The sequence below is a fragment of the Tinamus guttatus genome, unplaced genomic scaffold, assembly GCF_059628265.1.
Source record: "Tinamus guttatus ecotype Peru unplaced genomic scaffold, ASM5962826v1 Tinamus_guttatus_pri_ptg000035l, whole genome shotgun sequence".
Classification (NCBI taxonomy): Eukaryota; Metazoa; Chordata; class Aves; order Tinamiformes; family Tinamidae; genus Tinamus; species Tinamus guttatus.
This window is the reverse complement of record NW_028288569.1, coordinates 469764-611507: the sequence shown is the minus strand read 5'-3', so window position 1 is coordinate 611507 and position 141744 is coordinate 469764. Positions and strand designations below refer to the sequence as shown.

The window sequence follows — 141744 nt, the reverse complement described above, 5'->3', positions numbered from 1 at the left end:
TGCCCTCCGGCTGCCCAAGGTGTGTGGGTCTGCTCAGTGCTGCTCACACTTGCACCCTGGGCAGGCCAGCTCTGCAGTCACCTCATCTTTACCCTCTGCTGCCCAGGAGTGAGCTGGAGCGACAAAAACAGTTATTTGCCAAGAGAGAAACTTCACAAAACCCGGGCACCTACGTTTTGCAGGAAGGGTTTGTGTGGGGGTTTCTCCAGGATCTGTGTGTGTTCATGTTCATTCGCTTACCTGTACGAATATAGCTTCATATAACCCTACAACCTGGATTCCCCGCAGAGATTCTGCTGGCTGATCTAGTTACCCCAACATGAGTGATGCCTTTAGTTAAGGGTTATGCAGAAATCTAGGTACAAGGCAAACTTTTCTGCAGCATCATGAATAAAGCACCTGGTATCCACCCAACAACAACAATGTGCCAAACACTGAAAGTTGGACTAGATGCCTTCCCGAGAAACAAATAACTGATCACATATTTACTCTGTGCCTCATAAATAAATATGGGGAAAACACAAAAACAGGAGAAGATGTTTGTCTCTGCTTTATACTCAGAGAAAGATTTTGACTCAGTCTGGCTCCCAGAGCTGAGCTATACAAACTGGAATTGGCAAGGGGAAAAAATGACATAATCACATACATGTAACAATCCATTGAAAGTAGGACAAGGGAAAAAAAGAGAGAGAAGAAAATGGGCTTTGATGCAAGAAGGTAGACTAATAGTGTGGTCAACTTCAGCCCTGTTCTTTCAGGCATCTACATTGGTAATTTATCATCCACAAAGGGACAGTTCCCAAATTGAATGAGTGATGTCAAACAGCTGCTTAAATTGTCACAATGTTATGAATTGTATTTTAACAGAGTTCACTGAAAGTCCATTTAGTGAAAAAGAACATCACTGATGAATGCCAAGACAGTCACCATCTAGGAAAACAGAGATGCAGAAGGAGGCTTGAAGATTCAGCATGGTAACACCCTCCGCACAGGTTCTTTGTGCAATGTTGCCAGTTAAGGGTGTCACTCAATTTTTAGAGATGTGAAAGGGTAATACCAAGAAAAGAGAGGGAAGTGACTTTGTGCACTGCATGTGTGTGTACACACAGATGCCCATGGTGTAAAGGTATTTAGAAATATGGGAGAGTCTGAAAAATGCTGCAGGATTCAGAAACCAAATCTTATAATGTGAAACTTCAAAGAAAACAATCTATTCAGTTAAGCAAAGAGAAGTGATATGAGCACTCTGTATAGTTACTTACCCATGAAAATGGGATGGGTGTTTAGTTTTGTAGACAAAGGCATAACAAGTTCTGATGTTGAAGTTAGACAAATTCAACCTTGAAAGAAGCAATTTAGCAGCAAGGATAATTAAACATTGAAATAAATTAGTAGGTAGGGTGAGGCACTCACCATTACTTGGAGTCTTAAGACAGGATCTTTCACACAAACTTATAATGATCCAGCACCTGGAAAGAAATTCTGTGGTTTGTATATCCTGGTCAGATTAACCAGTTAACCTATACTGGTCAGATTAACCAGTGGCCCTTTCTGCCTAGAAGTCTGGATATTATGGGGAGGAAAGTGATTCCTACTAGGCACTAAGTGAAAAGGTCAGTCGACACTTGTTAGGGACACTTGTTACGGATATCACCACAGCTCAGGGTTTTACCTGTATTGTTCGCTGATGAACAATGCAAAGCAATGGTAAAACAAACCCCTGTATCTGGCTGTTACTGTTGTGAATGCACTGGGAGCTCCAAATTGAATGGTCATAAGGAAAAGCTTTTCAATGACATAAGGAGAATAATTAAGTCGATCCCTTGGAGTAAGTCACAGCTTGTAACTGTACAGCACTTTAATTCAGATCGTGAATCGGCGATCCTGAACTGGCAGCAGACCATGGGAAATACAAAGCACAGAGCAAACAGGGGCTGGAGCTCCTGCAAATACAGTGGGCTTGTGCATTCAGTGGACTTTATGTCCATGACTAGGTTCATATGTACCTACTAGGCTCACTGCGAGGTTGGAGGGGCACGGGGGAAATGTATTTTCAGGGCTAAAGTTTGATGAAGCATCAATAGTTTAACCAGAATGACAACTGTAGATGAGTAAGGGGGAGAGGTCTGGTCTGCTTTCTGAACGTGAAGTAAGTGACATGTCTTGGTTCACAGAAGTGATGTTTTCCAGTGAAGAAAAAAAAAAAGCTTAGGGAAAAAAAAGAAAAAAAGAAACATATTTGAAAGCTGGCCAAAGGAGGAGATAGAGCAGAAAAATCAGAAATAGGCAGCAAGAGCAGACGGGTATAGGAGAATACTGCAGACCTAGATGCCATCAGTCCTATTTTCTTTTGGAAGCCCTTTCTCAGTCGTGCCTGGATTTGGTCTCATTTGCCAGTTTGAAGCCAGCAGAGCTTGTGAGTGAATAGGGCTGAGGCCCTAGGCCACCCCACAGCTTCGGCTCTGCGAAGGTGTCTGACGCGTTCGTGGTTGCAGGGCCAAAGTTTTCCTAATCCAGGATCCTGCTTCAGTTGTATCGGGAAACACCCTCTCCACAGCAAAGGATTAGAAGATAACAAAGTCCAACCTAAAATCTACTCTGGCAGTCGTTCCTGGTTACGAACGCAGTACTTACTTCCTGCTAATGGAAGCAAACAACCTCACCCAAAGCGGGTCATGCCAGGTGTGTGGGGGCACTGAGACACAGCCAAGGCTGCAGGAGGAGCAGCCTCGAACCCTGCATGGGCTCTGCGGGAGACTACGCACGTAGTGAAACGCGTGGTGTGGACACAGCTGCACCAAACAGCTGAAAACCAGGTAGCCTGGAAGGAACCAGAGGAGTATGCGGTAAAATGCGCAGATGCACGCAGGGAGAGCACCAGGTTCACAGTTCCTGTGTGGAGTGACTGAGGCTGCAGACCAGGTCCAAATTGCTAGAGAGCAGGCAAGCTCCTCCGTCCTTTTGCTTCTACAAACAAACAGGAAATTAAATCTCCGAGCAAACACAACCCTCCGTGGCCAGGGCAGAAGGCACAGCGATGCTGCGGCCTGCCAGGGAACGGCCGAGGTGGGCGGGCGGGCGGGTGGGCAGCCTAGGGGGCACCCGTCCCAGCGGCGCCGGGCGGCTGCCTGCCCAGGGTGCCGAGGGGCTGCGGGGCGGCCGTGCGGGGCAGCCCCCGCCGGGGCCGTGCGCGGGGCCGCACAGAGGGGCCCCCGGGCTCCGCGGGGGCGGCCGGGAGGCCCGAGGGGCCCGGCAGGAGCCCGGGCGGGGGCGGCCGGGGCTCGGCGGGGCCCAACGGCCGCTGCCGGGAGGGGCGGGGCGGGCGGCGGCCCCGGGGGGCCGGGCGGGGGGGGCTGGATCCCGCGCGGCGCCGCTACCTGCGGGCGGGGGGAGCGGGGGCGGCGCCGGGGAAAGTTTGTCTCTGTGGTTGGCTGCGCGGCGCGGCGCGGCCGGCCGGGGCGGGCGGGCGGGAAGGAAGGCGGGGAGGGCTGCCGCCGGGCCCGGCCGAGGCGAGGCGGCGCTGCCGGCGGCCGCAGCGCCAGAGGCACGCGGGGTGCTGCCAGCATGGGGCGCCGCGGGGAGCGGGCGCTCGGCCGCCTCCTGCCGCTCCTGCTGCTGCTGGGTGAGCGCGGGGCGCGCGCGAGAGGGAGGGAGGGCGGGAGGGCGCCGCGCGGGGCCGCCTCGCCGGCAGGTAGCGGGGAAGGGCAGCGCGGGGCGGCCCCGGCCTCGAGGCGGCCTCGGAGCCCCCCAGGGCCCGGCCGAGGTGGGTGCGCGGGTGCCGCCCGGGGCGGTAACGGGCGGCGGCGCCGGGGAAGGGCCGCCCTCGTGCGCGAAACTTTGCCGGGGCGGCGGGAGGCGGCGGCGGGAGCGGGTCCCCGCGGCGGCGGGTGCCCTGTCCGCGGGGCGGCCGCTCGTTCGGGGGCGTCGCGGCTCCCCTGGAGGGCTGGGTGCATCCCCTGTGCCCTCCTGGAGTGGAACAGTGGCCGGGGGGTCTCTGAAACCCGGGCCGTGCTCGCGCGGGTGACCGTGGGAGACGCTGATACTTCTGTGCCTCTTCCTTTTAATTCTCTTTAAATCAATTTAAATTAATCTTTTTTTTTCCCCCGGCTTCGCTACTGTTGCACAATAGCATGCACTGCGCAGCTGACATTGTGCTGCGCTCGAATTGCTGCGTAGCTGACTCCAGATTAACATGTGGTCGCGGTCCTCACCGCTGTTGGTTCCCGATGGGCAGCGTGAAAAAATGATAAAGGCTGTGGGCTCTGCCCGGAGCCAGGGCCCTGCAAAAGGGTGTGTGCGGAGAGGGGGCTTTTTTGTGCGTTTCTTTTGTCTTGTTTTTTTTCAGAGCAGCGCTGAACACGTAGCACCGCTGCTCATGGTGTGACTGGAGCGGTGGTGTGCGTAGCTGGAGAGCGAGGAGATGGTCCAGGAGAGATGATTACGCGCGGTGTTTAGACGGTGCTGTGTCAGCTCCTGCTCTTAGCGGTGCTGGAGGTGTCAGTAAATGAGCATGGCCCGCTAATTATTACGTGCAGTTCTTGAACCAGGCCACTGGTCTAACTGCTTTGAGGTGGAAGGAGAGAGTAACCAAGCAGTTTCTTCTGCCCTTCCTCCTCTTACCCCCAAGAAAACCACTCTGCAACACTTTCATTTAAGCAAAACCACATTTACTGACCTAGTTTGTACTTGTAATTTTGAGATAGCTCTGGCTAATTTTTCTTTAAACTCCATCAGAGCACTTTTCCTCATGGTATGACTGTTGAATCTTTTATAGACAGGTCTGTAGCACAGATAGTTACGGTTGATAAGTCAGCTTTCCGCATCTGAGCTTGTACTGGTCTATCTCCCGAGGCTGCTTAGCGGCAGTGAGGAAATAGGGCTGGGGGTGTCTGTGCAGAAGTGAAGACCCCACCACCCACGGTGTCTGTTTTGCCTTCCCTTACTTGCAGTTGAGCTAGCCACCTCGTTTCTCTTCACAAGGTTGGTATTTTGCCAGCTAGGAGAACGATGAAGAATTAGGAGAGAATGCCTCTACTAATTTGTTTAGAAACAGAAAAGGGGCAAAATCTTTCAAAAGAATGGTACAAGCTGACAATTTGGATTTACTAATCCTTTTCCTCTTTGTTTCATGATCTTGAGCACTTTAGGTATGAAATGCAACAGGAAAGTGTTTTCATATTCTTTCTACATGAAAGAATTAGAAGAATTGGAAAATGTGCATGTGCAGATATTAGGCCACTCTTTCTGATACAATTTGTCTGAATGTTGTTCTGAGTTGTTTTTTTTTTTAAATCAAATTGTGGTGTTCAAGTTAAGTGTTCTTGTTTCCGATGGGAGAAACTTTTCAATATTGCTTGAGATTGTGTTGTTGGTAGGACTGTCTTCTGATAAAGTTGTCTTCTGCACTGGATGAGGAAAAATGCACTCTGTTAAGGTGAATTTCCTAGCAGCTCTGTAACAGAGAGGTGTTGTTGTTTTTTTTTGGCTAAGTGATGCATGGTAAGCGAGAAATTTTGTGTAAGCAAGGTGGAGAAAGGAGTTGAAGCATTGAAAAGTACATCCCTTGTGTGCGCTTATGCTTAATTGCTTGGTTTAGATCTTCACAAAATAACCCGGCAAAAGATACGATTCCTGTAATGCTTGTTAGTGCCAAGCAAGAAAGTTTTCTCATCCTTTCCCCTGGATCCAGTGTAGTTGTCACCAAAGAGATCTGTTAGTGCCAGTTGTGTGGTAAGAAGGTTGTGGAGCCTGAGTTTAAGGCTTGATCTCTAGTTTCATTTCTTCCCTCCTCTGGTATGCTTAGATCATGATGGTGAAGGGCAGCACGAGGGCATTTTGCACTGCCATTGCCTGTTCTAGGTGCGATTTAATTACGTACTCAGTCTACATCACTGACTTGTGAAACGCTCTGAAAACCAACTTCCTCAGACAAGACTCTAAAAACGCAACAGAGCAGTTTTCTGGTGTTTTACCTGGGCTCAGGGGAAACAGTAAGCCTTGCAGCGACTGGATCTTTTATTTTATTTAAATATTTTTCCTTGGTCTTGTTTGAGATAGAGCTAAAGATTTGCATGTAACTGAGAAAAGCTGTCTTTTAAGTGCACAGGCACTTGAGAGGAACTGGCACTTAGCAGGCCCCGGGGGGAAGGCTCTGGTTATGTGTTCCCCAAAGTGACCTTTTCCTTGCTGCCCCTTGGGCCTGTGAGACACCCTCTGTCCACTGTGCTGCCAGCAGCTCCAGATCCCCAGAAGCTGCGTGTGTAGATGAAGAATATTATTTCCTATCACTTATATCGGAAATTCCCTAGCTTATTTATTTATTTATTTATTTTTTTCTCGTTGTTCTCCTCAAAAGCTACAACAATTAGTCATTTGAATCAAGGTTTATTTCAGGCTCTGTAATAGAGTCTTTGGTCCTTAGCATAAGTTGTTGTAATCTTGAGCTTCATGGAAACATGTGCTATATTTTTCACTGCCTTTGCAGTTAGCATGAAAGCATTAGAAAATTTAAAGGCCCTAAGGTGCAAAGCAGGAGATGGTATGAGGACGAGTGCCCAGGTAGCTTTCTGGGTGTGTTACAGTGGAATCTGCTTCCCGTTTCCCTTCCTGGTGCCTGGACATCTGCCAGGGAGCTCATTGCTGTATTGCTGGTGGCCTTTGCCACCTTCCTTCTCTTGGAACATGGCAGACTCGTGGCCTCGGCAGTACTTGCAGGAACAGCAGACAGCGAGGCCCGTGCATCTCTGTAGCTTTAGAGATGGTTAAAAAGCCCCCGGAGGGGAAATACCAACAAGCCTGTCCTGCTCTTAGCAGCTGCTGGCTGCCAAGGTAGTAAAAGCATGTACTGAATGTTAGAAATGAGCCGGTAGAGCACTGGAAGGCAGGTGCTATTCCCGAGGAGGAAGCATTTTCCGAGCGGTTTTGTCCTGCTGTTGTATTTTTGTAGGATGTAGGCGCTAGGAAGATGTGGGAAAGAGAGTGTATACAGTGTGGCAACCTTTGCATCCTGTGTTATTTCTGGTTGGTGGAGAGAGAGCTTAGTCATCCTTTCTGGCGCTCTCGCATCTATGAAGGTTCCTGTTCAGGACTGTGCTTTGGACGTGGCCAGCACAGGTGCTTTGTCTGAAATTCCTTGTGCTTGTTCTCCAGGTTTCTCCATTGCTACACCTCGACATAGCAACAGCTTGTGCTCTTTCCGCAGCCTGTGTTGTATTTGGCTTCAGTCCCTGAACTGAGGTATAAACCTGACTGAACAAGATCTGAAGCGAGCAGTGGGGGTCGTTCAAAAATGCAGTCCCTTGTTTGATTAGAAGAATATTTTAAAAAAATAAAAAATAGTAATTAAAAATAAACAACCAAACAACATAAGCAGGACATCTGAGATTACGGCTTTTACATACAGTAAATCTATGGGATTGTGTGTTCTTTTGGGGGCATTCTTTTGTGTGTGTTAAACTCAGTTCAGATAATGTGTTTTGCTCTCCACAATCCTTGTCAATTACCATCCTGCAGAACAGATCTGAATCTTGTCTTAGTGACAAAGTTACATATTGAGTAACATACATTTAGAAAGTGAACGTTTCAGTTTTCTGTCTTCAGATGACTTTCTGTGATACATTTTTATGTGTGTGAAATCTTGTATTTTAGGAGGAAAGGAAAAGGGTAGATTATCTGAAAATGAGAAGTCTTTCTGATACATATAGAAATCGGCCATCTGAAAGCTAAGTTGGAAAGGACTTGAAGAAAACATTGCTAAAGCTAGGGTCAGTGTGAGGCTTATGGTCTCTATCAAGGTCTCTAGTAGTCTTGGAAGAAAGGTATTAAATGAAATATGAAGTAGGTATATATGTTATAACACAAAGAAAAATATCCTTTTAATATTTGGCCTTTTACTTTTACTGGAGGTGTTTCAGTTGCCTCCCAGACCTGCCCTATTAGAGGTCCTGCTTTTTTACAACGTTTGCAGCAGTACGTGATGGAACCTATGGTCTAGAGACATGCAGTAGCTGAAAGTACTTCTGTGTCTGAAGCGGGGAAAAAAGAACTTTTCAGTATTTCTTGAGATGTGTGTTGTGGTGTGGCCATCTTCTAATAAGCTGATCATCCTTTGACTCTGGGATGCCAAAAATGTGTTCCTGTTAAATGGTGTTTTCTTGTAGCTCTTTAATAACCAGTCTGTTGTCCAAAGCCCTGTGGTTGTCTAGGGATACAAATGTTTTGCTCTCTGTCCCAGAGTAATGAGCTGTTTTCTGTATGACCCTAGTACCTAATCTGAAAAAGATACCGCAGAACCGATACTAAGGTCATCTCTATTTATTTATTTATTTTTATGAAGCCTTGTATTTGTAGCTTTCTTCCAAGGCTTGAATATCTGCTGAGAAGTGCTCTAAGAATAATGAGATAAACTTTTAAAATATCTGATTCATTAAAATTTACAGGTGAGTATGAATGATATGAAAAAGGGGATCAGTGTCAGACTGTATTGCTCCTGTGATAGGATGATCTGAAAAATAGCTGTAGAGGTTCTAAAAGTCTTGAATAATGTCTTTCTGTATTACTGTTATAAGTTGCATGACACTTAAAGGAGTTTCTTAAGTTTTTGAAGTTTTGGAACTGATTATTCATTTCAACTTAGTTTCACATTTAAAAAGCATAAGTAGTTTATTTTAAGTCTGAGACAGGATAGACTTTTTTTCTGGATTTGGAAGAGATTTCAAAGTTGGGGACCAGTGGAAACCATTGTGAACTTGGTCATAATGCCATAGTTATTGTTAAAAGTGAACTAGCCATAAGGCAGAAGAATTTTGCTAAATATTTTTATTTCTTGATTATCTTGCACTTACAAAGCTATATGGGAATGCTGGTGCATTTGAATTGATACGATTGTGCTTAAAATTTGTGGTAGAGTGTTGAAATAGATGCTCCTTTTTGTAACATGAGATGAAGCAAATTGCAGGAAAATTCTAATGTGGCAGGGCCTGAAGAAACAGCTTGAAGAAGCATTTGTCTGTCTTGTGTAGCAATGGTAAAATACTGCTGCGGGAGCATCAGGAAGAACTTAAAGAAACTGAAGTACCTAACTGGTGATAATCCCCGTGATCAGATGGTGTTTGCATGGATGCTCTAAAAGAACTGAAGTGTTAGCTGAGTTGTGGGGGAAAAACGCAAGTATATTAAGGCATCGAGTCCTGGCCAGCGTGCTGCATCTTTTAAAGGATCTGGGAATGCTCTTTGGAAATGATTGACTTGAGAACTTGAGGAACAAGAAGGGATTAAAGAGTGGAGTTCTGTGGCAAGCTGTCACAGCTGCTGCGGGGTAGAGCTGCCAGCAATGCCTGTACTGTGTCTGCTTGGTACGTTGATGACCATCTAATAAATAGTTTGTTATGCTGCCAAACTTGAGCCATTTAAGCTGAAATTTTCAAGGCTGGTTGTGTACCCCAGGTCGGCTTCTTCCTGCCTCCCAACTCTGTGCGTATGTGGGAGAAATGAGCAAAAACTCTTGAGGGCTCCCAACCCTTGCGCTTTTGGGGAGGAAGAAGGAGCGGGGTGTTTGTTCTTTCTAATACTCTGGCCAAATCTCCTTTCTCACTTTTAAGAGAACAATAATACTGCAGCTGCAAAGCTAAGAAATTCCAGCACTCCCATGCTCTAGAGCAAGGGCTAGAAATCTGGCTGGAGACGACTTTGTCCAGAACGTGGCTCTTGCTGTTCTCATGAAACAGTCCGAATCTGGTCACATTGCAAAACCTGCAAGAGTGTCAGCTTGTAAGTACTTTGTAGTTGCTTTAAATGTATGGAAAGACTATAGTTCGGTAGTAGATACCATTTTTCTAATGTGGCTTTCTTTAACGTCAATGTAAATTATGTGCAGTTTTTAACTTCCGTTCTCTGGCTCAGTTCTTCTCACAGACTTTTTCCCAAATGTCCCACCTTATTCTTTGCTTCATGCTGGCTGTAAAACAACTCCCTTCTGCTGCAACAGTTTGTTGCAAGGAAGTAGGGAACTTTTGCTGCTCTTCCAGTTTAATATGCTTGATTAGTCTGGGCTTGCCCTGGCTAGCCTTCCTAAAGATGTGGTTCAGCTGTGCTGCTTAGTGCTTGCTTTGTGACTCAATTTGCATGCATTCGTGCTTTTTGAGTCACTTTTTCCTGACATATCACTAGCTATTTTAAAAAAAAAGTTTGGAGCCATCAGTGGGAATCATGTTGATTAGCAAGAGTTTAGTTTTGCCAAAGGCCAGCCTTGCTGAGGTTTGCTGCTCTTAAAAGAACCATTACCAGTGTAATGGTCTCTGTGTCTGTGCATGCTTCCCGGTTTGTTCCAGCTGCAGGGATGTCACGTTGCGTTTCAGGCGGCCTAGGATGCAGGGTGGCTGTGGGGAATCTCCGAGCAGGCTGTAGCCGCACTCTTCTCCCACGTGCGTTAAAATGACTGTTGTAAGAGAGGCGTCCGTGGGCACCTCTGCCAGCGTCTTATTGATGTGTTCGGTTTCACCTATTGACCTGCTACCCTTCATTGCTACCCAGGGAGTCCTGTGGCACTGGAGCTTGCCATCAAATCTGCCCTGCAAAAGAGAATTGTCGGTAGCCGCTTTAAAAGCAGTGTGACCCTGGTATTTGCAAAGAATAGCTTCTAAATATGAAACAGATGTTGAACTCTAGTATAGGATTCTCTCTAAATTTTCAGTGTACCAGGCATAATATTTTTGAGGAAAAACTGATGGAATTTGTATGTATGTTAAGAACCTTAGGCTAGGTGTAGAGTGTGCCCATTCATACTCAGTTCATATGGAGTTTTCAGTTGACGTGGTCTGAAGTGTAAAGCATCTTAAGCATCGACCTTGTTTCTCTTTGTCTAAGTTTAGTTCTAGACAAGGGGTATGTGCTTGGCACAGGCACCATTTGGGTTTTCCCTTGGGTGTCTGCCTTGAGAGGTGCACTCTAACAGGTGAGCCTTGGAAAAGCTCTTTAGATAAAATAAAGAGCGTGACAGCTTAGAGGGGACCAAGCCCCACTGAGAGCTGGGGGCGGTGGGAGGTGGCAAGGTGAGCCTCGGTTCCTCACATCTCTCCCAAAGCAGGGTTGAACAGGCATTAAGGCTATTGACTAAGCCCTGGGTGCTGGCCGATGTATTGAAAGGCAGCTGTCAATAGTTTCATAGCTGCTGACATGCCTAGGTTTGTAAAAAGGTTGGAGAAATGTAGGCAGGAGTCAATGGGCACAGATGCGTAGCTGGTGTCAGAAAGTAGAGGTGAGGTAAACAACAGTGATGAGGGAGTGTTGGAAGAGGAGACAGTCCCCAGAAAGAGTCTATTTAAAATTAAGGGTGTGTTGAAGTGTGTCTGTAATGAGATGGTGATGGTGGGGCAATTACTTCCAGAAAACAGCACATGAACAAAAGACACAAGTTTCCTCAAGCTTTAGGGTAAATCTTGAAATATGCTCATTTATTGAGAAAAGTTTCCTGCTCACCACTGGCAGGTAAATGGAATATCTAATTTTGGGCTCCTGCAGAGTTTAAAACAAGGACTGGAAGGGGATGCCTGTGGCTGCAGGGTATGCCGTGGCATCTGAATTAATGCTGCTGTCTGCCTTCGGAGCCTGAAAGGGAGGGGAGGCTGCAGTGCTGTGAACAGTGTTATTTGGGCGAGGGAGGGGGATCTTCCAAAGCAGCAGAAGAACAAATGAGGCTTCAGCTGGTGTCCTGGTTTGTGTTCATGACCAGCACGCTACAGTGAGGGGGTGTGTGTGTCTGCCTTGCAAGCCTATGAGGATCAGCTGAGAGAGACCAAAGATGATTGGGAAGGAGCACTGAAAGATCGTTTAAAACATTTATCCCTGGTCACCTTGGTGTGAGCGGTCAGATTTTGGCTTATATGTAGAGAGAGAGAATTTTTTTCGCCCTCCGTGCAGCTGTAGAGTGGCGCTTTGCTCTTCGTGCATCTGACAGTGGCTAATAACTGCAGACGGATGCGGGGCAATGCCAGGACAGGGGCCTCCGTGCCCACACTTGTAAGGCTGGCCCTTTTCGTGCTTTCTGAAACAATTTGCGTCTAGAACAATGAGGCTAATCCCCTTTCGGTGCTTTCCTGGAACATGCACATGCCATCTGAGTAACTTGCTGGCATCTGTGTTTTCTGCTTACATCATACCTCTGATATCAGAGCGCAGACACAAGAACTCTCTTCGTGTATGCGGGTTTGGCTGAGGCCGAGCACCAACGCCGCTCTGACGTGAGTGACAGTGCCCGTTCAGCAGTAATCCTCTGATGTCAGGGTTGTCTTCTCATGGCAGGGACTTGCTTAGAGTCTGCGTGGGCCTTTGGTCGAGCAACTGTCTTAAGCAAACAGACAGTTCCTGGAATTAAAGCCCTGCAATTGAGGTTTCCTCTTCAGAAGAGACTGCTGACATGAGGCACTGTGATTGGCAAGTAGGGCTGAAACGGTGTTCAGAGGAGCTGCTTGCTGGGGAGGCTGCTAGTTACGGAGCCATAGTGCGGGCTCGAAGAGCAGGGTGTGTGAGGAACAGGGTGAGGGGATGCTGGAGGTTTTGGCAAGGAGGAAGCAAGGGCCTCAGCTACTGTTGCTGTGAATGGTGTATGTGATGAAAAGCTTTGCTGTTTATGTTATTTTTTTGTTGTTCGTCTTAGTCTGATGGCATATGGCCTTTCTTTTTTTAGGGAAATGGAGCAAAAGGAAAAATGGGGGCTAGGGGTGGGGCAGGAGCTCCTAGCAAGCCTGGTAACGAGCCCCGCTGGGCTGGGTGGACAGGACCAGCACTGTTTTGCATCTTTGCTAAGGAGCCGTGTGCCTGCTGCGTGGTGAAGGCCTCTTGACAGGACTGGCTCCTGGAGGTTGGTGTCGCCTCTTCCCACCTCCCTGCTCTGGTGCCAGACTCTCAAGACGTTGTAATGTGACGGGCAGCTTCGGGCTTGAGGTCTCGTGCTCCTCACTGGAGGCTAAATACACCTGATCTGCACCCTGCATTAAGAGTCAGTGGTGGGGGACGGACAGCCTCCGAGTTCGGGGGTGTGAAGCTAGAGGTTGCTCTTCTCAGCACACTGGTGTGAGTTCAGTTGGTGGCCGCCCTTTGCTGGAGCTCTCTGAAATGGGTTCCAGGTTTTGTCTCAGTTTGGAGGGGCCCCGTGTCCCCAGGGCTGGGCAGGCCCGGAGCAGCTCTCTGGTCAAGGGCTCGCTCCCTGAGCACGCCCGAGCGAGCTGGGTGCTTCTCCTCTGCCTGGGGTGGCCCTTGGTGGCTGCGGGTGATGCTGGCAGGCAGAGGCGATGCCTGCCCATCTTCGGCCCGTTTTGTCAGAGCAGGTCAATGAAGGACTTCGGCCTTCAAGGTTATGTGAGTGCCTCTCATTACTATTTAACGCCACTGCTACCTTCTGCACGCATTGTAATTTTTACGTGCATTATAAATTTGAAAGGCTGACAAACTGTTTTCAATAAATACAGCCAAGGAGACTTGTAACTTGTGGTAAGTAATGCCCTCCCCTCCCTGGATTCCTGGATGGGAGCCCTGAGCTCGTGACAGGAAATAACCTGGTGGTTGTTCCTGTCTGGCAAGGCTCTAACCCCCCTCGCAAGCACTTACATGTGTCCACCTGTGGGATCTCGGGAGCAACCTGATATATGAGTTGCTTCCAAGTGTTACATTTATGTTTTACATCCTTTGCAACAGAGGCCTGGAGTATTTCCTTGGAGGCAGTAGCGCGCAACTCAGTTTCACTGTACTTGTGATGATGTCTTCTGTCGAGTTAAACTGCTTTTGGATTTGGACGCTTGGTCTCTAAGGTTGTGTAAAATGGAGAAAATGTGGCTAATTGTATTTTTGTTCTACTTTTGCATTCTTGGGAGACGGCGGGTTCAAATGCTCAGCGCGGCGTGGATGCTCGTTCAGAGGGAGCTCGGGGGCCTGTGGCCGAGCTTCAGCCTGGGAGCGTCTCTGGCCCGTCCCCAGATGGGGAGCGCGTGCCCTTCCTGCTGTAAGGGCTGGTGGGCACTCTTTGTGTTGAATTAAAGGCATGTGGATGCCCGCTGAGAAACGTGAATAGCAATCACCGAGGGAGAATACTGCTTATCTGGTGATATGTATTTCTTTTCTGTGGGAATTTTTAGGAGAGTGGAATCTTTTTCTTGCTCTCTTTTAGAACATCCATTTATGTGTGAAGTCATAATCATTTTATCTTCTTTTTTCTTCCTGCATTTAAATCCACTGCTGTTACCTAAACAGTTTTCTCCCCAGCCTCAGAAGCGTGAATGCCAGCAAGGGTTTTGTCAGATCGGATGTGTTTCATTCTGCAGGAGAGTTGCTGTGGGCAGACGCGTTGGGGCATCTTCTGAGGGGGGAGATGGATGAGAGGCCGCTGGACTCTGCTGATTCGTGCCCGTTGATAGAGGACGATAGCAAATGTGGAACCGTCTGTGGAATTTTACACAAGTTCCTTAGTGCTTGCGTTCCAGGTTGTATGCCGTCTCTTCCAGCTTTATCAGCTGGTCTAAGGAGAGCTCTCTCTTCTTAAGAACCTTGCCTTAGACTGCTGTGGTTACGTAAATACTGTTAGTAGATTATAGAGTTATTCTCTGACTTGAAGTTATAATTCTGCTGATGGTTTCTGCCACACGCATGCTGAATTATGCATTGCATAGATGCTCCTTTTGGAAGTCTCCAGTAACAATAAAGCTAGAATTTAAAAGCATGTAAGCTCTGAAAATGAAATAGCTGGACGTATAAAAATCCTAGTGCCCGTTTCTCTATGAGGGTGTTTTAACTTTCTTTTCCCCCTTCCTTAATGCCTTTGAATTCTGTTTGTTTGCACAGGTTTTTTTGTTGTTTTTTGGGTTTTTTGGGGGGGAGGTTTTTTGGGTAGGACAAGGGTGGGAGGACTGAGACAGAAGCTAACTAGTGTGAGTTAGTGGGGTTTTTTGCCTTGAGCAAATGGGGACAAGCACGTAACATCCAGGCTCGGCAGAAGCCTGTGAAGTTTGGCTGAGGAAACCTGCGCTTTTCCCTTCCCCTTTATGGGCAGTAGCGATGGAAGGTCAAGTTAGCTTTTATTGTAGGATGTTTCCAGTAACTCCCGTACTGTTTTGTGACCTTAGTATTTTGATATTTGTAATTCAGCAAATTTCCACAGAAGCAGGCAAATGCTGAGGCAGTTCTCAGTCATGTTAAACTTATCATTTGCTTTCAGTGTTGATATTCACGGAGGCCACTTCCACCTCTGTTATTGTTTCAGACTCTCTGCAGAGAACTTAGAGGCTTGGCTTACAATAGATCTGTTTTGGGTGGGTACCCTTTCTCTCTGAATTTGAGCTAAAATAGATATAAATGTTCCTGACAAAAGGAGGGGTCTGATTATGATCTCAGAGTGAGGTTTGTGGCCTATGGGCTGGTTGTTTCAGCGGCGGGAGTTGCATGGTCACGTCTGCGACTCTTCCCTCGCAGCTGACTCTGCACAAACCCTTTCTCAAAGAGATTATCAACTAGTAAGGAGTGGGTATTTGATGATTTACAGCACTATGCCTGAGAGCTTTCTTTTTCCTGGGATTTTGTAATCTGAATAATGTGATGTGAGTACAGCTTTATTAGAATTGTAAACTCCCATAATGATTAGAAGAAAAGAATACATTTGCCAGGCAGCTTAATGAGGATGGCTCTTTTCATCAGTAGAGAGGTTTTTTCTTTTTTTTTTTTCTTTTTTCTTTTTTTTTCTTTTTTTTCTTTTTTCTTTCTTTCTTCTTTTTTTTTTCAATAGGATCTGGGAGATCTTAGTGACTGTACTAAGCAACTATATCTGATGGATGGGAAATGGATTTCTTGTATTGAACTGCATTGGAAATACAATAGCGGGTTTGCCTGAATGGGGCAGGCAAACAAAATGCAAGTACCTTAACAAAAACTGCTGGAAGAAGACAATTACTGAAGCGTTTAGCTGATTATTGTTTTAAGAAAACTGTTCTCTTCAGCAAAGCAAGTACCCTTTTATGGTTCAGGGAAAAGATGCTTGTTTTCCGTTTAGGACAGACAGGTTTCCTAGTTTGTGCTTTATTTCAAGACCTTCTAGCAATCCCTTATGCAAGGTTTGTTTATCCCTCGTGAAAGGGATGAAGATCTTGAAATAATCTGTGTTTTGTCTGGGGAAAAGCAAAACCTGAACAAGTTGCATGCTGTGTGCCCTGCATTCTGACTCTGGGTAGGTTGAGCTACAAAACTGCAGACAGTGAAGGCATTTGCAGGCTTCTCTTGCACTGAATTATGTGAGGCTGGTGTTCTTCTGCTTGAATACGTTGAAATGTCTTAATTTGATGTGTGTTTTAGCTCATTTAAGCTCCTGGGAAATGCCCTTCAGATGGTTAATCTCTTAAAAACCTGCTCCTCTTTCTGCAGAAGTAAGTAGGGAGGTGGGGGTGTGGAGTGAAAGGAAGAAACTCCCCTTGTTAATAAGCTCCATAACTTATTGTACTTGGGTCCTCACAAGCATCAGAGGTGCCTATTAGATACTTTGTTGCTTCCATGTAACAGTAATAATTTTTACTGCACTCTAGTAACAAACTTTAAGATACTACTATTAGTGATTTATGCTGTACCAACAAGGAAGTTAAAACCAGTTTTTAAAACCAATTTTATGATACACAAGAGTAAAAAGTAATATGAGCAGGGAGTAAGGATGTTATTTTGAAGCTTTCAAGTAGGAATTGCAAACAATGAAGAGATGCAAAGAAAAACATTTTTGGTGCTTTGATGTGTGGACGGCCTGTCAGCCTTTTATGGTTCTTGAATTTTTGTGTCTTGTGGACATTGGACATAGCCTAGATGCGGAGTTGGGAGGTCGATCTTCTGTATTTAAACCATACATCAAGAAGCCCAGTGCCCATACTCTGTGTCATGTGAAAGCTGGCAAGGTTTAACACCTACTCTTTTTCCCCCTGGGGCTCAGCTATAAAACTTCTTCAAGAAATGTTATCCTTTCAGATGTGGCCATGATGTGTGAGAGCAAGGGGAATTGCCTTGTGTTGAACAGCATTCAGTGCCTTTCTTGCCTTCCTTTTTTGTTAATGCTTGTGAGAACAGGCTTTCAGGTCAGTTTGCAACTTCAAGGCATACTGACAAATGGGCATCTCTTGGGTACAGGCTGCTGTTGTACAAGTGTTTTCGCATCTCTTCCACTTTCTCCTTTTCTGCGTATGGGTCTGTGTTTTGTATTTGCGTTCTGAATTGTGTGTTATTTCATACAGTCTTTGGTGCTAAGGCAGGATTAATAAGACTCCTTAGCTTGGCATAGTTTCCAGGATATATTCTGATAAAGGGATCAGGATGTGCTCCACACATCTGTCAGTGATGGTTCCCCTGCTGCTTTCTGCACCTAGTGCAAGGTAGCTCTGGGGAATCTCAGCTCGCCCTGTGTGGGAGCGCATCTTCTCTGCTCCCTGAGCGCCGTTTGCAAGGAACAGCGTGGTCTCGGGAGGGAGCCACTTGAGTTTGTTTCTTAAATTGAATCTAAAAACTGCGTATTTAGAGAAAGCTACGCTTCTCAAGGTGTTTAAAAGTGTGAACTGCTATTTCTAACGCTTGTGGCCAAGTTTTTCTGCAGTTTTGCAGCTGAATTTTAACACCACTGTCCAAATCGGATACCATAGCTTGACTTCCTGTCCTTATGGGGCTCTATAATGTTATTGTATGGTGTTAAACAGCTGCTGCACTTGTACCAGGCATCATTTCTTGCCAGTGCCTGTTAAAATTGTTCCTTTGTGAAAAAACACAGTGGCTGGTATAAGACTGCTGAAACCTGAAGAGTCCACCCAGCACTGTTGATGATGCAGCTGTCTGTGTCTTTAGGTCCTGCACAAAGTAGATGCCCCTGTTCAGGAGTCTGAAAATGGCTTGCATGCTCGTTGCTGGGGTGGAGTTTGGCTGTAATCTCTTTGTTTGTCATAAAAACATGCTCCGAGTCATCACTGTTCTCAACGTAGCAAGTGTGAGGATGCCTAAGGTGAATGCAATCAGTTTCAGTATAAGTTGAGTGTAAGTGTTAGTTAATGAATAACTTCAGGATATTCAAGTTTTACCCCGGAAGATAGTCTTTTTGAATGTAGGATGTGTCTCAAATTAGTGTCACCTAGAACTGCTCTGCAAGGAGATTGGAGCAGAAATGAGCCTTTCCCCTCTGGGCTTTTTTTTTTTTTTTTTTTTTCAATCTTTCTCCTCCCATGCTTTAATTTCATGATGGTTCTTTATCTACTTTCTCTCTTGAAATATGTCCAAAAAGTTTCCCCGTCTTCCAAGAGTTGCTTGAAAGTTCTGTTCTTTCATTTGTTTTCTTGCCTGTCCTTTCTCCCTTGGGCACAGCCCAGCCAACCAGGCTGGATGCACCTGAGGTGCAGGAGGGGGAGCTTTTTCCAAGCTCCTAAAGCTGGAGAATGGGAAGGGTCATTATGGGTGGGACCAAAGATCCATTCAGCCCTGTGTCCTGTCCCTAACAGGAATTCCCTAGGGAATGAGTGAGCCCATCATGGTACTTTTCTAGTGTGTAGAGTTTTTCTGCTGACTTGCAGGCACTCCATTTTGCTACCTCTTAAGTTTTGTTTTCTGAGATGTTGCAGGCGATACTGCATATCAGTTGATCTTTGACTTCATGTCAACTTTCTCTTTCATCACCTATTGTTGACCTTTCCATGCACAGCATGCCAACAAAAGGAGCAGCAGAGTCAATAATAGAGATACATTTCTTAAGATGCTTCCTGTTTTTCCCACCTTTTAGATGCGTGCTTAAACAAGCATATCTGAAAATTAGTAATTAATGGCAGAGTGCCAATCTTTACTAAGACTCCAAGAACTAATGTTCTGTGGTGCAGTTTTTTATCATATGACCACACATGAATTTTTCTCAAATATCTAATAGTGTGAAATTCTCCCCATAAGCATAAATGTATCTGATGCTGTGTGTTACTGTGTACAGAAGGCAGGTTATTCCAATTTGGTTGTAGAAGAAAGTAAATACTACTGCAAATGCTGGAGGTTAATCAAAATATGTAATGATGACAACTTTTTTTTTGCTGTATAATCCCTAAGGGGAGAAGAGACTTCCAATTTGTGATGGGGACCCTAGGGCTTCCTCAGTCAAGTACGGCTTTGGTGATCTTTGCCTTTCCACTACTGGAGATAGCAGAGTACCTATGCTGAATTCAAGGCAAGGCTTTCAGAGGTGCTGGAGAACTGGCAGCCTGAAACACTGCATTACAAAGCCTGAAGCAAGCATTACAAGGAGACTCAACTCCCAGGATACTCAAGCTGATATTCAAGATTTCCTGCAAAAATGAGCCTTTTTTTTTTATTTTGAAGGAGGCAAGACTCTGCCAGGCGTGAGTTTTACCTGAGGTAGTTCTGCAGCTTTTCTGAATCTCTTCCATGTTGCCCACATCCACACAACCCGCCATCCCCAACATCTCTCCTTTCTATGTAGTCCAAGTTAAATAGCAGCCTTAAACATTGCAGTTTCAAGTGTCAAAGCCTCCTTCTAGGAGTATAATTCATGACAGAGACAGTTAATTACACAGTTAAATTGCCTTCAGGCCCTCATAGACAATGATTGCTAGCAAAATTTCCTCTTACAGTTTTTGAAAAGTTTGGCCATGGATTTTTTTGAACACTTAGCTATCACTTCCAGAGAGTGACTGGACTTCTTATCTTGGGCATACATGTGTATATGGCTTAATTCATATTTGTGATTTAAGGCAGAAATACTTTTCAGACCTAAAGTGCTAGAGTTAATCCTCAACAGCCCTTCAAGTATCCTTTATGAGCAGGCAGGATGCATCTACTTTACCATTTTTGTTGTGGTCAGGATTGAATTTTTGAGGTGAGTCTCCTCCTTGTTCATTTTGTACATACTGCTTTTTTATTAAGAGGCAGCCTTGCGGGAGGCAGGGAGTAGTCAGGATTCCTTTTGGGTGCAAGTTAGTCAATTTTCTCCTTGTGGAAGCACACCTGCAGTGTTTCAGCTTCTCTTGTATCTTCATCATATGGCACCAGAGTCCCAAAACCTGAGCCTCGGCACCCAGGGGTTTGCCCTCCATCGTCTTTTTGGACTGTGGCTAAAGCAGACAGTTGCACCAGTCTTGCAAATTCACGTGTGATGGGCTATTAGCAATTCTGCTCTTTAAATGCCAGCAAAGTAAAAAAGCAGACTACCTTAAGATCTGCCTTCTGATTGAATATCTTATTCTCAATTTTCAGTAACCTTACTGCAAGTTACCTGATTGTTTTGCATGGTGTTTGTGTGGAGCTTTCTTTTTTCTGTCTGTCCCTTTTGATTTTTGTATCCGTCCCTTTTGATTTTTTGGTTTGTAAGCCCATTACAAATAATAGAGTGCTATAACCAGTGGCCTAGCTGATTTAATGCCAGTTATTTTGCAGGCACATCTGCAGTTGATTTTATTTGATGTTTGATCCTAGGATTGCACAGACCTCCCCAAGAACTTTGACCTGAATCCCTGTGCATCTTCCTGACGCTGTTTTATGTGCCTGACCTCTCCTCTTCTTACCTGAGCACTCCCCTTGCCCTTTGCGTACACACACGGGCACCCCTTTCCTCTTTGCAAGAGTATAACTCATGTCCAGTTTTCTTATGCCAGAGAGGGGATTAAATATTTTTCTGGGGCAAGAGGTTTTCTCATTGTCAGTATCATTGCAAATAGTCCTTGTTAATACTGAGCTATTACTGTAAATACCTTGCACTCTTGTTCTCAATTACAGAATTGGTTATGCAAATCTTATATTAAAGAAGAAAAAGCCCTAGCGTGTCTTAAATCATGCTCTGTGTGTGTGCGGGCGTGTGTGCAGTTCCTTCTTGCCTAGGAGAAAAATATCTGTGCTCCTGACATGCAGACTCTGTAGACATTAGCATACTAAGTAGCACTGCTCTGCATGACCTGAAATTGGCTTCTGAGTGCTAATTGGATCCATGGGTTTGAGAGAAGAGGTTGGAAAACACTGGTCTCTGCTTTTCCAAGTTGCAGAAAGCAATCTTCCACTTCATGGGTGCAGTGATAGAGCAGGTGCCTCCAAGCTTGTGGGGGCACCAGCTGTTAGGGCAGAAACTGTTTTCTATCCATTTGCTAGTACCTCATTTGCCTAGTTGTACCTTTATTTATTTATTTATCTATTTTTTCCCAATCTTTATGTGAAGAAACTGTGATACAGTGAAATGAGCAATAAACTTGAATCCAGAAAAGTCTATAGACTGCTCCTTTTCCACTGCATGAGTTTGTCCAGTTAATCTCACAGAATCCCAGAATGGTTGAGGTTGGAAGGGACCTCTAGAGATCATCTAGTCCAACCCCCCGGCTCAAGCAGGGATACGCGGAGCACATGGCACAGGGTGGCATCCAGGCAGGTTTTGAAGGTCTCCAGAGAAGGAGACTCCACAGCCTCTCTGGGCAAATCTGGGTCTCTCTCCTGCAGCAAAAGAGCTGCCAGCTACTGCACTTCATGGCACATACTGACAAGGTAGGGACACTTGACCCCATGCCATAAAACCCACTCCGCGTGCATTTGCCTTTGGCTTTTTTAATGTGGCCTCCCGACTGGAGTTCATGTTGAAGATAGACAACCTCATGATCACGTTACAGACGAAAAGGACTGCCCGATAAGCACCGAGATCGCTCTGCTGTCGCCGCGTAGCCTGTGCAGCAGCTCCCGGGCCTTGCTGCCCAGCCGCCTCCGGCCGCGACCCCGCACAGCGCTGTGAGCAGAGGGGAGCTGCCCTCCAGCATCCCGCACCGAGGGGCCCGAAGAGCCCCATGCGCCTCGGGCCCTGCCTGTTGTCTTCTGAAATGGGGCTTGGCTCTGTTGCTGGTTTTAAAGCCCATGTGATGACTCCTCTAGTGTAAAGGTTGCTAGGAAATTAGTCTGTATCTGTTGGGCTTGAGGTGATCTTCAAAAGGCAATTCTGGGGAAGTGGGGGATAAGATAAATCACATCTGCCAAAAGCATGGCTTTTGTTTGTGGGTCATGTCTGCCTATCTAGTCTAAACCTAACTTGGATTTAGACAAGACTGTCTGGTATGGATGGGGGCTTGGGTGGAGCAGGAGCGTGAAATCCAAGCAGGTAGATAACAGCTTGTACGTGTGGTGCTTTTTTAAATTGCCAGTACAAAGTAAAAAGCTTCATGTTGGCTTGGGCATTTCTTGTACTTCAAATGACAGAGTGTTTTTGGCTATTGCCTAATATTAAAGCTAAATTTGAAAATATATGATTATTTCACAACAACAAAAAATGAGTGCGCTCCATCCTAGGAAGAAAAGGAGAGAATAATAATTGAAGTTTTTTCTGGGAGGGGAGGAGAAAGGAGTGTTCTAAAATTTCTTTTTTAAAATGACTTCTGTTTTAGTGGAACTGCAAGCTTGTAAGGCATGTGGATATTGTTCTGCAGATTTCTTAACTATTTGAACAAAACCATTTTTTTTTCCAGAAGTTACTTTCTCATCTCTACTCGGTGCTATCCTATTTAAAATGATGCTGGTTGAAAAATACATTAAATTTTATAGTCTAATATGGTCTTACCTTTTGTCTTAGTGTGAGAATTTCACTTGGTGCAGTTATAGAAATGATCTCTTCTAGCCTGATTCTTTTCTCAAATTTAATCCAAAAAAAGCTCAGCTTAATGCTAGAGGTAAGCTCTCTTCCCCAGAGTAGGGAAAATGGTTGGTCTCTGCCCAGCAGAAATTGCAATGCAGAGCAAATGCATTTGGACTGCTCTGCTCAGTTCCTGGTGCGCAGGGAAAGATTGAAGATAACAGATAACTGCAAGTAAATGATGTTACAGAAGAACAGCACTCATTTTAATTATGTGTATTCCAGTTTGAGGACTATTTTTTTAATGTTGGTAAAAATTATGTATTCCTCTTGAGTTGATATTAGTATTACATTTATTTTCCCTATGCCCTTCTTCCCTGCAACAGGAATGGGGAGAGATCTCTGAACAAACATTTCTGTGAATTTTTGCAGCCTTGCTTCCAACTGTGCTAGCTTTTCTGCGTTACGAATCGTGGGCTGTTTTACTGCTCTGTCACCGTCTTTTTCTTAGGATGGAACATACTGAAACTCCCTTGGAGCACAAATTGCTTCCGAGACAGAACAACAGAAAATTACCTGTCTGACATGGATGTCTAAGTATCAACTTTTAGAGTCCCTGGATTTCTGGGGTCAGATGTCACCAAGCACCTAAACAGGCTCTTCTGGCAGAGCAGGCCAGAAGTGGAATTCCATCCAAAAATTTAGAGGAAAGTAAATGAGGATCAGTAGTGAGGGCAGGGCTTTCAGATGCGACGCAGGAAGAAGCAGCACATTGATTCTTGCATTTCTTTTTACTTACTTTTTTTTCTCCTTCCCTCTTTTCCCCTTCGCTCCCAGCTGCATTTTGGAAACTTTACTACAAATAGCTTTTCTATGCACAGCCTTTTGTCTTTAGCTGTTAGTCAGTGGTAGGGAAAGGAAGTGGCGATGGCGTATGATAAAGAGTTGTGTTTGACATCCAGAGGCATCTAAAACGCAGTCTTCGGTATTGTCACGGCCTACTGGGCGCTTGTTCCGTTTGGGGCACGAGGCTTCACCAAGGGCCGCTCAGCTTGAGCGAGCGTCCCGCTTTGGGCAGCAGAGGTGATGGGCTCTTCTCTCCGCACTGCCTGCAGGGAGCTGCCCCTGCCTTGTCCTGCCGGTTCCCGTGACCCTCGCTGGGGGACTTGGGCTGTCAGCAGCCGACGATAGCGTGTTTGAAGCCAGGTTTATTGGCTACTGCACGTGAAGCCTCTCTCCTGCCTTACAAGCTTCCGCCTCAGCACACCGGCCCCTTCTCCTTGGGCTGTAGCAGGAATAGTCACAGAAGCAATTACGGCAAATACTTGTAGCTCCTTTTGGCCTCTAGAGAAAAGGGGTTGTTTGCATGGGTGAGAGAGGCGGGATGCCAGGGGGCCGCTTTTCTAAAGGCTGGAGCTGTCGGTGGGGGTAAGATACTTTACTGATAGCCCAGAGCTCCTCTGAGCACGGAGTCAGGGAGGCAGTTCTGCCCATTGCACTTGTGTTAATAGGGAGTCATGGCAGGAGAAAGCAGCCTTCCTTCTTGTGAGACAGTTCAGGGAAAGTTTCTGAAACCTAGTTCTGTAGGTGATGATAAGTCAGTAAATTTCATGTTCTTAGTATGGGGATGCAGTTTTCTCTCACCGTCTTTGGCTTTTTAGATACCAGGACCTTCCAGCTGCTGTTTCCAGATCCTGACCTTGCCAATTACTATGTGCTTGTCCACAGTAACATCTGGACACTTGTGGTGGGCACAGCAGATCAGGCCTGGCTAAGCAGATGTTCATCTGGCCCTTGTACCAGTTTTGTGTTCGGCAGAACTTTTGCTCTCGCGCTGTGTGTGTTTATATGGAGGGGGCACGGTGGGCCCTTGGCACTCTTTTTTGGCTGAGCGTAGCTGACTCCCTTTCCGAGGCTCTGACCGTAGACAGCAGGTGGAGAGGAGTCGTCGGGGGCTTCTCTCCATGGCTGACAGGGCCCAGGTAACACAGCTTGTGCTACAGCTTGACTCCTGCAAATGGGAAGCTGCACCACAGCATAGCCGGGATTGCGACCTTGTGAAAGCCTTGTGGTTTGCTTAGGTGCAATTGAAATGCCTTTTTATTTTTTGTTTTTAATTTTTTTAGGGGTGTGAGTGGAAAGATGGAAGACCAGGTCATTGCTGTGCTCAAAAGATACTGTTTTAATCCTTTCACGTGTATCTTAATCCATGCAGTGTTGAGGCTTGCTGCTGGAGGGGTATTCACTTTTTCAGCCAGTGCTGGAGACCTGGCCCCTCTGAGCTATCTTAGATGGCACAGAGATTAGAGCAATCCGGCAGGACTGCAGCTCGGTAGCATTTCTGAGGCTGCACTTAAGATGCAGTATGCGTTTCTTCATCCTGATAGAGATAATGGGTTTTAAGCAATTACACCCAGGCTAATTCCTTTTGATAAGAGCTCTACATTATCTAAAAAAAGAACTCCAGCCGCCCGGAAAAGAACAATGTAAATGTCTCTCTCATGGCCTCTTTCACTTGCTCTTCCCCGATACCTTGAGATGATACGCGGCAGAGCTCTCGAGCCCTAAAAACCTGCGAGGAGCCGCTTCGGGAGCGAGGCGCAGCGGGGCTCGCCGGCCGCGCGGCCCTCTGCGCTCCGGGTGCCTCAGCGCTCCTCTGGGGTGACTCACGGCTTGGACGCGAGGAACCCGACCGGGCTCTGCCAAGGGGCCTCGTTCCCTCCCTGCGCAGCCTGCTGGTGAGGTGCAGGTTGCTGCCGCTGATCATGGCTGTATAAATTTTGAAGTTCGGAAAGAGCAGTGAGAGCCTGTCAGGTTATTTAGGATAGATCCCAACTCCTCCTGTGTGTTTGTCTACACTGGGGAGAAGAGCGCGCTGCTGCTGCATGTTATGCAGGGATGGTAAGAGATCTTAATTAGCTTTATTTTTCCCTTTTTAAAAGCAGCAAAGGAATTTCAATAGTTAGTTGAGTTTCTGGTACTTCTTAAGGAATTCCTTTTAATCTGCTTAATTTTGCTGTTTCTTTCTCTTTTGTATTTGTATATATTTATACATATATACATATGTGAACACAATGTGGAAAAGAATTTAATCGGTTGCATTTCAAAAAGTGGGGAATCTCAAAGCAGCACACTACTTGTGCAAGTGTGTCACTTCTAGGAAAATCATATAAAATATATCTATAGTAGTGTTATTAAGGAGATTCTGCATAGCGTAGGCATGATTGTTACAGCTTTTCCTTTGGCTCTCAGTCACATATGACATTCTTGATTTGGAGCTGCCTAATGATAATTGGAGCTGGGAGGAGAGGCAGGGAAAAGAGGAAGACTGGAGACAGGGATTATATTCGCTCATGCTGTTGTGCTTCTCTTCTTCCCTAGGGAAGAGCCTGTGAATGTGCGGCCTGCTGTCTGTCCCTTCACCTGTCTGCTGGCTTGAAAAAGTCACTGAATGCCTCCCACTGGGGGCCTGATCTGCTCTCTTTCAAGGCAGGGAAGAGCATTTGTGTGGATATGTCTCCTCAGTTGATCAAAAAAGATGCAAAAATCAAATCTTTTTTTTTCTGTCTCCATTCTGTAAAATGGCTTCATGCATTACAGACACTGGAGTTAAGCAGTGCAGTAGAGCAGTGGTAGCTTTGGCGTTTTGCTAGGAATAGGAGGCAGAGGACACAGCTTCCCTGGTGGGGAATCTGTTCCTGATTCTTCACTGTGGCACAAGAAGGGCTGTCCCTGCTCAGCCTCTGCATTTACACAATGCTGTGGTTAAGTGGTGCATAGACTGAAAATGAATGAAGAGGTTCAGAGAGGGAAAATCATTACCACCATTTTGCAGAGTTGACTGCCTTTTTTTTTTTTCTTGTCATAAACTGTTGTGAATTTGAAAGGACTGATGTATTTCTTTAATGGCAATGTTTAGTTGGCAAATGGAGCAACTTTTCTGGGGGGGAAGCTCTATGGAGTTGCTTTTGGAATGAAAGGCCCCATCTAATTTGTCCTTAAGTCTCCTGTAACTGCTTGGTTGAGGATCTGGACTGGGTGTTCTCAGTCTTCCTGACGCAGCAGCTCGTGGTGCTTAGTCTGAGCCAATTTACTCGTTCTTCAGCTCTTACTTTTTCGCCTTTAATTGGCTTCCTACTGCATGTCACAATGCATTTTGCCATGGATGGCAGACACAGTCAGCTTCCTTCACTAGGCTGCTACGAGAACACGTTTCTGTATGACATAGAGCTGTTTAGGGCAGGCTGGAGGAAGCACCGTGTGTAAGAGTGTTGATGCAGAAGTGTGTTCTTTGCAATTCCTAGCCCGGTGGGTGGCTCTACAAATAACTTAAGTCATGTGCTTTCTTTTGTGAATGATACATAGGTATAAATCCTGCACCTAAGAAATCTTCCCCATCAATAGTAACATCCCTAACATGAGAGCAAGTCCTCACCAGCCTCTTCTATCTTCAGGAGCTGGGTAACTTGTCAAGAGTTTAAACAGGCCGCCTGTTCTGTAGATCCTACCTGATTTTGCTGCCTTGCTTTCTTAGTTATCTTAAATATGATAAGTTGCAATTTAAAATACTTGGATTAACTTAGCAAGCCATCTACTCATCATTTCCATATTTCTCTCTCCCTCTTGAAATGATTTGATTTAATGACAGCAATTACACAGTGTATCTAGGTGAGGGGACAAATTAATTTAGGTATTGCATGGATGAATAAAGCTCTTGATCACTAAAGAACAAGCCCTAGCCTCAGATTGCATAGACTCTTTTGAGATCACCTTGCCTCTGTTCTAGTATGACAGGCCCCAGTTTATTATTTTCCCTTGAGTCAGACTTTGCCTGTGTTCCCGGTGAAGCGTTTCGTGCATTCCCTAGAGAGAATCCCCTGGTTGAATGTTTGATAAACAGCCACCAAGGCTCTGTGGCTGCCCCATTTCTGGGTGTTTCTGGCCCAGCCCAGCCACAGCACCAGTGCTCCCTGACAGCACTGTCACCTGTCTAATGAGCCTGAGGAGCGAGCCCCGTGCTGTGTGTTTATGTGCTGGCCTCCTTACAGAGACTCCATTATCTTTTGCTTTGGAAAATAGTTTCTTGCAATTTCATCTGGTGTTCTGGTAAGTCTATAAAAGAGTTTTGCATTTAAGCACTTAATCTTGTGCTCAGGCAGGTTTGATGTCCAGCATTGCTATTTATGATACAGAGCCAGTTACAGAGTCCTTACTAAATAAACATCTTTGGTGGTCTCTGTGATACTCTTAAATACGAAATTGTCTATGTTCTGTTGGTTCTTGTCACTAGTTTATACACTGTTCTGTCCTGCTCCATCTGTTTCTATGGTTAAATGGGATTCAAGTGAGTTCATTAAGAGCACGTCGCCTTATATTAACACTGACATATACTAGGTGTCATGGAAAATAAATGCTCCCAATAACTCTGCAGTGGGAAGCTCTTCTGTATCAAGAAAATTGAACTTTGATTATTCTGGGAAGGTGGGAGGGAGAAATGTGGGTCTAGCGCAGGGCACTGCAAGAACCAAATATTTGTGAAAGCTGCTCATTTCTCTGCTGGAGTAAAAGAGCTCTTGCCAAGATGCGTATCTGTCCCTCTGTGCCTTCTGCTGCAGTCATGTGCAATGTTAATCCCTCAAGCACAGCGAAGAACATAACACCTTGTTTAGCAGCTAGGGATACTTCTGCTGTTGACTGCTGCAGGACAAAAAGCAAACCATGAATTCAGTGTTTGCTGGACAACAGGCTTCCCAGCTCACCTAGAACAGTGGCTCACTCAGCCCTGAATATCTGCCCTTGCATGTATTTTCCCCCACCTGTGGCCACGAGATGCTCTGCAATAAGTGCACAGCCCCTGCCCAGGCCAGGCTGGCTTCGTGTGCCTGCCCTACGAGAAACCTGTTTCATCTCGGCAGTCGTGAATATTCTTGTTTATGGAATATAAAACTATAAAATTCCTGTAGGTTCTCCCTTTTCTTTCCTGCAACCTGTTCCCCTGCCCTCCTTGCAACATCTTGTAAAACAGAACCTGCTGCCTGCTTCTGAGACTGCTGTGAGGAGGGGGATCATGTGAGCTTTGCTGTGGGGTACGGACTCTGATCAGATGTGCCGAGGACCTTCTATGCCCCTGTCTTTCCCTTTTGCCCCTCATCTGCAGGTGCCTTCATTTAATGTCAAAGGGTCTTTAGTGACCTTGGAGGAAAGAGGCGCGGAGCTGTCACCGTTCATGTGGAGCACAAGCGCGCGGCTCTTGCCATATTAGTCCTGTCTTTGTTACCTCTAGACTGGATTAGCGCAGCGCGCGCTGTGCGGGCTGCAGCCGAAGCCACGTGCGGAGCAGGGTTGTCTGCTTGTTTCAATGTCACGGGGGAGCGTTTCCAAAAGGAGGCGGCGTTTATGAGGAATGCCCTCCGCTGGGATCCTCAGCTGACTCCTCGCACTGGTCTGTCCAGAGCTGCCTTGCCTGTCAGCATGTGCTTTAAAGCTTACCTGCTGCTGTTATCTCTTTCCATAAGAGGATAAGTTGCAGGATTGAATGGCACTTGAGCCTAAGACCTTTTGAGACCGACTGTGCTTGAGTCTCTCAACAATTTTTTCTTGTAATTTTTTTTAAACTCTTGATATTTGTGGTTAGAGAGATGTCCTTAATGGTAGCTGTGGCACACCAGAAGGGCAGTATTTTTTTTTTTTTTTTCATCTTCTTACCCATTCACACGTCTGATGCAGAGAAGTCCATCTTCCTAGTTAAGACTGGTCAGTCACTGGATTGGATATGTAATAACAGGCCTTGCTATATGGTTTAATTTCACTGCAGTACTTTTATATTAAAAAAAATGGGAGGGTGAGGGAATGGAGAGGAGGCTAAACTCAGTCTGTGTTAGTTCTATTAAAAGCTTACTGAAGCCGCTGGTTTATGAAGCAATATTGAGCACAGGTCACAGCTATTTGGCTACTGATCTTGTATGAATACGTCTGTGCACATGGACACCCTGCAAAGCAAAGGGCCTCCTGGGAGCTGAGCACTAGGGTGGTAAACACAGTGCCAGTCCTTGGTTCAGCTGTTCGCTGAAGTGTGGTGCAAGCTTTATTGCCTGTAACTGGGTGTCAGGTAGGTGTATGTATATATGTATTTTCTTTCTAGTTATGCTCAGTGTATCCATCCACTTATTTCAGTTTTAAATGCCCTCAGGAGACTTTCACTCTTTAATATAGCCCCCTCCATGCTATGCCGGCAGGTTCAAGCTATGCTTCATGGCAGGTACCCCAGAGATGGTCTCTCTACATGATAGTAATTTCTTCGCATGTCCCTGAGTACTTAATGGCACGATGGTTCTGTGCCAGTGGACGGAGCCTTAATCTACAGTAGGTCTTAGAAGGTGACAGGGAGGGAAGGCTCAGCAAGTATATTGGTGTCCACAGCCATAGCTGGGGGCTTTTCCAGTGTGGCTGGTAAATGAGAGCGGTTGTGGGTAGTTCTGGCTCTGCCCGAGTGGTTTCCCAGGTGAATCATTAGGTCCATCTGATCTTGCTTTGTGTTTATCTCTGTCACCTTGGTTTTAGGAAGATTGATCCTTCTCTGTTTGGGTTCTTAGTATTCTCCCATGCTGCTACAATGGTTTGCTTTGGATTGGAGCTGATGGGATGCACTAGATTTGTGTTTGTTGTTAATGTTTGCAGGTAGAGCTTAGGTAGGACCTCCTTTGTTGAAAATTTTTTTTGTCAATGGGACAATGAATCAAAACTGTCTGTTCTTCTGGGAAATGAGAACCTGTCAAAATCCAGTAGTGCAGCTAGAGCTATAGATTCAAATACATAAGAAAAGTCAACTCGCTGTGTCTTTGCCAGGTCCTCAGACTAGTCTTAAGTGGTTCGCGTTTTTGCGTGGAGCATGAGGCCTTGCCAGCTTCTGCCAAGCTTCTGTCCTTCTGGGGAGGTGGGCCCAGGCAACGGAGCTGAACACTCTCTTTTTTGCTCTAGGTAGCTCTTGGCACGGTGCTAGTCTAGCAGAGATCAACCCTCCTAGGCTAATTCTTCCTCTTCAGTATTTGAGTATGGTGTTTTGAGGTATTTTTTTGAATTGTAGGCTCTAGGGTTATTTGATGTCTTGTTGGTTAGCAACTTGTTGTGTACTGAATCTTGCTCATGCCCTGTCTCCTGATATGGGAATGCAGCACACTGTAGCCCCACAGCAGTTCTGTGAGCACATTTGGGCTATGGCTCACACTTACTCTGGAAATCTGACTGCTGTTCAGCAGGGATCCTTAAGTTCTTATGGTTCCTTGGCTACCTAGTGACTAACAGTGATTATTCTCTTCTGACTGGGTTACAGGAGCAGAATGTAAATTCATGAGCGGCCAACTGCTATGCTAGTAGTGTTTCACACAGTTAATGTAGCTTTCCTGTTGTGCCAACATGTTCTAGGATTTCCATCAAAGACGAAGTGTGTGCTGGAAATATGCGTGACTGCAGAAATCTATTTCAAGCAAATTATGTCTGTTGAAATCGGTTCTTACTTTTAAATCATGTAGAAAGGCAGGGGAACTCACGTTGGTTGGAGAAGCTGTGACCCGTTAGGGAAGAGGTGACTATACTCATTTTGTGGAGAATAACGTACCACTTTTATGGCCCTCAGGAAATTCAGAATTTCCTACTTTGAATCCTCCACTCATGTCAGCAGAAATTTTTAAAGATACCAGATTAGACTATATCCTCACTGAAAACTCTTAATTGATATTTCTTTTTGTTTTATACAGCACTTAGCCTTTGGTGGAGAAACCACTGTCCGTTTGATCTATAGCTAGGTCTCTGTTTTTTTTTTTTTTTTTTCTGTCTTTTCAATGCTTTTTCTATGTTTGCTTTTCTTTACCTAACATATTACTAAATGAGCAATGAAGCAAAGATTGCCCACACTAAAAATGATACATTTACTTGTCTTTTGCTTCAGTGAGATGTTAATAAGAAAGGATAAGCAAGGTTGTTCTTTCTACTTCTAGCTTTCTGCAGGGTTGCGTGGACAACCTGATTTTATTTTTTATATATATGATTTTTTTTTTTTTTGGTCAAGGTTTTCAGGTGTTAATTCCTTTTTAAACTTTTGGTTCTCTTTTTCTTAATTCTTCTACCCAGCTTTCTGCAGAGGACGTGTTGTGAGAGTGCCCCAAGGTCCTCTTATTCGGGTGGTGGGCACAGAGGTGGTGATCCCTTGCAGCGTTAGCGACTATGATGGACCCAGCGAACAGAACTTTGACTGGGAATTCTCCCGAGAGACTCCTGACTTCTTGCGGATAGTGAGCACCTGGGATTCTACATTCACCTCCAAGGAGTACCAAAACCGTGTGGGTCAAGGGGATATCAAACTGAGACGGAGCAGCAACGATGCTGTGGAACTTGTGATTAGAAACATCCAGCCGCCTGATCAAGGGACATACAAATGCTCTACACCCAGCACTGATGCCACCGTTCAGGGAAATTATGATGCTGAGGTCCAAGTGAAAGGTATTTCTGAAGAGTGAGGTGTGCGCTAAATTTGATCTTGATACTGATTTTACATGGACATTTTATGTTGAACTGCTATTGCTCATAAATATTCTGATTGTCTTTGTATTACTGTTTAATTTTCCTAGTGTCTTAATCCCAATTTAGGAATTATAGTAGCTGCAGAGGGAAGTGACATGAAGGGAGTCGGTTACTCTAAATACCATGGCACGTTTTTCCTATCCAGCAAATGCGTAAATATAAATGGGAAAACTAAGCAGTGGGTTTTCTGAAGATGTCGGTGAATATTTAGTCTCAGTAAGCCTCTGGGTAGAGAGGCTAACTTTAAGTACAAAACACAACCTGTCTTCTTTTTTATTTAGTGTCATTTAGGTATCTCTCCCTACAAAGGAAATAATCTTCCTTTTCCCCTTTAGCATGTTATTCCTGCAGTTCCACTCTAGGTCTGCTCTCTCATTTAAGGTTTTTTAGTAATAACTCGGGAGAGTTTCTTTTTGAATTGTTTTATCTCTTAATACCATAAAAATCAAAATGGTTCTGAATGAGAACAGACAGAGTGATGTTGTCTGTATGAGAAACTGAAGTAGGGGAAGGATAAATGAAATTGAACGCGTGTTTTGGCTTGTCTAAAGTGGGGCACTTGATTTTTGTAAATTTTTAGCTGAGTTTTCTCGTTCCTGGAATGCTGCTGTATGGAAGAAGAACTGATTGTTCAGGCGATGCTGTGTTGTGCATTAGTACCTGAGAGCTGAACCAGTCAGTGTGGGTGTTCCCTACCCTCTTTGCTTCTGTTTTATGATACTTGTGTGTGTGTTTTTTTGTTTGTTTCTTTTTGATTAGTGATTTCTGATGGCTTAGTGGTGAGTGGTATAAAAGCCCGTTCCTCACCGTCTCTCAAGCTCTCCGAGGGCGATTCCTTCAAGTTGCGCTGCTCGGCCATCACCACCTCTCCAGAGCACACACACCTGCATGTGACTTGGCAGATCAAAAGCGGAGCAACGTGGCGGGACATCCTGTCTTTGACTCATGAGGGCAAGTTCCAGCCTGGTCCTGGGTACGAGGAACGCTACCGCAACGGAGATGTCCGTTTGGACACGGGAGCAAATGACACCTATCAAATATCTGTGTCTCAGGCCTTGCAGATGGATGGAGGTGCCTACAGGTGCCTTGTGAGCGAGTGGGTGAGAGGGGCAGACAGTTCATGGCAGAAGATCCAGGAGAAGAGCGTGGAGATAGCGAGCGTGGCAGTCCAACAGACTGGTGAGTATTGCTGGTGGGAGGTTGGATGGGCTGTCATGGCTTGTAGCTTGCTCCTGTTGTTATGTCTAGGTTGTGATACTTGGAGAGCAGAAATTCAGTAAGTTGAACCAAATGAGGATGTCTGCCAGGAGAATTTGACTGCTATTTGGGTGGCTGGCCTGTTTACCTCTGTATTGGTGATAAAGTTTTGTGATTTTGCAAGCTGTTATTTTAGGAATAGGGGATGATGATGTGGAAGGATTGGCTGGGATGTCTTGGATCCCCAGACAAGTATTTTTACCTTCTGCTTGGATCATTCTGATACCTCTTATTTCTATATTTTGTAAGCAGCATTGTATTTACCTCTGAGCATTCCAGACTTGCCTGCATGCTCTCTCTCATAAAGGTGTTCCATAGCACTAAGCAGCTGTATTTCTTCCTTTAAGGTGTGAAGCTTTTTTGTAAGCTATGATTTAAAATAGCTTAGAAAGATGTGGAGAAAAGAAGAAATAGGTGAGGATTTCAAAGGACAAATGGTTCAGTGGTTTCCAGTGCTGCCAGCGGAGCGTTGGGCTGATGGCACCACAGTGTTGGCAGAGGTCTAGCATAGAGGCCTGGCATTTTGCTAAATACATTACTGCATGCCTGATGAAGGAGCAGTAGATTACAGGTGTTCATATGTAAAAATACAGTGAGTGCTATTTGGAGGTTGCTAATTAAGAGCTGTAATTCTCTATTTTGTCATGCTTCTGAAGAAGTTGTCTGAAGTAAGTGAGGTTAAATCTGTGGCTGAGGACAGGCTGAAAGGGGCCAGAGCCAGTAGCAGCGCCTGATAGGCACCATCATTGGCAGCACTGCCAGTCTGCCAGGGGCATGAAAGCTTTGGCTAATCGTGCACTAATTGGAGAGGTCGTTCTGTAGGAAAATGATGTGCAGCTTGTTCCCTGCACATGCCATGGTGTGGCCTGCAGAGCACCTTGTGCTGCCACCTGAAGTCTCTGTGGGCTGCACCTGCACATGAACGTGAGCTAGAGCTGTAAACACCAGGCACGGGTCCTGCGCATCCCTTGTCCTCCCCTGCTGTAAACTGCGGGATTGAATTTGCAGAAACAAATAAACAAGCAAATAATATATCCAAAGGGTGCGCTTAAAAATAAAAGAAAAAAGCCAAGGATATTTGGCAAGGATACAAGGTAGCACTGAGGAAAAAAAAAAAAAAAAAAAAAAGCTGGTTGTTTTCTTTTTGTTTGTTTATTTTGCTGCTCTGCTTGCCCATCATATTCATCTCTTTAAATTAGGACATCTCTAGGCCTGACTTTGTACTTCTATCTACATTTTTTAATAGTGCCTTGTGCAACAGGGATTTAACCCTAAATGGGGCCATCAGACACTTCAATAACCATAAAAGGAGACTTGTGTAAATGCTCCTGAAGTGCTTCTCCAGGGTCCCGCTGCCGTGCTCCGAGTGCCTGTCACGAGCGCGCGAAGGCCTTGGGCTGGTGCCGCTCCTAACCTTGCGCGTGAGCCGTGTTTTGCGTTCTGGCAGTACCGTGGCCTTTCTGCTGGATGCAGCCCCACGGCGGGAGAGTGGTGGAAATGCCCATGGGGCGCCTGGCTTCACCTCTCGGGGGACGTGCCAGGCACCGCTCAGTTCGGGCACCATGCGCGCTCAGCTGGGGCGGTGAGAGGAGCGAGCCTGGTTTTGTTGGCGGTAGCTGTGGCCAGTAAGAAGCTCAAGTCCGGCTCTGCCTCATAGAGAGTCCCAGTAAGCTGTTACAGGTGGGGGGTGCTCTGCGCCAGCACGTGGTTTTACACAGAGGCCGCTGCTCCACACTGAGGCGCAGCGGCCTGCGCGAGGCAGGAGTCTTTCTGTCACGCACAGAAGCACCCAGCAGAGCAGCTGCTGCGACAGGCCCGTCCACGGGCCGTAACCGGGAGCCCACGTGCAGCTGCGTTATGCGCTGCAAAGGCAGCTGGTGCTATGTGAAGACCAAATCTAACCGCTGGGGTGTCTGAACAGCCAAAGGCGCGTGGTGACCACGTACCTTGGAGTATGACTGGTGCTGGGATTTACACATAGTGCACGCAGCGCTCTTGGCTCATCTCTACCCAATGAGTTTTAGGCAGGCTTTCCCGTTCTGGCCTTGGCACGTTCATCCTGAAGTCCCCTCACCATCCGATGACGGTTATTTTATTTCTTAATTAAACTACTAACAGCCTGATAACCTACAGCATGCAGAAGGTCCTGGTTGAATGTTGTCTGGGGCCATGTGTACTATGTGTATTAAAAATAGTCTTTGGACAGAAGACGAGTTTACTGCAAATGTTGTGACTTGCTCTTGGTACTGGAGCAAAGCCTCAAATGTATGTGACTGAAGGAGTTAGCTGTGCAAGGAGGTACTGTTGCCTTCTGTTCACTTCTGTTCCTTTTCCCTCCTTGCAGTCAGGAGTTCAAAATGGGGCAATGGCTGTTTCTAATTTAAATTATGTTTCTCCATCCTGTTGGAGGTGCTCAAAATTATTTTATCAGAAACCAAGCTGAGCTCAAATATAGTTCCTAGTGGTTTCAGTGGAGGGCTGAGTAGCATGGTTACACCTTGACCCTCTGGTGAGAACAGAAATCCTATACTTGCTTTTGTACTGTGGGAGGGTTATTGTGCAGTTTGTGACTGGGACAAAGCATTGCTTGAATGATAAAGCCTACCACTTTTGGAATAGATCAATTGGAATAGACAATTCAGTAGCCAAGAAAGCAGGTGTTAGTAGGGCTACTGAGCTCCTTGTTTCTGTTAAAACAAACTAGAATTTGAGATGTTGGGTAACCTAAAGTAGACTCTTACACTAAAGAAAAAAAAAAAGAAAAAAGTTATTATTTTTAATTTTTGTTTGCATTTTTGTTTCTTTTCCAAGCCTTGGATGTGCTCATCTCAACATTAAATGTGTCTGTGACTGAGAGAGACTCCCTGGATCTCGCCTGTAATGTCACCACAGACAGGAGTGGTATTTTCCAAGCAGAAGTGACGTGGTATTTCACCACTTCTCCTGAGGATACCTTGTCAGATGCTCAGGTGTTGCTGAGCATGGACCATGACTCTGTAGTCAGCGACTCAACTCTCCTCAGCCTAAGCCGTGTAGATAGGAACTCCTATCGCCTGCTGGTGCGGGATGTGGATGTGGAGGACTCGGGCTACTACATCTGCCAAGCAGCCATTTGGGTACCGCAGCACAACGGGAGCTGGCAGAAGGTGGTGGAGGGAACGTCTGCGCCCGTCAGCGTGGTGGTGGCAGCATTAGGTGAGTAGTTCTGCTCTCAGGCTTAATGGATAACACGCCATGCCTTCTTTGATCCCATCAGAAACGGGAGAGGGCCTTGTAAGTCCCCTCTGAGCACATTTCTATCTCATTTCCAAGTATCATCTATATGTAGGATATCTCTCTTCTTGTATAGAAACACTGATCTATCTTTCAGAGCTTTGCATTTATACATCGTGAGTGTTTTGGATCTCTTAATGCATGTTCCACCTATGCACTCTCCTTCTTGGCGTCACTCAGCAGTCTGGGAGTGACAAATATGACCAGAGGACCTCCCTAGGTGCACTCAGTGCCATGGCTTCTCTCATCCTCCTTGTACTGTGTCAGCAGGACTCTCACCCAGCAACCAGCATTCTCTCTGAGCTCTGAACACAGTGATGCCAAATAGTTTCCATGCTTTTTTTAATGAATCGTATATGATAATGATTTTATATATATATATAAAAATATATGAATTATGTATTATAATGTTAATGCAAAACTTCATATTGAACTCTAAAACCTTTCCAAGTTGGTGGGCTGTGTTTTACACCAGAAAGATCATGTACTGCAGATGGTTTAAGATGGGGCATGTTACTTCTTTATTCTTCTCTGTCAGTGCACACAACTCCATTTTGGGAGAGCTGCTTAGTAGTATGGCTTGGAGAGACCTGGCTAGCTGATAATTGAAGGCAGGAAGTGTTGATTAGCAGAGTGGCCATAAACATGTTCTTTTTCTGTGACATTTAGCTTTCTGTTTAGTTTTAGTTTTTGTGATGTACTTTGATCATTTGATTCTGTGAGTGGAATTTTAGACTTTTGGACCTACAAAATATTACCTGGACATCTGAATTTAGAGCTTGCTTTTAAGGCCTGCAGTATTGCTGCAGTAGCTTCATTCACTAATAAGGGAAAAAAAAATACTTAAACAGCAACTTGATGCCTTTGTTCTCTCCCTCCTCCTTCTCCTAAATCTTCTCAGTATGTTTCCCCATTATACTGCTTTAATACCATCCAAATTTACTGTAAAAGGCAGGTCAGAGAGGGATGTGTTTACCAATTTTTGTTTTACATCGAGTTCTTGAATTTCAGTGTAGAGATTGGTGTTTTGGATGCGATGGCGAATGAGGAGCTGAAGGTGGATGTCAAGAGGGTTCAGTGGGCTCCTCTGGTCTGCCTAGCCTGTAAAGGCAGACTAACAACATTGTTCCCTACACCCCCTTCCCAGGGGAGGCATCTGTTTGAGATCCACTGTCATGTGCATACTGAAGATGGGGAAGCTTCTGCTTTGCATTACCCCATCTGAACTCTTAAGTTTTGGAGAGTTGTCTTTATGCAAAAATTCTTAGAATCAAACTTACTGGGAGCAACAGTGAAAAACAAGCCCAGGCAAAACTTCTACTAAGCTCGTCTTTTCAGGGATGGCTCTAGATATTATATGTTAACCTACATGTCCTATCCCTTTGTTTAATCTTGGAGAGAAAAGAACTTTTTCAACTTAGAAAATAAAAAAAAAAACCCTCAAGCAAACAAAGCCCATATGGTGTTGCAGAACACAGTAAGGGTTCACCTCATGCTCCCTGCTAAACTTCACGTGAAGTATTGCTTGTGCTGAAAGCATGAATGACTGTAGATGGGATCCAGAAAAGAGCAGGCAGAGAGGCAGTGCTCTCTGTTTGTCCCCAGCTTGGGCTGAATGTGAGTACCTTGGCCTAAACCCTCCTGATATATCTCGAAGTCAAAGCCTCTTGTAAACAGAGACCAATGATCCTGACCAGTTGCAGGGGCAGATTTCCTCAAAGTGTGTATAAGTGAGACCAGTGAATAGAAAGACAACTTGGAGGCCTGTTTTTCAGAAATAAATGACTCTGTCACCAGACAGCAACTATTTTCTTGCATTCAGGGTTGTGAAGAGACTAAGTGCAGAGCAGTAAAAGCCTTGGCTATTTCAATTATACCTGAAATGTCATTTCCAGTCTCTATCCAGCCATTCCAACTACGTGTTCACCTTTTAGTGTCCCCCGCCCCCCTCCAAAAGCACCCATGTGCACACACATTCATGCATGCACAAGTGCACACCTATACCCGCTTCTGTTGCTGAAATATTCCCTACGCTTTCTGCTACAGTTGGGACTTATGTGGGTAAGAGAGAATAAAATATTTTCAACAGAAATGTGGTTGCCAGGGCAAGGGAAAGTAAAAGAGTCTTTCAGCATCTGAGGTGTTCAGCTGCATCCGGATTTCAAAAACTCCCTCCTCCCTAATGGAAGTTAAGAGCTACTGTGACATTAAGTCACGGAACCGTCAGTGAGGCTGTTCTTTGACAGCTGACAGAGTGGAGGGATGAGGTTTATCCAGCCAGTCTTTTATTCTTTTTAAATCCTCTGAGTGGCTGTCACAGTGAAGCGCCTAGCTAGACTGGTGCTGTCAAAGTCAAAACTCATTTTCTTCGTGGTTCTTCCCCTCCTCCCTCTCTCTCAAAAAACACCCTTAAGTGATTAACTAAGAATTCCAGTTTCTTTCAGCTCTGTACTTGTGTTCCCATCCCGAGAAGAGTTTCTGCTTTCACAGTCTTTGCGGCTGTGAAAATATTTATTAGTCTTGAATGCTTTTGCCCCTAGAGGGGAGAGAGGAAGGGGAAATGAGAAGAAAACTGTGGTGTTTGAGCAATATGTCATGAGGCCCTAGAGAAGACTGTAGTCTTTTGTGAATGAGATGTGAAGAGTGGTGTAGTCATATGTTCTGTAGGGATTTACTTATACCAAAAATGGCTTATGGCCTCCACTATTAATCTATGACTTGACTGCAGAAGAGGGTTTTTTTTTTTTTTTTCTTACCAATATGGATAGTCTGCAAAATACTACATATAAGATCATTGGTAGTAGGTACTATGGATCTGTGTAACAGCACTCTTAGGCTTCTGTGCTATCTAATACTGCAAAAACCTAGTGATTAAGACACACTCGTGTCTGGGCTGTGTTAATGCTGTCCTCCTTGCCAGATGCAAGGACACTGCACGCATAATGCTACTGATGAGAGATCCTTCAAGCTGGCATAGCAGCAGTCGCACTGCTTAAATAGAACTGGTTCTGTCCCACGCATCTGTGAAGACTAGAAGTGCACATGTGCAGCAGTTGTAGTAAGATGTTTTATTAGCTCGTTGGTGATCTAAGCCTTAGTTTGAGCTTTGGTTTGCCTTCTGTGTCCCAATTATAGTTTCAGTTAATTGTTTCTAGGAGGGCAAAATGCCAAATAATACAAAAGCAAGAATTAAATATAGAGCGCAGAATGCATGGATAACGAAATCCACGTGACGAGTATTGGCCAAGGAGTTGGAAGACTCATCTTTTTCTTTTGTACCAAATAATAGTAGACAGCGAGACAGAAGAATATTCTAATACTAGTAAATAAATGTGTATTTCCTTTGTGCTGAGGGATTCTTACTGTAATTATTTTTTCTTTACTATCTCTGTAGTCTGAGGAAAAAATAGTCATGCGACTGCCTTATCGCTTTTGGGCTTTGGACAATGAGCTGTTTCAGCTTTAAATAACTCAGCCTGTTTCTTTAACCCATGAGTTTCAGGCACTCCTCCTTTGCAAGCCTCAGGGATTCCAACCTCACACAGGGCATGTACTTCACTTGCAAACTGTGAGGCTCTTCTGATATATGCACCTCTGGCTGTTAACCAACTTTGTATTTATTACAATATCAGCTGAAGTTACTGTGTGCTGTTCTTGGTGTTTCTTGTTGCCAGTGTCACTGCATTTTTTTTGTTTGTTTTCAAGTTCTTAGTGTGTCGTACAGAGGGATGATGGGATGAGTGTAAGGGATGGTGGTGGGGGGAAGGCGTTTCAGTGCCTTAAATGGGAGATGACCTCTTACCCTGGAGAGAAAATAGAGAAATAGGAGTCTCTCGTCAGTCTGAAGCTAGAGAATAACCGGCCTGTTGATGCAGGCTGCCTTGGGCATTTGGTCGAGCCCAGAAGATTACTAGATGTCTGAAAATGAAGCCATGATTTGGCTTCTTGGAGACAGGCCTAGAGAAGGGAGTGATTTTGCTCAATTTGCTCACTTTGTCCTGAATTTCTGAAGTGTTCTGACTAGACAGAAAAAAAGAAATCCTGTTTGGAAATGTGGGCCTAGGGGGACTTGCTTTAGACTTTCTTGGTGCAGATCTGAGGGCTTGAGTCAAAGTTCCCAGTCTGCTGGTTCTGACAGAAAAACGTATGTTGTGGCACTTGATTTTTAGCTCATATATTCTTAGAAACTAGAACGTAGCAGCATTCTTATTTATTATTTTTATTAACCTTTGCTACTTATTCCTGCTTTGTAACTTCTAACCTCTTTCTTGTGGGTTTTTTCCTCTGCAGAGCCAGATTATGAGGTGTTTCTGAATGCTTCTAAAACACCCAAGTTCTCAGATGACCCTACGGAGCTTGAATGCAGGATCACAAATGCTCAGGACTTGGAAGCAAACACCCGCTTTACAGTTTCGTGGTACTACAGGCTGCGGTTGCGCAGCGACGACGTGGTGCCAGAGGAACTCCTGGCCTCCATGGATGCAGACTGGACTCTACTGCTGGGGGACAGGAGCAGGGAGCGGACTCAGAACGGGGAAATAATCTTCTCCAAGAAAGCTGTTAACACCTTCAGTTTACGAATCCAGTGGACTTCAGAAAGTGACAGAGGGGACTATTTCTGTGTCATCTCTGCATGGAGTAGGCACCGCAACAACAGCTGGATAAAGAGCAAAGATGTCGCTTCTGCACCTGTCAGCATTTTCTGGGCTACACAAGGTAGGAACTCCTCTCTGTTGGCTGAAAGACCTGAATAGGTAGTTTTCTCTCGAGTGGCCTCTGTCAGCCAGAAGCCTGATAATGGGCTTTGGAAATGCATTTCCGCTATGAAAAGCGGGGAAAAAAACATTATTTCCGCTTGAAAAGGCAAAAAATTGCAAAGGGAAATAACTACTGAACAGCACTAGCCAGTTCTACGCAACATTTCTGGAGAGGAATTGAAAAAGAAGGAGTACATCCACAGCAGTGTGCTGAGACTTCCAGGAGCCAGTTCGTCACTGCCCTTGCACACACTGCAAGGGTGGCTCCCAGCAGTGACGCCGAGGTCGCTGCTCTCTTTCATGACTGCTGTCATGACAGGGCTGCTCCTGTCTCCTCGGGAGCAACGTCTTGCTCGCAACAGCACGGTCTTGGGGTGAGAAGGGAGATGTCATTCACTTCAAGGCTTTTCTGGCTACTGGTTTGTAGTCCTTCTCGTGCTTTGTGTTTACAAGCCCATGTTTATAAGGCACTATTGGGGAAGTCTGTGGGCACAGCAGTATCAGAGGATCAAAAGCAAGTGGAAGCAAACAGTCATTTGATGCTTAGCTGTAATCTTTTTTGGGAAGAAGTGGATTAGCTCTGGTCATCACCTAAACTCTCCATAGGACCATGTCTTAGGAGCTAAGTGAAGCTACCCGTGTCACTTGATGCTGCCTTAAAAAGAGTGCATATAGGCCGGCTGGCCTGTGGAGGAAAGGAATACTTTTATCACTTAAATGTGAGGTCATGCAAGAGGGTTTTTTGGATGAGGAAAGAAGGAATAGGATAGCTGAAGATGTTACATCTTCAACCAAAGCCCTGTCCTTAGCCAAGATGTTTGTTCCCCAGTAGATCTGTTTAAACTGTCTGGCCTAAGTAGCCACGGGCAAGGAGGCCTGTGTTTCGAAGACAGCTAGTCTGATGTCAGTTTAAAGTTGTTCAGGGATTATCCTTAGCCATGTCCCAGAATGACTTGGAGAATTTCTGCTGTGATCCTGCTTCGGAGGAGAGAGGAGCTGGGTTACTTGCTCCAAACTCCCTTCACGCCCAGACCCAGGGCAGTGCTCAGAAACGTCGCTGTTCTGCTGGCGGCCGCTCCGGTAGCAACACGGTTGCTCTGTCATCGAGGCCGCCTGACGGTCGCCGTTACTCGGGCGGCTCTGCCGCAGCTCGGAGCGCGCGCGGGCGCGCTCGCCTGACGGTCGTTGCCGTTGGAGCGGCTACAGAAACCGGCTGGGGTTCAGAAGTCTCTGCCCGCGCCGACGCTTCTGAGGGCAAACAAAGCGTGACAGGTGTGAACGGTCCGTGGTTCTGGCTTTCTTCCAAATACACTGCTAGTTTTGTGATACTATAACGCAAATATAACTGTTATAGTCCCCATGCTGAAAAGTACATTTTTTGGCAAAAATTGGAGTTAGGAGATTTATGACGTGAAAGCCAACTGTCCTTTAAAGATCCTTCCCCTTCTGAAAATGTGTAATGTGAATGTGCAGGGAGAAAATATTCAGGTTTGCTTCCCCTCCCTCTCCTCCCCCCATCTGCTCCTCCTGAGCCCCTCGCGCGCGGTGCCGTCCTCCGCAGGCCTCTCGCCACTCCGCAGGCACCGCTGCGAGCGAGGCCTGGAGCCAGCAGCCAGCAAGGAGTTAAAGGACTGCTGCCGCCGCTCCCCCACTGTTGTTTTGACAAGCATCTCTGGTGATTTGAGTCCCTAACTGCTCCCAAGGCTTATAAAAGCAAGCAGCCAGGCTCCCACGTGTTTGCCTAAGGAGAGAGCCCAAATTGGCCTGTTCCTTGCGCAGCCTGTGCTCACGTAGGGGCTTTTCTTCAAGTTGTTTTGTTATTAGCAACCTCCCTGTTAACTTTAGAGCAGGAGTGGGGGAACCTGGGAGAAGTCCCGCTTTGGAAAAGGAAGCTTGAATGAGGGTTTTCAAGAAAGGGGAGAAAAGATTGTGTGGCATCGGTGGGTCCATCTGCACAGAGAGGGGGGACAGGGAGGGCAAGGAGGCCTTGCTGGAAGTGCAAGTGCCATGCGAGGGTGCTGAAGCCCTCCTTGCTTGTGTATAATGACTCGCATGGCTGCCCACTCTGAGGCTTTTTATCTGCATTTTTATTCTGTTGAGACTGATAAAGTTCACATGTCTTTCTGCTTACTCAGCTTTGCAAACGCAGCCACTCGCCATCATGCATTGCAGTTATTTTATGCATGGTCTACTTAATTTCTTTGTTTCTTCTACTCCTGCCTCTACTCCTTTCATCCGAAGGTGGCATAGGAAATGTCCTTATCTAATCTCGAAAAAGCATCAATTTTTTTTTTATTCTTAGCTTAATCGCTGATTGGAACTTATACTTTAAAAAGAGGTAAATCAAGGGAGGAAACCTTTTTTGAGTAGTTCTTTAGATCATTTTGAACACAGAGTAAGTTTGATGTGTTAAAAGATAGTGTTATTTATTCATTAATTCAAGTGTGAATGCTGACTGCACTTAAAACAGTTGCTATTTGCAGGAAGTGCCAAGTCGCTGCTTGTTTCTTAAATTAGTGTTGTCAGCTTTGGATCTGCCTGGAAGCCCTCACAAAAGGAGAACATCATTCAATTGGAGCTCCATATTGTAAAGATACTGTTATTTGGGAGTTGTTAATAGTTCTGCTTTAAACTTACAAAATAATTACATTTAGCATAATGTCAATTATCTCCAGTATTTGCCCAGGAGATTGCATTGAGTTTAACGAAGAGCAAGGGTGCCACTTTCAGAAAGCTCTGAAAGTAGAGAACAAGTGATACCTCTTCCACCTATTCACCCTAATAATCTCTAGTGCGTGATAGACACTCTGCTGCATGGTACAATTTCTCTGGAGCAAAGAAATGCCCATGGCACAGAACTGCCTCCTGCGTGTGCCAGCTTGGGCCCAAGAAGGAGGAGGTGGGTTGACTAAGCGTGCAGAGCCTCAGGGGCGGTCAGGCTCGTCATGCCCCTGGCTGCAAGAGGATGAAGTGTTTCTGCGTTCAGCTTGGAAGCCGAGCGGTCGGGAGGGTGATGCACTTGCGTACGCACCGCGCTGGGGAAAGCAGCTGCCCCTTATGTAGATGCATCAGGCTAGTTTTCCTATAGATAGTATAGGGTAGCCAGAAGATGCCTGCTCCATCTTCAGTGGTCTTGCTCTTTGACCTGAGTGCGGCTGCAGTCGCAGCTCTGCGTGTTGCGAAGCCCCATCTTTCTCTGAAGGCAAAGTGCCATTGCCTTGGTGTGTGTTGCTTTCCACGTGCTTAGCGTGTTAGGGGATGGAGAGCCTCTGTGGACGCTGCGATGGTGTCGCCTGAGGCTGCCAAAGCGCCCGTGGGCACCTTGGCTTGCTCCGACAGCAGCTCTTGTGCCCATCAGCAGGCTGGAGTCAGGGAAGTGCAGTGAGGGCATTTGTCATTGCTAGAGGCTCCCTGCCCTGGGGCTGTTAGGCTCTTCTAGCAAATTGGTTTAGATTTGGTGAAAATGCTCACGCTCGTTACCCAGGAAGCAGCAGATAGCAAAGGGAAGGTAGCCTTGGGGTTTATCAGCTTGGAGTGGCCAGGGATGGAAGGCAGAAGCGTACGCTGCTAGGCTGCAAAGCAATTTATTACGCAGATTTTCTCTGAATTATTTGGCAAGCATTTCTTTTGCTGCTAGCTGTCTGCTGTGCAACAGTGCCCAAACTGGTTTTAAGATTTGGGAGTGGTTTAATTCCAGTCTCTCCTGCCACCCCTTTCCTATGTAGACCTTGCATATTGCAGGCTCCTGCATCTGATGGGCTTTGCATTCAAGGCTGCTTAAGGAGGCAAGATTGAGCACAGAACTGCTGCTGCATGTGGGGCCAAATATGCAAGGTAGTGTCCAAGGCAGAGGGAGCCCAACTTGAGCTTCCCTGGCCAATCTAAGAAGAGCAGAAGTGAAATCTCAGGCTGTAGTTCTCAGGGGAAAAAAGTGTTGTTCTTGGCCTCTCTGACCCATCCCTTGCTAAAAGATTGGATGTGTAGTATCCATTAATTTATGAAACATGAAAAAACTATTCTTTCCCCTTTACCTTTTCTGGTGGAATACTGTTATTTCTCACCTGAGTACCAAACCTTTTCCCCCTCTTCTTCCTTGCATGTGTGCTGTTATGTGCAGACACACCTGCCTGCTTTCCCAGGTAATAGTGATGGCTTCTCATCACCTTCCTGCTGCTGCTGCTGAAGGAGAGCAGTGTTGGAGCTGATCTGTGTGCGTCTAGAATGGTGGTGCAGACTTTTCTAGTTCATAGGGTATGCTGGGTTTTCAGTAATATTGCAGACTCAGAAATACGTGTGTGTGTGTATATATCTACATACAATAAAGTGTATATACATTTAACTTTCCACAAAAGGCATCATAGTGCCTGTATATGTGGGTGTTGCTCTTTGTGCCTGCTGTCTCTCCTGGTTTGCATTTCTTATGTTCTCATAGATGGGCTTCCCTTGATTTCTGTGGTATTTATGCAACCTAAGGGTGTCTTCTTATTTTATCTTATCCTTTTAAAGGCAGAAAAATCCTTTGAGGACTCTTAAGGATTTCTTCTGTTCTATTCTGCATGCTAATTTCTAACTGCTTTGAATTGCCTCACTGTTCTCCAGCTGCATATCTCGTCTTCAGATGTTCTTTTGCACAAACTCTTGAGATGGCATTGCTGCTGCTGCTGCATGCTGCCACAACCATTTTGACCCCTTTGTCTCTAGTGAAAACAGTCGGTAAGACCAGCATTTTTCTTTCTTGCCTTCAAATGAGAAGCCAAGCAAAGACTTGGGAGGACAAGATCTAGCTTGGGAGGGGGGCCCCCATGCCCACTGCTCCTGTGTTTCATATAAAGACCAGGAGCCAAGGGAGAGGGCTTGCACCTGGGAGATATTTGCCCAGAATCCCCTCACAAGATTAGGAAGTAGCAGTATGGGACAGACTTGTGCTTCTCCTTTTGAGTCAGGAATATGATTGTCTGCTATACTCCTAAAACATGTGACATACTGGTCTACGCTGGACCCATAAGGGCTGCAAGCTTTCAGAGAGGGCGATATCAGAATCTTATGGACATAAAATGAGAAAAAATGGATTTGAAGAATAGGAGCAGATCCATGATGAGCCTTCGCACAACTTCAGGTGTGTCCTCAATGTGCAACTCTCATATTCCCACGTGCCTAGCAGATGGAAGTGTGGGCATGGTTTGGTTTGAAGTATCAAGTAATTCTGTGCTTTGCTAGACCACTAGGAGCGACTCAGCTTTCCCTCAGCCTGCTGTTCTTTTTATTCAGCTTTGTACTGTGATCTGCTTTATACAGTACTGATTTAAAGTTGTCATAGCACGTTTCTCATCTTGTGGGCTGTGTTTACTCATTGTGAAAACTGCAGCTTGAAGGCAAAACACTGCAAAATGTAATCTTGACAAGTATCTTGTTGCTTTCATGGGGAGGGCATGAGAATTACTGCACTCAGTTCAATTTGGGATGTGTTACAATCTCACCATAGTTTATTTCTAGTTTATTTCCCTCGATCTGTAAAGTTTCACCTTGCATAAATGTGATCTGTGTAGCTTCTTTGGTTAATGTGCAGTCATCCTTTCTGGGGGAGCTGGGGAGGAGGGAAAGGAGAAAATGCTGCGTCAAAGTCAATGCCCAGAAGGTTGGGCTAGCTCCATTCTTCCTATACTGCTACCTTGGGAAATTGGTGTAATTTATGTGTACTAATACAGTCCTCATTCACCTTCGCAGGTGGAAGGAAATCTTCCTAGGTGTGTGGCATCTGTGTCCACTGTAGTGAAACAAAACTAGCAAATCCCTTTCCTTTTATCTAGCTCTGATTTCTGTCACCTCTCATTTTTTTCTCAATTTTTCATTGTGGCTTTTATCTTTTTTATCTTGAGGCTTTGCAGCTAGATATGTGTTTTTTGGTTTTTGGTTTTTTTTCCCAAACCCTGTAATTAAAGGATTCTTGGGACTGAGGGGTCTACAGACTTGGAGAATGCTGAAGGAAAAGGAAGGAAAACCAGCAAAGTATTATTGACATTGTTGGTGCAAAAGTGGCTGTTGGAGAAGTGTTAAGGCTTCTGGCTGGCCTATGCTTAGAAGAGTGCAAGAGAAGCAAGTGCAAAGAGCATGTCTGGAAGCAGGAGGTACACTGAACTCTTTCAGCGGAGAACTGTGCGTGGGTGCTGGGGATGGGGTTTTCTCATGTTGCTGCCAGCTTTTCCAACATGTGCTTTCAGTTGATCTTGGGAGTTCAGCTGCATGTGTTTGGGTTGCTGCTCAGGTGGGTTTTGAAGAGAAATGCTAGAAGGTACATGAAGTGCTGCACATGCAGCCAGTGATGGCTTTTGTCATTAGTCATCAGTGTCCTCATATCCTGTTGCTGCTGGTGTTGTTCCAGATCCGGTGTAAAATGGGGGCTCTAAGTCTCATATGACTGCTGGCTCTACTCCTGAATAAAAAAAAAAAAAAAAAGATTTTGGAGGCCTTATGCTATGACCTATGTGTTGCAGTATATTCCCAATGCACTGTTTGTTGTAGAATCCTTACCTCTTGACCCAGACTGTTGTGTGTTGTTGTGTGTGCACCTGGACTGTCACCAGGTGTTCGGAGGAATGTTCTGGAATTTGTTTCCCCTGAAAAGTGCTCTGTTTTAGTTACCTTCCAAGTTGAAAGATGCTACAGAAATAGTCGCCCTCATTTATTAACCCTTCCCTTGCTGCTTATTTTCTTCTCTCTCCAGATTACACGCTGACAGTAGAGGCAGTGAGACTGAAGCCGTTCTTTGTGGCAGGCCACACCTTTGAGATGACGTGCAAAGTGTCCTCGAAGAACATCAAGACTCCACGCTATTCTGTCCTCATAACTGCAGAGAAGCCGCTCGCAGATCAGTCCAATCCCAATGGTACCACTCGCATCATCTCCTTGAACCAGGATTCAGTGGTGCGGCTGGAAGACTGGACGGATCAGACTCGCGTGGATGGTGTGGTTCTGGAGAAGGTCCAGGAGAACGAGTTTCGCTACAGGATGTATCAGACCCAGATTTCGGATGCTGGGCTCTATCGCTGTGTGGTGACTGCTTGGTCGCCAGGTGGTGGCGGCATGTGGCGGGAAGCAGTGAATGGCCTCTCCAATCCTATCCAGATAGACTTCCAAACCTCAGGTTGGTATAAAATTTGTCTGGGCTGTGTCTAGGCCAGAAAAGGAGAGGAAGCTCTTGATGCTCTCCCAGTGGCTTTCCTATCTCTGGGAAGTGCCTATCCTTTCTTTGATGTGGAAAGGCCGTCCAAGTAGCGAGATGGAAGAGAGCTTTGCTTGTCTGCTTTGGTGGTGCTTGTGTGCTCTTCCTTCATGGTATTTCCTGGAGGACATTTAATGAAATGCTTAGAAGCGTGACCCCTGGGTTTTTCTTCTCTAATGCAGTTTTTAAGGTCCTGCAGGCTCGGAGCTGGATTTAGTATGGAATAATTGCTGCCATCCTTGCTAGCATCATCGTTAGATTGCTCTTAGATAACGACTGCTTTGGAAGAGTTTTAATATAAACTGGATTCTGTTCCAAAACAAACTTAATTAGCATAGCATTAAATTGCCTGAGCACACCTTCCTGTTGATCTAATTGCGGAAAATCATCAGTTCAAGGCAGTGGTACAGCAACCACAGCAAATGTACTCTGTTACTGAAAAACTATAAAGGGTCTTTGTGGCTGGACTGCAAGGCTCCATATGTTGGGAAGCATTTTAGTACCCAAAGAGGCATCCTGTTCCCCACAACCTTTACAAAACCCTCCTTCTCGGCTCCTACATAGCCTACCTGACAAGATCTACCAAGGGAAATATGTCTGTCCTGGTGTACTGTTGAGGAGAGTGAGGGACACAGGAGTGGTTTGGATCATCAGAGGTGCATTTTAACACTGACTTCCTGTTGTCCTGGGTGGTTGGAAATGCTGTGGAGTTGTTTTATAATCATGGTGCCCTTAGGAGTGGAGGGCTTATCTCACAATTTGATAAACAAAACTGGTGACTTGGACAGTTTTGGCTCTCAGCCTAAGGGTGCCTCCTATGCTGGGGCTCTCTGACTTGTTTTTATCTCGAATGTCTTTCATTCCCCCACTCTGATTAATAAACATAGTTTTGGAATAGGTCTCTAATCACACTCCTTCATCTAAGTTACACTTAGATATACTTCTTCTAAGTTACGCTTAGATATGTATTAGATCCCAGCCAATATTGGGTTGGGACGGTTTTTAGAAGATATGGCTGTGACTAGGCTAGAGCAGCTTGTCTTCTGCTTGTTGTCATAGCTGAGAACAATATTCATTCTCCACTAGATAATTTCTAGAAACTGAACTTACCTGTAGCAGGTGCACTGCGGAAGTGACATGAGCTGAGCCTAGGGACAGCCATGGAATAAGGACATCAGTCTCTGAGAAGTTTTGAAGAGCAGCATCTTGATATGAACCCTGATGAAGAAGCAGCCTGATCAGAGATGGCCTGAGATAGAACAGTGACTGAATTCAAAATTTATTTCAATTTTAGGTCATTTCTGCTTGGCTTTTCCTTTAGCTCTATGATAAAGAATTGTCTGAAAATAATCTATTAGTTACCCATGCTCCACATGCTTCTCTGAACAGCACAGTCATAGCTGAATATTGCTGTGGATTTATGTCGTCTTTTTAAGGTTTTTTAATGGACTGTAGCTTCAACCTTGCTACTCTTGGTATCTGCGTCAGACTCAATAAGAAAACCAGCAAAAGGGAAATCAGTCCCAAATCCTTCCCCTCCATGCTGTTACCTAAAGACTTTCCTGTGTAAAAGTGGTGCTTGATTATTCTCCCAACATTTTGTGTTGCGTCACTTCGAAGTCCCATCCCCAAAATCCGGTGAGATGCAATTAATATCCATGCTTCCAAGGGACACGTGTGAGCTGTGCGAAGGAGGAAAGTGTCTATATTGCAGTCTCAACTTCTTTTCACTGTCACTCTCTAATCCCTCCCTCTTCCCCCAGATAGGATTTCCGATGCATGGAGTGAGGAAGGGGGCCAGCCTGGAGCACTGCCCTGGGAATGTGTGAATTCCAGTAGCAGGGCTGAGCAGCAGGGGGCCTGGTCCTGACACCCCCTCAGCCTTTCATTCTTTGTGAAAGAACGGAGAGAGAAATGAGATCCCAGGCACAATATACTGAAGGGCTATTTCCTGAAATAATCTTGGCACGTAGCAAAATCTGGCTTGAAATCCCTTCCTTCCCACCACTAATGGATGAACTGTGCGTCCTTCATTTGTTACTCGAGTATCTGTGCTGGACATTCATCTCTGGGCTGCTTCTAAAGGCTCTCCTATATTGTGAGCACAACTTCTCTTTGGCCTAAAAAAGCAACCAACCAAAAAAAACAAAAAAAAAAACAAAAAAAAAAAACAAAAAAACAAAAAAACAAAAAAACCCCCACCCAAACAAACAAAAAACCAAGCCCCCCCCCCCCCCCCCACCCAACCCCCTATTTGCTGTTGAAAAATCTTTGTTGTCTGGATGTCTTGGCAAATGTGTCCTCAAATCTTTTTTGATGGACTTATTTGGCTATGTGAGCGCTGTGAGATTGCAGCCCTGCCGACGGGGCAGGGAGGACTTGGTGAGCGGGGCTAGACGGGATGCTGGCAAACGCGCTTCCCGCGTCGTCGCCCGTGGCCCTCCAAATGTTCGGCTGGTCCGCGGGAGCGTGGCTGCCTCCGTAAAGTGCTGCTGGACTTCCCTCCCTCAGACCCCGCTCCTCTGCTGTGCCCTGTGAGTCTGCTCAGACAAGTGGAAATTAAGGAGAACTGTTTGGGAGCGGGTGTATGTGCTGATAGAGGGGGTTTTGTGGATGCATTGGTTGTGTCTGCTGAGGTGAACTGGCTTTGCACATGTGACCAACCCGAGGAGCCAGAGGTAAATGACCAAGTTGTGGAGCAGCAATAAAAGCTCAGTTTGGTCAACGTGCTCCGTTCTCACGTCGTGTGGTAGGGGTGCTTGCAAACCCCTTCCCCGAAGAAGGAAGGTGGCCTCATGCTTTTCCCCCCTGTGAATGGGGCAAGGGAGACTTGCTGAGGGAGCTAGCGGCCTCTGGGGACAATGAGAGACTGCCCAAAAGTTGGTGGGGAGGCTGGTGGGAAAGGTGCAGAAAAAGCAGGGCTGGGGGGTCGCAGCTCCCTGGGTAACAAGGAAGGGCTTTTCCTTGTGCGTACGTGTGTGCAACGTGATCTCTCAACAGCGGGAGGTCTGCGAGCTGCTTAGGTATGAGCAGGGGGCTGCACGCATGAAACTTCAGTGTTTCCTGCCACAATAGGCCTGAAATGTAGCAGCGCTCTGAAATGTTTTTCCATGAACATCTGTGGAAAATGTCTTGCTCAGATTCTTTCCGTCTGAGGCAGAACTTGCTGGCTGCAAGCAGAGACCTTTTCTTCTTTCTCCGCTTGCTGCTGCAGAGAGACGTTTATGTTCCAGTTAGTTTATGATCTGAAACTTTAATGCAAAGGCATTTATTTGAAATTTCCTGAACTGAAAACTGAAAAGTGGATTTTGTCCAGTCAATTGTATGAACTGGAAGTCATGAGGAAAATCTAGTAGGCCATTAGTTCCCGTATATTCGATCAATGGCAGGTTGTTCTCTAATGTATATATTTTAAGGCCAGAATCTTGGGAATCCTCTGGGCTGGCCTTATGAATAACATGTATCATAAGACTGATTTTATAAAATAAATGCCTGCTGTGCGCCCATAACGGTAGCCAAACCAAGCTTATGTTTATAGAAGAGGAGGCAAACCCACCTCAGACAGAGACTCTAGGTAGTAGACTTACCTCCCTCGGCAAACTGAGGAAGAAGGGTAGCTCTCAGTGCTTGATTATTTGATCATTTTTATTTATTTTCCTATTCATTGTAACTTTTCTGCCATTTCCTCTCCCGTGAACCATCAGGCGGTGTATGTACCATCAGGTATGTACATAGTCCTTCCTTTAGTCTTGACAAGTCTGCCTTAGGTATTCTTGGTTGTTGTTCTCCTGTATTTTCCTTTAGCATCCATCCTCTAATTTTCTATCCCTTCAACCTTGTGCTCAGCTATTGTAGAGGCATTGTGCTGTTGCAGAGACATTGTAGAGGTGTTGTGGAGTGTTTTTGCCCACTCCATTATCGTGGTGTTTTCCACAGAAGTCACTGGTGTTTTCCTGTTCTTTGGGGGGAGCTGGGGGAAGGATGCCTCTCATCCTGTACACGAGTGTGTTATGGCAGAACTGTTGGGAGCTTGGCTGCCCTCTGGGCTGGCTTCCCCCAGCGTCATTCAGCAGAGGGAAAAAGCTCTGGAGAAACAAAGCAGAACAAAAGGGGACTTCGAGGGAATCATCTCAAGGCTTCCACCCTGGATTACATCGGTGTGTGAGCTCATTGCACAGCAATGTGTTATCACTCTCTTTGGAATAAGTAGAGATAAACCAAGTGCTGCAGAAATATGAGCTGAGTATTGATGTTGAACTCGCAATTAAAATGGAATGATGCCCTGTAATGACCCACAGAGAGTCAGTTACAAGAAAGGGGAAGAGCAAGATTTATTTAAAGGAAAGAAAACTTAATCATGGGAATGAATGAAGAGCGATATGGCAAAAACTCTGTGGCAAGAAAGGCCAGTATTTTCCAGCTCCCGTTAACGGGCAGGAACATGCTTCATCGTTGTGTGCTGTTGTGTGTATGGATGTGAATTTATAGCTGGAAATAGAAACCAGAGCCTGAACTACTGTGAGCGCTTCTTCCTCAAACAACTCTTAAGAGGTTTGGGGCAAACGTGATTAGGGACCAACAACTCCATGAAGAAACAGGGAGAGGGCAAGGTCTGGGGTAGTGTGGGAGTTCGTTATGTGGAGAGAGGCGGATCATGGGCTCCTCAGTTCAAGAATGGAAAATGCGGTGCCAGGAGAGAGATGAGTAATGTTTTGGACACGAGAGAACTAGTGGATTGCATCAGTGTTTTCCCTTGAGGGTTTGTGGAGCTGGCTGGCTGCAAGCAGGGACGGCGCAGGCGGCGATGGCTGCCGCGGTGCTGAGCAAGGGGCTACGCGCCGGGGTCTTGCCCGTACGGGGTCTCTGCCAGTCTGGTGACTTGGCCTTCCTCTTTGCTTGTCTAGAGAATAAGGACACCTCAGTTCTTTGGGGAGTTTATGCATTGTTTTTGCAGAGAACTGCTGGCAAAGATGAAGTAGGGAAGGTTGAAAGGTTGCCTAGGATCTAGGTAATGAGGAGTTCTTTCTGCTCTTATAAATCCAGATGTTAACTGGATTTTGATTATTATTGCCTGTGTTCTCTTTCGATTTTTGGGAGACTGAAGTTGTTTGGCTGGTTAAGCAAAGTAGGAAGAATGAGGTGAAATCAGTTAAATAGGGGACTGTGTTTTTTTTTTTTTTTCCCCTCCCAATACATAATTCTTTAAGATGAGAAAATTAACTCAATGAACCTGAGCTCCTCCTTTCAAACCCCCAGCCTCTTCAGCCTGATTGAGCACTAATAATATACCAAATTTGGTGGAGCTCGGTTTCCATTTCATTTATATGTGGAAGAATTTGCAGTATATTTTCTAGCTAAGTCACTTTAGGATTTTTTTTCTCAATTGTACAAAGTCAATGATTGGCACAATAAAATTTGGCCATAGAACGAGGCATTCAAAAGAAACCAAACCAAATGAATCTTGATCCTGGAACTGTGTTTCCTTTAAGCACTTCTAGGCTGTGCTAGTTAGTAAACTTCTAGTCTCAGCTTCTTTTCTTTCCATTTAAAATAAAAATGTTTTTCAAGCTTTTGGAAGTCAATAAATGGTCTGAAAGCTGTTTTTTCATTCCCTTCTTGACTTCCAATGCTCTTTAATATAAGATTGTTATTACTTCATTAAAGAAAAGAGAGTTGTTTTTGAGATTGCTTAGTATGATGAGGAGCAGAGACTTTACCTGTGCTGAAAATCAAAGATCTCTGCAGCAGATGGCAGTTCAGGGGAGGGTTGATTAACTCTTAGACCTGAGATTGCTGCCTTGGTTTTGTAAGCCCAGGCTTTTACTGCATTTCCGAGTTGGCTGCAGGTGCAATCGTTACCTTCCATCCTGAAGCTACGTGGCTCTAATTGTCCCTTGGCTATGGAGCACAGAGCCGCTTTCCGGCTTAGCCCTGCTTGGCTCTTGAGGAGCCCCACAGGCCACGCTTCACCTGTCAGCCCTGCAACTGCGACTACATTTGTTTGTTTATTCTCTCGCATTGCCGGTAAGTGCCAATGAGCGTAGTTCTTGCTGTTGAATACGAGTGGCAAAGCCACGTGGTGTGTTACCTGTAAAGAGGTTGGGTTTTCTCAAGGCTACTGAGGCACAAACTCAGATCGCATCAAGGGAGAGTTTGGCCTCTCCCTTCAGCTCTTCTTGGGATGCTGCAAACGCTTGAATGTGGCGTCCTGAGACCCCGCCAGTCAGCGTGTCTGCTGGGGGTTCCCTGCTGCCATGTGCTTGCATCCATGGGTTTCGTTTGTGTGGTGGTTGCTTGTCTGCAGAAGATGGCCTGGGGGCACGTTTGTCCCCAGATGCATCTTAAAGGCTCTTGAGGATCCACCAAGACATCCTGTGGTTGCTCTGGTGTTGTTCTTTTCTGCTGAGGTGCTTTTCTTGAGTCTGAAGATGCCTGGTTAGGTTAGCTGGCAGTTTTGCTTGTAACTCACTAATGAATGCTGATTTACTCTTGCTTTTGTTTGAGACTGACATGCAGCTTGTCGCTCCTTTTCTCTTTCTGTTGCCAGAAAGGCAGAGCCGAAGTCAAGGTAAGTTGTCCCCCTACTCCAGCTCAGGGCAAATACCTTTCCAGGCTGCAGATGGTCTCCTCTCCTGTCATGTTTGGTGATGGAGGAAAAATAGTCAGTGAAGATGCCTTGTTCCATCCTTTCGTGTCTGAGAGCAGCCTGAGGCCAAGGCACGGGGCCCGTGGGCAGAGAGGAGAGATGCTTCTCCTAGCAAGCCACATGCCTCCGGTGGCAGGGGAAGAAATTGGTTTTCTTGAGCTAGAGCGAGGGAGGAGCACAAGCCCTGACATATCTCTCTGTTTTCTGTTGAAGTCCAGCCCTTCTGACACAGGACAGTGATTTCTTCCCTGGAGGTACCAGATACGTTAATTTGTAGGAAATGCGGACCCCGGTAGGGACATAAGCAAAGAAGAGGCTGTGGCTTAGGAGGGGAAGGCTGATGATGAAACGGCAGAGCAGCTGCTGCCCAGCAGCCTGTTTCTTGCCCAGGAAACCTTGACCCCTTGTGTGGGAGACAGGCGCGAGCTGCGTTCAGTAACCCAGAAGTGTGGATGTGCTACCATAGTATGACCTTCCCTGACTGAGTGACCAAACAGCTTAGCTTTTGTGCTTGTAATACTCAGCGGGGTAGGCTCAAGCTCCACTCTGCATTAGGGGTTTGTTGAGCAGGCTGGAGTTTGAAGCCAGCGTCTACTGAATGCAGTAGAGGTCTGGACTTTTGATCCTGAAATAAAGACCTGAGAAGTGCTATTTGTGTGTACCCATTTTCCCCTGATTATCCTGCCTGGGAGCACCCTGCAGCCCAGCTCTAGCTGGGTGGTGCATCTAGCTGGGTCTAGCATCGTGGTGTTCATCTGCCTCGCCCGACCCCTGCGATCATCTGGCCGGGCAGGGCTGTCTGCAGGAGCGGAGCCCGAGCCCTGCTGTCGGCGTGGAGGGGAGTGCAGCGCAGCCCATGTTGCTGATGCGGTGTGCGCCATCGCTCGCTGCTGGGGCACCGAGCAGACCCAGCAATGTGGACAACCCATCCAGGGCTGTGGCGGTGCTGCTCTCTGCCTGGTCACTGCAGCAGGGGCTACGAACTGCAGGGGCCCCAGGGAACATTTGACAGTCACTGGCAGCTCATGCACAGCTTGAGACTTGTCAGGTTTGAGTTGGCCGGAGAGCTATGGTCCCTTCTGCCTTTCTAAGTAGTCCCTGGCTGCACAACTCTGGGGAAAAAAAACATGGAAAAGATTTGGTTTCTTCTGAAGAAGATAGTAAGTGCAAGGGAAATATACACCCTTAATATGGGGGTCTGTAGTGGGGGCATAATGGGAGTTTAATGGGGGACATATTAGGAAACGAAGTTCCCGTAGAAGGAGCCTGGACAGAGGCTGAGGGAACAATGAGCTTCCTATTTCCATTTTCCCAGAAGGGATCCCAGCACATGAAACCTAAGTTAGGAACTGCTCATGAAGTCCCTGCCTTAGCAGCTGTGCTTCAGAGTGTTGGGGCTTTTATTTCCTTAAATACATTCTGGAAGAAGCATGTAGGAGTTTCAGCCAGTGGCCTACATACAACCTCTAGTGTCTCTCTGCCCTTATTTCCCCTTTGCTTGGAGGGCTATAGTGAGAGAAAGGGTATGACACCCCCACGGCTAAGTGTGCACAAACTACCAGGAGGTGCGAAGTGCTGCTTTTTCTGGGGCAGAGAACAGGACTGTAAAGGATTTACAGTTTATAATAAAGAGCAGTACATTGTGCCCACTGGAAACTGGGGAGGGGAATTTAAGAAGCTACAGAGTCATTATTGCAATGTAATTGGATTTCAGCTCTTAGTGTGCTGTATAATCTCTGCTAACCAAAACCAGATGGGCCGTTGTGGGCTAGAATAATTTCACTAAAAATGACAGCTCTGGCTTCATGGCATCTCCACATCTCTTTCCAGAGCCTCAGTTTGGAAGTGATGTGACAGCAGTGCGGTATGGTGAGCTATGAACGTAGCTCCCCACGGAAGGGGCTGGGAGGGCAGGGGACGGTGGGTTGCTTGGATGGTTTCTTTAAACCTTCTTTGTCAGAAGTGGTGTTTGCCACAGATCTCTAGCAGATTTGAAGATTACAGTTTCCATACTGAAATAACGTGAAGAAGTGGGGAAGGTCAACTCTTCCAACAGCTTTTTCCCTCCAGCCCTAAATGACCCTCCTATTCTTGATGCTGCTGCTGTCATGGAGGTAAGAGAGCCCAGCAATGGCAGCCGCTAAAGGAGACCAGGGAATGGAACAGGGCAGTTTTTAATCTGAGCCCCAGGTTCCTTCTTGGATTCCCTGGCCTTCTCCCTCTGAAGCTGTCCTGGAGGGAACTGTTGACAACAGCTTTCCTCCTCATCTCCCTCGCTCTGTTTAGTAAAGAAGTCCCGAAGGGTATTTGGATTGTTCTTCAGCTTCTGCCTGTGAAATGGAGAGTAGTAGCAATGTATCTGAAAAGCTGTGTCTTCATAATTTTGCACCAAAGATATAGTTACTGTCAACATGTGGGATTTTCTTTTAGGTGTGCTTCAAGTCAAGCTCTCACATCCCTACGATGTGAGCATTTCATAATGGCCTAATGGTTTTCGTCAATATCATCACCACTCTACAGTTAGAGGAGTTCCTGTACCTCTAGGCATGACACATCTGCTAGGGGAGAAGCTGTCTGTGATGAAGCCTGAAGGAAAACCCACAGAAAAGCGTTAAAAGCAGATTTTATTATTATGCTTATATTTGCTGCTTCAATCCCACAGCAGAACCATCTGTACTGTATAAAGACTGGTTTGCTCTAACCTCAATTCCTATTGAGAACCTGATGCAAAAAGGTCTGAGGATTTGAACTCCCTTGCTCTTGCTGAAGTCGCTGGTAGTCACTGCTGTAGTCGCTGTCCTTTTGTGCAGGACAGTGGGCGGCAGATTGGGCAGCAGCTGCTGTGTTGTCCGTGGTCTGTGATCGGGCAGAACTACAGGTCTGACAGTTTGGATACTTTGTCCTAGTAAAGGAGTTAGTGGCTGAAAATGGGTTATTGTTTTGTCAAGTCTATTACATGATTACTTAGTACTATACTACTACAGACCTCTGTAAGCAAGCAGAGAGCACTTTAAAAGATGCAAGGAAAGAACACTTTAAAAACACACACGAGAAGCTTTTGAATACTGAATAAAAGCCTGTTGTTCGTAACTGTGTTTATTCTTTTTTAGGTCCCGTGTTTAATGTCTCAGTGCATTCGGACAACCAGATGATTTACCAGGGTGAACTGGCAGATTTGCTGTGTATCATCACCACGGAAGGAATGGCGCTTGAGCCAGGTATTTCTGCAAAAGCTGTCTATTGTTGCAACTTATTTTGCCTTTATTCTCTCAATAACACTGATGGTGTGGACCCTGTATTTCTTGAGGGAGGCTGAGGGATTGAGGACCAGTATGGAAGTCTTAATATGGCAGCTAATTCCAGGAGAGTGTGTTTGCTTTACACAGCCTCATTTAGTACCAAACTTTTCTTCCACATTGCGTTGGGGAGAGGGGGAGGTGTTCTTACTGCTAAATCCACCTGTGCTCTCTGTACCAGCTGACCCATACTGCTGCCAGGCTCTACCTGTAACCACGAGATGGACCTTGACAAGTCTTCCTGTCATCTTTAATTAGAAGGACAAACCTGTTAGGAGAAAACACTGTCATTTATGAAGAAGTCTTAAATCGGCTGGCCAGTCAGATTAACACTTCAGAGTGGATTTTCCGTAGAAAGCTTCAGAGTGGATAGGAATGTAATGTAAATCTAACAATCGCAAAAATTGCCTACTGTAGCTTAAATACTGAGAACTAATATTCCCTGCTGATGCCTTCAGAGGTGAGCCTCTCTTTTGCATGAAAAAGAAGGAATAAATGTACTACGTAATTGCTATGAAAAGGGCAATGAACACTTTAATGGCAAACTTTCATGAAGGGCTGGAAAGTTCAGAAAATAGCTCAAAACTTAGCTGCTTACCAAAGGTTTCCTGAGCTGCTTTTCATCAGGAATGGTGTCAGAATACCTCTGGTTGCTGTAGTAATGTAATAAAAAATTGGACTTGGTATGAGTTTAGTCCTCTTTTTCTTTCCTTCCCTCCCCTTCCCTCCCCTTCCCTCCCCTTCCCTCCCCTTCCTAATACAAATCTAAATATATAAGCATATAAACAGAGATGTGATTCATGTTAAGCTTCCATAAAATTCTGCAAAATGGTGCTGTGCAAGAAATACTGCATCTAGTGTAGCTGCTGTGCTGCTGAGATGAATTATCAGGTTTAGGAAGTTCCAGACTGTCCATTTTACTTGAAATGTGAGTGTAGGACTGAAGCAATCTGCTTAGTTCTGCACTTGTGAAAAAAATGATAGAAGTGAAATGCTTTGGAGGTGGCAGTGGTGGGGAATGAGTGAACTTGATGGCAGTCAAAAGATTCGCAGCCTCTCTCGATACAACCCAGTCTGCATGAACGTGCCCGTGTGTGTTTGCCTCAGCCTGTCCTTTGCTGTGCTGAGCAGAAGTCTCTTCCAAGCTGAAGGGCTCCCCAACCTGTACACATATTACTGCAAAGCACTATCCAGAGCAGCTGCTTCCTTTGCTAAGCAGAACTTGCTGCCTGGAAGCAGCTGCTGCCTCTGCTGGTGGTTAACAGCTGAAATAAGCTTGGGGTTGTCTTGTCACAGAGGCCTCAGCATCCTTCATCCACTTGAAACCGGGAAAGAAGCTGCTTGCTAACGGGGAAGGTCACCTGCCAGTGCTCTGCTGCAGCTGGCTTGGTGCTGTGCGTGGGAGACTGGGAGAAACTCTGGCAAGGTAAGGGTGATTGAATGCATTTAGGCAAAAAGGGGGCCTCTCTAGGGATCTGCTGATCTACACAGTTAAGCTTAAATTCGGCAACCTTAGTAGAGGGCATTGATGTCTATTAAAGTGATAGGCACTATTAAAGTAATAGATAAAGTGTGTGGAGTTTGGAATTGTTGCAGTTACCAGAGATTGCTGAGCAGCCAAGGCAGAGTTTTAAATGTCAGCACTGTAACCTGTTCTGTAGCTGCATAACATCATTGTGAGCATGGCAGCTCTCTGCCTTTTTATTATTCTCTGTAACAGGGCAGAGTAGACGCATGCAGTAGATGTGCACAGCTAGGAGTAAAGAAGTGAGGCATTGGAGCAGGTGTTGAGGAACACTGGAGTTCATGCTCTGAGCATCAAGTTGCTGGGTGAGAGGGATTTGGGTGCCGAGCAGTCACAGTCTGCATGTTCTTGTGGAGAAAATACACACTCTCACACTCTAAGATGTGCCTGAGAAACTGGCAGCTCTCCAGACTAGCTGGCTCTCTGGATGAGGCTGGCAGAAGAGCTGCAGGGAGCAGCTGGGATCCCAACAGCTACAGTGTGGGTGGATTTCCCTTGTCACTCTGCGTTTTCAGCTTGAGAGATGGAAGGGACTAGGGAGCGGGAAAGCAGAGCAGGTTAGGTGAAGAAGGGTCTTAAGGGCTTGTATGGTAACAACCAGGTGTCGTTACTCAGTGGTAGCTCTTTCACACACCACGTCTCTGATCTGTCCCTGCGTGGAGTTTGCATCACAATTTGCTTCCCAACTGCGATGGAGCGCTTGCCTGAAATGCAGGGCAAAGCATTAGATGGACTGAAAAATGACAGCATGGTGTCATCCCTGTGGGGCAGTGAGGCACAGGTTTGGAGGAAGCCTGAACCAGCTCATCAGGAGTTGCAATTGCTGGCATCTCCTAGAGAAAAACAGATCACGGCACCGCCAGCCTGTCTTTCTGTTTGGAGGCCTGGTGCAGGAGAAGAGGCCAGCGAGCACATTTGCATGGTGTATCCTGTGGTGCTTTGCTGCTTCCAAGGAGCCTGGGCTCAGGGCTTGCCCTTCTCGTGTCAGTCCTGCTGCTGTGGCGCATTCTGGGCCCGCGAGTGAGCAAAGGAGGATCGATGAGTTTAATGGGATCTCTTGCTGAAGTGCATGTCCTGAACAGTCTGAAAGTGCTCGGTCAGCTCTGCTGCTCTAGCCACTCAGCTTTGCAAATGTGTGAGCTGGTGAGCATGCATGCCTCATGTAATAAGGGGAGGAACGGTCAGCTGCCCTCTCTTTTCCCTCTTTGAGCACATAATCAGGAAAATAGAGTGCCTGCAAGAAGCTGAGGAAGAACTAAGTGATGGATGCTGTTTGGTCGTCGTCTGTGTTCTGGTTAGATGACTGTCTCTGGAAGTGTTAATTCTAGCAGAGGCAGCTCGCAGCGCTGTGTCTGTGTGTACCCGACCTGTGGAAAATCTTCAGAAGGGTGGAAAAGGGTTTTGCAGGACTCTGCACGCTTTAATTTCCTCTGTGGCTCCAAGACCCTGCTGGAGTGGAGTGCGTGTGGCTGAGGTCAGTGCACGGCAGCGAGTGCTCCTTCAGCTCGACGTCTGTAGTTGGGTTTGACTTGGCGTGGGGTGTGCGAATAGTGGTACTCCTGTGCCCGAAGATAAAAACCTGCTTCTGATATTTCTGTTGCATACATAGTTTCACAGATGATCTTTCTGGACTTCCCACCAGATGACCTCTTCTAGGACTATGTGGTTAGGAATTTAAGAGTTTCACTTTTCCTGCCTGAAAAAGAGATTTTTTTTTCCCCCCCCTGTCATCTGTTCCAGACCTAGTGGGCATCCAGACAGACCTAGTGGGCACTCTGGAGAGTTTGACAACACCAGTTTGTTTTGCTTACAGCTTGCATGGCTTGAAGTGGTTTGGTCAGCTCTCTAGGAAGCCCTATTCAACCTCATTTAAATGTAGTAAACAAAAAGGGTCTCAAAATTGTGATTCAGCACTGTAACAAGGTGCTGAGAGCTCCATTCCGAGCAGTGCAAGTGTATGGTTCCTAGGAGCTGGTCTAGAAACAGGATTCCCTGTCTGGAGGGCTGACTGGCCAGGGAAGCAGCTAAATCCCAGACAGCTTAGGCCTGTGTGTCAGATCGAAATGTGCTTGAAGATGTGCTTCACATGTCGATGATCCTCACCAGCTGAGGAGGGCCAGCAGAGCAGCCCCGCGATTACTCTGCCTGCACAGCCACCAAGGGCCGAGTTCCCCCTGCCCTAGGTTGCTGCAGAAAGCAGAGAAGTTCCATGGCCTGGGGCGCTGCCGTCCTTATGGATTCCGTTTTGGGGGTCGTGCTTCTCCCTAGTGCAGGGGGCTTCATGTGCTTGCCCGGTTGCCCTGTACTTGCAGCGGTGTGGCACGGGGATGAAGGGGGTGAAAGACACCTTCACGGGGATGAGGGTGTATCTGGGGGATCGTCTGCTGTTGTTGCTGGGTTTGTTTTCGATTGTGAACAAAAATGGAGAGAGCGACTTGTCAACACCGATGCACTGTGTGGGGGGGATGGTGGCAGGTGCCTTTGGGAGCTAGCGTGTGACCTAATTTTTATGTCAGGAAAGCCATGTATTTATTAGCACTTGGGAGCTGCAAGGCATGTTCATCATTGGTGTTGCTAAATTTCCCTGTGTCTTTATAGCACGAAAAATTGTGTGATACATAGAAATGAATCAGATCACTTTGCTGCGTGACGCTACCTTACCGTGACAAGGAATACGCTGAGCCAAATCCTGCCTCTAACTCTGTGTGTCTGTAGTGAGTCACTGATTGCACACTGTGTGTAGTGACTAATAAAATATGTTGGCGTAATATTGTTGTCCCATGTTGTAATTATAGAAGATAAATTCGGCAATTTCAAAATAACAGCAAACGTCTGCGCTCATTTCTGTACATGAAGGGAAGGGAACCTCAAATGAACCATTTAAGACTGGAAAGAAGGAATTCTTCAAAGATAACAACTTGTCTGGGAACCTGAAGGCTGATATTTCTTTATTTATTTAAACGCTATTGTTGCAACCATTATGGCAAATGCAGCGGCATGTTCACTGCAGTTGAACTGGCCCTGAAAAGCCCCACGTGCCCCTGCAGTTTCTGGAAGCACAAAGAGCTGGTGGCCTTGATGGTCTTGGGGAGGAACCGGTCATCGCCAAAGTGACTCCGTGGGGGCCGCTGCTTTTAGCCTGTTCTGGGTCCCAGAGCGGTCTGTAGGAAGGAGCTGTCTCCAGGAGAGGCCCCGTTTCCCACAGAGGGTCAGATGAGTTTGCAAGGCAGGGGTTGGAGTTTTATTCCATTATCTTAAACTGTGTATGATTATTTTTTATTAGCTTTGCTTCTGTGGGGATGGGGTATCAGAGTGTTAAGTGCCAAGTAACTAACTGTAGTATTTGCAGCGTGGTAGATGAGAATGGTCGTTGTGAGGGCAGCTGGTCCGTGTCCTATGCAGACCTCTAGATGCGACTGGGACGTCTCTTCCTGCTGTCGGACTGCAAAACGTGCCAGGCCTCCTTCTGGGGCTCTGTGTCATCACCCAGAGCAGCTGGCCATGGCAAGCAGGGCAGCAAACTGGCTGGTGGCCCAAGGCAGTCCGCTCAGCCAGCAACTCTGATAGGAACAGAGTGCTGCCATCTGCTTTCTCATCCATCATTTCAGTCTGTTTGAAGATGTGTGTGAAAACAGCACACCTGACCTGTAGTACTTCTTTACCGCTCATTTCCTCAGCATCCCTGCACAGAGGAACCTCCAGGGAAGCTACTTATTACCCAAACAGAGGGTGCTTTTTGTCTGCAGTGAGGGAGGGTGTAGTGCCTGGCCAGCTGATGCTATTACACGTGAAGTAGCAGAGCTGAGGATGTCCCTACTTTGCTTTACAAGACTTCTTAAGGTTCTCTTCCTTTCTGCGGTGTCAGTTTGCCTGGAAGAGGCTTAAAATCATATCCACTTCAAATTGTGAAGAATCTGAGTACAGCAGCAGGTTTAGGGCTTTATTTATTTTTATTAGCCAGAAGATCAGATCTGGAGGAGAAGAGCAAACTCAATTAGATCAAAGATCAGTTTTAAGTTTGAGATTATTAATACTGTATTTCTCGCAGATCTCAGCACTAGCAGGGGAGGTTTGATATGCCCCTGAGTTTATAGGCAACTGTTCCAGTTGTGAAAAGGTTAAGTCCTGGGTACCCTTTCTGGATGTAACAAAAATGTACATACGCAGATAGAAACCTCCGTTTCCAGTTTGGGCCTATCAGCCTGTCAGTTTGCCAGGGATTAAGAGCTGTTGGTGAACATGGATGCATCCAGCCCCTCTCTCTTGTCTAGGGGCATCATACTCAGCTTAACACTCTGGTAGATGTTTCTGGACTCCTGTAACGTTCATGAATTGTCTCCCCATATGTGAGAATCAATTTATCCGGAGAGTGGCATGTCTAGCATGTTCAGAATAACGTAGTAAATTCACTAAGTGGTGAGCAGAAAAGGCGTGATGCATCTTTCCCACTCATCATCACTTTAGTAACTGCGTCCAGAAGAGAAGGGTTCATTCAGGCTTTAGGTTCTACACATCTTGATTGTGATAGTGTCTCCCTACTGCTGTCAGGTGGATTCCCTTTCACAGGGCTCCGGAAAATAGGCAGCATTCAAATCCTATTTTGCTTTAAAAGCTTCTGTGCTCTCTATCTAGTTTGTATGTAGTAGCATCCCCTCTGTTTTCTACCAAAACGCTCTTGATGTCCTGCAGAGATTGCAGTGGTTTTTAAAAGTGTCTGTTCAGCTACAGCAGCCCGAGAGAGTTAAGACTGAGCTCTGCTAGTGGGATCAATAGAACCTCGCATGACTGTAAAAAGAGCTGGCTGTGCTGCTGATGGACTCTGACTAGCTGTCAGCTGATGTTAAAGGTGAAAGACGCTGCAAAGGCTTTTTGTAGATTATCTCCTCGGATAGTAAAACTTGTACAGGCAGGATTGACTGATGATGCGTGCCAGTAAACATCAACTGTGGAAGACGCGTAGAGGAGCACCATGGTCAGGCTTTGATCCTGAACCCTTTGTGGTTTTGTGGGTAATTCTTAGGTGCTTCGTGTAGGATCTCTGCCCTCATTTAGGCAGACTAAGCATGAGTATGAGACATCTTTAGGAAAGAGTCTTTCTGACTTGGAGGCTGCGTAGTCCCTGCAAGAACACAGCGATTGCAAATCACTCCCTGGTTGTAAGTATGTAGCACTTCTAATTCCTTGTCACCATCATTTCAGCATCAGTTATAGTGCCTCTTATGACATTAGACCTGCTTAGTGAAAATGAAATATCAATGTTAAGATGGTAGGCAGGAGAGCAGGCAATCTCCTCTGTCATCCGTATAGTAAGTCACCCTTCCTGTGCAACTATATTCTTTCTGTCACTTGCAATTCAGTGCTTTTACCCTCCCACTAAGGACATGTTCAAGGCATTTGCCTTCCACTGTCAAACCAGCCCTTGACGGTCTTTTGTTTTTGCTCTTAGCTCCAAACTCACTCACAAGCTGACTGTGCTTCCCTTCAGTCGTCCTCTGTTCCTAGGACCACTTTCCCAAGCTAACTGGTAACATTCACTGCAATTCTCCTGGTAGCTCTTCAAGTCTGTCTCCTTTCTACCTTCCATATCGTTTTCACAAAAACCGCGTTTACACTGCTTCTACACGTTGGACGGTCTAGGGAATGCCAGCATTGCTTCCCAGCTGTTAATTAACCTTTAGAGTACTTTCTGTGAATATCAATCCTAGTTCCTCAAGTTTTCAGTGCTAATTATTTTTCATGTCTTAGCATTTCAGACATTCTTGTGCTCTTTAGAGTGTTTGATTCTGTCGTTAACCCTGCGTGTGCTGGAAAGCTGGTGTTTGAAGGACAGAGGGTGAAACAGAAATAATCATCCAGTTGTTGATGCCGCTTGCAGATTCACCCGTCTACTGATCAAGTGGCACTCTGAATACCCTTGGAGCTCACCTGTCTGTCCAAATTCTGCTCTGTCCCCACACACAGATGACATGTCCTTTGATGTCTCCTGGTTCGCGGTGCGCTCCTTCGCCCTGGATAGAGAGCCTGTCTTGCTGGCCTCGCTGGACCGCAGAGGGATCATGACACAGAGCAGGAGAAATGGGAGCAGTGATCTCAGCCTGGAGAGAATCAGCCCGCTGGAATTCCGCCTCCGTGTGTACAGCTGCGAGGACCATGACTTTGGGAACCACTACTGCGTAGTGACGCCGTGGGTGCGCTCTGCCACCGGGGTATGGCAGCGGGAGCCCGACATCAAAGCCAAGCCCATCTTTCTATCCGTGAAAATGGATGGTAAGAGATTGCAATGTGTGTGAGGGGGTGTAAGCCGCTGTCATGCCTTTCAGTGGCAGATATTCCTGAGGTTATTTTTAAAAGTGACTGTGATAGTCTGATTAGATTTACTGTCTTTTTTTCTGTTGTTGTTGTTTTCAACCTCTAACTCAAACTTCTGTAATGTGGCTAGGCATGAATGGATCACACAGAGCTGAGTGTTCTCTTTCTTGATCTAGTGTTGATGTTTGCATAGCTGGGGCATCTTTTAATTAAGGCTCAGCATTCTCTCCAAGCGTTAACCCTCCTGTTGCCTGCAGGAGGAAGCCTTGGTTTGCAGCTGGGGTGTGTTGAAGTACAGAGTCAGGCACGGTTAATATCAAAGCTGAGAACAGAGCACCAGAGCCCTGACTTCCTCTCCCCACTAACCGCAGAACGGGCTGCACCCTGCACTTTGTCTCGCCCACTTGTTGCAAGCGTTGCTAGACTTTCATGAGAAGCAAGATGCACACGAGGTGCCTATGGTGAGGACCTAGCCTAGGTTTGTGCACTGGAAGCTTCCTTCTCAGCAACATGAGGAGAGGTCATGCTGGGAGGCCCCAGGAGCTTGAATGATGCCAATTTAGGCATGAACTTTGGAGTAGGATTAGACAGAATTGCTTAGTGTTAGCAAATGCATAGCTGTAATCCAACAAAGGATAAATAAATCCAGTCTTTGCCATTTGGAGAACTTCTTTTATAAAAAGAATACAGCTTTCATTTGCCTGTGGGGAAACCTTACAAGGCTTTTGTTTGGGGAAAGAGGTAATGGAATAGCTCTTGAAAGTGGCTCCTCTGTGCTATCTCACTCAATGGTTTCTCTAGTGCTTCTAGTCTCCCTGAGGGTTTGGAGTGGTGAAGAAGAAGGAAAGAGAGGGTGAGGAGGTGAAACTAAATAGACCAGTCTTTGAAACCTCAAAAGGCAGAAGTTAGGAAGGGAAATTAGTTTAATTCCCTTCTGAAATAATTAATCTGCCCATGACAAAGGTGTGTGCTTTTTCTCCTTTCTTAGGGAAAAAACAAGTAAAGGCCCTTTGAGTTTCTCAGTGATGTAATGACTTTGTTTGCCTTCCTCTTTCAGTTCTGAATGCTTTCAAATACCCGCTGTTGATTGGCATTGGCCTGGCCACTGTCATTGGACTCCTATCCTGCCTCATCGGCTACTGCAGCTCCCGTTGGTGCTGCAAGAAGGAAGTGCAGGAAACGAGACGAGAACGTCGCCGGCTCATGTCGATGGAGATGGACTGAGTGTGGGAGCCAAAAGCAATCGCGTTTTGTGAGAGACTCGCAGGGATCTTGGACTGTGCTGAGACACTCACTTGCAGGCCCAGACAAGACAGTGCGTTTCCTCTCCGATTTCAGCCTGAACCTCAAGCTTCTCCTTGTTACACATCATGTCCTGACAGTGCTCAGGTCATATTTAGCAACTCAGAGTTCTCCTTTTCCAGCAGCACTTTCTGCACAGGGAAAAGTCCTCCTAATGTGCAAACTCTTGAGCCTTCTTTCAGCAGGGCCCTGTAACAAAATTCACCAAGTTCCCTTTTTTATCTGTTTATTTTCTCTCCCCTCATGGTTTTGAAAAGATTTGGTATGGTGGGGAAGGGGATGGGTGTAGGAAGGTGCTGGTAGAAGTGTTAAGCTTCCATCATGTTAACCAATCTGCTCTTCCTGCCCCCTCATCACCCTTCCTCTGCCCACCCTCGTGTCTGACTCCTCTGTGTGAGGACAAAGACTGAAGAAGAGGTGCTTGCTGATGCCTCCTGAGGCTGCTCCAGTGAAGAGCTGCTTTACGGCTGTGACATGCCTTCTCTGGCTTTCAAAGAGTTTATGGTCAAGTCCAAAACAGCCTGCCTGGAAGTTTGAGATGTTTTTTCTTAAGGATTTTTATATTTTCAGCATTTAAAATTCTTAGCTGTGGTGAGTATGGGCTGGCTTAGTAACTCTGAAGAGTCAGTCCTCAGACAAGCATTTCCTGGATCTCCGCCTATGCCACCTTCTCCTCTCACCTCTCTACCTTCCCTTCTCCCTGCTCAGCGGCTCCTGTTGCGCCTCAGGCTGTTCTGCTCGTGGTAGTAGGGCAGTGTGATGTGTAGGAGTGTGGCCCAGCTTTCTGCCAGTCTCAGCAGAGGAAAGCTTGCCTTGGTGGTCACCGTATGGCTCATGAAAAAGCTGTGGTGAGTCCTTGTGTGTAGTTGGCCAACCAATAATCACACTTAGGGGAAATTTGGAAGCTCTGCATTACAAATGCATAGGCTACACTAACACTGTTGATGCTGGTCCCTCAGTGATAACTCCTGAGCCTGTGAGCAGAGTCTGAGGTCTGTGGTAGCTAAAGTGCAGCTCAGGTTTCCTTCAGAGTAGGAGTAAGAATTGGCCCAAGAGCAAGGAAGAATCCTTCAGGTTCCAGTGATCCTGGTCTCGTGCAAAAGGCCCTCTGTTCCCGGGCCTGCAGCAGGACTTTCCCCAAGCATTTGAGGCATATTTCTAGGTGCTATAAGAAGCCCTGCTTTGGTCTTCCACGTACTCTGACCTAGCTCCTAACAGGGAGCAGCTCCTTTTCTTGGCAGCTCTGTATTCCCAGCACAGCTGGTGTTTTAAGCAATAAAATTCAGAATAAAGTTACTGTGTATAAACAAGGAAGTAGGACTGTATCCTTTCGTGGCATAACAACCATGGTTTGGCTCGTGTCAAGGAGGGCGGGCTGTCTAGAGCTGAGGCCAGGGCTCCATCATTTTTACTTTTTTCTTTTTTTTGAGGAGGAAAGGTGTTAGATGAGGAAATTCACAGAAGGTAGTGGCGTTGCTGTACTGCTGCCAATCTAAACATTAATTATGTCCTTGATTATCTCCTTCACTAGCACCTCCTCCCGGTGCACATTCCAGAGGAGCTGCCGGTCTAATATTCTTGCTATTATGATGGCTTCATTTCATATTAGTACTTGGGGAATCTTCACTCAGTGCTGTAGCTGTTCTAGATTGAGTTTTGAGTTGGGAACTTTTATGTTGCAAACATTAGGAATTTTGTTCGGAGGCTGCTGAGGTTTTTCTGGAAAGCCCCACGCACCCGCACTCATGCACGTGTCTAATTGGAAGCTGAATGAGAGACTGTCACAGTGGGCTCCACTTCTGAGTGGGGACTTGCGACTGCAGTTTGCCTCATAGACATTTTATATAGTGATCTAAAACTGTCATACCCCAAACTTTTAAATCTCTGTGAGATCTTGGCCTGAACATCCATAGAAATTTTTCTTTGTTGTTTTTCTCTGTGGGGACCTTTAAAAGGGCCTGTCTTGCAGGCAACTGTTGCTGCATCTACTGAGGAACAGGGCTGAAACAGTCTCTAGCTTCCACTGTGAAAGCCCAGGAATCTGTCTTCGTGCTTTCCAAAGGAGAGGAGCTGAGGAGAGGATTCATTCGGGTACCACATTGACAACAAGAGTTTTTTCTTCCACTCCTGTTCTGCTTGCTGTAGTAAAATCTTGCTTTTTCCTTGGGTGTTCTTGGACAGCAGTATGATATTTTGAATTCTAGGTCTCCTTTCTACACTGACCTTCAGTGGCTTCTTTCCTGTTTTACCATCTGCTTTGCTCACTGCAGGCTTGTGGCATTGGGGGATTTTGAGAGGGCTTGACCTGGTTAAGTTTCAAGCATGGCATCAGTCACTTGTTCTCCTTGACGACTGAACTTTTGTTTATGTGCTCTTCGTTAAATTTGGGGGGGAAAGAGGATTGTGACTGTAATGCAATAATTAGGGAATGAATGAGCAAGGAACTGCCAGCTCTTCCCAAGCACACAACACAGCACACTTTCTCCCTGCTGGAAGAAACTCAGGGTTATTTTGATCAGGACTCCCTGCCACTTTAGTGAAAGTTCCCCATGCCCTTAGTAAATTTTGACCATCCTTCATGGCATGTAATAAACCATCCTTGTCATTCCAACTGAAGCAAGTTCACCACTAGCTCGTGCTGCTGCCAGCCCCGTGGAAGGCAATGCTGCATCCCCTTACACCTTGTTTTTGCTGTAGCTGGGAAGGCTAGAAGCTGAGGGGCTAGACTTGCCCCACAGATTTCCTTCTAATTGTGCCAATTTTGTATTATTCCCCTTTTTTAAAATACTCGGGCAATCTTACCTTTATTGAGAAAATGTCTTGGTCACTTTCCGTGTTTTTTATTATTATTATTTCCTGTGTGATCGGGTGCGTGTGTACGTGAGTGGAGATGTGTGTGATATGGTTGTCTATTAACCCTGGAGCGTGTCAAGAGAGTTGGCTGCCTGAGAGGCAGTACAAGTGTCCCCATCCTCCCAGCCGTGACCTGCGTTACTGTCCAAGGATCCTAAGGGCTCACATTGGTCTTCCTCTGTTTGCTTTGCCACATCTCTTGGTTAAGCTGGTGAATTCCTCCAAGCACTGGGAATTTGATCCAGGACAAGCTTGAACGTTGTATTGCAGAAGGACAAGATACTTTCTTTCATTTGTTTTGATTTCAAAGTTATAAAATGTTTGGCACAATTCCAGACTGCAGGTACCGAATAGTTCTAACAGTGCTGTGTAAAATGTTTCTTTTTATGTTAAAAATAAAGAGCGAACCTTTTTTGATTAAGTGTGTGCAGTGGGTCTTGGTCTTTGAGCTATGAGCAGTTCTTGCCTTGTAGCTTGTCCCTATGCAGACAGTGTTGTGGAGGTAGGTGTCAAATACAAACCTTACAATGTTGCTCCAAGCACTGCTTACCATATGAAATAAGGATTGTCCCTAATTTTTGGCAGATTTAAATAATTTGTCTACATTTGTGTGATGAATCAGGGCTCCTTATTGAATCTATGCTGTTTCTCCCTCCTCTGAAAGTCAACTTTTTTGAGGAAGTATCAGTTTTATTAGTGTTAGGGCCATAATTCAATCAGAAGTGTGTGTTTAATATTAGTTGTAAAACCTGGGCATTTTATATTGAGTCTTTCTTGACCTTTCCCTAAGCATACCCATTTCTAAGGTAGTAGGATGAATATCAGTATCGTTGCTCCTGTTTGTCTTGCCAATGGATTAATCCATTTTTTTTCCCCCTTGTATTTATTATGGCACTATCTGCAGCTGCAATGTAAGGATACCACAATAACACAGTAAGAAGCTGACTTCTTTCCCGACAAGAGACTGCTTGGTGCAGAAGCAGTTTTGAGAGGCCGAGACTGGCTTTGAAAAGATGAGTTTGTGTTCGGGTTGGTGCTTCGCCTGCCTGAGGTTGCTGCCGGCTGGCCCACACTCCTGCTAAGGGAGGATCTTTGGCTTGGTCTTGTGGTCTTGCAGCCCATGTCAACAGAGACATCCCCTGTGGTGGGTTCCTCCGGAAAGCTCGGAGGCAGAACCAAGCTTTAAGTTCTTCAAGGGGGTAGGATCTATCAGCAGAGATAGGAAAAGGCTCTGAATGATCTCTGATTCCTCAGCAGAGCTGCCGTTAGCTGCAAGCATACATGTACGCTACCGAGTAGGGAGTGGGATGCTTGTGAGGCAGCAGCCTTTGTAGCAGTGCAGGTCACGTATCTCCATGGAAGTATGGATTAGCTGCAAGCGGTCATGTCCCTCCACCTCCCAGGATGACCTGGATCTTGCTGCCCTGCATGTAGCAGTGTTAGGATTGTTTCCTAAAGAGGAAAACAGCCAAAGCCTAAAGCTTGGGGGTGAGAGCTGTAGGCTGCTCCTCTGAGTATTGCTACGAATGACAAGAGTCTCTGCAAAATCAGTTATCTGCCACGGTTTGACACTGCTATCTGCCTATGGAAATACTTAGCTGCCTAATACAAGAGGCAGACTGGAAAGCACTTCTCTGTCAGAGCCTGGGTACTTGGTGGCTTCTGCAGCACCAGGCTTAGGCCATGTCGTTACTTGTTCCTAGAGGCTGCGTACAGGGGCTGCCCACTGTGGGGCCCAGTTGTGCTGTGCTGGCTCTGGCTAACTGCCCTGCTCAGTTCAGGGCTAGTCCTAAGGCCTTGGCTGGGCCAAACCAGACTAGCATTGCATAGTGTGCTTGAGGATAACCATGTTGTGTAGGTGAGGAACCTGATCATGCAAATCTTCCTGAGAAAAACTACTCTTGGGAGCATTTGAGTGGGATTTTACATTTTTACGATTGCAGGGGGTTGTGGTACCATAGCAGGTAACAGGAGAGAGTTAGATCATCAAGGAAGAGCCTTCAGCAGCTGAAGCTGTGTTGTTACACTACTGAGGATAAAGCTAATGGTAATCCTTGTATGAGGTAAGTAACGTGGCTAAAATGCAGCATGTGGCCTTCCATGCACTTTGGCTCCCACAAGTTTCTTAAAGCCTGGGCTGAAGTGGGGGATGCTTCCCCCTCCCCTGCGTATGGAAGCTGCAGTATGAACAAAGTACGTGTTGGGTATATGAGAAATCACAGAGAAGATTCACAGAGAAGATCTCTGAGAGAAGGGGCTGGGGTTTGCCCTCTCTGGAGACTTCACCTCTGCAAAGGCCTTGAGTACATTGATATATGCTAAATGGGGAAAGACATATGAAAGCCGTATGTGCCTGCAGTCAAATGCAAGTTATCAATGCAAATAAAATGCTATTAAGCTCTCCTCTGATATACAGGTGCATCCTCTTTCTGTTTGTCCACTGTCTTGCTGTTCATACCTCAGTATTTTGTTCCCTCTGCCTCTTTTATTTCCTGTCCTTCTTTCATACATCCCAGAGTGCATCTCTTTTTGCCTTTGCCTTCTGGACTGATGTTTGTGTCTCTGCATTTCTTTTTTGCTTATCTCTCTGCAGGGAGGTACTGCTGCTGCATCCTTGAATCATCTGCTGAGAGCTCAATCTTTAGGACTTTTAGGACTCTCAATCTTTAGCTTAATCTTTAGGACATCATTTGCCCACTGCAAATGATCTGCAAAGCTGGCTACTTCAACATGCCTACGAATGATCTTTTAGTCATGGAGACTCCAGAGAATATGGAAAAAAATTAAGCTCCTCTGATGAGGAAATGAGTCCAAAGAGACATTTGGATTCCCTTTGCCAAAGCAGAAAGGACAGATTTTCTAAAGATGATGCTTATGGCCTGATTACTCTTGAGTGGCTGCTTGCTGTCATAATACAAATGCTGCTCATTATCTGTGAGCTCCAGGCAGGCAACCTTTATGCTGAACATTATGAACTAGTGTGAAACAAAGCACATTTGTTTTTTGGGTAGTTGTTTGTTTACTTATTTTTTTGGTAATTTTGATTGGATTCATGTTTTGCAACCAGACTAGTCATCCTGGACAGATACCTCAAGAATGCAATTTATCTGACCCACTTGAGGCTTATATTTTACAATACAAACACGTGAAGGGGCCCATTTCTTGCCATCAGCTATAAAGGAGGCTAGGGTGACAAACTCACCTTTGATAGGAAAAATAGTAGCTCCCTCTAGTGATGGTGTAGGGAAGGAGGAAGGAAGCGTGGGCAGGTAGTTGATACTGTTAAACCAAGACGCTAATTATGCATCCTCAAATTCTGATGATATTCATCCTTACACAGCCTATGTTTTGGAAGAACAATCTTAGGGTAGATTTAATCCTGACCTTTCTTTTGCCATGTTTATAGTTACTTGCATAACTTCTCTGTCTCTGTGTAGAGTAGACCTCAGATTGCAGTACCGGGTTGACTAATGGCTTCAGCTCATCCTTAACTGTGATGGATATCCCTTGCTCAGGTCCTGGTCTTCAGCCGTGCAGCTTTCTTGCCATGTGACTGCTGGAGTTGGATCCAAGTCTTACACCGAGGACCCTGGTGTGCCAGCCACAAATGGTGTCCAGCACTTCTGAATCCGACGCAGCCAGTGGACGAACCACGAGGGAGTGGCCAGTCTTCTTGAAGCATTTATTTAGAGCCAAATCACTGCCAATAAGGTGAGTTTTCCAGCAACGAAAAGGACAATGTCCTTCTCCTTTTTTGGCTGTTTGGCCTTTTTCCACAGGAATAGATGGTACCAGCTCTGCTTTCTGTCACCGTCTACTTCCTTTTCTTCCTTCCCATCAGTCTCTGCAGCCTAACGAACACTAGCAAGGCTGTTCTCTTAGCTCAGAAATGTTTGTCTCTGATGTCTCAGGGAGAGCCCTCTCAGAAGCTGACCTCTGAGTTCCCAGCCTGGCAGAAGCAGCTTGCATTTGCTTTTGAAACAGGATATTAAGGTCCTTTTGAAGCTGACAGCCTTGCCCATAGCCTTTTAAGTGTGTGCAGAGATGTCCTTGTCTGGTGCCATTATCTTTTTCTTTCCCTCCTCCTCCCTTCTCCCACAGTTCCCTGTGCTCATCCAGAAAAGTCTTTGGTAAGTCACTGTTCAATAACTTCTCCCTCCTTCACCTGGTTGTATACAGTGTTAACAAAACAGCTCTCAGGACCCCTAACCACAGCATTGCTGTGTTTAAACCTTACCTTACCTTCTGGGCGGCAGCAACATGTCTGAGTTGCTGCTTCCCACTTGACTGAGGCCTCGTTTCAGTGGTGAGAGATGTTTCTCGAGCCTGTGGGAGAAGCAGGGGAAGCGCTGCAGGCTCTGTTAGACGGGAGGCCTCACGCAAAACTAAGATCACTGGTTGCCCCCTTCAAGCTAACTTGGGCAGCAGTAGCAACCATGAAGGAGGAGTTTGTTTGAAACTGAGACACACAGCAGTCCAAGCACATGGAAGTGAAAGCAATCATGCACACCTGGAGTTTGTCTTGATGCCTGCTCCATGAAGGCTGTGTACCTCAGAGGTTCTCGCTAGCGTTCCCTGCAGTTCCTACCTTTGGTTTGAAGGAAGTAGGTTTGGCTTAGTGTAAGTATAACTGTTTGTGTGACTATAGCAATGACATTTGCCTCCAGCGCGAATGGAGGATAGCAGCAGCAACAGCACTGACACTGCCTGCACCACAGTCTGCTCTTCTCCTCTCGGGATGCTCACGCAGCAGCGAGGGAAAATAGGGTTCATGGCATGTTGATCAGGATGTTTGACCCAAAACGTTGCTGAGGAGTGTCAGAGGGTGACATATGGGAGTAGAGCATCTTTTGAACTTGCAGAAACAACTGTCGGCTAGCTAAGAACACCCAGACCCCTATGCAAACATGCTGATGCTCCATTATACTCCAGGGTCCCACTATGGCAGCCCAGCAGGCTCCAGGCTTAATTTCTCTAGAAAGCCTGAGGATCTACATTTGGGGAGAAGGTTGAAATCCACAAATGAAAGGTGCTTTAGGAACTTCAGAGCACCTGAATTTGGCAATTTGGGGCTTTCAAAAGGCACTGTTCTGGTTTTGGTAATAGATGTTCTGAAGTTGCTGTCTTTCCCATGATTTCAAATGAACGAGGGAGAGGGAATCTGTTTCTGTTATCTGAGCTGTCAATAAAGCAAGGGCTTTGATGCAGGGTGAGCTATAAACATAGTGCTGCTACTGCTCCCTCGCTTTCCTCGCTTCAGGCGTGTGGCTGTATATCAGACCATCACTAGTGCTAGTGCAGACAGAGACTTATCCTCCTGAGCAGTAAATATGGGGTTTTCAGTGCATGTACACACTGGGCCTTCCCCTGAGTAGCCGTTCTGCTGCAGCCTGCAGCCTCTCGCTGTTGCAGTCTTAGCCCCTAAGTTGCCTGTATCTGGCAGTCGGGTGCTGTGCTTGCTACCGCAGGTTTGGGGATGGTGAAAAATCAGCATGCTTTCAAATTCAGTCACTGCCATCAGACAGCCTTGGAGAGCCAGTTCCTCCCTCTACATCTGGAGAAGCACATGCATTGTACAGCTTCCAACGAGACCTGGTAGGACAGTGACTCCCTACTGCAGCCACTGGTGTAAACGGATTTTGGCAGCTGGAGTTATCATATTTTTCAGCTTAAATGTATTTAACAATTGGCTGCAGCAATGGCTCTTTAATTCTCTTGCTAACACTTCCAGGGCAGCTGTTTAATTTTTTTTAAACCCTCTTGCTTCTGGAAATCCTGTAATCGAATCCAAGCTCTGTCAGTCTAATTAGTTTTGAAACGTAGCTTCTCCACAACTTAGAGACCTAAATAAGCAGCTTAATATTAAAACCCAGCTTCTCTCCCAACACTTAATACTTTATGTATTCCCTAACAGAAGTTCCTCCTGAACAAGAGCCTCCTGTTATTGTTCTCCATGTTTTCCCTCTTAACCTCTTTCTCCCCTTCTGCAGCCTTTGCTGTCACTGCATCTCTCAATTGCTGTCTGGTCTTTTTGGTTCCCCTCTGCAGCTCTCTGCTTCTAAATAGTCTTTCATCATGGTGCTTGCTTAAAAGATGCTCATGCTGCTTTGAATGGTGGCGCAGCAAGGTTTGTGGGCAGCGCGTAGCATCTTCTAGCACCACGCAGCAGCTGAGCCAAGCAGGGGGCTGCCTTTGTCACCTGTGTGCTGTCGGGAGCTGGGCCTGCACGTGCTCTGCCAGGGGGATCGATGCAATTTAAAGAAAACGGGCTGCACTGCCTCCGAGGCAAACCGCGCAGCCGGAGCAGCGTGATGCAGCTCGGAAAGGGCAGATGCAGAGCGGCGGCCTCTTTCCAGACGTGCCACGTGCTCTCGTTCCTTCTTGGCGTGCTGTGAGGGGCTGGCAGGAACAGCACCCTCCCCACCGCCTTGGCCTCCTTGCAGCATCGCCGGCGTCTGTGCAGCTCTCCAGGGGCAGGTCACCCCTGCCAGCCCCCCAGCCGAGCATGCCCAGCCATGGCCACAGCCCTCAGCCCCGACCAAGGGGTGAAGTGGGGAGACAGTGGGTGTTGGAAAGAAGGGTTTGATGAAGTGCTACAGCAGCGTTTCATCTCCTCCTTCTTCAGCTGGGGATATGACATCAGCTACGTCTGTGTTAGTGACTGGTGTGGGGCAAGAGGAGTGGATTTGTAGGGCAAGTTTGTGCTGAGGACCCAATGCTTGCCCTCACCGTGTCTAGGGGGCAATCTTCTTTCAGATGTGCATGTGTTGGAGCTCATAGGCATGTTTCAGGAGCTAAACCAATTGGGTTTAGCTTCATCTAAAATTAACCCAGTTTCATCCTTGAAGCCCAGAGCAGTAAGATGAGGTGTCCAGGAGATTTATATCAGATCCTTAAATCAAGTATTTTTGAGCAAGACTATGAGACTGATGGAGTTATACGGATAGAGGAATGAGCTTGTTCAGATCTTGCATGCGTAGAAAATCCAAAGAAAGGAGGCCAGGGGAGAAGCTAAAGAGCATTTCTCTTATTGGGAGACAATGGGAGACATTTTTCGTATGGGGACAAGACATGAGATGAGATGTGTGGTTTAAGCTCCACTTTTATCTCTTCAGCAGAGCAGCTTCAGAACAAGTGTGTTTGCCTGCTAATGATACAATAAAAGAGAAATAATACCCCCCCCCCTTTTTTTGTCCCTGTAAGTGCCTGGCCAATTTTGTCCTTGTTTGCCTTTTTACAGGAGACATGACAGTGCAAAGGAGAGCAACCACCCGTTTCAGAAGGGAGCTGTGGGGCTCTTTCTGGTTGAGCCCTTTCTGCTTACACCTGAGAGTGACCACAGTCCTAGAAAGCTGCAGCCTTACGAGGTGGGTGTTTCTCTGTTCCCTAACCTGTTCTGTTCTTGGACATTTTTTTTATTTTATTAATTTATTTTAGTTCCTGTATCAATTAACTTTTATCCCTGCAAAATTACTGAAACAGCCCTTCTGTGCTGAAGTTCTCTGCTGTGAGTTTTGCTCCTGAAGACCATGCAACGGCGCTGTGTCTTGTGAGAGCACAGGATACACGAGATATAAGTAACAGAAGCAGCCCTCCTTACTGCTATAAGAAATGTTTATTTTCTCTGCTTTTGCTAGACTTCCTTCTAGCTTTATAGCTGTCTGACTTCCCTTGGGACTAGTTGGTGGTTTGGTTCAGCGCTGTGTCAACACGGAGATCTTCATCCACCGAAATCTCACATGGCTCCAAAAGCTGTAGGTGAAAGCCCGTGTAGCTGAGAGCTGAGCTCCCAGAAGCTGAAGCTGGAGGATTTGGGTGCTGGTGCTCTGTTGGGTGGTTTCTGCCCACAAGAGCAGCACGGAGGATTGCGGCTGAGCCGGGCGGCCCCGGGGAAGCCGGCTCCAGCTTGGCTCTGTAATCGGGAACAGTAACCAGCTGGCTTTGATGTCTGAGCAGGGCTGAGAAAACCTGATGGCAGACTTCAAAGTCTATTGTGCCAGCGTGCCTGATTATCTGTGGGCTTCTGGTACGCCCTCGGAGACAGCCACTTTGTCGTGGCAATGCTGTGCTATTCCCCAAGCCTCCCGACCCTGCCAGCCCCAACCCCTCGCTTTGGAGCATGTAATCCTTGTTTCCTGAGACCTGTGAAGCAAAAATGGGAGCAATTTTTGTTGACTCTGCCTATAGTCTGTACCCAGTGCTGTATTCCCCCTCCTCTTGGGTCACAGCAGCAGCAGCCTGCTGTGCTCGAGCCCTCTGTGGCGCTGCCTAAGGAGCTCTGAGGAGCCCACGGCCAAGCAGAATACATGGGCAGGCAAGCCTGGCCCTAAGCCCTGCATCCTGCTCTGATCCACACTGCTGCAGTGCCATGACATGAGCTGGAGGGTGAGAAGACACTGGCAGAAAGAGGGAACAGCACGGCCTCCGCATACAGTCTGGTCCCTCTAAAAGGCAGTACGAACATGGTACTGCCGCCTGCATCCTGATAACGTCCTCCATAGTGTTTCTACCTAACTAGCAGAGTGACCCTGTCTCACACTGATCCCACCACAAGCTCCAGGCCGTGCACTAAGGGAGTGTCCAGCTGGCTATTTGGGATGCTTAAAAGCCCCTGTGGATGTTGCTAGTTGCTGCTGTGCTTTCTTAGGCAGCGTCTAACTTCACCGTGACTGGCTTGGGCTTAGTAAAACTTTCCATGCCACATTTTGGCTGAGTTTTTCTGGAAGGCTTTGGCCCAAAGTGGCTAGCAGCATTCAAGAAGGTGGCCAACAGCGTGGTCCAGTGGACATGGCATAGGGCAGCTGGCTGTGGGAGCAGGCACTTAGAGGCTGTCATCATGCGCGTGAAGGCCAAAGGCAGCGTGACGTGACCCCTGGCGCTCCCACCCTGCGGGGGAGGCCGTGGTGGCCCGTCCGGGGGTGCTGCCAGCAGCCCCTGCTCAGGCGCCAGTCTGGAGGGCAGGGAGACAGCGCTTGCGCTCATGGGTCAGGCGCGTGGCCACGAGCACTGCCTGGCTCGGAGGAGGCGAGTCCTCCCTGCAGGTGCCAGCAGGGATCTTCTGGGCTATCCAAGAAACATATTCCCTGCCTTCCCTTCCCTATCTTCCCCAGGAAGATGAGACAAGGGTGTCTCTCCCAGTCTCCTCACAGACTTGGCTTCACTGATGTTGCTTCTAAAAGAGCAATGTTATCTTTGCAAAGGATTCTCTGATCCTCTTGCTTTGCACATCCTTGCATGGTTATTAGCCCTGCCATATGTTTGGCTATACTGATTTCCCAGGAAGGAAGGGAGTAAGATTTAGACTGCTATCCCAAAAAGAGGGAGCTGTTTCTGTCCACAGAGCATCATCATTGCTGGTGATAGGGCTGGGTAAAGCAATCCTATTCTCCATGGTTTCTTTATTGCAAATGTAAACAGTGATTCATGTGTCATTTGAGTTGCAGGCTTGGAGTTTAAATGTCCCCTTGAGTGTGTTTATCTGCACACTGACTATAGGAAGCTCACTGAGGTTGAACTCAAAAGTTTCCTCTCCATTTACTCTGTTGCAATAGCAGAGATGTTTTTCTTTCCACCAAAGTGGTAGGCTTTTGATCAGGGGATCTGAGAGTGCAGGAGTCTGCGCTCCCCACAGGCCACTGCTAATAGCAGGTTGGTCTCAGAAAGCCAGGCACCTCTTGATCCTTTCTCTGTGGGGCAGGAGGGCTCCATCCTGCAGCAGGGAACCAAAGCCTACGTGCAGTTCTGCCATAGCTGCTCCGCTGCCTCTGTGGAGACGCTGAGTAGGTTTCAGCCTATGTTACCCTCTATTTCCACAAAACACTTCATGTTCCTCTGCTCTGTTTCGCTGTAATGACAGTGGGCAGCAGGGGACAGGTGAAATGCCGCAGGGACCTCTTCGCCTGTTGCAAGAGCTTGTCCCACTAGACTAGTGGTGACAGTGGAGCTGGGTGTGCAGGCTAACAAGCAGCCTCAAAGAGCTAATAAAGGTGCAAGCCTTGCAGCAAGGCGTCTCTGCCTTATCTGCCAGACTTGTAGGCTGTCATACAGATCAGTTTATTAAATGCAGAAAGGAGGGACCTTTGTGTTTGTTCATTAAATGAATCTCATTCCCTCTAGGAGTCCACTGGGATCAAGCAAGCTTTACAGTCTGTTTTTAGCTTGCAAATCCCTAAGCCAATCTTGCCATTCAGTCTGTGCCCTGGCAGTGCCGTGGGAGCAGTGCTCAGGAGTAAATGCTTCATGCTGCCATCCTTCCTGTGGAAAAGAGAAACAAATCCTTCTGGAGTGCCGCCGCTCGAAACCCCCATGTTCAGCTGCATGCTGACAGACTGGACATTCCCTGCCAGGGACATGCCCCAACACCCGTGCCAGCCTCCAGCCTCATTCCCTGCACGAGCAGGAGGGATGTGCGACAAGCGCCATGGGTGTCAGCGGGCATTGCTGAGGAAGGACACAGCACTCGCCTCCGGCCTCGCCGCTGCCTGCAGCCCCACAGCAGCACAACTTCTTGAGAGCGACGGCCCTGGCCTCGCTGCTGGGGCGAGCAGAGCTGCTCCCGGGAGCCCACCAGGTCTGGGCACCTGCCTGCAGCGCCGCTTTGCGGGAGAGCGCTTTGCCATCCAGCCTGAGGTGCTGGAAGCAAGTCTGTCCTCTCACACGACGGGGGAATTTGGCTGGGGGTCATCCTGCTTGTTGGCTTGAAGCAAAGCAAGACAAAAAATACTTAATGTAACCGAACAGGGAGCTACAGTGCAGAGTGGAAGCAGAGAGGGCAGCCTCCTTGCTTCGCTGTGCAGCACGTGCTGCGTGCCAGGCGCCGCAGAGCGGGCAGAGCCGCCCGGCCCTGGTGCGTGCAGCCAGCCCGCATCCGAGCAGCGCTGCGGGGGGCATGAACACAACCTGCTCCAAGCGCCGCTGGGTGCAAGGTCCTGGGCACAGCATCTTACTGAGCACTCTCTGCTCCCCAACCACTCCCCGCGTTTTCTACATAGAGGAAACTGTGGTCAGAGGTTGACTTGTTCCTCCCAGCTGCTTTCAAAAGCCGTGTGGCTGTTGCTGTCACTGCACTGTGACTGCTGTCACAAACTTCCTGACACTTCTCCAGGAGAGGAGCCACATGGAGCTTTTCCCCATGGGGCTGCTACATTCCCTGGGGACTGCTCTTGTCCTCATCCTGGGTGAGTGCCCGGTACCGCGTGGGGCAGGTGAAGGGGAACCTGGAGCTGCTCCAGCTCCAAGGCAGAGGCCAAGCGGCACGTTCTCCTGTCATCACTACGATTTCATGAAGCGAGAGCCTGGTCCTTGGCTGGGGTTTGATGAGGGGACACACAGGCACTGGTTGTGTGACCGCTACTTGCCCTGGCGAAGGTGCAAAAGGGGGTCCTTTCTCCCCTCCTGTGGGATGGAGCTCCGGAGGTTTCTCAATCTGTGTCACCAGCCTGTGCATTCCCTCGTTTGGTCTCTGCTTTTCATTTTTGGCTCGGTGCATGAGTGCCCATGGGTGGTTTTGCTCTGTGTGTATGTCGGGAAGCAGCGCAAGGCCGGTGCCCAGCCTGCCTTTGCTGTCTAATGTGCCCTGACCCAGCTGGTGGAGCGCCTGGCTTTGGCACCGCATCCCTGCCTCAGGCAGCACTGGCATGAGGCACCCTGGCACCCATCCCTTCCCATCCTGGCCTGTGCAGGCTCCAAGCACTGGACTCTCTTCATCTTTCCAAGTTACAAGGCTCTTCCACTGAGCTCCCCCTGAACAACTGGCAGGATGATGCCACGATTGAGCTTGAAGGCCCTGTAGCTGTGATGCTCTGGCCTTTGTTGTGTGACCTGCTGTGTCAGGATATAACAAAATTTGGAAGCTTTTAGTTACATGGTTTGTCCTCATAACTGTACTGAGTGCCAAAGTCCCTGGAGCTTCATGCTTCAGAAGAATAACCATGCAGGGCAAGCCTTTGTGGGTTACCTCGCAGTCCCATGCACCCCCAGGCCTGCTGCTGTTCTGAGTGTCCACCTCTAAAACAGTGTATATTCCTGCATAGAACAGAATCATAGAATCATTATGGTTGAAAAAGACCTTCAAGATCATCAAGTCCAACCCTAACTGTGCAAACACACTTGTGGTGACCATTTGCTGACAGGTTTGAGCAGTGGCCAGCGGGAGGTGACCGTTCAAAAGGGGCCGCTTTACCGAGTGAGGGGCTCCCACATCACGCTGTGGTGCCGCGTGAGCGGCTACCAGGGGCCGGCGGAGCAGAACTTCCAGTGGTCCATCTACCTGCCGTCGGCCCCCGAGCGCGAGGTGCAGATCGTGAGCACGGCCGACCCGTCCTTCCCCTACGCCATCTACACGCAGCGCGTGCGCAGCCGGGAGATCTACGTGGAGCGGCTGCAGGGCGACGCGGCCCGGCTGCACATCACCGAGCTGCAGGAGCGCGACGCCGGCGAGTACGAGTGCCACACGCCCACCACCGACGAGAGGTACTTCGGGAGCTACAGCGCCAAGATGAACCTCTCGGGTAGGTCTCAGCGCAGGAGCTGCCTCCCTCCTGCGGCGGCTGGGCCACGGTGACTTGAGTTTGCATTTTCCCTGCTGTCGCTCTCAAGGTGCAAAGTCCCCGGGGCAGACACGCTGTTCCACGCGTGGTGGTAACAGAGCGCGGGTGTATAAGGCATGCAGGGATATGGGTGAGTTTCCTGCCACCTCCTGCTTCATGCTGCAGAGAGCACATGTGGGGACAAGGGGTCACTTCTTCTCAGAAGGATGGCTGGTGGAAAGAGCAAATAATAAGGATGGCAGGTACAAATTTTCTTCCTCCGGTCCATGCTGTAGGATTGCTGGCCTACACATGAGGATGGGGGGAAAGGAAGCGTGTGCTGCCCCAGGGCTTGACTTTAACTTCAGCTCCTGATGGCAGCTACAGCATTTCACAGCCAAGTACTTGCTCGCAGCCTAAAAGCTCCTACCATCCCATTAACTGGTGGGGTCCTCTCAGGTGAAGGGTGTGGGACGTGACAGGAATAGCAGGAGGGAACAGAGCTAGCAGAGCACTGGGAGAGGGGATGCAGCTGTGGGTAGAAGCAAAGGAAAAAGCCCTGTTATAAGGTCTTCAGCCTACACGGTACTGTAGCAGTTTGAGTTGTAAATGCTTTGTATTCATCCCTGTTTTCTCCTTTATCCTCTACTATTGCACCAGCCTGCATTGAGGGGCAGAAAGGGCCTGGATGTTAATCAATTTGGGGTTGGTTAATACTGCCCATAGCATGACTGAAGAAAGCACTACAGAGAGATTCACTGTGCTTTCTTTCCTGCTGAGATTTTAAGCACTTCACACTCTGGCATAATCTGATCGAGGCCTTGTCAGTTGTTTGTGAAGGATATTTCTGCCACATTGTCAGATCCCCGGGCGCTTGGCTCTGGTTTCCCAGTGACCACTGGGTTTTCTCCTTTTGCTCAGTGATCGAAGACACCCTCTCGGTGTCTATGGAGCCCCAGGCCCTGACTCGTGCTGAAGGCGACTCCATGGAGCTCACCTGCGAGGTGTCAAAGTCCACCAGCCAGCACACGCACCTCTCTGTCGGCTGGTATCATCTTCAGGAAGCAGAAGACAGCCATGCTGAGGAGATCCTTACCCTGTCCAAGGATTTTGTCTTGAGGCCAGGGGCCTCTTACACGCAGAGGTTTCTGATGGGCGACGTGCGGCTGGACAAGGTTGGGAATACCACGTACAAGCTCTCCATCAGGGCAGTGAAGCCATCCGATCAAGGCCAGCTCTACTGTGAGGCAGCTGAGTGGATTGAGGACCCTGATGAGACATGGACGGACATCTCCCGGAAGCGAACCCAGAAGATGTCACTGACGGTCACAAGCCTAGGTAAGGCCCTTGCAGGCTCCCACTTCAGCTACAATTCACTTGCACTGAAGCTGATGGAACAGCAGCATTCAGTGCCCTTTAGCAATCACTAGACTGTATCGTGAGAGCTTCTCCGCTCCCACATACTTGAACCAAAGCCAGCAGGCTGAAACTCTAAGACAAACAGCATCTGAGCATCAGAGAAAACAAATTGTTCTTTTTCTCCTCTTGGAGCAAGTCTGTGTCCCACGAGTTGGAGGATTTGCAGCTCCTGAGGCATATGCAGATGTCAGGGGTCCCTGGGCAGCACTAGCCCGGAGTATCCAGCAGCCCGGCTTAGGGCAGAGCAATGCCCTGATGACTGTTAAGGCATGTGTTGCTTTTGTTGTTTTCACCACAGTGTCCTTGGGGCTGAGCCAGTTAATGCAATGCATTTTTTTTTCTCTCCTCATGAGATAGAGCTTTGACAGTTTCCAAGTTCAGAGCTCAAAGGGTGAGTGGGTTGTGCTGCTGCTCAACCCCTGGTGGGGATGGCTCTTCCAGTCCTAGGGAGCTGTTGTCCTCCAGATATGGAGCAATCATGCAGTAGCCCACTGGCAGGTGTAGGTCACCCGAGGGGAGCATTTAGCACCTGCTTCTGCCCCATGGGGTTACTGATGGTACCCAGCTCTTGCGGACAGCAGGGTTACCTGCACTGCACTCACGCTGGCAGTAGTCATTGGCCACGTGGGCAGACCCTGCAGTGTGACTTCAGCTGCAGCAGGCAGGCACTGAGGGGGCAGATGGGGTACGGTGCTGCGGCAGCCCACGACGTGGGGTGTGCAGCGGTTGCTACTTCTCGCTTCAGAGGCTTGTGCAGTTCAACCCCTTTCAGGCCAGCCAGCACTGACATTTTTGATGCTGAGAGCAGTCATGTAGCGTGGCAAACTTAAGCCGAGGTGTTAGCAGAGAGAACAGCGTGTGCCTGCAGCAAGGCAGCTCCTTGGTGATGCAGAGCTCAAGTATGCGGAAACACGGGTTGTCAGACTGCCCTGGGGTCTCGCTGTCCCCAAGACCGCAGTACGCTGCAGTCACTGCCCGCCGCACGAGCCGGGGCGCTAAGGGGCAGGGGCTGTGCTGACGGTGTCGCACCACTCAGCAGCGTCTGCTGCAGGTGGCTTGCCTGTCTAAGTCGTCAGAAGCCTGCTGGGCTCCAGAGCAACTGGAGTTGCCACTTATTAGACTGTTCCTTCACCTCCTAGTTTTGCATATGTGGCTGTATTGGGACTGTGGGTCAGACTGTGCTTTCGAGTGGCAAACTTCTAGTTTGTGCTCTAGGAAAATGCAGAATTAATTATTTAGACTTGTTACTATGGGTGTACTAAGATTAAAAGAAAGCAAAGCCTGAAAACCAGTCTCTTGCCAGTGCCACCTATCCTCCCTGACTCCACTCTGTAATCCCACACATCGTCTTTTCCATCTGTCTCTCTCTTCCCAACAGCCTCCTGTGGCTCCTGGCTTCTACAAACTAGACATGCACTTGCCTGGGGCTGCTGGGAAACCCTCTTTCTCAGTTGCTTTGAGAAGTTTACACCACCACATGTTCGTTCCCTGCTCCTCCAAAAGCCCTGCCTGCCTTCCCTCCTGCTGCAAGCCCTTTGCTTGCTGTCGTTCTTCACTCTGGGCTTCCTCCAGCTGCATGTGGTTAGCCGTGCTTGGAGGAAGGGAAAATCTTTCTTTCCCACCAAAGTTTCACACTGCCTACTATGCAGCATCCAAGACAAAGCTGCTGCCTAATCAAAGCCCTTTAACAGAATATACAGTGCTGTGAACTCAAATGAGCAAGTCCCCTCCCAGGGATTTGGAGGCTGACGAGAGCATTGCCCTTGTGGGTACTGGCACTATGTGGAGAATGAAGGGCTTCTCATAAGCTGCACAGCAGGATGGCAACAAGAGCAGAGGAGGCTTTGGAGGCTGCAGCGTGGTGAGCTCCGGGCACAGGGCTCAGCTCTCCATGGGGCCTGGGGGGTGGCAGTACAGGAAAAGCGGGAGAAAAACTCTTTAGTCAGTCAGCATTTTGTGGAACAAGGCGGCCAGCAGAGAGGGCGGTGGGGGCAGCCACCTCGGCGAGCTGGCCTGCGCACAAAGGCAAGCAGGGCGGTGGGGGAAGGAGCCTGCCGAAGAGAAGCAGCGAGGGGAGCAGGTGTCGCGTGCGAGCGCGCTGAGTCAGGGCAGGAAACCAAAGAAGCAGATGAGCAAGGAGCAGGTGGGGGCAGCTCAAGCAGGCAATATACTGGGAGCGAGTTGCCTCCCCCTGTAAGAGCCTGATCCCCGAAAGCTGGGTAGCTGGACAAGTTTTATTCCCCTCGTTATGTACTCTTGCATGCAGGCTTTCTATGCCTGCTGCTGCCTAGTAAGCAGTTGCAGTCGGCATACTCTCCTGCGCTCGTTGTTTAAAAGGGTTCGATGTGACTGGTAGTGTGCGGCTTCAGGTGCCAGTGCCACGCACTCATTTAGAAACAGAGAAACCCTATGAAAGCTTTATGTTTGCACTGCAGTAGCCATCAAGGGTGCAATGACTATAAAAAGGCAACCAGGTGTTTGTATTAGACTGGCTGATACTGCTGGAGGAGGCGGCGGGCCTGGCTTGAGGCACGCAAGCCCTCAGTCACATCTGCGGGGCGGCAGGCTGGCTCCATCGCGGTACAGGAGAGCCAGGGCCTTGGGCCCCACTCCGGGTAAAACCAGGCCTCTGCTCTGACCACGGTCATGTGCTCCAACGGTTTCTATAAACTCTCCAGCAAATATTTGGGAATGCCAAACATATCTGCAGCGACTGGGATTCCTGTTCATGAATTGTTTATGAACCAATGTTTAAATTAAGTGGCTAATTTGTTTTCAATAAATTATTCGAGCCCTCCTAGCAGCAGTCTGGGAGCTGTTCTGCTTTACCTCGAACCCATAACATACAGCCTTGTCCTTCCTGCTAGACATGGGAAGTACAGCAGCAGCCCAAGGAAAAGGAGATAAATCAGCATGACGCAGGGTGCGTGACACAGGCTGCCCAGGGAGCAGCGGCTCTGCTCTAGCTTCTGCTTTTGCACAGCATGCTAACACTGTGGTAATGGTGTGTGGGACTGCAGAGTATCCTGGCAGGTCTCTGCCTTCAGCCATGCTTCAGCTCTGAGACCTGCTGAAGGAGCCTCAGCTGGGCCCCAGGAGCAACCAGGGGGTCAAGGCTCTGAATACTCTGCAGGGGAGGTGGATCCTATTACACGACCCAGAGACCTTTATTTTGGGTGCAACTGGCTGATCAAAAAGGTCAACAAGGGAAACTTTGTGCTCCCCCTGTTGCTATCCTCTTTGGAAGGCACCTGCAGTTGGTAGATATTAGGAATAGGATGCAAGCTGTGTGATCGCCACCTCTTCTTACCTCCTTCTACAGCTCTTGAAATTTCTGCTCGTCTTAGGCACTGATCAATCCAAAACTTGCCAAAGTTTTTATCCATCCTAGAGTAGGCAGTCACATCTGTGGTTTGGGAGGAACAGCTTTCCCAGATTCAGACAAAGAACTTGAATGCAAGTTACTGCCACTTCCCATCACAAACAGCTGAGTGAAAATGACCACTGAGTTACAAAGGCCCTCGGTAGTCCCTTCTGGTTGAAGGGATGTTTGTTAAGTGAGGCAGAACAGCTCCAGGCGCCAAGGCAGTGAGCCTTCCCTGATACCTTGCATCAGGGCAGACCTTGGCTTGGATGCTAGAGCTGAGCCAGGATAGCTGTAGCTCAGTGCTGTCCCAATGGCTGGGCTGTCAGCTGTCCTGACAGGGTGGAGCCTTGGCTTCATGGCTGCACTGATGCTTCATCCTCTTGTGACCAGCAGCTAGAGCCTGGAGCTCACAAGCTTCGCTTGGTGGTCAAAACTTCCCAGTTAGATCATTTTTCTAATAAAAGAAAATGAGCAGAAAACTCCCTCTCATCTCTCACTCTGTGTCCTCTGGAGCTGTCAGGTGAAGGGAAGTCTGAGGGCCACCAACACCCATTTGTTCCCGCTTGTCCACAGGTAAAGATTTCCACGTGACCATTGCTGCTGCTGAAAGCTCCCTCTCCGAAGGCGACACCTTGCAGCTGAATTGCTGTGTGGGAGCCCAGAGCAACCGTGACAGACTGTTCCAGGTGTTTTGGCTCCTCAACAGCACTGAAGTGGCCACAGTTGGCCCAAGTGGAGTGCTGATTTGGAAGCAGGAATATGAGGAGAGAGCCAGGCAGGGGCAGCTTCAGGCTTTCAAGCAAAGCAACTCAGTTTACGTCCTCATCATACGTGAGGTGGGGCTGATGGACAAAGGTGTGTACAGTTGTTCAGCTTCAGAGGTGGACAAGGCTCCTGGAGACTTTCAGAGCATCCAAACAAAACCGTCATCTGGCCTCCAAGTCAACGTGAAGCCAACAGGTTAGTAAATCTATTTGGCTACTCTGCTAGGTGAAACCCACAGTGATCATCAGATCTGGCCTCATTTTGGCAGGGACCTGTCCACAATGCAATTGCTGTTTGCAGCAGAGGGCAAATGTGCCATAATTTTCAATGGGTAACACTGGAAAAAAAATGCTGTGGTAAACATTAGCATGGCAGATGCAGCAACTGTCAACAGAGTGTAAACCTATAGTTTAGTCTCTATGCTACAAGTTTTGGGGCAAATTGGTAGAATTCTGTGGAAAATGGGTCCTCCTGTGTCTTTGGGATGGAAAACTGCTGCTTCTCTTGAACATCACAGAATAACTCAGGATTAACAGATTCTGCTAAGGAAAGGGAAATCATTGTCATTACCATCAGGGTGGTCTCTCTGTATTTTTGCGGGGGTAACTTATGAGAAACCACTCTAACAAAGCTTCTGAGGAAATTCTTGGTTTCCTTGTTGCAGCTCAACTATGAAGATTTTGATGTGGCAGGTGGTGGGAAAAGCAAAATCTGCCTGGTGGGACTCCATTTTTAAATGTTCCTTTATGTATCAAAGTTCCAGGAAAGCCATTAAAAAGAAAAGCTCTCAAAGGTTATAAGAAAAGGTCGAAAATTTCAGACAATTGCTTTCAGTTTCAGTGCTAACTTTTATATAGTCTCTCTGTTTAATGTAACAATAGCTCTGGCTTTCTCTGATGACAAAAAAAAAAAAGTCCTTTCCAACAAAATATCTGTTGTTTGCAGAAAGCAGCATGCACCTGTCCATGACCACGAGCACGGCACAGATATTGGCAGGAGATGCCTTGATCTTCCTTTGCGAGGTGCAGGGAACCACCAACCCTCTGTCTGTACGGTGGTGGCATCTGCAGCGACATCCGGACCCACCAGCTCTTGTGGCCACCATGGAGCAGGACGGCTCTCTAAACCTGGGCAGTGCCTACCAGGACCATGGTGCACAGGGGAGCATCCAGCTGAAGAAAACTGGCTCCAGCACTTTCACCCTGGTGATCTCGAACACATCAGCCCCAAAAGATAGTGGGTCTTACAGGTGCGAAGTGGTGGAGTGGTCCCGAGGCAAGAGCTGGACACAGACAGAGGAAACCACGGTGACTGTCAGCCCTCTTGGTAAGTTGGCCCACCAATTTTCGGGGGAGTTTTCAAGTTGGATGCATATGTGAGGAGGGGCAAAGAAGTATGGTGACGGGAACCCAAAGTTAGGAACAAAGTCTACATGCTGAGCTCCAGTGCTGCTGTTGTGAGGTAACCTGAGGCCAGTCGCTTGCCACTGGAGTGCCTCAGTTCCCTCAGTTGTACCAGGGGATCTGAGTCTTTCAAAGGGATGTTTCAGAGAGAGAAATAGCAGGTAACTACTAAGCTGCCGGAAGATGCAAAAGGCAATGATTTGCTTAACAGTTCTTTCTTGACTGATCCCTTAATTTCAAATGCAGAATATCTGTTCTATCAGCATAATTACTTATAGCAATTAAGCTCAACAAAAGCACTTGCTGAATTGTATTGTGGCCTCTGTCAATGATACACCCCTGGCTTTGGCACCCAATCGCTTCTCCTGCATCCTTTCTGAGCAATGATCTCCTAACTTTCTAGGCATGCAGAGCCCATGTCTTTTCTTCTTTTGATTGCTGGAATGGATGCATTTATGGAGAGACAGGTTTGATTATAACTTTTTTTTCCTTTTGTTATTTCTGTGATGAGTGCCTAGAGCACTGGGTGGGCCACAGTAGTTCTGCTTTTTCAAAAAGTGAAAACATTAAACAGCACAACAAAACAGGGAGAGGGAGGAGGTGAGTGACAGGCAGCATGGAGGGCACATATTCAAAATGGCACATTAGTGCTTCAGGAGACATACAAGGCAATTTGCAGCTTGGTGCTATGAGGTGTGGCTGGGAAGGCTGCTGTAGCAACATAAGTGTGGAAAGCGGGGTGCACAGAGCTGCCTGGGGACCTGAGGTGAAGGAGCAGGCGATGGGGCAGGACAGTACCAGGCCGTGTTGCTAAAGCTGTGTGGGTAGAGAAGATGCGATAGCAGGATGCAGATGGCAGTGAGAGAAGCACTGGCAGAACAGAGTGGGAGTAGGATTGGGATCTGCCTGGCAATCAGACTAACACTATTTGCGAATGCAAAATAAGGCAGAGTACCGCTTGGTGTTGACATTGGGATGCACTGACACAGCAGGGAAAAGTCTGCTTTAGGCTGGCAATGTGCACCCAGGTGATGGGCAAACCATAGGAATGGGCTTTGCATCAAGCTTTTCTCTGTGGTAAAGCTAATGCTGATCACCTGTCAGCATCAAGAGCACTAAGGGAAAATAAGGCAAGGCTGGATGACAGAAGGGAGCGTCTGAGTTGGCTGGGGCAGCAGGAGAAGGTGCCACATGGGCAGAGGGGACAGTGAGATGGTGTAGCATGCAGTTACCAGCTGGGCTTTGGGAGCCCAGCACCAGCGACTCTTTTCCTCTTGAGCAGATTCTGGTTTGAGAGCCGTGCTGATAAGCCGAACTGCCAGCGTCAAGTACGCTCAGAGTTTCGAACTCGTCTGCCAGCTGAGCGCCAGCTATGCCCTTGAGGAGGTGCCGGTGTCCGTCGCTTGGCAGTTCCACCCCCAGCAACCCGCGGAGGACTACCAGGAGCTGGTCAGAGTCCTTCCTGGTGGCATGGTGACATGGGGGACGGCCCAGCCACACTTCCCGAAGAAAACCCAGTTGACCAAGGCTGCCTCTTCCTCCAGGCTGCTCATTCACGGCGCCACGGCAGATGACGTGGGCAGCTACAGGTGCGAGGTGGGGGTCTGGAGCAGAAGCTCCCCACCACGAGGAAGGCCAACTGCTGTCGCGAAGTCCAACTCTGTGGGGATAAAAGTCAGTCTGCCAGGTAAGTGGCACTATGTGTGTTTCCTCAGCAATGGTGCAACTTGTCCAAACCCATGGAAAATAACAAGGGCCTACCAGGAGCGCCGAGGGCTGGGATGCCACTGCAGAGGTCATCTCCCAGGCCATGTGGAGCAGTGCTCCTCCTGCTGCCTCTTCCTCAGCACCCACAGCTCTTAGCAGTGCTGTCGGAGACAAGGTTTGGGTTAGTGAGTGGTGATGCTCTCTTTACAGATTAGACAAATCTGTAAATTACAAATTTACAGATTAGACCCGGCATATATGGATCAACCCTGCTACTAGGCTTTTACGTTGCATCTCTGGGAGAAAGAAGTTCCTCTGCAGGTTGACTTCTTCCTTGGTTGTGGGCCCAAGAAGACCAGCTGAGGATCCTGGGGGAGTAGATGATCTCCAAAGGTCCCTTCCAACCTTAATCATTCTGCAGTGAGAGATGCACATTATGGCAGCGATCTTCTGGAGAGTCATGGGGCAACTCCGCCGCGCCCGAGCGGGTGCCAGCAGGCCAGTTTCCTCCGCTCATTCCTCCGAGCTTTCCCACTGCTCTTCCCAGCCAAGCCCATCAGCAGAGGAGCAGTGGGGAGCACCCGCACCTCTCTCCAGGGCTGGGAGCTGGCTCTGACCTGCAGCCGGTTATTCCCTCTGCCTGGAGGTGTTGCCCTGGGGGGAAGGGCTGAGCCGCACAGCGACGAGCTTGCACGCACAGTTGCCCTTTTAAGGCCATGACTAAAGGCAGGGTCCACAGCTGCCAGTGTCTCGCAGGGCGCCACAGGCTCATTCCTCGTGAAGAAGAGGATGTCGTAAATAAACCGAATTCCTTGAGCTGACTCTTCTGCTTGTGCGCCTGCTCCAGCCGCCCCGGGCAGCGGAGCAGTGGCAGTTTGCCCTGCATGTGACAAGAGCTGCCGGAGGGAGTTAAAGGAATGGCCCAGGCCAAAACCTCTCAGCCTATGGAAGCAGGCACAGAAATTGGGAATTCTTTTTTCCTTGTACCTGTTCTGTCAGCAGAGGAAGTTTTTTGTTTGTTTATTCTTTCCCCTCTCCCTGCCTTTTTTTTCCCCTTGCTTTCTTGCATTACATGCCCCTTTCTCTAACCTTTAACTTTTAGGGATCACAACCCAGTACACTGAAATTACTCTTTCCTTCTTTTCTTTTCTTTTTTTTTTTTTTTTTTTTTTTTTAGCTGACGGGTTTGCCATAGCACAACCTAACTTTTCCTTCCCCGTTCAGGCTTGTTTCCATGGTGCTCTCCCTCCTGCTCTGTGGGTGTTCTTCTCCGTGCCCCTGTGGAGCTGAGTACTGAGGCACCCTGGTTTACACCTGAGTTATAGCCAGCTGGTGCAAGGGGAGGCTGTGGAGCAGCTATGCAGGAGGGAGGCTGGGGTGACAGTAAACAGCAGATTGGGCACGTGTTTGTAATGTAAATAGCATTAAGAAAGGCAAGATAATCATAGATTGTCTACGGAGAGCAAGACAGTAGCAGCAGAGCGGGAAGATATTAGGACATTTGGCTCCATATATATTGCAGCCATTTACTGGATATTGCAAGAGTGTAAAGACACTGTGAATGGGGAAGGAATCACGTAGCAGGAGGATACTGCTGTAAGTACTATTACTGTAAGAAAGGCAGCATAAGCCAGTGAAGAATATTTAGGAAGGCACAGCACAAGTCTGGGGAAAAAGCCCTGTGCCAGCAGCAATGGAATGAGGCTAAAATGTAGAAAATCAAGCTGCAAATTATCAAAATCACCGTTCAGTTTCCTAGCTCCTATTCCTATAAAATCTCATGGCTGGAGCCCACAGAGATAACTCAAGTTGTTGACTTTTGCTTAGGCACTTGATTTCTCTCTCGTGGTCAGTAGGTGCTTGAGGTGTTGAAATACCCCTGTGGATCTGGCCTAAAGCTTCAGACAAGAGGAACATGCACGAAAGCAGGAGAAGGGGCATAAACCCTTCCTATCTCCAACTGTTCAAATAATCCAGCATGTGACCCTTGGTGGGCTGATAATTAGTGCCCTGGGCAAGCAGACGGGGGCCTAGCCATAATGCACTTAGCTGCCCTCTCCCGGAGGTGATGCTCCTGCCAGGCTGCCCTTGCTGGGTTCTCCCTGGCTCTGGAGCAATCGCCGGAGGCATCGTGTGAGCTGATCCCCACACGCCAGCCGTCTGCGTGCGGGTTGCTGGAAGGTACCGCGTCCTTGCGCTCATGGAAAGCGTGTTGTCAGCAGGCAGCGTTCAAAGCTAGGCAGGCAACGAGAGATTCGGGTAGTTAATTAAATTGAAATTGAAAAGGAAAACAAGCGCATCTTTATATGCCAAAGGGAAAGGGAGGCAGCTGGTCTGCCCTTTTTGGTGATTGATCTTTAGCAGTAGTGATATGAATGACAGGAGACTTTGAGCTGAAAGAAAAGGGCTTTGTAGCGAGGGCTCTGCTTCCTCTCGAGGTGATCTTTTCAGAGAATGTAACAGCATTTTTTTTCATCGAAATTGAGTGCTTTTAACAGCAGCTCCTGCATCTCATCTCTGAGATATAGTAGTTTTTGTTTCTCTGGAGTATTTTTGCTCCAACGGTTGACGGCTGGATCCTTCTCCCTTGAGGTCCCTACCCAGGTGATTTGCTGTCTCCTCTGTGGACAGCCTGTCTGGGTATTGGAGACAAGGAGAGGCTCCCCCAAATGCAGGTCTTCCCTGTGCTTTGGAGCACATCAAGCGGTTAACGTTAGTGCTGTTGAAAGACCCACTGTATTCCCCAGGGCCTGCCTGGTGGCCGTGAAAACAGGAGCCATGTCTCCAGTGCAGACAGTATTTGGGCCTGCTTCTACCATTCCTCCTAGAGAACTCACTTTTGGGTAAAAATCCTGGACTTCAGCAGGTGGCTTAATACTCGTGCTGTATCTAGCAGCTAAAGTTAAGAACCAATTTATTTATTTAATATGATCAGTTCACCTGTCTCACGTGGCAGATTTATGCTTCTTTACAGCTGGCTCTGGGCTTGGGTGTGCTTTGAAGTACTGAAAATGGAAGACATCAATTTGTGTCTGGTCTCTAAGCATGCTCAAGCCTGCTTAGTTTGGAGGCGTGTGCATGCCTGAGTTTGAGCAGCTTCCTTATAGAGTGGCTCCCTTCCTGTCACTTCTACTTCTTGCCCACTCATCTAGAGCAGTGTAATGTGCACTGTGAAATGCAGGACAGCTTTGTGGATCCCTTGGGAACAGCGGCCTTCTTGTGACTGTCAGTGCCCAAGTCCTCACCTTTGCAGCAGTTAGCAGACCCAGGAACATGCAAGTAGGGCTATGGAGGAGACTGCTTACCCTTTGGTGAAAATATGACTCTTGATTGCAATGCTGAGAAGACAGGAGGAAGGGCAGCAGTGTGCAATGAGAAAACTGGAAGTGGAACTGGAAAACTGGAAAAGTGGAAGTGAATGAGAAGATGGTGCTGGCATGTTTGAAAGAAAGGCAGAGCAGTAAAGAGCCATCAAACAGGGTACTTTGTGTTGACTGGGCTTAGGAGAGGCAGCAATAGCCTCTGAAATGGATTGCAGACTCTGTTTTGGATGGCTATATCTGGGTAGCTGTGACCCAAAGGTCCTAGAAAAAGTATTTTCTTGTGATGATGGCTAGATAGGAGCTCCCTGGGACATGGGCAGGAGTACCAGGGAAGTCCAGGGGAGAAGGGAGAGAAAATGAGGCTTAGGATGAGTTACGAAAGATCATGCTGGAAAAAAGAAATGTTTGGGGGATTCTGAGAAGAAAGAGGATGGAGGAAATGTGAGGACTTTCCTTTCTCATGTACCTGCTTCCCTGTTGGCCTGTGAGGAGAGGCCATGGCTATCTCCCATTCCACCCAATCTCTCACCCAATCTGCCATTCTTCCATTCCCCAGCGAGGAGCAGTGGGGTGAGCTGCCGAGTGTGTGGGGCAGGGCAGGAGGAGGGACTTCATGCATGGCCAGGAGGATTGTTCCCTTCAGCGTGTCCTTTACCCTACCCTCAAACGACACCTGAGATCTCATCCTGGACTCCCCTGCACTATGCTTTCAGCTACTGAGCAGATGTACAAGGAAAATCCAGGAATGAAAATGCAGCCTGTGGTCCACTAAGACCCTGAAGGGTCTTGTGCTGACAAGTTTCTGTATATCCTTGTGTAGACATCTGTGTATACTCTCTGGCTGCTGGCCACATCTGAGAGATATCTTAGGATGAAGGCAAGAAGAGGCCTGAGGGGAAAACATGGACATTGAGGGGTCTTTCCAAGAGACTAATTTACAGTCTTTCCATTGCTTAAGAAGAAGCAATAACACCAGCACCAGGTGATGTGCAGCAGGAGCTGTGCCCCACAAACACGAAGCAGCAGTTGTGCTTGCAGGGACTGCCACTGCGCTGTTCCTGCGGAGAGCTGCTGAGCTGAAAGGATTGGGAGTTTCCCTTTGAGTTATTTAGTGCTTAATTGAACTATTACCAGGTATAATCGCAAAGGACATTCAGAAACACATTATATAGCTTCCAGTTAATAACCAGCAAACAGATGAGACAGTAACTGTTAGCAAAACCCACACAGACTCTTTAGTCTCCCTAAGATAAAAGACACTTATTGTTCACTGTCTCCAAAGCCGTGGGCTGGTTTTGTCACTTATATGCGAGCCTAGCGATAGACACAGCGGGAGACTGACACATTTGCTTCAGATACAGCCTTTGCCTCCAAGCTTCAACAGGGAGTCTGCCTTAATTCTCCCATTTGTGCCTGGTGATCCCTCAGACAGCTTCCTCTATTCCCCTGCCCAGTAGCACCCAGAGATTCCCAGTCAAAGCCCAAATGAGGGTGTGTGAATTTGTTCCTCCTCCTTTTCCCCCAGTCCTTCTGTCCCTGTTAATGGGTGTTTGTCCTTCGCGCCTCCTCTCCCTCAGCCCTCTTTTGGCAGGCCTCTCAGGCTGGTCATATCCTTTTTCCCAATAGCATTCCTGTATTGCTAGCTGTGGCTTTAATGATTATTTTATTTTTGCCTTTCAGAAAGCAAGCTTCAGGTTTCTACCAAAGAGAGCTTTGTGGAGGTTGCTGCCAGTGCCGATGCAACCATTGAATGCAGAATCACATTTGCCCAGAAAAATGCTCTGCTGGCCATTACCTGGTACTTCCTACCGCCTCCTCCAGCCCATGCAACCCCGCTGCAAATCATAAGGGTCAACCACAGCAACATGCTGGAATATGGAGCTGAGTTTAGCTCTTTGGCACAGAGGTCCAGGTTCCAGAGCCAGAGGGTCTCCAGCGATGTCTTCAGGCTGCGGATCTTGTCCACCAACCATGGAGACCAGGGCAGCTATTACTGTGTGGTAGAGGAGTGGCTCTGGTTGGTGGACGGCTGGTACAGACTTGGAGAGGGGGAATCAGGAAGGACCGCGCTGGAATATAAGCTCTCAGGTAAACAGGTTGTTCTCTCTTGCATTGATGCACAAGAGGAGGTTGGCCCGGCCTCTTCTCCTAAGCTCCTCTGTGAATCTGGGATTTAGGGATATTTTGACTCATGGCATTGCTCCATGGAGGCAGGAGATGCCAGTACCCCTCAAAGGAAAATAGGGTATTAGGATGATTTACCATATCCACTCAAACCAATCAAGCTGGTATTTTTGCCTCCAACAGCGGAAGATACATAATGCTTCATAACAGAGTGAACTGTGGCCTTCTCTCTCCAGCACATAGTGTGCTTGATCACTTGTGCAGTGCAGTGAATAGCCCTTTCCTGACACTCCTGAGCATCTTGAAGCAAGATAATATGTTATTTACCCTAGTACATGTAGCCCTTGAGAACAGGGCTGAATGCTCAGCTGCTCTTGTGTGCTGCACTGCCGGGGTGCGTGGTGAGGCTCCCTGACTCAGTGCTTCCAGGGAGCTGCAGTCTCAGCCTGGCTTGGCATACAGGTGTCAACCTTAAATAAACTGAATCAGAGTTCCAGTTTCCTAAACAGCTTTTGGTTCAAGGGATGCCCTGTCACTTATCTGGAGTGGAAGGGAAACAAGCTTTACAACAGAAGGTGGTGAAAAGGGGCAGAGGGAGCATGATAAATGCCCCAAAGGATATGTGCCCCAGGGGCCTGTGGATGTATTTCAGACGATCTTCCATAAGGCTGGGATGCAAGAGGGAGCATAGAGTAGCTGTAGCAGTGCAACACAGTGACAGCTCTTCCTGCTTGCCTCTCTTCCCAGAGAACGAGTTGGATGTGGGAAAGGCCAACGGCAGCATCTCCGTGAGGGAAGGTGCCGAGGCGACGCTGGGCTGCCTTGTGCGGGGGCCGCGATCGCCCACCTCGCACGTCTCTGCCGTCTGGTTCCACGGGGAGGAGCACTCCAGCGTGAGGCCCCTGCTGCGCCTGCACCGCGACGGCTCCATGCAGTACGCCGAGGGGAGCCAGGCGGGCCGGCTGCACCTGCGGCGCCCCGCTGCCGGCGACCTCAGCCTGACCCTGCGTGCCGTGGAGGCCGGCGATGCCGGTGTCTACTACTGCCAGGTGCAGGAGTGGCAGCCAGGCGGCGAGGGAGAGGCCTGGGCTCTGCGCGCGTCGGCGCTCTCGGGGTACACGAAGCTCACGACGCTCCCACCAGGTAAAGCCTTGCGGTGCTGCAGGTGAGAGCGACAGCTCACGGCCATGCTCTGCTGGGGGTGCTATAACAAGGGTGCAGCTAAGCCGGGCAAGGTGAGAACAGCGTGCTTGGTACGTGAGTGGTGGAGGTGGCCGTGGAGGCATCGAGAGTGCTGGCTGAGCAAGCCAGAGGAGGCCATTGGCCTCAAAGGGAGCCCTCATGCATCTGCAGCACATTTCTGGATTGAATGCCCTTGACAGCATCAGGAACACAGAACTGCCCACAGCTGTGCCACTTTGGCCAGAATGCTAACTTTTTGAGGAAAAAATCTAGGTGTGCTTTTCCTGACCTGTCTCTCCCCAAGAACAGCCTCTGTCTCCTAAGGGTGAGTTGGGTTGTGTTTTAGGCTAGAAAAGTAGAGATGGGCTCTGTATTCAGAGGTTTAGGTAAATAAAGGTCTCAGTTGGACATGCACATTGTTTCTAGGAAGACAACTGACAGGCAAGCAATGAAAATAGAAGGTTTGGGTGCCCCATGTGGAGAAAAATTATGAACTGTGAAAAGAACCGTGTTGCACCTTGCTGAGGTGGAGGTGCTGCTCCTCTCATGCTGTAGCACTGGAGTTGCTGTGCGTGAAGCCCGGCTGAGTGCCTGCATGTGGTTAAACAACAGTTGTGGCACGGGCAGGTACCGAGGGGACACCAGTGTCCTCCTGCAGGCCTGCGCCTGGCATGGGTGTGCAAGGAGTCGTGCACAGTGTAGGAGCCTGCCCTTGGAGCAGGGATGGTCTGCGTATACCTGCGTACAAAGGGCTCACTGTGCTTCACCCCTGTGCTGTTACGTTCATCTTGTTGCCCATCCTGGCTCCTTGCAGCACTCCAGGCACTCCTTCGTCAGCTCCCTCTGTCTCTTGTTAGCCATTGCTGGCTGAAATAATCATTGCTAAAATTGCTCAGTAACTGCTGGAAAATTCTCCTCAAATTTTGTGTGTGTTTTTGCCAAATGATTTTCATGGTTTTCACAAACCTGGGAAATTAGGAAATTGGCTGTTTGGGTTTTTTTTGTTTGTTTATTTCTGCATTAATGAGGATATCGTAAAAATGCCTCTCTAGCTCCTAGACTTAAGCACTTTGGAGAGGAAGCTTTCCTGGGAGGGACACAGTTAAGGTTATACCCATAACCAGGAGTAACTTCCTCGTTATCCCTAATTCCTGATGCTACTGTTTAAGGACTCTTCCCTAGTACTTTGCCTAGTGCCAAGGCATTTGTTTAATTGAGACTTTCACCTGTTTTCCTATGGGAGAATAAGCACTGCTTCCATTTTCATGGACAGCACACTTTGGTGTTGGGGTTTTACATCAAGTGAAGAGATTTTAGCGGCCAGGTATAATGGGTGGTTGAGAGGAGCCCAGGACAAAAATGGGGACTCTAAACAAGGGCTCTTCAGCCAGCCGCCAGCTGACCAAATCCAGTGTTTTGGACTAGCTAAATCAGGAGTTCAGAGTACTTCCACCTCAGTCAGGGAGCTATTTTGCAAGGTGCTAGCGGGAGCGATGGGGCCAGCCACTGCCTGAAAAAATGGGGCAGTGGTACATCAGGAGGAGGAAGGGACATGAGATTGTGGAGGACAGAGATCTCCTTGGTTGTGTTTCCTTTGCTTTCCTCTGGGTCCTCCTTGCTTTGGTAGAGCCTCTGACAACAACCTTCTACCTCACCCCACCTTAGTTTGTGTCAAAAAGGACATGAAGAGAACATGTCCTTTTCCTTATGGTGCCTGGTCTGGAGCAAATTAGCGTCTGGAAGGAATTAGCTGAGGAGCTCTACTGTCTCTGTTAGGATGCCTCAGCTGAGAGCAAACCTCACGTTCCATCTGACCTTTCAAAACAAGAGCCTGAGGCAAATTACCTTGTTTCTCTCCCCCTTCTCAGGCAGCCTTAGAAATGGTGGCTGAATTGTTCAAAAATGGTAATATTTAAGCATGAGGAACAAACTATAAAGAACAAATATATAACAAATTCTATCCAAAGAAAGAGAAGAAGAGGAAAAGACAAATTAGCTTGAGCTTTCACTTGTGTTTTTTTTTCTTATCATTACTATTTCCTTCCTCCTCTTACAGAATCAACTGTTTTGTCCAGGATCTGCTCATCTCCACCATTGCTGAACTTCATCTTATACTTACCTCTGGTTCTCATCCTTCTCCTGGCCATTGCTGGCTTCTACTGCTGCTGCAGGAAAGTCAGAAAGGACAATATCAAAGAAGACCAGCTGGTAGAATTGCAAAGGACTGAAGATGTCAAGCAAACTTAACTGACCTGTGCTGAACAATGTGACTTAAAGGAGTGGAGTTGGAATGTCTGAAGGGGACTGAATGCTTGCAGCGTGGCTTTGCATTGTTTTTCATAGCTCTCTTGCAATGAATCCTTGACACATTTGCTCTTTGGTATGAAGCAGTCAGGATTGTTGAGAATTACTTAGCAAGCAGGATCTTCATAGTGGGTGTTTCTGTCTCCTGGGTTAGACACCCCCCCATCTGACGCCCTGTTCATTGTTGCATATGTGAGATCCTTGCCACGGGGTTACTATATGCATCTCCCCACAGTGTGAAAAGAAAGGCTGTTGTTTTCTTACAGGAATAAGAGAATAATGGCTTTCTTTGAGCTGGGGCACATAGGTACCAAATTGCTGCTTGTTTTGGGAGACTTGACAAAGTAGGAGGAGCCAGTAGACTAAAAACCAGTGGCAGAACTGGGAATTGACCGTTGTTGTCCTGCTTAAGGCATTGCACTTGCCTTTGTGCATCCCTTGGTGCCAGTGAAGTTCCCAGATGCTGCTCTTCCAGTTCTGGAAGAGCCTTCTCTGAAAGAGAGTGAGTCGTAGCCTGAGCAAGTCCACTTGGAGCTACAGAAGGTCTGCGTCAGGAACATCACAGGTATCCACCAAAGGGAAACCCTGTTAACCTAGCAAGGACTGTACATGTACCTAGGCTGAATGTACATGTAGCCTAGGTCCAAGAAGGAAGCTGCAAACACAAACCCATCCTGGAGGCAGTCCTACAGCTGAGTGAGAGCATAAAGTTTTCACAGCTCCTTCTTTTAGTATGATTGTTGCAGGAGAAAATAGTGTCCAGCCCCTCGGGACTTTTTTATCTGTGGATCGGTGAGCTGTAGAGCTGGGACCTGCAGTGTTTGTTCAGCCTTCAGGTGGTACCATATAATACACTGCTCCTGGAAGAACAGCCTTTGCCTGTGAAGGTTTATGTGCATAGTGCAGTACCCGAATAAACTGATGTTGCAGAGCCCTTAATTTTCTGGAAGGCAGCCCTGGCAGCCTCCTGGGCTTTCCCTACAGTCCTTCAGGATGCAAAGGGCATGAAAATCTTAAGGGCTCTCTCCTGCCTAGAGGTCCTACTTGTCTGTATGCTGGATGTGTAGAGAAACCCCACAGCTTTCTTTCTGGAAAGCCGCCTTCCTGAATATTTGTCTCTTACACTAGCTGCAATACCATGCATATCCTTGCTTCCTGCTGCTCCTGGGTCGGGGAAAGACAAAATCAGCCTGCTCCTGTCACTATCATATTCAGGCTATGCCCTGGAAAGTCAGTGTTATAAGCCAATAAGGCATTTCTCTCTTGGGTCTCTTGGTCCTGAGAAGGTTGTGCGTGTTTGTAAGGTAGTTGTTTGTGGGGCAGTTCCCTTATGATCTGGGATCTAGTGCAGACTCATCTTTCCAACACCGAAGAGCTCTGCTCTCAGAAGGTTGGCTACGTGATGCATTAGGAAGGGAAATTTCAATTTAGTCCCTAAAAGTCCAGTGGTATTCAACCCACAGCTGTGAAACCTGCTGTTTTCTTGGTGCTTGGCCACATTCCAAGGAGTCGTGAAGTTGGAGCAGTGACGTGAGGCAGAAGCAGCTGTATATAAATCATGGCGGGGGTCTATCAAACAGATTCTTTGATTGGAGGGAGGGAGAGATGGGACAACACAGCTTCTACAGCTTCTGTAGATGACCTGTTCAAATTCTTCACTTTCCCTACAATTAGAAAGGCTTCCTATCCTGGATCCTAAAGAACTGGAATCCAGTTCACTTCCTTTCTCCTTAAAAATCGGTTTTTGTATATATTTGAAGACTACTGCTCTTGTTTCCCTGCTCAGTCATGTTCTCTGTGCTGACTGGCTCCAGCTTGCTCAGCCTGTTCCTGCAGGCCATTTTTCCTGGGCTTCTCTCAGAGCACTGGCTCTGGCTTGGTGGAAGATTTTTTTTTTTTCTTTCCCTCCCTCCTGACCTTGTGGGTTACAGGACCATTTACACATCCCAGTAGGCTGTTTGCCTTTCAGTGTGTATGTGACAGTGGGAGGCTGTTTGTACTTGGCTTGCAATCCACAGGCTCCTCTCCTGCAGATTTGCTGTCTAGCGAATTGTTTCTCCTCTATCTGTTCAGTTTTTTAATTTTTTCATTTCCTATTTAATTGTAGCATTTTGCATGGGCCTGCAGAACAACCTTCTACACTAGCTTGCTGAGGACCCCACTGTGCTTTTTTCTTATTTGCTTTTTGATAACATTTTAACTTATGGACTAATTTCAGCTTGTTTTGATGGAGAAGTAGATGTTCCCCAGACATTACGATCTTACCAGCTTCATGAAAAATGATAGCTGGATGAAGGAGAGGGCCAGACAAGGTCCTCACTGAGGGAAGGCCGCAGTGCGAATGTCGTCGTTACCTGCATGTTGGCCTGGGTAGCCCTGAGCCAGCCTGGATTCTGCTGCCTGGGGCCCAGCTCGTAGTTAGGGAATATAGAAAAGGATGCTAGCGGGGAGAACGCGGGAACTGGTTTTGGCCATAAGTTACGAATAATTATTTTCTGCACAGAGTTTACCTACCAGTATTATGCTCTCGTTTTGAACTTTGATCTGATCGCTTTCTTACCTTGCTCACAGGAGCACCCTGGGACATGATCCTACTTCAGAAGCCTAAATCATGACTTGCTGAAGTCAAGTTCATCTGATGTCTACAGTTTATCCCTTCCCACAAGGGCTGCTACCATATTGCAGAGAACAGTTAGATAGGTTTGACCTGTTTGTGCTCTTGACCACAAAAAAAAAAAAAAAAAAAAAGCTATTTCTGTTTTTCTTGCTTCTAGGTGTTTGCAAGTACTTTATTTGTCCCTATGCAAATACTTTCTTTGTCCCAGGATCTCTCTGAGAACTACAGTAAAGTGGTTGTGGGCGTTGAGTTTCCTCTTTCTTTTTAAAAAGAAAGCTTTGTGCTCTTCTCGTCACTCAGTGTCTCGCACCTCCTGAGGCGCTAGCACGGCTAACCACCAATGGGGCAGGCGGCATCACAGCCTGCTCATTCATTGCCGTGGGACAAACCTCATCAGTGCCAGCCCTTTTCTGAAAGATATTCTAGCCAGATACTCTGAAGTACCTAGCTCATTTAAGCCCTCGCCATTAGTAAGGGAGCACTGGGGTGGCCGTCTGGGGCAGCCGCGGGGCAGGACAGCGGCTGGAAGCAGCGTGAGCGCAGGGCTGGCAGCGCCCCCGGCTCTGCCCCCTCAGCCCGCGGGCTGTGGAGGCGTCTTGGCTGGCCTGGGATGTGTGTGTAAAGGTTGTAGGTGCCAAGGCAATAGGAGGTGGTGTGTCTGGTATGGGGAGAAGAAGGTGGGCAGGGAGAGGGGAGAGTTCAACAACAGGATGCTTTCTTCTTTTGCTTTTCTGCCCTGTTTTTGCTCAGCTAGCTGGAGACCTAGCTAAGTAGCAACTTTTCATTCATGCAAGTTGAGAGGTTCCAGTTTAAGCTCATAAAGGGTGCCTGGAGCCTTGATGAAGGGTCTGATAGAGGAATATGTGTGTTTTTTCACTGATGCCTCCCCACCACAACTGCTCTTTTTTTCTTACCCTCTGGCTTTGCTGGGTTGTAGCCAAATCTTTCAGCTATAATTTTTAAGATGCATTTTTTTCCAACAGTGAACTTAGAAAGAGTCGTAACTTATCACAGCAAAAGCTGCAAAACAGTCCTATTTTTAAAAAGAACATTTCACTTGGCTGAGGTAAATATATGTGAAGGAGAGAGACTGTGTGTGTGTTGGGTCAGGAGGAGGGTGTTGATTTTGCTCCCGGGGCTCTTGGCCACCTTTATCCTCCACCATCACCACCACCTTCCAAGCACAGCCTCTGATATAAATTAGAGCAGCTGGTATAATATATATTTAGCTGTAATAATCCCACAGGGAATAGTGGTGCAAAAACCCAGGCCATGCAACAACAGTGTTCCTGTCACATCGCCTCCTGCAAATATCCCCTTGCCATAGGAATTTCCTGCATTAGGGGCAGCACATTGTGGGAAGACCCAGGGTCCTTCTAGCCCTTTTTAATATTTTGAAGGAGCATAGAAGAGCTAGAAGGCAGTGCAGAGTGGGTCCAAGTGGAATCAATCAGCTGCAAAGTGCTTGCAAGCAGCTGTGGAAATGCCAGAGCTGTGCTGTGCTGGAAAATGTGGGTCTGGTTGGTTCCCCATTGCTGTGCTGTCGGGGATCAGCATGGGACTTTCTCCAGGCAGGGAGTCCCTGTTTCCCAGAAAGGCCTGAAGCGAAGTCATAGAAATCGTAGTGCAAGGAGGAAGAACCACTTTCTCTCGGAGAAGGCAAGGGGAATCTACAGCTTGTCAGGCTGCCCCCTTTCAAAAGACGATGATGTGGAAGGGACAGTGAGAAATGCAACCTGCGCACTGCCGGTCTGCAGGGTTTCCATGACACTTCCATGGGGCATGAGCAAGTCTGGTGCATGACACCCACGCACACCGCTCGCGCACGCTGCTCGTGCACGTGGAGCATCGGGAAGATGCTCCAAGCCCCTTTGCAGCTCATGGCTGGGGGTTTGCTGTCCAGCCCTGCTCGCTGGCAGCAAGGGCCTCCTGGGCAGCATCATTCCTGGATATTGCCAGGGGAAGGTTAGCGTGGAAGGTTTCCAGGCTTTGGAGAACTACTTGGAAACAAATGACTTGCATTTCTCCTGGCATGTTCCCCTTTCCGGCAACATTTCTATTCCTTCCCATTAACTCTGAGTTGCTTCTGAAATTTGATATTATTTTGTGATAAAATATTTAAAAACAACAAATAAAAGATGCAGTTTTTATATGTGTTTTGGCCTCTCTCACATTTTGCATTCCAGCTGTGTTTTCTACAGCCTCTGCTTGTTTCATGTGTCCTTCAGTTTTGGTTTTTGGAATCAATGACAAGAAAGAATCTCTCCTGAGATCTTCAACCTTCCTTAACTGCCAAACGACCACTGTGCTGTATGGGATAATAGCTGGGTTTGCCCCTTCTCCTCCGGCTCTCTTTCTCCTCCGTTTTTTTCTTCCAGCAGGTGATACAGGGTGAAGGTCCTATTGCATACGGCAGGAAAGGGCAGTCCTTGCTCTAGTGTGCTTACTTGCTGAGGTAGGACCATTATGAACCATGGGGCTCGTGGAAGGGAAGGATGTGGGTTGGTATTACAGTGTCTGGCTCGTTTTGTAATCACAGCAAGCAAGAGGTATCAGGCCAGCCTCTTTTCAGCCGGCTGGACTCTCCAGCAAAGAGCTTGGCTGTGGTGCTGCAGGACTGACCACATTAATGGCCCTCTATGTGCTTATGCATTAAAAAAAATCCTTTCATTGGCACTGTTTAAACTAAATACGAGCTTGTTTCCTTAGCAGGTCCTATTTAGAAATGCAAACAGAAAAACGAGGTTCAGAGAGTTCTTGCTTCTGCAGTCCAGACAGGAAATGGGAAACCACAAGCAACAAATTTGAACATTGCTTAGTTGAGCTTTCTTGCTTTCATTCATTACATATACTCCTTTATGTTTCCCGGGAAAACTACAAATTTTGAAATGATGCTAGCATGGAACTAAGCTCTCTTCTGCAGCCGGCACCAGCAAGCTCTCCAGGGATTCATGGGTCAATGAGGGCTTGCACTGCTTGCTACTACAATTGCAAAACTTCAGCTTCAATTTCGTTTAAAAATTAATCTGCGTGGAGTGGTATTTTGTCTTTTGGCACCATGCTTGTTCCTCCTGCAATGTGCCAGGAGCTGGTTGTGGGCTGCTAGGTCCTTCCTCGGTGAGCATCACTCAGGAAAACACCCGGGATGGCTATGAAGCAGTACGTGCAGTGGAGCAGGGGGTCCCATGGGATTGGTTAGGCTGTTCTAGGTGGTCTGAGGTTTGTTGTGTGTGGCTGGCAACAGTGCATGGCAGGTTAAGGTGCAGTGTTGCTAGCCGAATTGACCCAAAAGCCAAGCCTGGAATGGACCAAACTGACTGGGCTAAGTGAGCTAGAGTTGAGCTAGACTGGGGCCGAGTGCAGGCATTTCAACAAGAGTGTCGAGGCCTTTGGATCTGCAGAGCCTAAATTCTTCTGGGAGAAAGCAACCACTTCTTTTCCCACCGCAGGGTGCAGGGGATGTGCTCTTCAGCCATGTGTGTGCTGTACCTGCCCGTCAGAAATGGGGCAGCATTTGTTTTCCAGAAGCTCTAACTGTAAAAATTCACAGGTGGGGGATTTTTTTTTTCCTTTCCTCACATGCATTGGATTGGCAAGGGCTGGGAGCAGTACAGAAGGATACGCAGGGCAGTGGCTCTGCGCAGCCTCCTTACGGGGTGCTGGTAGTGAGGTAAGGCACGCTGCCCGATATGAAAGAGAAGGACCATGACCAATCACTGTTAAATGTGGCAATAATGCCTCACGCAGTGGCCACGGGATAAAAGGCAGAGACGGCCTGAACTGTAAAGACGTTTCATTTCCCTGGTAATGAGGGAGACACACTGTGGCAATGATATCGGAGAGAGAGAGACCGTGAGATTCTCATTTCTGTTGCTGCTGCCGCTGCTGCTTTGATCTGAAGCAAATGCCCATTTTAAATTGCAAACGGATGCAAGTCAGATATCATCCAGCCACTAGCTTACAGGCTTAATGAAGTGGGACGTACGCCTCAGCCTGAAAATGTTAGGAGAGGCAGGCAATTCAGAAAGGAGTTACTGAAGGCCTGGAACGATGGAGAGAAAGGACAGAAGTGTCTTGGGGTAACTCTCATCACCATCAGTGTGACACAAAGTCCCCAGCTTTCCCTCCTTGGAAAGCCACTCTTGTAGCTAAGTCTTGACCCTCCCGTGCCTAAAGAGAAAATTATGAATATACAATCCTGCTATTACATGTCCAGGTTTTAAGGCATGCCCACTGTGCAGGCAAAGCAAGGTTATCAAGAGTGAACATCCGTTTGGTGCATTCACAAGGCTGGGCCTTTAGTATGGAAAGCTAAATAGTGGATTTCATGCAATAATTATGTTATTTAATTAGACTTCAGTGAGACTGTGGATGCTGACATTCTGCTTGGAAGGTTTGGGTCAGGGGAGACCCAGAGGCTCTGAGGCTCTGCAAGGACTGCTGGTGCCTGGTAGCAGGGTTACTGAGCCAGAAGTAGTGATGCGGGAGCATGATAGTTCACACAGGAATTTTTTTTTGAGTCCCTGTTATAGACAAAGACCTGTTCTGGCCTGAGAAATGAAAGTCTGAGGGGCTATTTACTAGAATTTTCACCGATAAAAGGCTTTGTGTATCTCAGACTTCAGAACCTTGAATGTCTCTGGCTCTGCAAGCTGTTACACAAGGCCAACCATCCATGAGGTGCTGGGAAACTTAGCATCTGTACCAAGCAAATTAGTAGAAAGTGCAATAAACATTGTCATTGTCAAGCACATGGCTAACTTTAATGGGAGGAAAAAAGAAGGGCTAGCTACTGAAAAAAAGGTGTGAATCACCAATCTATTAGAGTTCTTTGAGGGAGCCTGTGAGCCCACAGATGAGGAAAAATCTGATTGATGTTGCCTGTGTGGAGCCAAAAGCCTCTCTGCAATGTCCATCATCAAAGGATCTTAAGGAAACTAAGTAATGATGGGATAAGACAGGCAAGTACTTGCGTGGATGAATTATTGGTTAAAAATAGAAAGCAGAAAATAAGATTAAGTAGTCAGTTCTGACAGTGAAGAGAGGTCACCAGTGATGTTTCACTGGGACCTGCGTTGCTCAACAAACTCATAAATGGGCTGGAAAAGGCAGTGAGTAGTGAGGGGAGAATGCTAATTATACTAAGTTATTCAAGGTAGTAAGAACAAGGGCTGGCTGTGAGGAAATACAAATGGGACTTATGAGACTGAGTGGGCAATGATGCAGCAGATGAAATTCTGTGTAGGTGTAAAGGGAGACACAGTAGGGGAAAAATCATTCCTAACTTCACATAAAATGGTGGGCTCTGAGCTGACTGTTACCAGTCAGGGGCAAGGTCTTGATATGAGAGCACTTAGATACACGTAATGTCAGCCTAGTGTTCAGAGCGGTCAGGAAAGCAAATAAAAAAGCTGTAAATTAAAAAAAAAAAAAAAAAAAAACACCCCAAAACAGAAAACATAACTTTGCCACTGTATGGATCTGTGATGCACCCTTATTTCTGTGCAGGTCTTTTCATCCACACCCAGAATGGATAACAGAGCTGGCAGGGGTGCAGGAAGGAATGATGATGATGGATCCAAGCTGTGGCAGAGCTTTCCTTGGGGGGATGGATGAACCGCCCTGGCTATCAATCTGCAGATGGGATGTCTCAAGGTTGGAGGGAATCTATAAAATCCCAAATGCCAAGGAAAGTATGGAGGGCGAGCAGTCTTGCATTCTCTTCCAGTGTGAGAGCTAAGGGGCTCCAAAGAAGCTCGCTGATGACAGCCTCAAATTAAAAAGAGCAGGATTTTCACATAATACAAAATTAAGGAGCTCCTTGTTATATGGTATTGTTCTATAATTTTGTGTTTTCCAGGGGAAAAAAAAATGGCCAATGGGAGATCTATTGAGCATTGTTAACTGCGAAACAATCATCTCTGTGCTGGTAACTCCTTGAGCTGTGTTTTGATATGTGTTTGGAGAAGTATCACATATGCCTGCTCTCCTTTCCTCTTTTGCTTGAGGCATGTGCTTTTGACCACTGTTCAGACAAGGTAAAGACCCTGATGGTCTGACCCAATGAGGCTATTCTTTTTGTTTTTATTTTATAGCTGTTTCAAAACTGTGGATTTAACTGTTTAAGAAGCAAAAAATGCACATACCCTACCTCTGTATTTTCTCTTCCTTTTCTACCACCCTGCAAGACCTTTTCTGAAAAGGCTTTAATGTGAACTCTTTTTGAGTAGAGTAAATCATATTAATTTGTAGGTAGCTATGCATGATGAAGTTCTGAGTTTATCCTTTGTTTTTCTGCAGCATTTTCAATTCATGGACTCACACCAACACAATAGCATAGTTGAGAATTTTCTCTGCTTAACAAATGAGGGACCTTATACACAGTATTTTGCAGTGAATTAGGCAAAGAAAGCAGAAATTTGCTTTTTAAGAACATCATCTTAGAGAAGGGGACAGGAAGAGCGACTTACTTTAACAGTGGGAATCTGCTGGACCCAAAATAAGTTTCCATAGAAACAGATTTTTCTAAAAGTGAATTACTGCAGTATAAAATGAAGGTTGTATATCTAATTCTGCAAAATAATAAGCATGTTCTTTGCTTATCTCTGTTTCATTCAGGATGGAAGCATGTGATTTCCATGGAGGCTTATGTGCTTTATTTAGTGGTGGTAGAAATAAGTACAATCTTTGTTGAATGGTGATCTGGACTTTCTTGTGCTTCCATCTTGCTGACCAACTTACAGCTTTTTTTTTTTTTTCCTAACAATATATGTTACTTTGCAGCTGATAGTATAGCTGTGAGTGCATAGACCCCAGCGCTTGAATTGGGGAGTTCAGCACAATGTTCTAATAGATTCTTCCTCTTAATGGGGAGTGGAGTCAATAGAGTGTTTACATTGCTGGGTACTTTATTTTTGTGTTAATTAACTCTTATTCTATTTACATGCAGATTTAAATTTACATGGGATATTTATTTTGTAAATGAACGCCATGGTGATTATCAGATAATTAACTTGAGAATTGATGGGATGAGAGGTTGAGATTTGTTCCTAATCTGTCTTTTGTGCACCTCTATTTATGGCCCATAGACATTTTTAAGATGGGATATGTTCTTAATATCTTGCATACTGATTGCTTTTATTGTGTTTGTGTTCTGGTGAATAATTGTTTTTAGTTTAAGCTCTTTAAGGCTGTTTTGTGCATCCTTTTTTTCCCCTCTTGCGATTTTATGCCCATTCAAACTAATAGGACAAATAAGGTCTGACTCAGAGCCTTATTCTTTTTTGTTATACTTGGAATAGAAATTTTTGTGCAGCCAAGTTGCAGCCACTCTTGTTCACAGTAACCATCCATCATCTTATTGTCTCTTATTTCATATTGGCTTTCAAACTTTTTTATAATTGAAGCCCTCTCATCCATCCCCAAGATATACCCCAGCAGTGCCATAGACCCCTACATGGTGAATTTAAGCCTACTGATGATAGGGTTCTAGGGGGGCGGGACTCTTTAGGGGATGAAAAACAAAAAAATCTATTAGAAAGTATATCTAGTTGTTATGTCCCCTTCCCGATTTTTCTCCCTCCTCCCTGTACTACCCCAGTCCTCAGACAGAATAAGCTCTCCAGGCATTTAAGCCATCTGTTTTTGTGTAATATTCAACATTGAAACTCTTGGCTTGCTATTGAGACAGTAAGAACTATTTCCTCCATTTGTCACTCTCCAGCCCATCAGGGCTATTGCTGCACTTGGCTTTTGGGTACCCAGTGGTAAAGACCAAGCACTGATGGGAAAACACATGCTGGAGCCAAAGTCATTAGGAAAAGGGCAACTGCAGCTAAACTCATCCCTTAATACCGTTAGACTTCAGCTTCCCCTTAGAGATGGAAACTATTCTTTCTTGAAAATTTGTCTGACAGGAAGATTGAAGGCACACTTCTTCATATCCTAGATATTCAGATGTTTCTTGGAACTTCTTGAAGCCCACTTTTATTTTGCAGTCCCCTTATCCTATTTCCTTCTGCTTTGGGACAGTTTTTTTTTTTTTTTTTTTTTTTTTTTTTTTTTGTATTTTGTATGTGTGCTGAGCATGCTACAATCATCAAAAGAGCACGCTAGAGATGGCAGCAATCATGTCTGTCATTTTGTGGTGGTTTTCAACTTGAAACTGATGTTTGTGGAAAGGGTGCTATCAAAGGAAACTGCATCCCTCCAGCAAGACCAGTGAGGGGAATTACAGGTGTCTGACAGTACTTCTCAGATGCTTTCAAATCCCTAAGGAGGACTTTTGACAGAGTACAAAGTGCTGAACATATTCACAGAGGAAAAGTGTACTTTTGCAAGGTTGCCATGTTCACCATCACCCCTTCCCTACCTCCTCAGATTCCTGACCTCTGGCCAGGAACCATGGCCTCTGATCCCCAAAGTCTTTTCTCACATTCTAGTACAAGAAGCCCGAGGAAGTGCTTGGTTTCTGTAGGAACACTACTATCTTCAGCTACTGCCTAGAGGGCTGCCAGTTGAATCCAGGACACTCAACAGGGGCCTTGTCCTCACGGAACTGGGCTGAGGAGGTTGGTCCTGACCTCCAGGGCAACCTAGTGAAGTCATGAAGAATCTTCTGGGAGATCTGCAGGAAACAGAGGAGGGCAAGCTGGGCATCTAGAGGTGCTTGCTAACCATCACTGACAGTAAATGCTGCATATTGCCCAGGCAGCCTGGTTAGGTTTCCCCTTGGAGAAGTCTCAGACCTGTGAAACAAGCTGTGATACTGGGAACACCTTCTTCAATGCTGTGGGCACAAGCTGGGAGTGGGGAGGATGTTTTCATGCCACCCACGTGTGCTGGGACATCTCTGATAGCTTCCCAGACAGACACATTTCCATTCTGTGTTTACAAAGCCTGTAATTTGCATACAGAATTGAAGTCACAAGAATGAATAAAAATCTATTTTTAACCCAGTATGTGATTGCTTATTCTTAGCTATTTTTTTCATAATTGATTCTGTTTTCTGCTAATGATTTAAAATTTAGCATCTATTCCTGCCTTACAGTGTTACTTTGATAGCTGATACTAAGGAAGAAGATTAAGGCTGTTGTTAGCAGTGGAGGCTGGAGGACATATGGGTAATGCAGACCTGTTAGTAATAGACAAAGTTGTTTTGAGGAAGTGGGGCAGATTGCCTAAAAATCCTGGCTTAGCAGCAATTAAATGATGATGAGGTAAGTAGTCCTGGGAAAATCCTATTAGAGAAAGAAAACAGCAAACTGGAACCAACTGATCATGAGATGCCAAGTTATTGCATATGCAGTTTCTCTACAAAATTGAATTCACTCTTGACACAGAAAAGGGATTCGTGTTTCTCTCCATTTTGCATTTGCTTTGTCTTCAGGCTGATAAGGTGCTCTGAACTTTCCAGCATTTAGTAATGGATTAGGACAAAAACTCATTCTGAACCTTCAAGGCAGTTGGTTCAGGTGTGGGTCAGACCTTTCCACTTCCATCTCATTTGCTCATCTGTTGAGCAGCATGAAAGACAGTGTGATTCAGAACAAAATCCCCACCCCTGGTCTTTGCTGGGTGAGAGGGGAGCTATTTCCAAATTCAAACAAGGACAGACTGCACGGACAAAAGCTATATGTACGCTTATAGCTACCGGCACCAGCTTTCAAATACTCTGTGTTTCCCTGTAGCTGGAATCTGTATTTTCTTATGTTGAGAGTGTTTTATAGCACTCTTTCTGAGGCACTTTCCTGGCTCTGGTTGGTCAGCCGGTGATTTGTTGTCTCTTCACCTACAATAGATAGATTAGCAGTGATGTATTTGAGACGGGATTGGGACGGGTGATTTGTGTGCTTTGAGGGGTGTAGAAACTGTGTGATCTCATGATGAAGGGTGATTACTGTGCAGCACAAGAGGACAGATTAGGATAAATGGCACAGAGGACTCCGGATCTACTGGCAAGCTGATAACCTGCCAAAATAAGGGGTATGTGGGTGGAATATCTAAAATCCTTTGGACTTCTGAATACATACTCTCCCCCTCCCCGCTCTGTTCTGGTTAGGGGCAACAAAACAGCAGTTTTGTCTTCCCTTTTCTTCTCTGCTTTTGCACGAACAGATGGGGAAATGAACAAGGGAAGAAATCTGCTTTTGGAGCAGCAGAAGCAGCAAGGGACCTGCAAGCAGGGAGCACGCTGCTTCTGCCGAGGGCAACTGTGGTCCGGGAGCTGTGCGGTCCCGCTTTCCTGCTTGTGAGGGGCAGGGGTCCCTGCAAAGGACAAATGGATCCAGTATCCCTCGATCAGAGGGGAACGGTGCCTTGGAACATGAGCTGCTCAAGGCCTAAGTCCTTTGCCATAGCAAGGGAACTCTTCCACTGTATTTGCTCCTGCTGTGGGAGAAATACAGCAGTTGAGGAGCAAGGAGAAAAGAACTGAAGGGAAGGCTGCAGTTTGAAGGTGGGACAGGTCTCTTTGGATCCCTCCATGCCACATGAGGAACTCGTGTGTAGTCCACAAGAGGTGGATAATTGGCCTGTAACATTTGCTTTTTCCCTTGGATGTACTTTTTGGCTCATCTGGCTGTCATGCTGCAGCTGCCTTGTCATTTACTTATGGAGAGGGAAGCCTGGCACCCAAAAGGGATCGTGGAGGTTGTTTGCAACCGAGGATGGATAAAGTAATTGCAGTGTCAGATGGGAAGTCTTTGACCCAACAGGAACCATGACATATCAAGATATGTGGCCCTTGTCTCCCCTTTGCCGAGTAGCAACTTCCGCTTTCTCATGGGAAATGTCAAATTCTGGACTGGAGGAAACCACCAGGACTGACTGTGCTTCCAGCCTGCAGATTTGCTACCAGCCCAAGCTCTGTGCTTACACGTCTTCCATGTTTGGCTTTGTCCAGTTGGCAGTGGAATTTGGAAAGTATTTTCCTGATGCTCATGTGGAAGCTTGCTTTTGTAAAATGTTATCCTTTTTCTTTTCAAAATTCCCATCTTCCATGTGTTACAGCTGCAGAGCTGGCCCTTGACATCCTGAATATCCATATGAAGTCATCCCTTCCCTCCCTGGCTGGTTATTGCTTAGCTTTTCATGCATCACAGAAGAGAATTGAACAAGACCTGTTTTCCTTGCTGCTACTCAGCTCTGTCAGCTGTAGCAAAGCTGCAGGCATCTCTTCAATTTCTTGCTACTCCTGGTAAAAACTTTGAGACTCAATGAAAATCTAGCAACTGTATAAGCTACAGACTTAGCGAAGTGAGCAACATCTAGTGGTAGATTAATTGAATGAGGATGGCTGCCTAGAAAATGAGAGGCATGCAGAGACATAGAAATATGGATCCCTCTGGCAGGTTGCAGTAGGATGGAAAGCTTTTCTTTCTCCTGCAGACAGATAAGGAGCAGAGACTATTAGACACTTGCTGACCAAAGAAAGCAACATACGGATTTTTTGACTAGATTTTGGGGCATTTAACCTGTCCAGTCCTCCCCACAGAGAGGTAAAATGGTGGTCGGGGAGGAGGGCCAGAGTTACACCCGAAGTTTGTCCTTGTTATCTGTGCCCATTATCAACTCTGCTGGCTACGGAGCTCCTACTTTTCCTCTGAAATCAAACTTTACTTAATAATAATCTCTATTATCAGGTCTTATTCAAGAGGAATTGAAGAAAAGTGACTTGGATAGCCTGGACAGTGGCTCCAAAATTGTAGCCACTTTGCAAATCATCCAAGAATCCAAGACCCTTTGTGGTATTTTTGTGTAAGAGATAGATGATAAGGCTGTAGGGTGAAATTCAAAGTAATATCAGAACTTGTTGATTCAAAGTGTTAAGAATCACTAAGCCACGACACATCTGGAACAAACTGCCTTGGGGTTTTAGTTTGGTGGTCAAATGCAGCACAATTACTGGCAGGATGCTGCCATGTCTCAGTGGACTGAAGTTGAGTCATAGCTGAAGAGTGGTATTACTTCCAGCCTCCTAAGCGATAACTACAGAGATTATTATTAATGACTTCGGGCTCTGCCCGGGCCTGGAAAAGCATCTATTTAGCTTGTGAGCTTAGTGAAGGTGAAACTAGGTCAGGATGGATATGCTGCAGACACTCTCCTACAGTGAAGCTCCTGGCTCTCATTGTTGATCATTGCAAAAGGATGTGGTAACTTCACGGTGGTGACTGTGACCTCCAGAGCTCCTGAGCTCTCTGGAGTAACACTTGATACCTCTAACTGTATATGCGTTTCAGCACTGGTAAAGACAGGTGATGTTTCTTAGGCGATCCACTTTCCCAATAGGCTTGCTTGCTCATGGCCAAACGGGCCAGCGTTTGCAGCCGTGCAGGCATGTGCCTGCTGGAAAGTGACGCACAGCACAGCTAACCACTTCCACACGGCACCGTCGCATGCTCTGCCACTACGTCAGGCTTGCTGGCAACGCCACTTCTAGCCACTACATGACAGATGTGTCAGGGCTGCTATTGCGGTTCCTGGAGACAGTGACAGTGCCTCAGTCACATCTTTAAAGCTTTTGCAAATTACATGGTGGCTTGTGCCCCTCTGTTATGGTCACAGAGCTGCTGAACAGCAACACGGACTTACCTTTCATGAACAGGATGGGGTGTAGCTCCTGGTGAGCAGTGGGGAGGACTTCTCGGCAGTGTAACCCCTTTTTTGTTGTGGTCGTGCTGGATACATGTGATTCTAGCAGTGAGAGGGAGGATTACTGCAGTAAAAAGTTTACTCTATGCAGGAAAGTAAAAACTGTCTGTTTTTACTCTACCATCATAGCATGCAGCCTGCCTATGTGTGCAGAGGGACCTGCTCTTTGCTGCATGTGCACACCTGCTCGCCAAGCTGGCCTGGAGCCACCTCAGGGGCTCACTGCGAGCGGGCGGCTGCTAATCGCACTGTTAGTCCTGCTGCACAGCCAGCCCTGGCAGAGGCCAGCTGCCCCGGAAGGAGCTAGGGCCCAGTGAGGTGCTGTATGCCAGGCGATGTCGTGTTTGGGATTTGGATTTGGACAGGCTGCCAGATCGTTTTAGCTGACCTGAACCAGAGCTTCTCACCCTGTCATCCTGTTTTAAATTTGAAAAAAGCTGCTGTGATTATGACAAGGCAATATAGAGATGCTAGCCCTTCACTTGGAGCAAACTACTGTGGCTATTTATCCTTCCAGTTAAAAGCATGTGGCTTATTTCCCAAGAGCTTGTCTGACTCTAACTCAGCCACTGACTCTTCTTTTACCTTTCTCCCCTGGATTATTAAAGACTCTGGTAACAGTACTTGCTTAAGTCACTTTGCAAATATTTTTAGACAACCCAAACTAAGCTTTTCACTAGATAGTGAAAAAACAGACATTTCTACAGCCTGTATGTTTAAAAGCCTGGTATATAAATTGTTTATGATGATATATGATTTATATAGAGTATAAATTGTATGTAAATGGTATAAGATTTCCAAAGTAACTCAGTGCAGGAAGTCCTCTTAAATATTTGAGAATCTTTAGAACCACCTGTACTTAAAAGAGAGCAATTAAGGAAACGAAAGATGTTCTCAAAGGGCTGAAAAATTTCTTCACATTAGTAAAGGACATTGACCTTGCTCTCTTTTTTGCAAAGAAGATGAGATAACATCACAGACTGAGAGAGGAGGAGCTGAAATAGATAAATTGTTTAAATATCAGCAAGCAGCCGGGCCCAGAAGGTGCACAGCCAAGAGTTCTCAGGAAATATAAGAGCATCTCTAAAAGAAATATTCCTTCTCTCTCTCTCTTTTTTTTTTTTTATATCCTATGTGATAAGGATATAAAATGTTGTAATCACATTTTTAAAGGCTTTGGGGAGAGTCTAGAGAATTACAGACCTGTTTCACATGCATGCAAATGTATTCAATACCTAGCAAATTAGGAGAATCAATTGTGAGGTTTCTGTGGGTATGGCTTCTAAGATGTGTGCAGGAAACTGCATCAACTCTTCAATTCAAGGAACCTATTCAACTCTTGCAATTCTTAGAACAAACCAACAAATCAGCTGTAAAGAAAAGGAGGACTCTCTGACACTGTATTTTGCAAGGCCATGTTCAAGAGACAGCTACAGCTGTACACCTAATGGTTCAGCAATGGTGGCGTATTGCTTTGGATCAGCTAGGAAGAGGGGCAGGACTCGGTGGTCAGTGGTGGCATGGGGTGACAAGGCACCAGTGCAGTACCTTGATCAGCCATGATGACCTCTTGGAAAAGAGAGAAATTTGCAGAAGCTCCATCATAGTTTAGGTTACTTGAGGAGGAAGAGAAGAGATTGATGGAAGATCAGAAAATGGAAGTGATGCCTTCACTTGAAAGCTGAAATAAAAAGAGATTAATGGGAAGGAATAACTAGGATATAGGTCCAGGAAGAGATACTGATGAGTGAAAGCAGTCATTTCCTTGGCGTGACATGTTTCTGTCCCTGATGCTGCAGATCTGGGTGGGTGGAAGCAGATAGGCTGCAAGCAGGGACAAAGCTGCTTTGCTGGCAGTCTTGGGGGCTATTTTTGTCCAGTCCCATGGGAAAGACTGAAAGAAATCCAGTATAAGTAAATATCTGAAAAGGAAGCACGTAGGAGGGAGGATCCCCTTCTTGGTAACAGCAAAGTCAATAACTTCCAGGCACAGAGGACTGGGCTCTTGCTGAGCCACTGAAGCGCATCTGATCAATAACTCAAACTCCCGACTTACCCATTAGCAGAGTCAATTATCAGCTCTGCTCTCTGCTTCCTTGATTATTATTTCAGCATGTAGCAGCTGCTTTGCAAGCGTTATGGCCCATCACGCACTGAAGGGACTTAGTTAAATGCAGATTATTGACCGATGAGGCCATAGGAATATACTGTAAAATATGCAGTCATGTTCTCCCATAAATTCCTAGTGGGAGTACTTTTGCCCCTTGCTGTGGGAGTGTTCTGTGTCATTGTCAAGGCCTTGAAAAATGTTTTTTCCACCTGATTCCCACCACCTCCTCTGTGGCATTCCCGTATGAGTGAATGTTTCTCTCTCCCTCAGGATGTTCAGCAACGCTCCTAGGCATCAGTGGGGACTCGGGCTACAGCTTATTCTGTATAGGGACAAAGCAAAATAGGTTTCATGCTTCTGGTCTGGCTCCTGTTTTTCTGTTGCTCCTAGGTTTCTCACTTTGGCTGAGGTTATGGACTCATTATTTGAAGGCAACCCAAGTTCTGGAGGAAAGGGAGAATAAATGGTGAGCTGTTTGAAAAGCAGATAAAGAAGTCAGTTTTGCCACCTCTGCCAACCTGATATATGGCTGGCTGTCAGCTGCGTGGTGCAGAGGCAGGTAGAAGCACACAGGCTGATTTGCTTTGCAAATTTCCCTGGCTTTGGGATTCAAACCACTTTTGAAGTGGGGAGAAGGGACTGTTTTTCCTAAAGGTTGTCAATGGGGACTGGTGTGCATTGATATAAAAAGTCTCTCCCTTTCAGCTGCCATTAGCTAGGCCCGCTGTGCTGCGATACTCAGCAGTGCATTAACTTGCCTGTGCCCTTTGCCTGAAAGCTTAGAGGAGCCTGGGCTTCCTCCAGAGCAGAATATTGGTAGTTGATCATTGCAAGCATAACGCTGGCTGACAGCTTGTGTATGTCCGTGCGCCTCTGTTCTGCTCTAGCAGCTTGGCATCAGGAGAGGTTGCTGATTCGGGTACTGCCGCCGAGCTGAGGGATCCGGAGCCGCAGCCCAGGTGGTGAGGTTTGTGCCTCAGAGCTGGGTCTTGGCTGCTGAGGGCCCATGGAGCAGGACCTGGCTGCAAGACTTGCTTGGCATTTCTAAGGGTTTCTCAAACTGCGTCTCTCCAGGGTATGTCCATAGCAAGGATGAGGCAAGGGTTTAACATACCTGAGCTGGAATTCTTAGCGACGGTTAATGTAGAGTCTGGCGCACTGTGAAACTGCTTTTTAGGTAGATTTGTCATTGCTCTAAGAGATTTTTTTTTTTTCCTGGCTGTCATTAGGGCTACAAGTGTTTACAGTAGCCAAGAAGTATTTTAAAACCTTTCACTGTCTGGGCACTGTGTTCCTCACGGGCAGAGAGCAAGAGGGCAGAGACCAGTCCCTTCTGTGGCGGGGACACCAAGGCAACTTTGGAAGCATTTTTCTTCTAGCCTAATGCTGACTGCTCTGACAGACAGTTGTCATGCTGAAAGGACTGCAATGGCTCAATGAGGAGTGCTGGGAAGCAGAGCTAGCAAGGGAATAGTCTGGAGTCGCTTGTTGTAATGGGGGAAGGAAGAGGAAGGGAAGTGCTGCCCCATGGTGAGAGTGAAGGCAAGCTGGCCAGAGAGTAGGGGCTCTGTACCCAGCGTTGCTCCTAACACTGGGGACTTGCTTCTGGTCTTATTCTGCTTTCAAAGGTGTCTGAGTCAAGATCTAGCTTTTTCACTGTAGGAGAAGAAAGTTAATGTCACAAGGGCACCTGGCAAGGGTGCCAAGCTGGCTGAGTGTGAGCCCAGCATGGCAGGGGGCTGAGGGAAGGAGATGCTGCTCCAGAGCTTGTGACTTCTCCAGGGGTATCTCCTGCCTGAGATCGCACTGGGTGGTCTCTCCTTGCTGGTGGCAAGGAGACCCACCATATATAGATAGTTTCACTGAGGTATGTTTGTGCTGTCTGTCTTGTGTTCCTTCGGCTTACTTTTCTGTGTCAATGAGCCACTGAAAAATGTTCTTGCTTGTCACTGATGTAGAAGTCTATCCAGCTTGGAGTATCACAGCTTCCTCATGTAACCTATCTGGAAATACAGATAATATCTCCAGCACTTGTTACATATACACTGATGCTCAGTACTGTCATTCTGCTAATATCAGGCTCTACACGATGAGGGATCCTGTGGTGTAATGTGAAACCTCTATGCAAACTTCAAACAGCAGAAACCACACTGTACCAGCACAGGCTCTTTGTGTAGCACTTTTAATCCTGCACCATTTTCAGAATGGCTTTCCTCTGCTTCTTTTAAAGGCTGGCCTTCTGGTGGAGCTGTTCCTACACCTGCTCCTTAGATGTGACTATGGCTTCAGCCCAGGCAATTGCCTCAATGTCAAGGTAGGTATCATTAGATGTGCTTGCGCTGGATCTTTTAGGGATACAAGTTGGGCTCTCCCAGCCCAAACTGTGTCCTTTTATGTCTGAGGGTATAAAAACAGGCTAAAAAGAATTAAGGTTTTGAAGAGGAGAAGGTGTGTGTAGGGGGAAGGGATAGCAAGGTTTACAAAATCAAGAAAGCTGTGAATACCAAATTGTTGTTACTTCCAGTTGTTGTTCAGAAACTGGGGAATGCTCACTGAGGCTGAGAGGAGATCTGCTTAGAAAAAGCTATAAGAGGAAGCACTTCTGTACACAGCAGGTTGTGAATGCCTGGACCTCACTGCCCGCTGTGAAGGCAGGCAGTGCCAGCAAACTCAAAAAGGGGTTGCAGAGATTTTTGTCCAACAGGCTCATGCATGGGATATGCATAGAAATAGGAAGAGGGCTGTGCCCTCTTCTAACAGGCTTATCTCAATAGTTATGCATGCTGTAGGAAGGTGAGGGGAACAACAGGCCCACAGACAGTGGTCAGCTCTACATGCGCTCCTACCACAGTCGAAGACAGAGCTCAGTGCCCGCGTCAGTCTGGCCTGGATGGGCATTTCAGGTGTCTCACCTCAGGAAGTGCAGCCTGCAGTGAAATCTCTCTCTCCGAATAAAACTGAGGAAGACCTGGAAACTGAAAGGTAAATGCCAAGAGAGGGAGTTATCTGGGAGTTAAGTATATGAAATTACAATGGTGTCCTCGATTTTTTCTGTTCCTGTTTTCTCTGCTTGATGTGATGCTCGAGCTCCAGCATATCCTACTCAGTGAGGTCTCATTTTCTCTCTCTCTAAAGCAGCCGCCAGGGTGTGTGTGTGGCGGCCTTCCTCATGGCAATGATCCACACACAGGCTAGCAGCGATGAGCCAGCGAGCTGAAAGCTCTGATTAAAAATGCCTCCACGGGGAGGACGTACCTAACAGTGCCCCAGATGGTTATAACTGCCTGATGGCAGTTGAGCTCAGGCCAAGGTACTGACAGGGTTTCAATCCTCTACCCACACACCCATATTTGTGAAAATGTAGGGTATAACTCTTGGAGATCATAATATACCCGAGACCTCCACCCTCTCAATGAACTTGCAGGGGAGGGCAGTGAGCACACACCCCGAGAGAGAGCAGGATGATCTCTTTGGCCTATATCCTTAGGAAATAGGGCCAGAGTTAAATGTGGGTCTGGAATGAGGCTTCATCCATTAAAGTTTGTGAGGTGCTTTGGAGGAACTTAGCTGCAAGGTACCGAGGAGGAGCAAATGTGCACTCGGGATGGTAGCGGAAAAACAGCTGCTTGATGTGAAGCTCTCAGGGCACGTGAAAGCATGGAGCAGAGACGTGTCTGTGCTGGAGGGCCTTGGCGAGCTGTCCCAGACATGGCGCTTGGAGCACAGCAGCGCATTGGCCGGGGCTTGCTGTCACGCTCCAGGCACCTGGCAGGCAGCACCATATGTCTCCGGTCGGCTTGGCGAGCAGCGGCAGGGTGACGGCTAACACCTTGCGGCGGCGCCGGGGCACTGCTCGTGGCCTGGCAGGCAGCACTGCCAGACTGATGCTGGCGAGCGCGCTGACGACGCTGATGTGTGCGCACACCCGTGTGCAGGCCGCAAGGAGCGGTGCAGGAAGGAGGCGTCCGCAACAGAGTGCTTGATTAGATGTGTCAGCTGGGAACTGCTCAAGGGGAAGAAGAAACCCCTGTTGTGGAGGCAGAAAGTCCCTGCAGCCAGACTGCTGAACTGATGTAAGGAGAGAGACATGGGCATTTATAAAGTGAGGCTGAATTGCCTGCAGTTGCCAGAATAGCAGGAAAGGGTTAGGTGTGTTCGTGCCCATGGGCTGCCAGGCAGAGGCGAGACAAGAACACCTTGAGGATGTAGCTCAAGGGTTTTGTAGACCAGGAGAGCAAAGCTGGCAAGGCAGGTAGGGCTGACACTGCGCTGGGAATACGTGTGGGACACAGAGTGGACCTGCTCACCGTACATAGCGTTAGCATCGGGGCTGTGCACTGCCTGGGTAACCTGAGTGCTGGGTCAAATGGTTAGGCTGTGGCGTGCTGCTGGTGCAAACGCCTACCTGCCAGTCTGAAGGGACCTCCTGAGATCCTTCAGCACAAAGGTCAGGATTTTTTGATGCAATGCCTAGCATCTAGATGTGGTGAAAGGCAGGCGTACTTGCTTGTGAGTAGGGGAGGAACAAGACTGTGGAGCTAAATGTGATAGCTGTGGAGCTAAATGTGATAGCTGTGGAGCTCCTATGTTCAGTCTCAAGCAATAAATCGTCTCTCCAGAGCTGCTCTTCTCACCCAAGTCTTCCCAGCTCAGATTTGCCATAGTGCACTGGGAACAGTCATGTCATAGTTCCAAATAACACGTGCGCGATCTCAGCGGTGTTGGGTGTACATTAGAAATGCATGGACTCTGGCCTGCAGTTTAACAGCTGATTTGTGTTTCGCCCTGACCCAGTCACCACCAGTCAGGAGCACCAAAGCTTGTGTGGCTGCTTCTAGGTCAGTATTTTCAGTCCTGAATGAAAGTTCTGGGCATGCCTAGCCTATTCCCTAGGTTTTGATATAAACAAGCGTGCTGTCTGCTGGCAGGCTCCACTACACAAGCGCATGTGCCTTCTCCTGAAAAACAGTTAGGGCCTCACAAAACACAAATGGTTGAAAACCTTTGGCTTGGTGTGAAGTGCATGGTGCTTGTTGTGTGGCATGGAGTGACCCTTGATGCGGGAAGGACCCCTTGTCATGGGGCCATGCATCAATATATTTCTATTTATGAAGTCCAGGTCAAGTAGACTGCTGTCTTTTGCTGAAATGCTGCTGTGTTTTTTCAGGCAGCCCAGAGGCAATACATGCTACATTTTCATCAGCCTCTTACCTCATCCTTAATCTTCCTTTTTGAAATCTCTTCCTCCCTTGTACACTCACAGCCAGCACTTGCCTCCTGCTCAGGGGTTTGGGAGAGCACCGCCAGGCAAGGGGTTGCTGCAGAAGCCCTCAAGCTGGTGAGATGCAGGGGAGCTGCAACTGACAGAGGTGACAGGGGGCCAACAAGGAGTCTTCTAGCCCTTCAGTTTACTCGTGATGCTCCCCTCCTGAGGGAGGGTTGGTAAGTGCTGCACTCAAAGTGTGTTCTTATTGCAGCACTGGAAATATGATTTCAAGACCTCAACTACACTGCTGGTGAGCACAGGCACTGCCAAACTGCAGGCCTGCTAGCCCTTTTCCTCATGCTCAGACCTCAGCACCATCCTTCTGGCACACGGGCGAGCACCTACCTATTGCCTCCACATGTCTTTGGTGAATTGCTTCAATAAAGACCGGTGACCAGGTATGCATATGTCTCTGCTGCACTTGTTGTTCTGCCGTGTTTCTCTGTGATAAGGTGGTGTGGGGTGATGTGGGTGTTTGTGGAGAACATAGGGAGCCCCATAATTGTTGTGAAGGGCCTGTTCTCCCTCTGACTGAGTACAGGAGAAAGTGCACTCACTGAACTGCTGCCAGTGTTGAACCCTTTCCTCCCTCCTGCTGGTGCTCTTCTGCTGGCATTCGATATGGAAATGATCCTGATTTATTCTGGAATAATAGGATGAAATGGTGCAAAGGAAAAATTTACACTGAAGGTACAGATAAATCACACAGAGCAAAGCTAGCCAAGAGGCGGTGGGTGTGGGGGGAGAGACTCCTTTGCTTTGGTCACTTGGAGGACCAAACATTATGCTGGAAAGTATAATGTTGGAAACAATTTGGTGCTGGCCAAGAAACGTTGGCTAAATAGAAGGACGCGGGTGCTGAGCTTCTCGCTGCTCCTGTGGCTTTAATAGTTATTAAATGCAGGGCCTCCCAAGATCTCGCAGACCTGGCTGCAGCCCCCAGCCCTGCTGCAAGCGAGGAAGGGAGAGAAATGGGCAGCAGCTCCTGGGGCCGCTGGCCTGGACGCTTTCAACCTGGGTTCCAGCTCCCACAGAGTTTATGACAGTCTGGCACCATCTGCTGGGTTTTCTCGGAAAAGAAAGCTGTTTTGGGGAGGCTGCCTTGCCCCAGGACAGTAGACTGGGGACTGTCCTGGCCCCTGGCCAGACACCGAAAGGCAACAGTGAGTCTGGTGATGCTCTGCACACAGTGTCCTGCCTTGGCCACGTCCCTGCCATGCTGTGGGAGGCATGGATCTCCTCTCCTTGGCTTCAGCTCGTGGTCGTGTGATGGATGATGTGACTGATGGCCCGGCTATACAGACCCAGGGCCACCCCTTGCTCAGCCACATCCTGGGACCAAATCTGTGCCCCATCAGGTTGTTCACTGGGTTACAGATCTTGGCCATGCACAGCCCCTTCCTTCTGGGGAGATGGGGGCATTCCTTTTCTTGGACCTGGCAAAGCCGCTTTCTTTGCCGCCCTGTTTTCCTTATGTTCCCTTTTCCTGGAGGCGGCTGCTCCTGTCCCTGCTGCCTGGCTCACTGATGGCTTTTGCTGTGTGCTCTAAGTGGTGGGGAATGTGGGATTACTGCTACATGGTTCTTATCTGCCCCTTTCTAATTTTGTTCACAGCTCTTTGATTAAGTGCCCAGCCGCTGCCTCCATCCAAACGCTACACAGGGACATCCCTGGGGCCGCATGTCCCTATCAGGGACTCCAGTGGAGGAGGGAGGAGAAGAAGAAGAGGCAGAAGTTTGCCTCCAGCAACATGGTCTGCGTAAATGGACTGGCTTATAAATGAATTTATAAGTTGAAATTGGCCTATAATGAGAGAGTTACTGAGCAAAAAGGACTGTGCACTGCAAACCACTTAGGAATCTGAGATCTCAGTGCATTACGTAAAGCTGGGGGAGTGATGCTGGTTTCTGCAAGTAAAGGCATCTGCAGTTTGCTCTGTGAGTGGCAAGCTAAGGCAACCTGTGTTGCCTGCCCCATGGTCCTGTGTAGGCCCTGGGTTCCTTCCCCCAAAGCATCCCCTGCTCTATTAAAATAGCACAATATTGGGCTCTTGAAACTGTCCCTAAACACCATCATTAAAAGCAGTTTTATTTCAAGGCAGCTTTTACTAGTAACAGTTCTAGAGTTAATTCTTTGGAGAAATATAGTAGTTTTGAGGCTTTTCTTTCTAAAAATAAAGCAGTCTCCCAAGCCCACTTCTACACTAGGGCTCTGCACTACAGACTTTTGTCGACAGCTTGCTTAATGAATGAAGATGTGAGGGAAGAAAGGCTTCTCAGTGAGGACACTGTTTGCTGCTTTCAGCTTCCCAGGGCTGGAACTATAAACAAGATGTAAGCAGTGATTGAAAATCTGACATGTTCCTCTCGGTATTCCCTAAAACATACAGGTTTGATTTCAACCTTTGAATTTCTTGAAACCAGAGGGGAATTTGTCATGTCTCCATGTATGTAACCCAAGGGTTTTCTGTTTGAAAATGCATTGACACACAAATTAAGGCTAGTTTGTTATGCTTGTGTACAGCCAATATATTATGTTAGGAGGAATATCCACCTACAACCTTCCTTCCCCCAACAGTGTTCTGACCCAAAAACAGTCCTGAAATCTGTTGCCTCTGATTTCATTCCCCCTCTCCCTTCCAGACACATCTACCCCCCACTTTGGTGCTGCATTTCTGAGGTGCAGGGAATAAACATTCCTCTCTTCCAGTCTGAAATGGTGTGAGGACGGCGTGAGGATTCATGGACCTACTGAGAGATGACTTGGTCCCTGCTCATGCTGGGGTTCCTGCTCGTGTTGGGTTGAGCTTGAGTACAGCATGGCATGGGAGGCATTTGTCTAGCCTTAGACATTGGTTAAGAGCCTGTTCACCCTGGGTTGTGCCACAAACATTGCAGAAGGAGATGCACATATTTTGGAGGGCCTGAACCTGTGGTGTTTAAGCTATGTTGTCGATGTGGGGTTACCATGTATCTCACTCCAGTACCCAAAGCTAGGGTAGAAGAGGGAGACCAAGCAACTTGCCAGGAGGGTTTGTGTTTCCCCTGTTTTCTCCACGGCTTCTTGTGCAAATCACCCTCTGATTCAGGGAAGGCCACGTTTGTCTTGAAAAGCTCATCAAACTTGGCTTCTTCCTAGTGTGGTAGCACCCAGCTAGGACCAAAGCTTCCCTTTCCTGTGTGTACAGAACTGGTTCTTTTAATTGGGCTGCTGCCTTTTGGAAGCTGTTGTCTTCCCTGCAGACTGACCTGGTGTTTCTTTTTCTCTTGTTTAGAGTGTATTAGCATATTGCCTCATTGTAATGTCACATGTACCTATAAAACACACTCTCAGACAATTGATTCTGGGAGCTCCTAGAGGCCATTAACAGAGAGACGAAAACAGCATCTTTATAAAGAAAATCTCCTCACTATTCAGCTGACGTTGCTCAAAGCTAGAGTGCTTGTGAACTTCTGTAGCTGGGAGGAAAAGTCTTAGGGCAACAAGAAGAAATAAGGAAGAGCTGGAAGCCAAGAGGTATTGCTATAGCATCTATACAGTAGCAACCAGGGAAAACCCAGGGAAGCTCCAAGCACAGGAGACACCAAGCGTTTCCATTCCCAGTGGCTCCAGAGAGCACACCTGTACCCATCCTGTCCCGCTGCAGGGCCCAGCCTTGTGAAGGGTAACAGCCAAGCCGGATCATTTTCTGGAGCTGTTCCCCTGGGAAGGCGCGGAATACAGGTGGAGATCAACCTTCTGGAGTCTTGCCGATGTGAGAGCCCCAGAGAGAGCTGCCTTCAGAAGCGCATCACAGAATAAAACAGGACCTGGAGCACGTTGGCGTGAGTTGACCCAAAAACACACTTCAAAGAGGATGCATTTGGTATCAGCCAGAAAACTGATAGATATGTTTTTGCAGACACAAGCCTCCTGTGGGTAAATATGAGCAACCAAATTTTTCTGTCTGTTAACTCTCTTGGGAATATCTGAGATAACACTGAGGCATGATTTTTCTTTCTTTTTAAAGTGTGGCACATCTGTGCTTTCTGCTGAGGTCAATTAGAGCCATGGGAGATCAGAGGCTGATGAAAGATGAATGCCTTGGTATTGTCTTACCTCCTGAAATAGTGATTCTTTTATTTCCGAGTTATAGCTAGTAAAGCATTTAGGAATGACATGAAGAGCTACTGTCTGCTCCATCTCTTCTGCAGTGAAAGGAGGCAGTGGGCTGGCTAGATCCTCCTCTGAAGAAAGACAAATTGAGGAAAAAAAGATGGCCATATTTCCTCCCCCCATTCTCTATGCAGTGTGTTGTTGTAGAAGGCGTGTGAGTTACTGGGTCTTGCCCATGAAATCAGCTTCTGCAGAGGTGCTGAGTGAGGCACCTCTGCCTCTTCTTGTTGCAGGTGGAACTGGTGGTCCACAGCCTTGCAGGAAGTCTTGGCCCCACAAGCACGGCTCTTCCCTTGCTTTTTTTTTTTTTTTTTTTTTTTCACAGGAGCTAACACCCTAGAAAGCAGGCCTGCTCATTTTAGCAGCTCACTTTCCCGTTAAATGTCTTGACCTGCATCACTGCTAATACTCTCACAACAGCTGCCTGCCTCTCTGCGAGACTTGTCAGTGCAGAGGCAGAGGAGGCAGCAGGGTGGCTTGCTGCTAATGTGACACCACATGCTGAGATACACCAGGAACAGTGCTCCTTGGAGAGCACGAGCAAAACCAGCCCATCTGCCTCCAGCTCTGGGAGCACAGCAGCATCTGGAAGAGCACTCTTCTTCTCCACCCAAGTTACCAAGGATGAGAAGTGGTCAGCACTTGACTTATGCAGCATCCTATCATTCCCACACCCAGCCCACTGTGTTTTTGCTGCTGGGGGAGAGCAGACCAGCTGTTCATTGTAAGACAGCGCCTGGATGAAATCCCTAAATGTTTTCATGGTTTTCCTCCCTTCCTGAAAGATAGATGAGGAGTTGTCCATAAGGCAGTGAAAGAAAGGCAACATGTCTTAGAGGGCGTTATCCTGTGAGTTGATCAATTCCTCAGTACTGCTGGATCCAACAGTGCAGTGCCTTGTCTGGTATAAACCTCCATAATTCCACCAAAATCAGAGAGGCCTCTGGACTGATGCCAAGTCAGGAGCTGTGACAGCTGCCAGCTTTCCTCTCAAGGCTACACTGCAGCAAGTGCTGCATGTTTGCCCTGGTGGCTCAGCAGGCTTAGTGCCCTTTCTTTGCAATCTGTGCAAGTGGACAACCCATGACAGGCCTGTTCAGGTTAGATTCAGGGTTTCTGGGGCATTGGGAAAGGCAGGTCACCTCTGTCACTAAGAGGTCACTGAAACTTCTGTGGAAAAATGTTTTTTAATGTGTCAGAGTCAGCAGTGGGAAAATTAAACATTTGCAAAGCATTTGTTAGAGCTTCCTCTATTTGGTACCATGAAAAATAGAAGTCTGAGGACATGTAAGAGATCTGAATTTGACAAGAGCCATATATGGAGAGCTGCAGCCATGACTCTTGCACATTTTTTCCAGTCTCTTGGGTTTAACTGTGTTTGGTTCAGGGACATTTTAGGCAGGTTTTATCTCACTCCATCTGCAAGTTTAGTGAAGGCAGTATCTGCAGGTGTGGAGGAGAGTAAAGCCTTTTTCCTGCACGTAGAGCACACAGCACTGGCAGGGGCTAGGCTTCTCTGTGCTGGCCCCATGAAGCATGTGTGCTCCTGCTCCCCTGGGAGAAATGGGCCTGTACATGTCAAAACAGAGCTCTGCTCCAGAGCGCCATCAACATGTGAGCTCCCCCCGGGCGCACTCCACCCCTCTGTGCTAGACACCTGATACAGGGCAGACGTTAAAAATAAGCAGCGGATGCACCATGACTCAAATCAGTTCCTAGAAAGTGTGTTGTTGGGCCAGGGCAGATGCTGTGAGCTGGTGGCTGTGCTCCCTGAGCCATCTGGTGCCCTTGATTTCAGCTGTGGAGAGGAGCGTGGCGTTGTCCCCGTTGCAGCTCTGAGCAGCTGGCGTTGCACCACTGGTGTCTCGGTGAGACTCTGGCCACCCCATCAATTCTATTCAGATGCAAGGAGGAAGGTTCACTCATGCCTCTGCCTGTGAGCTGGCTTGTGTCACATCAGCATCACTGCTCTGAGGGTCTGCTAGGGCTCCAGGGCTGGGCATCACACTCCAGCTTCTACTTGTACTGGCTGGAGAACGATACCAGTGTGTGACAAGTTGATCCAATGAGCTGCAGATTGGACAAGTTTCAACACATGTTTTTAAGGCTGTGCAAATCCTTCATGTTGTTATGCTCTAGCCAGCATCTTGCTGAGCTGCAGCTGCCTAACAGGCTTCCCCTGTACAGCTCCACAGAGACATGCCCCTCTCCTGTTACCCCAAAAAGCCTGAAGTGTGTGACTGGAGGAAGAAGCAGATCTGGTGTGTGGTTTTTTTTTGTTTGTTTGTTTTTCTCTGAAAAGCAGGCTGAAAGCAGCAATACCATTGGCAGCAGGTGACCTCTTCATGGATTAGTTCCTATTGGTGCCTGCCAGCAGCTGATGTCCGAGGTGAGAGTCCAGGGAAGGGTGCTGGAGGACACCTGCATGGCCTAGCTACAGACTGCTTTTTTCTTGCACCATAGCCATAAAAATAGATAATGTATTGTAATTGTATTTTTTTGCCATTTCCTGGGACACAGGACCTGCTGACTGGCCTAAGCTGCACTGGGGCTTTACACAGTGCTGCGGGGTTGGATCAAGGCAGCACTCTGGTTTTCTCTGCAAATAAAGCAGCTTGCATGAAATACTGACCACTCGAGTCTACCTAGGTAGGGCAAAACAATTCCTAAGTCCTTTTGCGTGAATGCCATGGGTGGAGTTATATTCCAGGTAGTCTTTTCCAAAAATGCTCTCTGCTCCTGCTCTAATAGCCTCCTAACTGAACTGGAGCTGAAATAGGGAAGAAGCTTCAAGATACAAATAGGCAACTCAGGCCTAGACATGCCAGTGGCCTGCCCCACGGTGGTTCAGGGGTTACCTTCTGCCACATCAGAGTGGGGAGCATCCCCCTGGGAAAGGGGCACATGAGGTGGGTGGCAAAGGGCTATTTCCCCACAGAGACGGCTGACTCCATCATGGTGGAGTCAGGAAAGGGGTCAGAGTAGGGGTTAGCTAGCTGGACCTGTGACTCTTCCTCCCTTTGCTTTGACAGTAGGATCCCTGATTGCTGAGATGGTATGTGTTTTGGTGGGAAGGCATCCTGTCCAACCCAGCATGTCTGGAGCAGGGAGGAAGAGGAGACACTTAATGAAGAGAATGAAAGCCTAAGCTGATCAAGTGGGTGAGTCTTAAAAACAAACATCTGCTCTTTGACTATATGTATTTATCTTCTCCAGTCCTGCAATTTAGTAGTGTTTGTTCTCTGTGGCAGGGACTGTGTGGGCCTGGTGTGTGCCAGAGGGCAGATGCCCACAGCCTTCACTCTGCAGAGACCCCACAGGCCCCACAGCAATGGCTGTACATAGAAAAGGGCAAGGAGAAATATTTGTGATGTGTTGGGTGGCAAACAGAGGAAAATTGCCTGACAATTGCTTGGTGGTTTCTTGTCATTTGAAGTTCCTCAGGTAAATCACTGCCTGCTGCTGGCTCTCCAGCAGGGATGGGAGAAGGCAGTCAGAGTAAAACAGAATGTCCTGCTTATGTTAGATGGCTTTACAAGCAAGCCTGAGGTCTCAACTGCTTCTCATCCTTCTTGCCTCACTATTTCTTCCCTAAACTTTTTCTTTGTGAGGAGACCAAAATTAGATGTAGGACTTATTGCAGCTTGCCTTTAGGAGCAGTAGATTTATAGGGAAAAGGTTACCACATCAAAATACCAAAATAAGAAGCTCTGTTCTTGCAAGTCATGGCCAGAGCGAGGCCTAATAGAGCTGGCAGTCCAGAGTGTGAAAAGCGTGGAGAGGAAAGGTTGGCTTTTGGAAGCAGCAAGGGCCTTCCATCTTCTCGACACACATTTTGTGTGGCTCTTTTACTGGTATAAAATAGCAGTGCTAAGGCCTTGAAGCCTTGAAGCCCCAAATCTCATGCTCATTAGTGAAGATCAATGTACGCAGCACTTACAAAATATGAGGATGCTCATTCTGTGTCACTAGTTATGAGGCAGCAGAGCAGCCCTTCTCTCAGGGAAGGAGAAGGGTCTCTGCAGTTCACTACATTCTTGTCCTTCACCAAGCCCAGCAAAACGGGAAGTCTTTCTTACAAAGATGTTTACCCGTGGGGACTGGGATTAAAATATAGTCCTCTGCGATTCATTTACCACACTCTACTAAACAACCTTTGCTTGGGAATAAGTCTCACTCACTACAATTTTGTGTTTGGAGAATTAATTGCTTTAATAAGGAGCTTAATTAAAAGTGCAGAAGCAGACTAGACAGCAGAAATGTTGGCTGAGCAGTGAAGACCCTTCTATAAAGATAAACGTCCCCCCACGGCTGTCTTGGTATATTGGGCTGCAAGGATTCCTTGCTATATCACGCAGCAGGCTTCACGCCTCAATGCTGTTTCTCTTAACAAGAGCCCCTTTGGCTAGCGCAGCGCACAACGCAAGGGGCCTGTGGTGCCTTCCCAGGCCGGGCTGTGCTGAGAGGAGCCCCCATGAGCTGTCCTGCTTGGAAACAGCACAGTTTTGCTTGCTATCTGTTCTCCCACCTCTGAAAAGAGGATGATGTTTACCTCCCTGCCAAGAGCTGCTGAGATTCGCAGCATGTTTAATGTTAAAGTGCCACACAACGGCACAGGGGCAAGTGCTCAACATAGGGGAAGCTGACAGTTCCCTTGCCGAGTGATGAAAGGTCATTTCCAGCCAACTGTGGCCCCCAGAAACCCTCCTCCTTGATCTCCATGTACAATCCCAATCTCATATTTTTGAAAGAGGTTGCAGACTCTTCTCCATGCCGTTGCAAGGAACCACACTGGAGAGATGCATCTGCCACCCCTCACCTTCAGCGCGATTGTCCAGCCTTGTCATTCGCACAGCCCACGATGGTGAAGAGGAACTCTTCTGACCCCAGCTAAGCTACAGAGCTTCAGCAACAAATGAACTCCAGAGCAGAAATAGACTATTTCACCCTTTTTCACTCTCCTCTCCCTGCAAATAGCTATCGGCAGGGAAAAAAATTCAATTTTCCTCAATTTTCAGGGCAACTGAAGCCATTTGCAAATGCATGTCAAGTTTGACAAATAGTTTTGGCTTAAATAATGGACTGGGTATTTTTTTCCTTTCAATCTAAATGTTTTAGTTCCACAGTTTCTAGGCAAAACATTGCACTTTTTCACTTGAAATAATGTTCCATTGTGAAACACGATATTTTTAAAAGCACAAAAGAAAACACAAGCCCTGAAAAATGAAGTAAATGACACCAAATTTTTGTGTCAAAAGAAAGATTTTAGCCAACCCACAGAATTATTTTTTTCCATGGCTGGTGTCAGCAAGAAAACTGGAAAATCTGCATGTCTGGACAACCTGAAATTATTCTTTTTTATCCTTCTAACAGTGAGCTCAGAAATCAATTTTCACAAGCCTATTTTCTATGCAGCCCTATCCCTGTTGTCAAAATAATGTATCTACTCTGATTTTTACCCAAAATAAACAGATGAAGAAGATTCCTGAAGCAGAGACACCCAGCACCATTCCTCTTCCTACATTATTCAAGTCCATGGGCAGAACTTTGATCTAAATAACACAGATCTTTTTCTTTCCCAGCCCAACAGGGAAACTTGCTGCAGATTGTACTGCCATTGGTAGTGGTTGCAGTGGCAGTATTGTGACCTTAAAACCTTGTACTTCCATAGCATCTGAACTACCCAGAGCCCTCCTTGCATTTATTAAACCTTATAACAAGCCCATGAGGTGTACAAAACCCAGAGATGACTTTCCCTACTGCCAAAGTTCCCCAGTGACCAACATGTGACCTTTTCTTCATTCTTCTCTCAACATTTGTGTGTCCCGAGCCGTTGCTGGATGGTTACTTTCTACCTCAGTGGCCAAATCAGTTAATGGTATCTATCTTAAGCAGTCAGACTGAGGAAAAATGTATTCACACTGATGCAAATTATTTGGTCTCCTAAGCATTGCTTGACTAACTAACTTCTTTGGAAGGCACAATGGGGACGTGTGTCTGCTTTCTCACAAACAGGCTCATTCCTACAGAGGGAGCTGATGACCCAAGTAACATCTAAACTGCTGCATGTTGAGGGGCAGTTTCTACTGGGAATGGCCCAGGTAAATCTCTGGAAAAATCAGAGAGACTCTGTGAAGTTCCTCCTCAGATGTCCAGCAGCTTGAGGCAGAACCGTAGCAAACAATGCATGGACATTGTGGGGTTTTTGCTGAAGCAGGCTGGAGAGCACTGCAGTAGGATAAATGTCACCTGTGTCACAGTGCCCTGGCTTTGCTTTAAAGGGGAAGCAGCTTGTAACACTCTTTCCTGATTTGAGAATGAATGAAAACTTTCCTTGTTTTTTGACCTTGCCCTCAGATGCTCCCTAGATGAATGCTAGGGCCCACTCCTTACCTCTTTTCCACTGACTGCAGAATGCCTATGCCAGTGGGTGTCTAATTCCCCTTGCTTTGTATGAGAATAAATGTTCTGTCCCACACAAAAACCATGGAAAATACAGGTCCCATGCTCTTCTCTTTGTTACTAAGACTTAGCCATCACCGTGAGCAGAGGCATCTTCCCACATTCTGGCTCTCTGGTGGCAGATTTGCTCTGCTGCCTGCCTGCAGTCTTTGCTTCTGGTCCCGGTGCTTGGGAACCCCATACTCTGGCCACAGTGAGAGCAGGGAGAGCTTCTGGCTCCTGAAAGCCGAGCAGCTAAAACTGCCAAGGCAGCTGCCAAGAGAGGGCGTTGAGGCACTGTCAGTGGCAAGGCGAGTACGAGAGGGTTTTCACATGCTCCAGGGCGCTTGCTTGGCATTTAGTTATGCCATAACTGCTGCTCTGTAGATGCACAAAAAAAGGCACAGGTGCTTTTGCAAAGGACCTAGCAGGGCCAGGCGGCCAAGCAGTCCGCACATGCTGAGGTGAGGCAGCGCTGCAGCGTATGGTGGGGCGCAGACCGCAGGTACCGGGACTGGGGGGCCCTGTATCCGCGAGCACTGGTTTTCTTTCTGACTTCTTATCTTGCCTTTGTTGCTTCTTGCTCACATAAGGAGACTCAGGCAGTCAGGAAAAGCGGAGTTCTCAATCTGGTCTTGCCTTGGCACAACCTTGAGGGGAGAGGCTGAAGAGACGGCGCTCACTCCCACCATCTCCCCAGACTTGAGTGGTCCTCAGTGGACTGTTATCTTCTCCACCAAACTGTTTTGGCCATGGACACAGCTCCCTGCCTGTGAGGTGGTCACAGTACTCATAAAATCCAGCCCTCCCCCAAAAAAGGAAAAACAAAAACAACAAAACAGCAATGAGGACATGAATCCAGATGGTGCTTCCCAGCTGTAATGGGCAATAAGGGGACCCAGATGGACAACTACTGTGTCTGTACCTGTTGAAATGCATGTTGTGTCAGAGGGTGCCCTTAGGATGTGTAGCCTGGGACAGAGAGAGGAGAAGGCTTGTTATCATCTGAAAATCCCTGCTTCCTATGAGTTTTCTAACCCTAGCAGGAGAGCACGCAGGGCACAGCAGACTCCCATGGTACTGCACAGCATGGGTTGGTCAGTGTCCCCCTTGCCTTCCCCTTCTCCAGGAGCACAAGCATGTGGAGGTGGTATCCACGACCTGAAATGCCCTCTCATCATGCTGGAGCACTGTGGCCCTCCCATGGCACTGAACCTTGAGCATAGCTGCACCTTCAAGGGGTCAGGCAGGCACCTCCACAAGCTCAAAAGACCATCCACTGCTGAGGCTCATGTCAGGCCATGCTGGTGGCGCTCCCTAATGGAGCAGAAACAGCTGAGTGCTCTTCAGACAGCTAACTGCACTATAGAGATGAACAGCAACATTTATGGAAATGTATACATTTTATAAGGTGAAGCTGGGGTTAGCATGTGTCTTGAAGGAGAATTTCAGCCGAAGCATGAAATGCATTTTGGGTTGATTTCTGAAATCTTTAACTCTCTCTTCCTTAAGAGAAATGCTGTATTTAAAGTGACAGAACATCCACAAGTTAACAAGTGAGGCTTTGCAGTTGGTGGAAATGAGGATTTCCATCCTCTCTGTCCTCCATAAAGCCATTGAGCTGTCCAGGGCTCTGCTCTCCTCGGCAATAAGTGGGAATGCTCATACCAGCCTGGTTGCTGAGGTATAATGGTAGAGTAGGCAAATCTCTGGCCTCTGTTGATAGTCCATAACAGGCAATCTTACAGCAGCATCTTTTTAAATACCAGGAATATTTTGGAAATACTGTTCTGGGCTAGTTCCTTGGATATAAGCAATTATTGGCTTGTAAATGAGTTTTAACTAGTGGCATACGCCCACACTGATGTGATGTTCCCTGTTTGTATGACAGTATCCAGATGTACATTTGCCTAGTGAAAATTTACTGCTATGCTTTTTGGCCTGGACCTCACATTTTGGAGGCTATAACTGCCTGTGGTATGGAGGGAGAGAAATGTGAGCTAGATCAGTGCAATGAAGATGTAGTCAAAAGCAAGGCAACTGTACTTCTTGCAGGGAAATAGATGGAGACTGTGGAAAGCTATCATGGTTTGGAGCGAGAGAGTTATGGTATCCAATCAGGAAACAAGGAAAGAGTACATTTTAGAGCAGTAACTCGTGTTAGCTTCCTGTTAACCGTAATAATAACTACATCCTGGAGTGATCTCAGAGTTCATTTAGACCAAGATACAATTATTACATTGTGTGCAACAAGCACCCTCAATTTGCTGTGTGATATTGAGTCTGCAGTCGTCTCATTTAGAAGATCTGGTTTCCAGAGGCTAGCGGGGAACAAAATGCCTTCTCGCACTCACATGTCATCACTCACTGCACATTCACGCACGTCTCTCTTCTCCAACAAAATCAGGGGGTTTGTAGCTAAACACCAGGCAACATATATATATATATATATTCAGAAAATTCTATTCTTTTCTGATAGCAGTAAAGTAGATCCTCATTACATATCACTCTGTGCTAGGTAAAATCCAGCCCGTTTTGTCCAGGGAAAGCATGGCTGCTCCTCCATCTCCGGTTGTAGGATGGGGCAAATTGGCTCTGTTCCACATGCATTTTGGCCAGAAAGTCATGGAAAATGTGATGCACAGCACCTATAAGCTGTTGGAAATACTCTCATTAACTTCAGCAGGCTTGGTGTTCATCTCTGTGAGACAAAACAGGAGCTGTTAGAGTAATAAAGCTGACACACCCCAAGCTTAAATTTGGACAAGCTTTTTAATATACCACTGAAGAGATTACAGGAATGACCTACTTGTTTGTATGTGGCAAATCTGTGAAATGTGCAGAAGGCTTTGCTCATTAGGGGAAGAGGTTTGCAGGGTGGAGTCCCTCCACCAGCGCCAGAGCTGCAGCCAAGCAAGCCCATTAGAGACGGAGGCTCCAAGGAGCTGAGCTCTTGCATGTTTTTGGAAATTCCCCATGCTGCCCCTAATTCTTACAGACAAGATGTTTTGCATTTTAAGGCGGGGAGGCTAGTTTGGGCCTCCAAGGCCACTAGTGACAGTCTATTTTTCTCCATCACCAGTACTGTCTCACACAGTCAGCACTGGGGTGCACAAGCCCAAGCAGGGCAATGTCACATTGTACCCTGCAGGCCACTGAGGGTACAGAGCTCAGTGGTCTGGGATTTTGTGGATGCTGAAACATGCCACACTGCAGTCTGGGATCTACCATTCCTCTATTCCGATCTTACATATTATCATTATTTAAATATACTCTGGTTGTGTTCAACTTTTTTATATATATATATACCATACAATAATGTGCTGTGGGGAGAGAAATCACAGGGAGAATCTATGCAACCTGAACCACAACAACAAGATATCTGAGCTCTGTATCTCCCTTCACAGAGGATTAAGGGATTACTGTGTATTGTGTAGCTCCTCAGAAGAGGGGCAAATGTGACCCTGGTGCAAAGGAGGCTTCCTTAAGGGAAGAGTTTGTCCTGTTTCCTGCTGACTGGAGGAACAAATAACTCAGGAGCACTGCAGTTAGTCAGGGACTTCCCAAAATCCAAGGAAAGAATCTAAGGATCTAAGGAAAGAAATGGAAGATATACTTCCATTAACTTAGTGAATATTATAAATCAGGTTTCTATATGGTGACCACAACTCCTATTGCACGGAGTGCCAGTTCCAAGAAAAGGAGAGTTGTGGCTCAGATCATCAAAACAGTTTGCCCAGCTGTTCAACAAGAGACACCCAGTTTATTTCCTGAGCTGATTCTTCAAAAGCCTTGACTATGCAGAGCTCTTCTATGAGTATTGTGGTAGACCAATGTCCTTCTACATTCACTGTTTGCCAGGGTGCTCTGCAGTGTGCTGTACCTGAGTATCACAGCTGCATTACACCTCCATGATTTCCTGACTTCAAAGAGGAGGTAGACCTGCAGCTGCGACTCATCCAAAGAGATAACATTGAGCCGCGTAAGTCCTTGAGCGAGGAAGAATGTTCATCATGAGCTGTATGTGCTCTTCATCATCTGAAGCATGTGACTGCCAGTGCAAATGCTGTGCCCTGAGTCATGACATATGTACTGCATGGGCAGCATGGGCTCTGCGGATGCTCATCCCAAACCAACCCGCAGCCATGCCCCTGTGCTCAGGACCCTGGCTTGTTCTGTTTCCCAGATATCACTGCAAGAGAAGGAGGGACAGGCCTGCCAAGGTGTAGGAGGTGCCTATAGGGGCTTCCTCGGTCCTAGCTGCTCCTCCCATGTCCCAGCTGAGTGAGTGCAGAGGTCTCCTGACCAGTGACCCTTTGGATAGGCAGTGTAGAAGGCAACAAATCTGGTTCTGGGGTCACAGCAGTGCAGCTGCAGGCATCCTTGGGCCAGTGACAAGCAGAAAAAGTGTGCTGTTGTAAATCTGCAGCCTGGTCTTAATAGCTTTAGGTTACAGGCGTGTAGATTAAATTTCAGACCTATATTTCACAAGAAGTAACGCAGAGGCATGTGAAGGCACCGCGACTTAGCAGCCTTCCAATAGTCTGCTAAAAGCATGGCAAGTGGACTGGCCAGAGCAATGAAATAAAGCAAAGCAATGAGATGCAGGATGAGGAGCAAGAGAATTTCCTAGTGGTGATGTCTGGGCTGTAAAGTGGCGTCTTGAGAAAGTACTGCAAGCTTCTCCTCAATTGGGTTATTTAAAAAAATGACCTGGACAAATGCTAGGGGGAGGATATTACCTGAGCAGTGTGAAAATAGCGACATTTTTTGCTAGAAAGAAGATGACAGAGGGGCATGCTGTTCCATTTTTAACAACTTTACCCTGAATGCTATTGCTTCCTTTGAAGAGTCAGGAGGAAGTCTGGTTCATTAGTTTCTTTCTACATAGGAGGGTTTAGTTGTTCCTAAAGGAAAAGAAATATTTTCATTCTGAAGTTTCAACTTGTATACTTCCTGCTGCAAGAGGGATTGGAGGAAGGACATTTGCCCTCCACAAGACTAACCTCTCAAAAGCCAGCGTTAGGCCCACTCCATGCTGTTTCTCAGAGCATACCAGCGTCAATTTTCCCATCCGCCCCACGGTGCTGCCAGCTGCTATCTGCCCAGGCAGGAGGACAGGCCAGCAGCAATGGTTTGCGTGGCGAGTAAAGGCCGCACTTAACACAGCCCGCTGGAAAGGAAGTGTTTTTCTCTCCAATGATAGCTTCCTTCAGCCCCCAGGCAGTTCTTGACTGCCCTCCTTGCCTCTGGGCAGCAAGCCCCTGTGCTTCTGGATCCGCTGCCTCAGCAGATGGCTCTACCAAATCCAGCCACAGTGCTGTGCTTTCTGCAGGCTGCCAGCAAGCAGCCTCTGGCTCTGTGCAACGGCTTGTTCCTTGTGGAAATGTGCGGCAAATGAGGCCTCAGTTTTGGGAAGCAGCTGGTTAGGATGAGCAAGGAAGGGATCAGATATGTAGTGCTGACTCTCGCTGCCAGGGAGAGCAGTTTTGGCCTTTCAGTGATGCTGTCTCTTCTGCAGAACTGCTTTTTCTCCCTTTTGAACCGGAGGTAGCATCCCTGGCCCCCTTAATCTGCAGGGACTGTCTGTGAGACCACGGCAGAGCAGAGAAAGGCACGCTGGGGGGGAGCTGAGTCCTCTGTATAAAATGACGAGCTGCTAATAAATATTCAACTTATTTAGAATTGCAAATACCCAGGAAAGGAAACCAGTAAACAAAAGAAGCTGCAATCAGCATCCTGGCTAAAAATCAGGAATGGTGAAATGAAGTGATGAATATGGGGGGAGCTGAAGAAGGCAAGTGGCCAACCAGGTCTGTGCTGGAGCACTGAATCCATTTTCAAATCCAAGAAAGCAACAACTCAGAAGGAAGCCGCTTAAGTTAGGCCCCTCTTAATGAGAGACAAATACACCAGAAAATATTGCCAGCTAACAGTATTCATAAGCTGCTCCCAAGATGTTTTGATTAAACTGCTGTTGTCTTTCTAGTGTATTAATGGTTTTTAATCTCTCTTGATGCCTTGGGGCAAAGGGGTCTACTGCTTCACAGCAGCTTGGTGAGCTGAGACTTCTCCCTGGTGAATGCATCTCTCATGCCAGAATCACAGCTTTTAATTTTTAAAAATGTGAGTTTTTAGCAGAGGGAGAACCCGCAGCATGTGAGTAGGGTGAGCTACCGTGATGTTTCATATGAAAAGAGCCTGCAACGAGCTCCTCTGGGAGAGACACGCGTGTCTCCCCTGTTCCCTGCGGTACACTGAAGCCTAATGCCAGTGCTGGTGACTCTTTCACTGCTGATCAAAATCTAACTGCACCCTTGTGTCCGGCTGACGTGCTGCAGAGTAGTAGGGCAACATATCTCCAGCTGCTCCCTTGCCGAGCTGCCAGAAAGGGGCAGAGAACCCCTTGGGCTGCCCAAGCCGGCCAGGGACGTGTGTGTAGGGGGGGTTAAAGCCTTTCCTTAGGGAAATCTCACAGCTCCCAGCTCTCCTCCCCATCACCACGATGCCTGGCTTGCAGGCGACACATCACCCGTTAGCTGCCCCTACCTCTCCCCTCCCACGTGGCCCCTGCTATGGTCGCCCGAGCTGGAGAGTCCAACAGCCTTTTGCTGATCCCTAAGGCAATGTTCACCTAATCCCAATGGATATTTAGGCAAGACAAAGCTCTGCAAACCACTGCCAGGGTGCAATGCCTGGCTGTGTGCCTCATGAAGGGACTTGCCTCTCAGCTCCATGGCAGGCAGGCAGTGACAGCACATGGTCCAGGGCAGAGCCACCACAGGGAGAAGTGTGGGGACCTTGGCACAGCGGTGCCACGGCAGGGGGATCTAAAGCAGCGCGCTGCAAGGGATCAGCACAGAGAGGCTGCAGGCCTTGAGCTCTCCTTTCTGCCTCCCTTCTTGCCAGCAGCTAAGGGGAGGGACCCAAACCCTAAGAGGACTTTTTGCATCTAGGAGTTCGGCTTCATCTTCCCTGTGAGCATGTTTAGTCAGGAGATGGGTTATGTGAGGGCTGATTTCTGGTGCTCGGTGGCCCTAGTTTAATGCTGAAGTGCTGAGAGATGAGGATAGCAAGCCTCCTTGCTTTGACTCCTGAGGAATCACTCTCCTTGAGCTGGGAAAACAACTTCTTTCATGCCCTTCCTCTGAAACCTGTGCTCCGTGCTCGTACTATATTGGGAGCACATCTCCCCATCTCCTAGAGGGCTTCTGCAGATAAGTAGGTGGGATGGGCTGTAAGCAAGGGGAGGCTTTTCCGTCGGTGAGCACAAGGGGAAACGCAGTGGCTGCAAAGGTGCTTGCGCAGCTCACACTGTGGGCTCTCCTCTGTGCCCTGTCTGCGCCGGGCACCAGGGAGCATCGCTGATGTGAGCAGACAGTTCCCGCATCCTCTGGGTACAGGAGCTGCTTGTTGCTCACAGAGAATGAAAACATATTAAAGTCAGAAACTGCTGCACTAGTCATTTTCCAATTCCCCACTCAGAGAACTGGCTTTCCTGGAAAATAGGTCACTTACATAAAAAGCACCTTATTATCACACCACAGTGGTGAGGAAAAGAGATGGCTCAAGAGACACTTTCATTTTGAGCCCCTGTACTTGGGTACTTAGATATTTCTGGAAAATCGACCCTTTGGGCTGCAATTTCTCATGCTCCTTTTTAGCCTTTAAGGCGAAATTCAGGACCTTGCTCCCTCCACTAAGTTACGTGAACCTAGGGGGAAAAAAAGATAGATTATATCTTAACCCTTGGGAGGGCAGTGCACGTGAACTAACTGGTTT

The 141744-nt window shown here is 47.3% G+C and overlaps 2 protein-coding genes across 4 annotated transcripts; both read left to right on the top strand.

Annotated features, from left to right (window-relative positions):
* Positions 1-31698: 31698 nt before the first annotated feature.
* Positions 31699-67699, top strand: PTGFRN (prostaglandin F2 receptor inhibitor; the record flags this gene model as incomplete). Its single annotated transcript, XM_010224556.2, has 8 exons — positions 31699-32080; positions 32921-33340; positions 36230-36613; positions 40982-41407; positions 48170-48589; positions 58424-58531; positions 66096-66401; positions 67501-67699. Coding segments are annotated over 8 exons (2613 nt in total), but the record flags the coding sequence as incomplete, so codon positions are not given.
* Positions 67700-81699: 14000 nt separating this feature from the next.
* Positions 81700-100774, top strand: CD101 (CD101 molecule). Of its 3 annotated transcripts, none has more exons than XM_088533224.1 (9): positions 81700-81773; positions 82719-83107; positions 84047-84463; positions 88485-88871; positions 89622-90002; positions 91362-91766; positions 96790-97197; positions 97981-98376; positions 100472-100774. In XM_088533224.1, the coding sequence occupies exons 1-9, from the start codon at positions 81715-81717 to the stop codon at positions 100660-100662; spliced, it is 3033 nt and encodes a 1010-aa protein (XP_088389350.1). In that variant the 5' UTR covers positions 81700-81714; the 3' UTR covers positions 100663-100774. The 3 variants fall into 3 exon arrangements, with proteins under 3 accessions (XP_088389350.1, XP_088389344.1, XP_088389359.1); XM_088533218.1 differs by having other exon boundaries at positions 81700-81775; positions 82730-83107; XM_088533233.1 differs by having other exon boundaries at positions 81700-81775; positions 82730-83107; positions 91359-91766.
* The last annotated feature ends 40970 nt before the right edge of the window (positions 100775-141744 follow it).

What these genes read in the sequence shown, in the direction of transcription:
- CD101 (XM_088533224.1), top strand. Translation starts at nt 81,715, where the DNA reads ATGGAGCTTTTCCCCATGGGGCTGCTACATTCCCTGGGGACTGCTCTT. An exon ending in GGTGACTGTCAGCCCTCTTG is followed by an intron (nt 90,003 to 91,361) that starts GTAAGTTGGCCC and finishes CCTCTTGAGCAG; the next exon opens with ATTCTGGTTTGAGAGCCGTG. An exon ending in GCTGGAATATAAGCTCTCAG is followed by an intron (nt 97,198 to 97,980) that starts GTAAACAGGTTG and finishes CTCTCTTCCCAG; the next exon opens with AGAACGAGTTGGATGTGGGA.